This window comes from Dasypus novemcinctus, chromosome 17 (assembly GCF_030445035.2).
Source record: "Dasypus novemcinctus isolate mDasNov1 chromosome 17, mDasNov1.1.hap2, whole genome shotgun sequence".
Lineage (NCBI taxonomy): Eukaryota > Metazoa > Chordata > Mammalia > Cingulata > Dasypodidae > Dasypus > Dasypus novemcinctus.
Window position 1 is genome coordinate 27,516,802 of NC_080689.1, and position 144,179 is coordinate 27,660,980.

Consider the following 144,179-nt stretch of genomic DNA (forward strand, 5'->3'; position numbering starts at 1 on the left):
GAATAACAAACATTTCCCATGTAATATATCGTGGTGATAGGTGCTATGAAGAAAAATGGAAGCAGCTGGGAGGATAGAGTTTGAAGAGTGAGGGGGAAGCTAGTTTAGATAGGAAAGCTTTCCACCGTTAGGGGCCATTTGAGCAAGAGACTGAGTGACACAGGCATCTGGGGAAAATGCTCCAGGGTGAGGGAACAGCAAGTGAAGAGGTCTGAGATGGGACTGCCCTTGGAATGTTCCAGGAACAGTAGGGGGCCAGTTTTGCCAGGCAAAAGGCGAGGGAGGCTTGTAGCAATGAAGTAGGAGAGGTTTCCAGGCCAGATCAAGACTTTGGACTTTATTCTGAGTAAAATGGAAAGCCCCTGGAGGGCTTTGAGTAGAAGAGTGATATAATCTGATTTAGGCTTAAAAACAGACAAAAATCTCTGGCCTAGGGAGTAAATTTTCCTTGGTTCCCATGTAAATATTCTTGGCAAAATACCTAGTTAATATGCCCACAAACTTCCAAGGTGAAATCAATCTCTAGTAGTGTCAAGTTCTCAAGGACAGATGTCACAAAAGGGCAGCCTGAAGGGTGATCACAAAATAGTAGAAATGTGTGTGTGAGAGCGAGAGGGATGGGGCAGGGCAAGGGCAGTGGGGTGGGGAGATCTGGAGTGAACGCCCTCATCTGTTACACCCATGGGCAGGCAGCTACAGCTGAAGGAACGTGGTGACCACTGACCATATGAAGTAACTGTGGCATTCAGACGACAAACTAAATGTTTCAGATCTCCTGAGTCTCTTGAAGATAATAAATGCAAGGAATTGAACTAAAAGGAAAAGCTTAGCTTTTCATTTACCTGAGCATGCTTTCAGTTGCTTCTTTAAATGCCCCACAATCCATTGCTTTTAAAAAAATGTTTCCTGGACTCTGTTCATCTTTTTCTCTTTGTCGAGCTTTTTCAGTAAATCCAAATTCAGAGGTCAGGGATTTTCCTGGGTCTCATAAAAATCGGTTCGAAGGCTAACAGAGCAGGCTCTTGGCTGCACGACTAGGGAATCGTCCCTGACCCATGGCTTCTGGTTGGAGCCCTTGCACCCTGTCCCTTTCTCCCTCTCTTTCTAGAGAGCTGTTGTAGCAGCTATTCAGGTAAGGCCGGTGTACGGTGGAGCTTTGCCAGAGCCTGACACATCACAGGTCCTCAAAAAATGCTTGAGAGCTGAAGGAACAAATGAACGAATGAATAAGAGAATTGTGAAGAGTACAAATACTATGGGAAAATAGAAGAATGCATAAAAATACTCAGCTGACATTTCCTAATTCTCAGAATTTCTCTGAGAAGCCCTTACATCTCATCTAATTTTAGTCCAAAGGATATCTTTCATAGTTCCCTCAACAGTCAGATTTACCTGCACTCAGAGGGATTCTTCTTGGGCACCAATATTCCTCGGTTATGTAGGAAGTAGATCTCTTGCATGTCTCTCTGAATGCCATTTAAATCACAGCTCTCAGATCCATGGGCATTTGTTCCCTGCTCAACAGGAACCAGTCCAGTTTAGTTCAAGGAACAGTAACTGTTGTTGTGTGCCATAACCTGTGCCCTGAGGTGAAGGAAAAATACTACAAAATATTCTAACTAGAAGCTATGCTCAAATTTTAGAAATTTCCCCAAAGGTTTTATTGCTTTATGCATTTGATATGAAAGTTTAGCAGAAACTTTTAATTTAATTGAGACATATACTATGCTAATTAGAGCTAAGATGCTGCCACTTATGGTTTATACCACTGTCAGCTAAGCCAATAAAAAAAAAATACACTTTTCTACCTGCCATTTGCTGCCTCTTGGTTACAGACACAAAGAGGCCCACCTCCACACATTTTGTTTTTCATTCTAAAGATGCATGCCAGGTTTAGACACAGAATGACAAAGACTGTTATTCAAAATCTTTGAGAGGCAGAAACATTAAAAGTAACTTTTGGGGGGCAGCAAAGAATAAAATTGCCACCTGGAAAATATGGTCAAAGGAAAAATGTGAACTATGTGGAAGAATGAGAAATGCAGTGTCTGCGTGACAGGAGTACACTTCAGTAACCTAGGTGATCTGGACACAGTTTCCAGTTGCAATCTATAGAATCTACTCCAGCTAGTGTAGCAGAAAAGTTTATTTTTTAAAAAATAATCAGGGTGCTCAAGAAAGCCAAAAAATTAGTCTGAAGAGCTCCACAACTGGCAACAACATCCAAACCTTATGGCAGGATAGGACTGTTGAGCCAAAACCTACTGCAGCCTCTGCTGGGCGCCTACCCCTGACGCTGGACCCCAAATGCTGCCTCTGTCCCTGCTGGCCCCAGAGGCCAATGTTTCTGCTGCCACCCTCCCAGAAAGTAGGTTCCATTACAAGTGCCTGCTTCCTTATAAAATGCACATTCAAACCAATTTATCATGTGGCAGTGTCTGGCCTATACTTGACCCACAAGGCTAGGCTAGGAAAGCTGGTGTTTTTGTGTCTACCTTGAAGAAGCAGGACTTCAAAGGTGGCAAATCTCCCAAAGGTGTTCTCCCAAAGAACACCAAAGGAAAGGTGTTCTTTCCTCTTTAATGCACCCCTTGGCTGCCTGACATCAACGTCCTTCTCAAGGACATGATTTCTGACTGGTTTCTTTTCTTGTCTAGTTCCATTTGATATTCTATAAATTATGGATTAAATTGTGGGGGGGGGGAACCATGAGAGTAGGAGGGAGTTGAAAGTCCCCCTACCCTTGACCAGTGGGGGAAGGAGCTGCTGTATAAATACTCTCTTCTTCTCTCTCTCTCTCTCTCTCTCTCTCTCTGTCTCTCTCTCTCTCTGTCTCTCTCTCTCTCTGTCTCTCTCTCTCTCTCTCTGTCTCTCTCTCTCTGTCTCTCTCTCTCTGTCTCTCTCTCTCTGTCTCTCTCTCTGTCTCTCTCTCTGTCTCTCTCTCTGTCTCTCTCTCTGTCTCTCTCTCTCTCTCTCTGTCTCTCTCTCTCTGTCTCTCTCTCTCTGTCTCTCTCTCTCTGTCTCTCTCTCTCTCTCTGTCTCTCTCTCTCTGTCTCTCTCTCTCTGTCTCTCTCTCTCTGTCTCTCTCTCTCTGTCTCTCTGTCTCTCTGTCTCTCTCTCTCTCTCTCTCTGTCTCTCTCTCTCTCTCTCTGTCTCTCTCTCTCTGTCTCTCTCTCTCTGTCTCTCTCTCTCTGTCTCTCTCTCTGTCTCTCTCTCTGTCTCTCTCTCTGTCTCTCTCTCTGTCTCTCTCTCTGTCTCTCTCTCTGTCTCTCTCTGTCTCTCTCTGTCTCTCTCTGTCTCTCTCTCTCTGTCTCTCTCTCTCTGTCTCTCTCTGTCTCTCTCTGTCTCTCTCTCTCTCTGTCTCTCTGTCTCTCTGTCTCTCTGTCTCTCTGTCTCTCTGTCTCTCTGTCTCTCTCTCTCTCTCTCTCTCTCTCTTCCCCCCCATTCCCACTCCCACAATTTACTATCTGCTTAGAAATCCTTACCACAGATTTGGTTTTGGTGAGAACCTCGTTTGACACCTGGGTACTAGACATTTCAACCACTTTAGTCCCCACAGTTAGCCCCCTTTGTGTCTTTCTGTTGAGCTGAATAGAGAATCCAACATGGCCAGGTGGCAGACTTCTCTTCCAATGCAATGGAATCATCGTATCTGCTGATGGAAGAAATCCTCTCCAGTATTGCTTCGTAAGGAGCTGGGTTGTCATGAGTGACCCTGGCTGCTCACCATGGATTACATGGACAGTGAGCAGCAGGGAATTTGGCACCCCTATTTCCAGAAAGAGGGGCTGAACTCCAGCTCAGATTCCCACAGAATCTGTGGCTTTCACCCCACCCCTCCCCTGACCATCACAGGGGATTGTAATATACTATGGATTCCCAAGGTATCCAGGTCTCCTCAGGCTCCCAGGTGCAGGCAAGCTGTTTTCCAGACAATTCCTATAAAGAACTGGCACCCCAAATCCAGACTGCTTGGCAGCAAGAAACTTGTCTATGCCCTCCCCTGAAAAGGCTCCTGTCTGGGTTGCTAGGCTTCTCTGATAAGTACCACACACTAGTTGGCTTAAGCAACAGGAATTTATTGGCTCATGGTTTCAGCAGCTAGAAGTCAAAATACCAAGGTCTGTGTAGGCCGTGCTTTCTTTGGGAGTTGGTAGCATTCTGGTGCTGGCTTGCTGCAATCCTTGGGCTTCCTTGGCTCGCGTCTCTGCATCGTTCACATGGTGATTCTTCTCTCCCTGTGTCTGTTCCTCTGGCTTCTGGCCTCTGTTCCTCTCTGTGGCTTTCCTTCTCTAAGGAATTCAGTAGCATCGATTAAGGCTCACCCTGATTCAATAGGGCCATACCTAAATAGGATTTTAGAAGATCCTAGTCACAAATGAGTCCACAACTTAACATATTTACCTTAACATATTGAAAGATAGTATTTACAAATGATTTCACACCCAATGGAATGTGGATTAAGAATATGTCCTTTCTTAAAGTACCTAATTTAGACTATATTATCCTTAGGCTGGCTCTATAACAAGGGAGACCCGTAGGGGCGGTGCCTCGCCCCTGAAGGAGTTAGTGCCCTGCCGGCACCATAACTGAGCATTTGATAGACCATTCCTCCTTGCTCTGAGGCCTGTTCCGGGTGATGGGATACATGTTGACTAGAAATCCTATGAACATAAATCTCTTTTCTTAGTCTTTCACTTTTAAATAAACTCTTTGGTCTTTGGTCAGAAACATTGATGCATGGGAATAAATTACAGTGAATAAGGTAATTTTGGAACCCCATGGAAGGAGTTGCTGGAACAGAGAATTCAAATATACAGTAAGTAATTATTCCAGTGAGGATAAGTAATTATTCCATTATAATCCTCCTTCTGGATGTGGTGGTGTAACAGCGCTCATGGATGGTCATTGCTGCTGAAAATTAGTCAGCAGTGGCAGAAGCCATATCAGCCTTAATGAGAAGTATGCATTATCTCCATCCCTGCAACCACAGCAATTTCCATGAGCCTGTTAAGCATGTACCAGGGTGGCTGGGGATAGGGGCAGACTGGCATCCACAGGGCAGGTAATCTTTGACTTGCTTATTTTAGAACTTCCTCTATGGTAGAGCCTCTTAGGGGCATTGTGATAGAAATCAAACATTTTTACATATTGGGGCCCATTCTGAGATGACCATCCACATACTTCATCCCCAGACCTCCTTTCATATTCCTGCCCATTCATCCAAACTCTTATGTAGGCCCATGACAGGGGAGGATCTGCCTCTCAGGCCATCTTCCTTCCTGGCAAAGTGTACAACGTGGGCCACTTGAAGTTCTGCTCTCTGGGAGGGTTTCCTTTCCCTGCTGCCCCAAATGGGGCTGAGATGCCCTAGCAGTTCAATTCCAACTGTGCCAGAAATACTTGCAGAGCCATCTGAATGTTTTTCTCCTTGGCCAACCATTCCTTGAGAATTCCTCATGATCCCATGGCTTTGAGGTTAGGGTTGCAGCATGGCAGGAGGCATACTGCGAGGATGAGGCACTACTACGAGCCTTTAGCCATGTTGGTGCTCAGAGCTAATGTAAACCTCTTTCACTTGATGATGGTGGGCTCCTGGCCTGGGACACTGAACTTCTTGGCTTGGTGGATCAAGTAACTCCTGGTTCATAGTGGGACGTTTAGGGCACATGGTCACCTAGAACCATGAACTATAGTCAAGCTCTCCATTGCAAGCCAAAAGTTATTTTCAAAAGAGTAACTGCTTACACAAGAGATCTTGGGTTTGCTCCAAAAGGAGGTGCTGCATCTGTACTTTCCTGTTGCAACTTGTCGCAGGCTCCATGCAGCATCCAGATCTGCAACAGACACTCCGCACACCAGTGGATCTCCTGGGTCACAGGGCAAACATGCAGCACTGCTTATGGTGGGGCCCAGACCAGTTGGAGAACCTTCTCTTGCCCAGGCCTCCATCAAAAGTAAATGAGTCAGCACCAAACCCAAATGTGACTAGATTGCCTTCAATTTCTTAAGAATTTACATCAAGCACCTGTGTCCCTTTTTTATTGGTGGAACTAATCTCCACAGTTCCTAGAAAGGTAAGGTATTGCTTTTGTTTTGCTATTTTGTTAGGAAGGGGGAGCCTCAGGAGTGTGAACTTGGCCCTTCCAGTAATAGACACCCTTATTCCATGGGTCAGAAAGCACCTTGCACCTTGCTGAGTGGTTATTGCAACTATTGACCCAAGAGCTGGAGAAATTACCATTTAATTTTTCACTGAGAAAACCGAAGCAATCAGAAGAGAACTTCCACAGTCTGCCACCACCACCACATTCGCCCACTTTCTAGCATCTGCTCCCACTTTCAGTCTGTTCTCCTTCAATGTGTGTTTCTGTAATGGGGATTAGCTCAAATATTATTGCTAAGTAGGGGGGTGAATGTCAGTCTAATGTAGACACTGGCTTTGTTCATAAGTGATATTTTTTCCTACCACATTAATGTTTTGTTCCACCAAATAAGAGCAGATGAAGGCAATAGGACACTAATGGAATGAGCTGCAGGAGCAAGCTGCAGAAAAATAAGGTACACCATGGGATGCCTCCTCATTCCATACTCTTCCCCTTGGTTCAGCCTGGCCACAGGTCCTGTCTTAGATGTGCTTAATGTGTGTGTAACTCAGCACCTTCTACTCTTCCTTATACCCAATTCTATCAAGCTAGCTGTGGCAGTTTGAGATTATTTTATGACTCCCTAAAAAAAATTAAGATTATGTTTGTAAATCTATTCCTCTGGGTTGAAACCCTTTGATTACATTAAATTCATCTGGGATGTCTTTGATTAGATTGCCTGTTAAGATTAGGCTTTTGATTTGACTACATCAGAGAGAGTGACTCAGGTTGAGTCCCCACCTCCTTGCTGGATCTGATATAAAGGGACACGTTCAAGAAGACACATAGAGAAAAGAGCCCTGTCATTGCCTGACCTGGCCATGTGACAGAAAGAGGGCTCAAACAACTAAAACCCTGTGGAGTGGAGAGATGAACCATTTTGCCTGATACCTTACAGCTGACCTTGGGAAGAGAGCTGAGCTTGATAGAGGAAGCCCTGAGAGACAAGCCCTATGTCAGGAGAGAGAGACCCGAGAGACTTTACTTGGGCTGGGCCCAAGGTGCCTCAAAAGGAAGAGAAAGCACAGAGGGAAAGGCAGAGATGGGCAATCATCTTGCATCAAAATGTGGCAACTGACTTCGGTGAGAAAGCAACCTTGAGCTGGATTTTTTAGAACTTGATACTATAAGCTTTTACCCCCAAATAAATGGCCTTTATTAAAGCCAACAGATTTCTGGTACTTTGCATTGGCAGCCCTGTGGCAGACTGATACACTAGCTTCCCCAGCCCTGCTTTATTTTGAAAGGTAAAAAAAATCCTTTTTTAGGAATGTAGCATGGCTCTTTAACTGAGTTTGTATTTTTTTTTTTTTTTTTTTTAATGAAGAGTGATGTTTTTGTTAGTGTTCAGGGGGCAAGGTTGGTCGGTTTTCAGTGGTCTGCACCAATCCTATTTTTCCATAAATTCTGTTATTTTTTGTGCACGAATTTGAGAGTGAAAAAAATCTCAAGAATGTATTTATCACATTACAGCAGAAATGCCTGCATGCTGCTTTCCCACTTGTAGCTGTGGATGAATTATTCAAACTCCAATCTAAAGCCAATACCTTCACTTGACATTCCTTCTCTTCTTCCTTTCGAGGACATTCCTCCAGGAGTTATCCCCATTTTCCTATATCAACAAGTTTTCATCTTTTCAGGAACATGCCCTTCAACATAAAAAAACATGCTGCTGCTACTTCTTCCACCATAAAAAAAAAAAAAAATCATTCTCTTGATTCCACATCTTCCACCAACCTAGTACTCCCATTTCTTTGCTTCCCTTTCAGCAAATGCAGTTGAAAGAATTGTCTATACTCACTCTCTCTAGTTTTCTCTTCCTATTTTCTCTTAAGCCCACCCGCTCCAGTCTGGTTCTGCTCCCCATCATTACCAACTCAAGGTAACTAATGATTTCCTAATTGCTAAATCCACCTGTCAATGTTCAGTCTTTACCTTACTTGGTCTATTAGCAGCATTTAATAGAGCTGATCACACCCTCCTCTATTCCCTTTGTGCATCTGAATTCCACACAATCATATCTTTGCTTTCCTTCTCCCTCCCTGACTGCTCCTTCTCAGTCTCCCTTGCAGGTCCTCCTCGTCTCCTGACCTGTCTCAGCCCTGGACCTCTTCCTTTCTCTCCTAACTCAGCTCCTAGGTGATCCCATCCAGTCTCATGGCACCCATGTGCTGACTATTCCCTAATTTATATCTCCAGACCAGACCTTTTTCTTAAACGGTGGACTCGTGTATTCAGTTGTCTACTGTGCTGCTCCACTTGGAATGTTTACTGTGCACTTCAATGTTGGCATGCCCAAAACTGACCTCCTGGTACCCCCTACACACACCTGCCTCGCCAGCAGCTTTTCCTTCTCAGTTGATGACAACACCATCCTTCCAGGTGCTCAGCAAAACCTCCCAGGCATTCTTGTTTCCTCTCGCTGCTCAAACCACACGTGACACACTTCAGCACACAGCCTGTTGGTTCTTTAACAATATATCCAGAATCCAACTGCTGCTGTTGCTTTTCTTTTTTGGGGGGTGAGGGGCCTAAAGAGTTTATTGAGAAACAAGGTAAAAATAGTCCACACCCCAGACATGGGTGTGCTACAGGATGAGACATACCTTTCTTTTGATTGTGATTTTTTTTTTTTATTAGAGAAGTTGTAGGTTTAGAGAAAAATCATGCGTAAAATACAGAGTTCCATATACAGCCCTATTTTTAACACCTTGCATTAGTGTGGCACATCTGTTACAATTCATGGAAGAAAAATTTTTATAGTTTTACCATTATCTATAGACTATCACTTAGAATAGGGTTCACTGTTTGTGTCATACTGTCCTAAGTTTTCTTTAAGAATTTTTATTCTAGTAACGTATATACAACCTAAAATTTCCCCCTTCAACCACATTTAAATATATAATTCAGTGCTGTTAATTATGTTTACAACGTAGTGCTACTATCACCACCATCCATTACCAAACCTGTCTGATCAACCCAAATAGAAACTCTGTACATTTTAAAACTTAAACCCAACCCCCACCTCCTCCCCTGGTAACCTATGTTCTGGAATCTGACTCTGAGTATGCTTATTTTAGTAATTTAGTATCAGTGAGGTCATACAATATTTGTCCTTTTGACTCAACATGATGTCTTCAAGGTTCATCCATGTTGTTGCATATAACAGAATTTCACTCCTTTTTAGGAGTAAGTATATACCACATTTTATTTATCCATTCCTGGGTTCATGGTGATTTACATTGTTTCTACCTTTCAGCAATTGTGAATAATGCTGCTGTGAACACTGGTGTACAAATACCTGTTTGAGTCCCTGCTTTCAAATCTTTTGAGTATATGCCTAGAAGTGGGATTGCTGGCTCACATGGTAATTTTATGCTTAACTTTCTGAAGAACCTCCAAACTGTCTTCCATAACTGCTGTACCATTTTCCATTGCCACCAACAATGAATGAATGTTCCTATTTCTCTGCATCCTCTCTAACACTTGTAATTTTCTGTTTTTTTAATGGTAGCCATCCTAATGGGTGTGAAATTGTTATCTAATTGTGGTTTTGATTTGCAATTCCCTAATAGCTAGTGATGCTGAGCACCATTTTATGTGTTTTTTGGTCACTTGTGTATCTTCTTCAGGGATATATCTGTTCAAGTCTTTTGCCCATTTTTAAAATGATTTTTCTTTTTATTGTTGAGTTAAAGGATTTCTTGATATATTTTTTATTTTAAACCTTTATAGGATATGTGGTTTTCAAATATTTTCTCTCATTAGTAGTTTGCCTTTTTACTTTCATGAAAAAATCCCTTGCACAAAATTCTTCAATGTTGATGAGGTTCCTTATTTATTTTTTCTTTTGTTGCTTGTGCTTTGGGTGTAAAGTCTAAGAAATCATTGCCTAGCACAAAGTCCTGACAATGATTCTCTACATTGTCTTCTAGGTGTTTTATAGTTCTGTCTCTTATATTTAGATCTTTCATCCATTTTGGATTGATTTTTTTAATATGGTGTGAGGTGTAGGGGATTCAACTTCAATCTGTTTTTTTCCTTTTCCAAACCTTTGTGCATATTCAATTAAAAACTTTTAACTTTTACATGTTCTTGGTGCCCATATTCAGCATATAAAGATGTTAAGCCCAAGCTGGAAAAAAAATTAGCAATAACAACAATAAAACAATTTAAGGTAGTGCACATGGTGACAGCTTTACTTAGAGGATGGGAGAATTACTGTGCAAATAAATCAGATGTCCTTTTATAAAAGCAGTAATGTCATGTCTTTTAAACTTCCTTTTTATATTACAACACGGTTTGAAATAAAACCGAGTGGGATTGGTGCTTACACGACAGCATGACCAAGTAAGAGCATCCACTTCCTATACTACTGCCAGTCCAGTTTCCTTTTTGAGTTCAATGTGGAACAAGTTTTATAAGGTGCTCAGATAGGGATCCTCACCAATGAAATGAGCATTTATGAAATTTCTTTCCTGCTTTCAAACACAAATGGGTAAACCTGTTCCACAGCAGCAGCAACAACTTCTATGTTGAGCCCATCCTACCTGTTGAGAAATCTGTAGTGTAGCTCTTAAAGAGATTTTATTCTAGAGCACACTGCAGGATGAGGTTCAGATTTGTAACTGGCATGAGCGCTATTGTTCTTTGTGAATTCTGGCAAATGGATTTCAAATGGCATGTTACATACTGCCAAAACATCAACAATTTAAAAATCTGTAAATATCACCTGAAAACCTAGTTTATGCAGACTGCAGGCTAAAACTCTGGCACCAAATTTAGCTGCTTCTTCACTTGTTGTTCCAGTGCAAGTAATTTTTCCTGAGGACCAAACTGTGGCTGTAATTCTATTAACAGGTTTCTAAGCTTCATTAATACTTTTCCAACATAATTATAAATTACATTTGCTCCCTCCAAAGCACTCTTCCTTAAGTTCAAGTGGCATCTTGTTCTAAAAACACAGACTAAATGTAATCACAATGCCCAATGCAACATCGCTGCCTGTATCCATTGGGGTAGTTAAAAAACTTAGAATCCCAAACCACACATCCCACCATGAAGATCATATCCATGGGAATGGGGGTGGCAGCAGAATACACAGTGGCAGCACTGCTGGTGGTGGCAGTGGATACGAAGAATCAGCTGGAGAAGGATGATGATGAGGCAGGCACTCTACCAGTCTCCATGGAACTCGCACCCTGGCCCATTGCTAGGAGCCCCCAGAGCTTGAGCTCCATCTTTTACACTTTGTTGTTCTGGTCCAGGCCACCTTCATTCTTTTGCATGTGGACATCCAGTTGTCCCAGCACCATTCTTTCCCCATTGAGTGGACTTAGCACCCTTGTTAAATATCAGTTGGCCATAAATGAGAGGGTTGATTTCTGAGCTCTCAAATCAATTGCATTTGTCTATATGACTGTCCTTGTGCCAGTACCATGCTATTTTGATTACTATGACTTTATAACAAGTTTTAAGATCAGGAAGTGTGAGTCTTCCAACTTTGCTCTACTTTTTTGAGATGGCTTTGGCTATTCAGGATCACTTATACAGAAGATATAAATTTAATGATTGGCTTTTCCATTTCTGCAAAGAAAGTTGGAATTTTATTTGGAATTGCATTGAATCTGTAAATCAGTTTGGGCAGAATTGACATCTTAATGATATTTAGTCTTTCAGGTCATGAATACAGAATATACTTCTATTTATTTAGGTCTTCTTTAAATTTTTCTAGCAATGTTTTGTAGTTTTTTTGTGTAAAAGTCCTTTACATCCTTGGTTAGATATATTCCTAGAATTTGATTCTTTTAGTTGCTATTCTGAATGGAATGTTTTTCTTGGATTCTTCTTCTGATTGTTCATTGCTTTTGTATAGAAACACTACTGGTTTTTGCTTGTTGATCTTGTACCACTTTGCTGAATACATTTACTAGTTCCAGTAGCTTTGTTGTAGATTTCTTCAGGATTTCTGTATATAAGATCATGTCATTGGCAAATAGGGAAAGATTTACTTCTTCCTTTCAAATTTGGATTCCTATTATATCTCTTGCCTAATTGCTCTGGCAAGAACTTCCAGTATATTATTCAACATAACAGCAGTGATAGTGGACATCCTTATTCCTGATTTTAGAGGGGAAGCTTTCGGTCTTTTACCACTGAGTATGCTGTTAGCTATGGGTTTTTCATAGATGCCCTTTATCATGTTAACGATGTTTCCTTCTTTACCTAGTTTTCTAAGTGTTCTTTTTTTTCAAGTTTCATTTTCATTTTTTTTTTTTTTCCCCCAGAGACTAATTTTCTTCAGTCTTTAAAGACTCAGCTCCTTACATGGGTTTTGACAGAAGTTGTGGGGTAGCACCCACAGGTCTAAGTCAGGGTGGGGGTGTTCAGTTCTTCTGGCCTTCACAAGAATGGTTTCTGATTATCTTGCTGTGAATGGCACATCAAGTAATAATAGTAGTTTCACATACAGCTTAGGAAGCACATAGGCATTGAAGACATGTTTCAGAAATGTCCCTGATGGCTTCAAATGCCAAACGTTTAATGGCCTTATACTTGGGCACGGAGTGGAAGCAGTTCATGCAGCAAATAGGTTCCCATTTATCTTTTTTTTCTTTTGTTGCTTGTGTTATGGGTGTAAAGTCAAAGAAACCATTGCCTAACTCAAGATCTGAAGATGCTTCCCTACATTGTCTTCTAGGAGTTTGATATTTCTAGCTCTTATATTTAGGTCTTTGATTGATTTTGAGTTGATTTTTGTATATGGTGTGAAGTAAGGGTCCTCCTTTTTTTTTTCTTCTGCAAATGGAGACCCAGTTTTCCCAGCATCTTTTCTTGAAGAAACTATACTTTCCCAATTGAGTGGTCTTTGTTTCCTTGTCAAAAGTCAATTGGCCATAAATATGAGGTTTGATTTCTGAGCTCTCAATTCTATTGCATTTGTTTCTATATCTGTTCTTGTGCCAGTACCATGCTTTTTTTTTTTTTTTTTTTTTTAATTACTGTGACTTTGTAGTAAGGTTTAAGAACAGGAAGTGTGTTTTCCAAGATGACTTTTGTCATCTTATGCTTTCATATAAATTTGATAATTGACTTTTCCATTTCTGCAAAGATTATTGGAATTTTCATGGGGATTGCATTGAATCTATAAATTGCTTTGGTAGTACTGATATCTTAACAAAATTTAGTCTTCCAATTCATGAACATGGAATATCCTTCAATTTATTTAGGTCTTCTTTAATTTCTTTTAGCTATGTTTTAGTTTTCTGTGTACAAGTCCTTTACATCTTTGTTTAGATTTATTCCTAAAAGATATTTGATTCTTTCAGTTGCTATTGTGAATGGAATTCTTTTTTAAAATTTCTGTCTCTGATAGTTCATTTATTGTGTACAGACTCACTACTGATTCTTGGGTGTTGATCTGTACCCCACCACTTTCCGGAATTCATATATTAGCTCTAGGAGCTTTGTTGTGGATTTTTCAGGGTTTTCCGTATATAAGAGCATATCATCTGCAAATAGGAAACGTTACTTTTTCCTTTCCAATTTGGATGCCTCTTTCATCCTTCCTCCCTCTTTCTCTCTCCCCCTATTTCTCCCTTTCTCTCTTTCACCTAATTATTCTAGCAAGAATTTCCAGTACAATGTTGCCTAACAGGGACAGTGGATATCCTTGTCTTGTTCCTGGTCTTAGAGGGAAAGCTTTCAGCCTTTCACCATTAAGTAGGATGTTAGCTATGGGCTTTTCATATATCCCATTTTTCATACTAAGGAAGTTTCCTTTTATTTCTAGTGTTCTAAGTGTTTTTATCAAGAAATCATACTGGGTTTTGTCAAATGCCTTTTCTGCAATGAGATGATCATGTAGTTTTTTCCCTTCATTCTGTTAATGTGGTATATTACATTCATTGATTTTCTTATGTTGAACCAACCTTGCATACCAGGGAAAAATCCCACTTGATCATTGTGTACAGTTCTTTTAATATTGGATTCTGTTTGCTAATATTTTGTTGAGGATTTTTGCGTCTATATTTATAGGAGTACTGGTCTGTAGTTTTCTTTTCTTGTATCTTTATCTGACTTGGGTATGAGGGTGATAATGGTCTTATAGATGAGTTAGGGAGTGTTCCTGCCTCTTCAATTTTTTGGAAGACTTTGAGGATAATTGGAGTTAAGTCTGGAATGTTGGTAGAATTCCCCTGTGAAGCCACCTGGTCCTGGGCTTTTTATTTTGGGGAGGTTTTTGATTACTGACTCAGTCTATTTACTAGTAATTGGTTTGTTAAGACCTGTTCCTTCTTGACTCAGTGTAAGTAAGTTTGTATGTTTCTAAGAATTTGTCCATTTCATCTAGGTTATCTAAATTATTGTTATGCAGTTGTTTGTAGTATCCACTTGTAGTCCTTTTTATTTCAGTGGGGTCATTAGTAATATTCTCCTTTTCATTTCTGATTTTATTTGTACCCCCTTCTGTCAGTCTAGCTAAAGATTTGCCAATTTTATTGATGTTTTCAAAGAACCAACTTTTGGTTTTGTTGATTTTATTGTTTTTTTGTTTTGTTTTCTATTTCATTTATCTCTGATCTAATCTTTATTTCCTTCCTTCTGTCTGCTTTGGGTTTAGTTTGCTCTTTTTCTAGTTTCTGATTGAAGTCTTACTTTTAAAAAATGTAAGCATTTAGAGCTATAAATGTCCCTCTACACACTGAATCCTGTCAGTTTTGGTATGTTGTATTTTCATTTTCATTTGCATCAAGGTATTTCCTAATTTATCTTCCAATTTTCTTTTTAAGCCATTAGTTGTTGGAGTATGTTGTTTAATTTCCACGTATTTGCTATTTTTCCACTTTCTGCCATTATTGATTTCTAGCTTCATTCCATTGTATAAGTTAGATATTTTTTAATTCACTGAGATTTGTGACCTGACACATGGTCTGTCCTGGCGAAGGATCCATTTGCACTTGAAGAATGTGCACTGTATTTTTGTTGGGTTCAGTGTTCTGTAAGTCTAGTTGGTTTAATGTATCATTCAAGTCTTGTACTACCTATTGGTCTTCTGACTAGATGTTCTATGCATTACAGAAAGTGATGTGTGAATGTCTCCTACTATTAATGTAGAACTGCCAGTTTCTCCCTTCAAATCTGTATTTGCTTCACATATTTTGGGGCTATGCAGTTAGGTCCATATATATTTATAATTGTTACATCTTCCTATTGAATTGTTCCCTTTATCAATATGTAATGATAGCCTTTGTTCCATGTAACTGTTTTTGCTCTAAAGTCTATTTTATCTCATATAAATATAGTAACATCAGGTCTCTTTTGGTTACTATTTGCATGGTATATTTTTTCCATCCTTTCATCCCCAACCTACTTCTATCTTTAAGGTAAGTTTCTTGCAGACAGCATATCATTGGGTCATGCTTTTTTACCCATTTTGCCAATCTCTACCTTTTGACTGATGAATTTAATTCATTTTTCCATCTTTTTACTTTCAACCTTCCAACTGTTTCTTATCATTATCATCTTTAACTACTACCATCCTGGGGTAACCTACTATTTTCTTTTGCCTGGAATACTACAAAAAACTCCCAACTGGTCTCTCTACTTTTACCCTTGCCTATCTATAATTGATTCACAATACAGCATTAATAGTATTCTGTAAAATATAGTTTAGCTTTTATCACCCATTTACTCTTCAGAGGTTTTGAGTAAAAGTCTGCAGAGAGGTCTTCAAACCCCCACCCCCCCCACTCCCACTCCCACTTTAACCTTATTTCCTACCATTTCCCCTTCTCCCTCACTTCAGCCACAGTGACACCTCTGCTATTCCTCATGCACACCAGGCACACTCCTGCCTTTGGGCCGTAGGATTGGTTGTACTCTTGCCTGGTACACTCTTCTTTCTCCTTCAATATTTGCTCAATTTTCACATTCTCTCTGAAGCCTGACCTGTTTAAAAAGGCATAACAATAAGAACAAGGCCTAGAGTAGCATTGTGCCTGGGGGTTTCCTCCTGACAGCCTTCATGTTACTCAAATGTGGCCACTCTCACAGCCAAACTCAGCGTGTAGATGTGATGCATTCCCCCCAGTGTGGGACACGACACCCGGGGATGAGCCTCCCTGGCACCGAGGGATCACTACCACATACCAGCTGAAGAAGCAACTAGAAAATGACCTTGAATTAAAGATTCAATGCGGAACAGCAGAATATACCTGTCTACATATAATAACATGACTTCGGGAAGCGGTTTGACCTAATGTAAGGGGGAAATGGAAAGGAGAAATGAGATTATAAGGCTGTGAGTCTCTAAAAAAGAGTCTGGAGGTTGTCAGAAGGAATACCCCTATGTACAACTGAACAGAGTCTAAAGACAGATAAGGTAGATACAACCCCAGGTATTGGTTCTTTTGAGGGATAAAGAGAGCCATGGGTTCTATGGTCATGGCAGAAGGGGTTCACTGCCATGACAGATGGCCCTTCTTTGGAGCTGGTGTTTCTGCGTGATGGAAATGGACTCAGAGGGGATCTCTTTTCACAAGACTTGCATGCTACTTTATTGGAATTGTAGTTGGTGCTGAGTTTAAGATATATGTAGGGGATTTGAATCTCTGGACTGATAATATGACACCCAGGCCCAGAGCCTCAACAGACTTCAGCTCCTACACTTTGACTTATTGGACTTACTCCACTCAGCTAACATGGAGTTGAAGAAGGTCAACCACCACAACATGGAGCCTAGAGTGTCTACAACTAGAAGCGGGAAGAGTGCATCCAGTACCCATGTGGAATCTAAGCCCTCACTTGACATAGGTGTGCAATGGACACAACCAATCCAATGTCCACAGAGGAAATGTGAAATGGGTGTGGGAACGGTAGCCATGGGGGCTGCTGGGTGTGGGGAACGGGAGGAAGAGATGAGATGTGGAGGCGTTTTCGGGACGTGGAGTTGTCCTGGATAGTGCTTCACGGACAATTACGGGACACTGTAGATCCCCCCAGGGCCCACTGGATGGAACGTGAGAGAGTCTGGGCTATGATGTGGACCATTGACTATGGGGTGCAGTGATGCTCAGAGATGAACTTACCAGGTGCAATGGATGTGTCACGATGATGGGAGAGAGTGTTGCTGTGGGGGGAGTGGGGGGCGGGGGCGGTGGGGTTGAATGGGACCTCATATATTTTTTTTAATGTAATTAAAAAATAATAATAATAAATAAATATTTTAAAAAAAAAGGCATAACACTTTTGTCTCCATTCTCCTGTACTACCAAACCACTTTACGCTGCTTTACTTTCCCCCCACAGATATGGCAGATTAGAAAATTGTCTATTTTTTCCCCCTATGTCTCCCCCTGCTGGAAGTTATGTCTTGTGAGGGTAATAGGCTTGGGTTCACTGATATATCCTAAGCTTCTAGAGCACTGCCTTGACACAAAATAGGTGTGCAATAAATATTTGTTGTAGGAATTAATAAGTGATAGGGTCGGGGTCCTACTGGACTTACTGAGAGTTGGATGGAGGTCAAAATTCCAGTTATCACCTGAGCCCTGCTAGCCCCACTGATCAGTGGGCTTCAGTGGCACTCAAGTTTCCCATGGAATAGTACTGATCAGTACCTGAAAGGTCTGGGCATTTCTCTTTCCTCAGCACACCATTACCTTGGTAAATGGCTGCAGGTCTCTTTTGTGGAAGGCTGAGAGGGCTACTTTTCTCAGAGGTACCTAGCTTCCCTTCACTGAAGGGGCTCAAGGCTGTGAAATGATTAAGGTCTTGGGAACCAGCAATGGACCATGACTTTAAGACCCCTTTTTGCCACTTTTAAAGTTATTTTTTGGTTATGCATATCAAGTAGGATTTCAGGAGCTCTTCCATCTGTTTGGAGTTTAGAGCAGTCTAGAGACAGCACATTCTCTTAGCCATGGCCCAAGACCCCTGAAGATGAGACCTTTCTGGTTACCCCTTGCTGCCCACTAAGGTCTCCACACTTGTCTCTGGTATTCAAGGGCTGGCTTCTTGGCCTCTTCCACTCAGGGGTCCTCTCTTCCCTACCACAGTCAGGGAGTATGGGTCACCACTGAGACCAAGTTTCAGTCAACCAACTGACCAGGCTATTAGAATCCCTCCCAGCTGCTCATCCTCACACATTAAATCCAGAATCTCTGGTAAGTCCACCCATTTATCAAGTTCAGTTTGATCTAAAATCTTTTTTTTTTTTTTTTGCATGATAGAATCCATTCTCTCATAGCTCTAGGATTTTGTCATATAAATTAGCTATGTTTGGGAATTCCTCTGATGTGCAAGCCCTTTCCTGCCCAGTCCCGAAGGCCTGCTGGGCTCTGACTTTAGTTATAGTCCTAGAGGCAATGAGAGGCAGAAAGATTCAGCATGGGGAAAATTGGTTTATCCTTGCAAGGTAATACTGGCTTATCCTCAGCATCTTCAAGCCTTGCCACTTAAGTAAGCAGCAGCTGTTTGCTGGCAAAGGAGGTTTAATGGGGTTTGAAATATTCTGAATTACTTGAATCTTTCTATGTCTCCATTCTACTTGTCAGGGTTCCACTTTTTCCTAACCAAACACTGTCTCCTAGGAGACCTAGCTAGGCTGTGAATTCACGTGACATAATCCAGCATCCCACAGCCTCAAATTCTGAGTTAGTTTCCAGCTACCTCAATTTGATGGCTATCAGAGGTAAAAGGTTGTTTTAGCTTAAGTCATAAATTCCTGCTATATCCTACCATGCCTTAAAGCAAGGTTTCTCAGCTTTGGTGCTGGTGATATTTTGGAGCAGATACTTCTTTGTTGTGAGGGACTGTCCTGTGCACTGTAGGATGTTAAGGAGCATCCCTGGCCTCCACCCTCTAGATGACAAATAGCATGGCCTTCCTGTCTCCAGTTGCAACAATGAAAAATGTCTCCAGGCACTGACAAATATCCCCTGGAGGCAAAAATCACCACTGGTGGTTGTTCACATGGTACTAAAGCAATCAGAAGGCTAAGCCACTATTTTGGGCTATTGAAAAATTTAAAATCCAAACATTTTCATCAACTTACTGTTTCTTTTCAAACAAGGAGTGCATTTAAATTTCTATCAATAATGGTGAGGTGACAATTTATTAATGCTTTTAGGAAAAAAAAAAGCAAGATTTCCCATCATATTGAAAGATACTGATTTAAACCATATTACTTTTATTCCCACTGATGTTTTATGCAGCTTGGAACATTTGTAAAACATATTACAAATAATTTTTTTTTCATTCCAAAGAAGACAATTACAGACTGAAAATACCTAGTTTAATATAAAGTTACATAAAGGTTTATATATTTTTTAAAATCTGATTAAAATATTACCAATGTTATGTGGATTATAATATACTTTGTGAACCCCTGAAAAATTTTTGTTTTGAAGCTGAAGCTTCTGCTCAAACAATTCATAGCAGAGCTGACTGTTTCACATTCTCACAGAATATAAAAACTTAGAGTCCTTTAGTTTATTCACTAACTTTTTGTTTGTCAGAAACATTAATTCCCTTTAGAGTATAAAGCAGAAATTCTTACTAAAAACCAGCAGCCAGATGCCCTGTCTAAGGGGAATTTGGTTACTTGGAACTCTATGGTATTATAAAAGTCCTAGAGACCAGTCTTTGTACTGCTGTACAGGTAAAATACATGGACTTGAACCTGACTTACAGTAGTAGGCCTTCTATAGTCCAGAACAGTGTGACTTTTTGTATTTACATATAAATGCTCCTGTTTTTCCAAGGCTAATTTCGTAGCATTCCACAGGTACCAAAGAACCAAATGGTGACATTTTGCCTAAGGACTTCTGGTCACCGGCTTGTAATGAAGACACGGTCTCTGAAAGGCCATTTTTCTCTTCAGGATTCAAGCATTTGTTAATTCCAGGTTCATGTGTGTGGCTGCTCTTGGAATCTGAAGGGATGCTGTTTCCTTCACATTCTCTAATGCGCCTGTGATGATCTTCAGTAAGCAAAAGCACAATGGTTCCACCAACATGAAGCACTCTGTGACACAAAACGATAATTGGTATGAGAGTACTGCTTTCTTTTTAGACGACAAACAATCTCATTTTATTTAAAATATTTGGAGTGTTTTTAATTTAAAATTTAATTTTATTTAAATACAAAGATTTTGATAATTAGGTGGTATGGTCCATAATGCATACTCATTATAGTAATTATGGACTTGCTAGTACAAATCTGTTTTAATTATCTATTTTTACTCAAAAGGCAAGCCTCGAAGTAATTGGCATTCACATTCTAATAGATGATTGCACAAAGGAAAAAGGCGATCAAATGATAGAATCCTAAGCGTCAGCACATATTCAAGGCAGTAGGCTGCTGGTGGAAGAAAGTCACCAGAAAAGATTTAGGGCACGAGCAACGGAACAGCGAAAGGGAAGATCAGAAAGGAAGACCTTGAAATGTCAGCTTTTGAGAAGAATTCGTTCACTTAATCATTCAACCAAAGTCTTCATAGCTCTTATGTGGAAATAGTGATGAATAAGATACAGTCTGGTGAGTTGCTAAGTGATTAGAGAAGAATGGGAGAAAGAAACAAGAGTTAATTTAAGGAGTGTGATAAATGCCACGATGAAAGCAAGTGTGAGGTGCTACAGAAGGGTCCCAAACCCAGGCGCAGAGGATGAGGTAGCACGTTAGGAGTTAAAGATAAGCAGGAATGAGCCAGGTAAAGCCATAGTTACAGGGTGGAACAAGGGAGGGGAAGAGAAAGCAGTGAAGATGTGGAGGGGGCACTGAAAGAAGTTCAGCAGAGTGGGTGAATAATGCGGGGCGGAAAGAGAGGGTTGGAATGTGCTGAGGGGCTTAAGGGACAAAGAAGTATGAATTCCTACAGACAGCTGGGTACAGAGCCTGGAGGCAATGGAAAAAACCAGGGCTGGAGAGAAAGGTTTATGAGTTTTCAATTCTTAAATGGTAGATAGAGTTATAATGATGGATGAGATCATCTGGGATGACAGTACAGAGCGAGAAAAGAGCTAAGGAGCAGAAACTTAACACCTAAGAAGGAAGAGAGGAGGCGGCCCAGGAAACAGATATCCTAAGTGAAAATCTGGACATAGTGACAAATGCTATGGAACCAAAAAGTGATCACAGGATCAAGATGTTAACCTGGGGGCAGCTATCTCAGTTGAGGGCAGGGTGGGTGCTAGTCTGCAGGAGTTGATGGGGAACCGGAAGCTGAGAAGTCAAGTGTAGGTTATTTCAAGAAGTTTGGGTATATAGGTAAGGAAATAGGTGTGCAGCTAGAGGACCAAGGAAAAAAGGAGTCTCTACCATGCCCAACAAGGAGCTTAAGTAGCATTCCCTAATCTAATCCATCAGCAAATGGAGGGTTCTATCTCTAAACTGTATCACAAGGTCATGTACTTCTTTCCATCCTCATATCTTCCCTGGACTATTCCAACAATCTCTTAACGGCTCTTGCTTGCATTCTTGTGCCTTCTCACTCTCCCTTCCCCATTTTCCACACACAAGCCAACTATAACTTCCTGCTACTTCTCCAGTTGCTTTCACTCTACTTGCCTGTCCCAGTCACTGCTAGGTCCCTAGCACCTGTACAGCACTTGGGATAGGTGAGACCTCCAAGAGCTCCTGGGGAAGTGATAACTACATCTCCAGGAAAGAATGAGAAGAGATGAAGAGGCTGAAGGTAAGAGTGGGAAGTGGGCAGGGTGAGATTCTTGAGGCGGTAGGAGCTCAGAGGACAGAGGCTGCGCTGGAAGAGAAAAACCTATTCCACTGAGAGAGGATGGGATGGGAGAGGACAGATGTGGTTGTATGTCATGGAACAGAAACAGGAAAAAGTACGCAATCTCTAAATACATGAAAGAACACATAATGAAAATAACAAATGAGATACAGGTTTTACCTACTGGATTAACAAAGATGTAAAGGACTGACAAGGATGGCAAGATGATGAGAAAAATCGGTAGTCTTGAACACGGACATTGGTTCAGCAATATATGACATGTGCATAACCACTGACCCAGCAATCAGACTTCTACTACTAGAAGAAATGGGGATGACAGTGAATATTTACTGAGTACTTATAATGTGCCAGGTACTATTTTAAATGCTTTGTATCATTTGATCTTCAGAACTATCCTGTCAAGTATGCTCTACAGCATCCCCATTTTTCAGATGAAGAAACTTGAGGCACTGTGGTTTTAAGTAATAAGTAACTTCATCATACAGATTGAAAAGCTGCTAGTACAAGAATGTTCACAGCATTGTTTTTAAAATGTTCATCCATTAAGTACTGGTTACATAATGGTACACACATATAAGACAATACTATGGCAAACACTGAACATTATTAATGTACATTCTAACATCTAATCTGAAAGGAGATTCATGCCATATTCTTCAATGGAAAAAAAGTATGTTATGGTACAATAAGTTAAGGTGATCTTATTTATGTAAAATTGAATAAATGTCTCTTTGCAAGTATATACATGTAAAGATGCCTAGGACACACATTGATTTATTGTCTTTTTTTTTCAAATAGTGGAGAAAAGAATAAAATAGCAATCATCTGAAACCTTGCCACTCAGAGATTAATATTTTTGGTTTAGTAGTCTTTCCTCTTATGTATTTATACTTAATTTCGTACTAAGAAAGCTATTCAGAAAATATAAAGTAATGTTCCCAAATTGTATTCTTCTCAACACTAGTATAATGTGTGATATTTAGTATTTCCTGAAGAAAAGAATTCTGTGGTCAATTAGTTGTAGAAATTCTGTATCAAACAACATAAAAAGGATTTATTTCACTTTTGCATGTGAACCTGCAAGACTAGGAGTAAGCAGACTACACAAATAACCCCAAATTATTTGACTATGGAATCCATTAGGTCTTTTTTTTTTTTTTCTTTTTCTCAAGATCTGGTGGTAGTTGGTAGATTCTTTTTTTTTTTTCCCCATTAGGTCTTAACTTTCTATCACAAGCCCTTTGGTCCAGGCAGTGTGGTATATTCACTGTTCCTTCACCATGCCTTTTGCTTCACTATTTATTCAAGAAATACTTACTGAAGATCTGTATGCATAAAATGTGATGTAGTACAAAACTATCTGTAACTTCTCTGGCATGCAGGGACTTCTTCCTTCAATCTGAGCCAGCTGAAATTCTAACTTTGCTCATATGTTATATATGCTTATATGTGAGAAGAAAGCTCAAAGATCGTAATTCTCTGAATTCCTCACAATGTTCTATACTCATGAAATGGTTAACGCTTGAACAAATTAAAGGGGGAGAACCTGAGCTGGATATGCACAGCTCATGTTACAGGCCAGTCATGTGTCTATCTGACAATCTCTAATGTTGGCTGCATGTTCTTCCTGTAGGATCCAGTTCTCCACTGCATACAGGACAATTTCCAATTCCCATTATGAACAGGTTTACTGACCTCTTATCTTTTTTTATTAACAATTCCCTCGCCCATTTTCAATCTAAAGTCTTAAACTATTGGTAAACCATCAGGATAAAAGTTAAGTGTATTATATATCCCCCTCTACTTCCAAAAGGATGTGAAGTGGCGTACACTGAAAAACCAGGAGGGCCGCTACTGAGCACCCTATGGGCACCGGCAGTGCTCTAAGCATTTTAACTCCCACTGAATCCTCAGAACAACACTATGAGGTAAGCACCATGATTTAAAGATGAGGAAAATGAGGACTAAAGTGGTCAGGCATTTTGCCTATGACTGGAGAACGATTAAGTGACAAAACCAAGATGGGAACCCAGGTCATCTGCCCCAAAGCCTGCATTCTTAACCATGACATTAGGTTACATTGCTGCACTGCATAAGCCCTCATACCATTAAAAGCCAAAAATCAGTAAGGGTTGGGGTAGGTGGCAGGGAAGCTTGGTTAAAGGAGAAGAAAAAGTTCCTTCTATTCAAATATATATACTTTAAATTGATTCTGTTATGCAAAAAACATTGAATACATTCCTGATTTCAGGTAAATATTTAAATTCAGTACCCCAATGTGAGGAAAGATATACCTCTTAGTCTCATTATCAACTTCCTAAGAATAAAAACCAAAACCAGCCAAGAGAAAGTCAGGCTCATATAATTAAAAAAAAAAATTATTGAAATATAATACTCACACACAAACATACATAAACAATAAGTATACAGTAATAGTTGTGAACTTACAAACTTATAAAACATCATACAGGACTCTCATAACTAACCCTACCACCAACACCTTACATTGTTGTTAAACCTTTTTAAGGATTAAAGAGCATTGTCAAAATATTACTACTAACCAAAGTATTTCCCCCCAACCTTCCCTATTATCATCTTTATGTCATTTATATATGAACATACATAAATAATTAAGTGTATAGTAAAAGTTGTGAACTTACAAGCAAACATGCATAATATCATACGGGGTCCCATACGTCAACCCTCCACCAACACCTTGCACTGTTGTGAGATGTTTGTTACAAATTATGGAAGAATATTGTCAAAATCTTACTACTAATTATAGTCCTTATCTTACATTTGCTGTGTTTCCCCCCTAACCCACCCTATTATTTTTAAAATATATTTCTTATGACAGAAGTTATTAACTTAAAAAACAATCATGCACATGTGCAGAATTCCCAAGCAATACCCCTCTATCAACACATCACACTGTGGTGGAACATTTATTACAGATAATATCATCTGATTGTTACCATGCCCACAGTATACATTTGGCTCACATTTTCCATACTGCCCCATTATCAACACAGTGCATCTTTGGCATAGATGCAAGAATATTATATTATTACTGCTAACGATAGTCCATTGGTCACTACAGTTGTATTTTTCCCATGCTTTTCCAACAACGTGCAGTAGTGATGCATATTCGCTCTAACCCATAAAGGACACTCTTGCATCTGTACCATCAACTACAATTCTCATCCATCTCTTGGTTTACTGTGCTATTCAGTTCTTAGATTATTCTTTATTTTTTTATTTTTTATTTTTTTATTATTTAATTCCCCCCTCCCCCCGTTGTCTGTTCTCAGTGTCTATTTGCTGCGTCTTGTTTCTTTTGTCCGCTTCTGTTGTCGTCAGCAGCACGGGAAGTGTGGGCGGCGCCATTCCTGGGCAGGCTGCACTTTCTTTCGCGCTGGGCGGCTCTCCTTATGGGGCGCACTCCTTGCGCGTGGGGCTCCCCTACGCGGCGCGGTACTCCTTGTGCGCATCAGCACTGCGCATGGGCCAGCTCCACACGGGTCAAGGAGGCCCGGCGTTTGAACCGCGGACCTCCCATGTGGTAGACGGACGCCCTAACCACTGGGCCAAGTCCGTTTCCCTTAGATTATTCTTTAGCATTCTGTCAATTAGCACTTACATCCCTAGACTACCATTTTCAGCCACATCCCCATTTATAAACTAGCTGTTACTCACTATGTGTTACCATCCATTCGATACATTTCCACACTTTTACAGTACAGCTAATTAAACCTTCTACATACATTAAACATCAGTAGTCCAGCTAAGTCCTTCTCTTATCTCTGTTAAGAATCCACCATCTATCACCAGGTCTTGAAGATGTTTTCCTATAATTTCTTCTAGAAGTTTTATGGTTCTTGCTTTTATTTTTTATCCATTTTGAGTTAATTTTTGGATAAGGTGTGAGATAGAGGTTCTCTTTCCTTCTTTTGGTTATAGATATCCAGTTCTTTCAGCACCATTTTGCTGAATGGACAGGTCTGCCTGAGCTGTGTGGGTTTGACAGGCTAGTCAAAAATCACTTGACCATACAGGTGAGGGTCTGTTTCTGAACCATCAGTTTGGTTCCATTGGAATATGTGTCTGTCTTTATGCCAGTACCATGTTGTTTTTACCACTATAGGTTGGTAGTATGATTTAAAGTCCGGAGATGAGGGTTCACTTTTCCTTTTATGATGTTTCTGGCTATTCAGGACCCCTTACCCTTCCAAACAAATTTAATAATTGTATATTTAATTAAAAAAAAATGCTGGTAGAATTTTTTATCAGGGTTGCACTGAATCTGTATATCAATTTGAGTAGAACTGACATCTTAATGATACTTAGTCTTCTAATCCATGAGCATGGAACATTCTTCCAGTTATTTAGGACTTTTAAAAATTTCTTTTAACATTGGGTTGCAGTTTTCTGAATATAAGTGCTTTACATTGTTGGTTAGTTTATTCCTGATTATTTGAATTTTATCTGTCATATTTTATTTTTACCACCTTTTTGACACTTTTAGTTACTTTTTTTGATATAATCTTCATTTCTACACTCTCTTCCAGACCTCTCTGTCCTGTCTTTCCTTTTCAGGCTCTAGCACACCCTTCAGTATTTCCTGAAAATCTGGGCTCTTGCTTAGAAATTCAGTTTCTGTTTATCTGTGAATATTCTAATCTTGCCCTGATTTTTGAAAGACAGTCTTGATGGATATAAAATTCTTGGCTGAAAGTTTTTCTCTCATAGTATCTTAAATATATCAGACCACTGTCTTTTTGCCTACAGTTTCTGGTGAGAAATCAGCACTTAATCTTACTGGGAATCCGTTGTATGTTATGCATTGCTTTTCTCTTGCTGTTCTCAGAATTCTCTGTTTTTGGCATTTATATTCTGGTTAGTATGTGTCTTGGAGTTGGTCAATTCAGATTTTTTCAGATGGGAGTACATTGTGCTTCTTGGACATGGATATCTATGTCCTTCAATAGGGGTGGGAAATTTTCTAACATTATTTCTTTAAATATTCCTTCTGCCCCTTTTCCCTTCTCTTCTCCTTCTGGGACACCCATGACATATATGTTTGCACATCTCTGGCTGTCGTTTAGATCCCTGAAACCTTGTTCAATTTTTTCCATTCTTTTCTTCATCTGTTCTTTTTTATGTTCATTTTCAGAGACCATTTTTTCAAGCTCACCAATCCTTTCTTCTGCCTCCTCAAATCTACTATTATATGATTCCAATGTTTTTAAAATTTCATTTATTGCACCTTTCATTCCCATAAGATCTGCTATTTTTCTATGCATGCTTTCAAATTCTTCTTTGTGCTCATCCAGTGTCGTCTTAATATCCTTAATCTCTTTAGCCATCTCATTGAATTTATTAAAGAGATTTGTTTGAACATCTAGGATTAGTTGTCTCAACTTCTTTATGTCATCTGGAGGCTTATCTTATTACTTTAACTGGGCCATAGCTTCCTGTTTCTTGGTGTGGATTGTAATTCTTGGCTGGTGTTTTGGCATTTGGCTTACTAGAGCAGATTTTCTCTTTAGTTTAGGGCTTCCTGCCCTTTCTCCTTTGCTGCCTGTGCAATAGGAGCCAAGGATATAACTGGTGCTATAACCTGTGGAGGCTCAAGCTACCCTCATTGCCCCAGGGACCAATGAAGTTTCTCCCAACTTTCTCCTTTCCCAGAGGTAGGGACAGAGTCACAGTTGTGTGGAATAATCCAAGTCGTGCAGGCCTAGACTGTAGTTGCCCAGGGAGACTGATGAAGCTTCACGCTCCTTTCTCCCCTGCCTGGGGTGTGGATGGAGGTATAGGTGTGGGCAGCAATCTCTGCAGTGCAGGTCCAAGATGACTGCAGTTGCCCCAGTAGAATTCCGATTATTCAGTTTGTGCCAGCCAAAGGTACCCTCAGTTACCTGGATAGACTGGTGTAGAGCTAGCCAGCCTCCTCCCTGCCAGAGGTGGGGCTGAAGCCTAGGCTAGAGCTGCAGGCTGATCTGGGTGAAAGAAAGAGGTTCTTACCATCACTGTGATATTTGGTCAGGCTGGCTTCCCCTCAGGCTGGGGGTGGAGTAAAATGGTGGCCACCAGCCTCTTTCCAACTTGGACAAATTCACATCCCAGTTGTTCCTAGGGTTATTCCTTAGCCATCTGAGTATACCAATCAGTAGCTGAAATGGGCAGCCAACCTCTCCTCCTCCCGTTTTTGCGAAATGGAGCTTCCAATTCCAGTCACAGCACAGCTCCTGGGTGGCTTGCACCACCACAGTAGGACAATCACCAGCCCTCGTGGCTTGGCTAGCCATTTCCCGGAGAGGCTGGCGCAGGTCCCTTCAGCTTCCTCCCTGTTGGAGGTGGCACTGGGGCCTAGGCTAGAGCTGCAATCTGACCTGGATGGAAAGAAGCCGGTCCCCACCAGTACTGCCATTTTCAGTATGTCCTGCTTCCCCTCGTGCCAGGCGCAGAGTTAAGCTGGTGGCTCTTTCTGATTTGGACAGGCTCAAACTTTAGCTGTTCTCAGGATTATACTTTAGCCTGCTGAATTTTACTCATCAGTAGCTGAAGTTGGTGCCCAACCATCTCTTCCTCCTCTGTTTTTGCGAAGTGAAACTTTCAATTTCGGCCGCAGAATAGCTCCCGAGGTGGCTCGTGCCTCTGGTGGAGGATGGGCACTGGCCTCTGGGGTGTGGAGTGCTCTACTCACGAGTCTTCTCTGCAGATGGGCAGCCTCCTTCTTCCATTCCTTCAAGGATGTTGCAGGATGCCCTTCTGGCCGCCAGAAGCCCCCAACAGGTGCTTCAGTTAGCTCAGATAGCTCTGTGTGTTTACTAACTGCCCTGTGGCAGGAGCTGATTCTAGGAGCTCCTTCTCTGCTGCCATCTTGCTGTAATCTTTCATGCTCACATAATTTTACCAGTGCTGGAAGGTCTACTTAAGATACTGCCTTCCACTAATGTGTGGAGAATTCTAAACTCGGTCCCATTAGTTTTAAATGTAGGTTAAGCCATTATCTCTCTGGAAAGTTCCAGGTTAAATGCAAATCATTGTTCACACATATTAGTACCTTACCATGAGTTAGTTTATTAATATAGCTGGTGAATTATTTAGTTACGTTTGATAGTTGTAGTTATCCTGGTTGCACAACAGGGACACCTATGTCCTAGGCCAGATGAATTAAATCAGAGCTGGGGGTCATAGAGGGGTGGAGAATAGGCATCAGTGTTTTTAAAAAGCTTCCAAAATGATTTTAGTATGAAGTAAGAAATGCAAAGTTTTTTCAAGAGGATTGTGATGGCAGCAGAAGGGAGTATGGGTGTTTGGAAAAGGTCTGACTTCTAGGCACTGCTCAGAGAGAGAGAGCTCATGTAATGTATGAAGAACTAGGCAACTGGTTAACAGGAGAAGGTGCTTAGAAATAAGATAAACCAAAAGGAAGTGCGGAGCACCCAGGTCACAAGTTGGACGTGAGATGGCTTATTTGGTTTAGAATTCATGTTAACCTTTAATTTTCCTTAAAGAAGGTGAGCCTTGACACTGCATTTTCTCTATCCAAAACACATAGCTCATTTTTTCAATTTTTATATAGTAGACTTTTGCTCTGTCAAGTGCCCAGAGACAATTTAATATGAAGTGACCACTTATTCATATCCATTCATTCTTCTATGCATTCTAGTTTCTCTCCTTTATCAATTGAGAAAGTTAGAAACAGATATATATCCAGCTCTCGCTGGTTGAACATCTCAACGAAATACTTTCACTGAATTATCTCCCTAGATCAAAACATGGATAACACTTCTGTATTTTCACAAACTACAATGAAGGCACTATCCGCTTTTTACTACTGAATGTTCCTTATGTGAATTATTTTATTGTTTGGTAGCTGTGTGATTTTGAGGGAGTTAACATCTCTGGGCCTCAGTTTCCTTATCTATAATGTGTAGGGGAAAACACACACCAGGCAAGTTTTTTGTGAGGACCAGAAATAAATAACCTAGAGCAGTGACTGAGACATAGTAGGTATTCAAATTCCAGACAGCAATAAAATTTTTTTCTGAAGAAAATTTGTAGCATAATATCTCTCAAATACGAAATTCTTATCTGAAACCTTTAAAAAGTTAAGATAAAAAAAACTCTGGGAAACTACTCAATCAAACCTTAGCTGAAGAGTTATGATATATTTTGGTTAAATGCCCAAATAACTCAAAGTTATGGAAATAAATTCAATAACTTACCTTTCCATTTCCTGTAGAATGTTTGTGATATCCTTTCCTAACTTGAACTTTTTCCCAAATGGAATGTCAGAAATAATAATATCAACACTTTCTGAAGGCAATGGCAATTCTGAAACACGGAAATCAGAGAAAACTGTTAGAGTTATAGGTATCAGAATTTAATGTGAAAATTGAAGTACAGAGAATTATTGTTGTATAATAAATAAACTTTAGGATTGCTAATAGATTCTAAGGAATTACAGGATTCTGAAATGCTTTCAGAATCCCTCAAGATTTAAATGGTACAATTACTGTGTTCTCTTCTTTGAAAATGTTCTTTTCCAGGTATGATAAAATGATGGAAGAATTCTAAACTTATTACATGACTAGAAAGTTGCCATATCCAGAAAGATATTAAGTTTTCTATAAAACCTTTTACTAAATTATTTTCTATAACTTTGTTTCCTTTTTCATAGTTATATATAACTCTGCATGTATGTATATCTATTTGTTTTTAAGGTACAGAATCCACAGCTTTCATTACATTTTTAAAAGGGACTTGAAAAAGTTAAGGACTTTTATTCAAGTATAAGACCAAATAATCAATACATTGAATATCATCAATAAAATTAAATATGTTTATTACATGTAAATTTCTTAACATTTTCTTCTCAAAAACTAGATTATTGTAAGGTAAAAAACACAATCTTAACATCCATGTTTTCTGATTACACTTCATTTTACTTATTTCAATTCTTACCTTGTTTAAGTTAGATATTCATTAGGTAGAAGATGTCCCAATTTTCACTATGAATAATATCTAATTCTGTATAAATGTAATATAATTTAAAGATTCTTTAGTATACCAAGAACCACCGAATAGTGTATACATTTGTTGGCAGAAAATTTAAAATAAAACAAAAAATATCCTTTGTCATTTGAGAAAGTGAAGTCTAACAACCACTTGCTAGATTTCTCCTAGTTCTAACCTGAGAAGAACAGAAGAAAGCAGAGTAGATTAGGAAATAAGTATCAGAAGAATATCTTAAATATAGGCAGAAATTCTTTTTTCCAAGATGTTTTAAATTTATGCACTTAGTTTTGGGGTGTTCATATTGGACACATCCATTTGAATACTATTTCTAAGCTTTCACTATTGTAGACACTGAATAGGAAATGAAGACAATTATGCTTATCAAATACTTTACACATATGAGGACCCATGCAGGAAATTTACTCTTGAGTTTAATCTCAAGTCTTTTTTGTACTTTACAATAATGAAAGTACAAACCAACATCAATTAGGGGCTAGGCAACTTAGTGTCAAATTTTCTCAATCTGCTGATAATTCTTTTCTTCTGGTCAGTCTTCATTTTTAACTGCAGCTTTCTTACTTTATATTGTATTCTTTACTGCTTAACTAATTTTAGTAGTTGGAGGCAGAAGAGAATAATTTTTTAAAAAATCCAAAAAACTCATGAGTATCATCTTCCCAAAGAGCATAAAATAATCTGAGCTCTTGTTGATGTTGTAGATGGCAGGTTCTGGTGTCTGACAGCCTGAGTTTGGTTCTGCCACTTACTAGCTTTGGCACTTTGGGAAATTGCTGTTTCAGTTTCCTCATTTGTATAATGGGATAATAGTACCTACACCTCAGATATAAAGTTAGTAAATGAAGTAATATAGAAAGCATGCCTGGCATCTAGTTAACATTCAATACATGCTAGCTATTACTGTGGTAACTATTTACAATGTCCTCTCTAATGCCTACTCAGGTAGAGAATCAGGGAGTCTGAATCCTTCCAAGAAGCTCCAAAGACTATAGCACTTCCTTCTCACAGTTTCTCAAAGGACAAGGCAGGGCAACTACTTCCAGGTGGGTTTTTCCCCACTCTCCTTTCCTCTATCAGTGGTTCTCAAAGCATGGTCCCAGTAAGCAGTGTCAGTTTCACCTGGGAATGTTTTAGAACTGCAAGGGTTCAACCCCACCCTGGACCTACTTTAGCTTTACATCAGAATCAAATGAACGGATTTTTAAAAGATTGTTGGCCCCACCTTCAGAGTTTCTGATGCAAAAGCTCCTAAAACCATGAGCACTTAATGCAAAAGAGAGCATACAGTAAAATCTTTTTTTTTTTAATCTTTTCAATTATTAAACACTTTGAGCTGCCTGTGAACAGTTTGCTTGTAAGTAAGGAGCTAAGATTCTGAAATAGAAATACATAGTTCAAAACAAGTAAAAATCATCTTTTTTGCCTCTACAGGATGATTCAAGAACCTGAAAATATATCTTAGTCTTAAACAAAAGTCTTGAACAAAAGAACTGCCCTATTCCTACTTCTTTCCAGGAGAAAAATGGGTAAGAACTGATTCAATTTCAGGATTACAGCCCTCATATGTTTTCTTCTGTTAGATGCTCAAGAGCCTTCAAGATCTTTTCATGTATTATAATCAGACAAAAGAGTAAGATTTGAAAATGTTTCCATACTAAAATGACAGCTTATCTGGGCATAATATTCTTGGTCACACTTTGCATCAGAGCCTTGTAAACAACCATTATTCTGTTGGCTATTGATCTATAACTGTTTCTTTTTTTGGTGCCATATTTTGCCCTTTCCTTGTTTGGATGCAGCTGAATTTTTTCTTCTATTTTTACTCTTCTTTTTTCATTTAATAAATGCAGGAGAATTCTTTAATGAAATTTTAATCTGCCACCTTAATCCATTAGTCTATTTTAATTAGTCTTAAATATACAAAATGTAGCTTGGCACCTGGATTGGGTATTCAAATAATTTATAGCACAAACAAGTATACCTCTGAGAATAAGGGGGTGAAAAATAAAATTTTATACTTTTTGTAAGATCTATTGTTCAATAAATTGGTTTATTATGGTGGACCTATAAATAGTTGAATTTAAACACTTTTTAAAAGTGAAATCCTTTAAATTTTTTAATTAATTTTTTCATAAAACTGCCTGCAATGTTCAAGGTTTAATCTTTTGATTCAATTCTATTTCTTTCATATGGAAAGTATAACTGTTTTAGATCTCCAGTTCTTAGTCTCTCCACTCATAGTATTTTGAACAAATATTTTCACAATACAAACTCAATTTAAGTTGCCTCTATTCTTTCAATTTTTTAAAAAGATGTAGATGCTTGAAAATCAAAGGCTTTCTCAATTTCATTCCATTATAGAATATACACTTATCCAATTAAAATGAAGAGAGCAACCACAAGCTTCTTCTCATAAGGTATCCCAGAGTGTATTTACAGAATTTCAGAATCAAATCTTGTATGTTATAGAGCTCTCACCATTTTAGTTTAAGTTCTTCCTTTGGTGTTTTTATGGATATATTTCAATGTTGTCTTCTTGCAAGTTTTGTTTGTAATATCTGCAATTCACCAAAAATTTTAGAAGCTACAATATTTGTGGTACATTTGCTGTATTCATTGATTACAGATTTCCAGTGGATTCTGAACAAAATGCAACTACAATTATGCAACTTGTTTACAAAAGTTTTTAGCACTACTGTAGTACACTATGGCTGATTTATAAACATTTTAAAACCCAACTGACAAATGGGTAAGCGAAGAGAGAATGCCTGCTCTACCACACCAAAGTGACTTTTTGCATACAACCATCTTCAGCACAAATATTTTGCAGTTCAGTTACTATGTACATTTAAAATAAATCTTGATTATTTTGATATCTTAAGTTTCTATTTCAATTGATAGAACATCACAGCTTGTTTGGATATAACTATGAATTTTGTGGGTACCACACCAAATTTCAAGTACATTTCTGCTCTAAAGGCTTCTTTAATAAGAATATTATTATTCTTTTACCATGGATATGGTTCCCCAAATCAATGCATAAACAGGTATACATGCAATGCTGAACTTTTAAACTGAATTTAAAATAGCATTTATAATCATGAAAGATGTTTCATTTTTGACAGAATAAAACTTCCTAAACTTTCAAGCCTTGGGAAAAAAAAAAAGCTGAACCATTGCTGGAATTGACTTAACTTTGTTTTTCTTCTTGAAGGCTGATGACAGTAACAAAAAAACTGGCAACATTTAACTGTCTGCGAAGGTCTAGTGCTAATGGAGCCAACACTTTAACAGCTATTGCTTCAAAGTGAGCACAGTTTAAAGGCTAGACATTTGATCTAAATGAAAGGTCATGCTTCACAAATGATTTAAATGCATTTTCTTCAGTTGCAAGTGATAAATAGATGTCTTTGGGCTCAGTCTTCTTAAAATAACCATCAAGTTTTAAAGTTAATGCTAGATCCTTCTATAAACAGATTTATATCCTCCAGTTTTCATTTGGTCAGTGGTATCACCATGGCACTCAGAATGGATGGTAAACATTAAAAAACATTTAATGCAAGTTATGTGTTCATTTGCTTTCTTGAGAAACTGAAATTTAGTAATGAAAAAGTATGCACTTTAAAAAACTTACTATTGCTGAGTTTTTGTAATAAAGAAGTATTACCAAACAATGAAGAAGGATTTATAGCATACAGAGAGTACGTCATTGTGGCAAGAGCACTGACAACTCTCCATTGTAAGCTTAGCATCTTATTTCCTACATTTATCATTTCCCACATTTCTCAATGGGCAGCCTGGCAGCTTCGTGAATCTAGTAGAATAAGGCCTTGGCTGTAAGACATCTGGCTGGAACACCCAGGGGCTGGACAGTATTAGAGGAAAACATACACTGGCATGAAATAAAATGCAGTCACCACCTTATAGAAAGCCTATAGTTATCCTGAAAAAACAAAACAACAAACTATACTCTTACAAGGGCTAAAATGACAGTTGAGAATAACGCATGGCTATTATCATAAAATCTTTCACTGAAGTGATGAGGGAAGGCCATAGAATGTCTAAATAGGAGCAAAATCATTCCCATTTATCAGTCTAGAATGTTGTTTTAATTAAATCACAAATGTTTTTTTTTTTTGCTCAAATCTGTGTATTTAACAGCTCTCCATCTTATACCAAGAATATCTGTAGTTTAAAAAAAAATGCCTAACTAATGACTAATTGTTTTGTCTAAAGACAGCTTATAACAATGCTCATTTGATTCCAAGTTATCGTGATTAAGGCTTAAGTTTCTGCATGTTAAATCACTGTCTCCTTTTATACTAGTAGAGTTACAGAATAAAGTAAATGTTACTTTAAAAAGTAGAAAAAATAAAGGTATTAAAGTACTCAAAGGAGAATGAAGACCATGATTTTGCAGAAACACAAATTATGATTGAAAGAATTACCATCTTCCTAGACAGGTTTGATGCCTACAGAGGTCTTTAATTCATGCCATGTTAGACACTGTACTTTATATGATTATGTAAGATAAAAAGTGTGACTATAATCCTATGAAATAGGTATTATTATCATTGTATTGTTGATGAGAAAATACCCACAGAGTCAGTATTTCCCTGAAGGTCGCACAATGAATAAGCAGAGGTGGAGCCAGGATTTATACTCAGGTCTGTGGGACTCTAATTCTATGCATGTCCTAATCACTAGAGTTGAAAGGGGTGCGGTCCTCAAGCTTGTCAGAGGCTGAGGAAGGGATTTGTGGGTCTCATCAGTCTAAATGGTGTTTGTGATAAGAGCTCTTAAAGGTAAGACTTCTTAAGGAAGGAAGTCCACACTCTGCTCTGGCTAGAATGTCCCCTCTGAAGTAGAAACTAATTTTTCCTACTTTTCCACCACAACAAATAAAAGGTATTTTAAACAATATTTTGTTTCCTGGATTATAGGTTTAATACCAGGACCTACCTACTACCTCTTCAATGCTAAAAGAGTATAATTTTCTCAGCTGGGAATTTTTTTTTTTTTTTCGGGGGTAGGAGGGTATATAAAAATCTAAATGCAGTGAATCTTGGGGAAATATTAGTTTGATTGGACTCAGACTTGATTCCTAGTCACATCTGTCACTGCCAATTCCCCATCAGTAAATAAGGGATAATGTTTTCCCTCTCAGGGTGACCTTCCCTGTCCTTCCCTGGATTTAGAATCAAAGACCTGGTTTAGCAACCCAGGACAGTTAGCTACCCTTCTCTTTTATGGTACAAGAGCATTGTTCAATGTGGGGTAGAGGGGAGAGAAAGTAATTCAGAACATTTCATATAGTTATCTGAAAGAAATTCAGGTTTCTAATATTACTATATTATTCTATTTATTTTATTCACATATTAAGTGATCCATGGTTATATGAAAAATGGTTCAGATGTATTTACACATCTTAAAAAGGTATGCTTATACCAAAATGCTTAGAAAACTATGTAAGTGCTGCTCCCCAATAATGAATCATTTGAAATTATATATATGAAATTACAATACTATTTTATTTTGGTTTACTAAAGGTAAAATTATAATAATTATTATTAATAATTTATAAATACTAAAGGTAAAATGAATGTGAGTCCCACAGATACATAACAAGGTAAAAGTAATTAAACTTTTACTTACAGAAAGTGTCGTTATATTGATTCTATATTTACACATTTTCATTTTCCACAATTTTGCATTTTTAATATCTTACCTATAACAGAGACTTTAAGTAACTCAATTTTATCCTTTAGGCCTGCAGCTTTCAGGTTGTCACATGCACCCAGTAGCTGCGAGTCACTGACGTCAGCACCCACATAATACGCATCCTATGAGGAAAGAAAGTCGTATTTTAAATATAAATAAAACTGTTAGGTATTTTACGTAGTTAAGAAAATTCACTTACATTTTCTCAAATGATGAAAATGAATGGCTAATTTAGGCTAAAACCAAACAAAGTATTCCCTTAAAGTGATATTAACCAAAAAAAATAAACGTTTTCTTAAAATTTTTAAATGTTAGTATTTTACATTACAATTACAAATGCCTGAAGAGTTTGGGGATCTTTATAATTTAGACTGTACCTAATTACTGGAATTCTCTCACAATTTTCTAAATTTATCACAGTATTTAAAGAAATAACATAGTAATGTAATTAACCATTATTTATTTTGACTACAGTAAAGAGCAACGCATATAATTAAAAATAATAATCTCCAGTAGACAATCTACTTGTAAATAACTGTTAAGAGGACACACAGACTCACAGCTTCAATAACTTTAGAACTTACTGGCCATTCTTTAGCAGCTTCCAAAAGTATTGTTCCAAATCCACACATTGGATCTAAAACAAATGCACCAGCCTAGAAACAGATATATTGATGGAGGTATTATTAAATCTGCCATAATGGTTTTATAAAAGAAGCCTGAAACTTGAGGTGTTAATATTTCAAGAATGAAGTTTCCTTTTACACTTATTTGGCATTTCGGGTAGTTAAAAGCCCTGAGGCAGGCATAGTTACGGCAGTCTTGAAGACTAGCAAGGAGCAGCGTCGCCTCACAGTGAGTGGGAGGGCTAATGTGGCTGTAATAACAGGGAGGACCCTGCGTGAGTCCACCAATGTGGGCTAGGTTATGCTGCATGCAGTAACTTCCAAACCTTAGAGGTTTAGAGCAACATGTAGCAACATGGTGGTTCCTCCAAAAAGTTTAATGCAGAAATACCATATGACTGAGTACTTCTACTTTTAGGTATAAACTCAAAGTAAAAACAGGTCTCAAACAGACACTGTTTCATAGTAGTATCTTCATAGTAGTCAAAAGCCAAAGACAACCTAAGTGTTCATCAACAGAGAAATTGATAAACAAAAGTGATGTATACATGCACACTGGAATATTATTTGGCCCTAGGAAAGAACGAAGTTCTAAGACATGATGCAACATGGAAGAACCTTGAAAATGCCATGCTCCATGAAATAAGCAAGACATATAAGGACAAATATTGTATGATGTCACTTAGATGTCTAGAAATAGTAAATTCATAGAGCTAGAAGGTAGATTAGAGGTTACCAGTGGAAATGGGGGATGGCAGAAAGAGTGTGGATATGGAGTGTGTATAAAAAAACTAATTTAAAAATAACCCCAAACAGTAACAACATACCACACTGCCTGTCTGTGCATCTGGAACTTCTGTTCCTCACTCTGAACCCAAAAGGATCAAGTTGCCACTATCTAGAGCGCTGCCATCACTGTGGCAGAGGGAAAGCACAGCTAACTGTGCACTCGCTCTTAAAGCTGCCACCAGAAGAGCCACCAACAGCTGACTGGCTAAAGCTTGCCAGACACATGGCCACACACAATTTCAAGGGTCCAGGGAAGTGTAACTGTACTGTACCTGGGAAGAAAAAAGGAAATTTGGAGGAAAATGAATTACTCCTACTCTGGGGATCATATCATTTTTTAAAATGTAGGTACTAAGAGAATTCTGGATTCTGTTTATGGCCATATCACCCTGAATGTGCCCAATGTTATCTGATCTCGGAAGCTAAGCAGGGTCAGGCCTGGTTAGTACTTGGATTTTGGGAGAATACAGGATTCTATTCTGAAGGAAACGGGAAACTACTGGAGGGTTTTGAGCAGAGAAGTAACATGACATTACATTTCAAAAAGATCTCTCAAGCTGCTCTGGGGAGGACAGACCACAGAAGGGTAAGAGTGTTAATAGGGAGGCCAGTTAGGATATCCAGGCAAGAGATGATGGTGGCTTGAATTGGAGTGGTATTGGTGGAGGTGGAGAGGATTATTGGATTCTGGATATATTTTGAAGATGGAGCCAACAGGATGTGTTGAAGGATGTGAAATGTGAAAGAAAGATAACAGTCTGGGATGACGTAGTTTATGACCTGAGCAACCTAGAAGAACAGAGTTGCCTGGAGTTGCCTGATACTGAGATGGGAAAAGTTGGGGAAGAGATGCTGTGAGGGAGGCAATTAAGAGTACAGTTCTGGACATGTGAAATTTGAGATGCGATTTAGATGTTTGTGTATGGATGTCAAGTGAGTTGTTTGATTTTTGTGCTTGGAGTTCAGGGAAGAGATTGAGGCTACAAATAAAAATGTAGCATCAGTGTTAGGAAGTTTAAAATGGTATTCAAAGCACTGGAACTGGAAATGTCATTCAGGAAGCAAGACAAGTTAAAAAAGAGAAGACTATGGGTTGGACCCTGGTGCTCTCCAAGTACAGTTGCTTGAAAAATGAAGATCCAGCAATGGATACTAAAACACAGCACATAACGAGAAAGGGGAACCTAGGGAGAATGGTGGTCCCCGCAAATAGTGAAAACACTGTTTTAAGGAGTGTTAGCACTGTGTCAAAGTTGTAAGAGGTTATGTAAGATGAGAACTAAGGACTACCTACTAGACCTGGGTAGACTGGTGATACCAACAAGAGCACTTCAATGGAGTGCTGTTGTGATGAAAGCCTGATGGAAATGGGTATGAGGGAAAAATAGATGAGAGGAAGGAGAGACAGAAAACACAGAGTTTTGCCATAAAGGGAGGCAGAGAAAGGAGGTAGGAGTTGAAGGAGGATGTGAGTTCAAGAGGTTTTTATTTAATTTTTAAAAATTTTGATGCTATCACAGCAGGTGTATATGCTGGTAGGAATGATGCAGGAAAGAGAAAAATCCTTCAGTAGGCAAGAAGGAATGGAAACCAGTATGCGAATATTGGAGCTGGTCATGGAGTGGAACAAGGTCAGTCTCCTTTATTGTAATGATGGTAAGGCAGAAAAAAATGGGGCCACAGATTCAGATAGATTGGTAGATGTGGTTACAAGAGCATGTTAAAGTTCTCTTCTGTTTCTAATAATTAAGTGAAATAAGTAGGAGACTTAAAAGTGTAGGTAAGGGAATGGTTTATGATAGAACATAAAATCTAAGCTGTAAAGGAGGGCTGACTGGTCTCATCAAGTAATGGAGAGTAGTCAATGACTGGTGGTCCTCTGGGGTCAGAGGGTTATGTTACAGTCCTAGAGGACATGAAGAGGAAATAAGATGAGGGGTAAGAGCAGGATTCTTGGAACTGAGATTTCAAGGGTTGCCCTTATCAGAATGACAGGGTCTAGAGGTAGAGAAGCCACAGCACTGAGACGAGGTTACTGAGTGGAAAGTGTGATCACAGAGAATCGCAGGAATAATGGCTTACTTATTGGATAACTTACTTATGTTATCCCTTATCTTCAAGGGATAACAGGGAGATCTGCAGAGCCTGGGACACCCTGATGGCAAGTGCTTCAAAGGCCCCAAGAGGTTTTGGCAGAAGGGAAGTTGATTCCAAAGGGGCAATGAAAAGCAAGCAGGACACCTACCCCACCTCCAGGCTGAGAAATACGTGAAGTGTGAGGGAAAAACATCCATCACTTGATATGGCTAGAGAAGAAGCAGAGTCCTGAGTGGACAGTCAGGCTTCAGTCAGGGCTGCGTGGTGCCTAATGAAGGAAACAAAATGTTCTTCAGGAAAGGGACTTGCCCTTGGCACAAAGTTCTAAGGAGAATATAATATGAATTCCCCCAATATCATAACCCCCATGAAGGAGGAATATCACTAGGAACAATGGTCTAAATGGCAATTTAGCTCTAATTTTTATTAAGAGCTTAAAATGTACCAAATTCTATGTTCTTCCTGTGTTCAATGCACTGTGTTCAATGCATTGATCTGTGTTCAGTGCAGTGGTACTGACCTTAAGTATCTTTATTTAACATAGGATTTTTCTAGCCATGACATTTGTATACACTTGCAGAAAAAGGCAATTATTTCTATATGCTTTTTAACACCAATTAAGATTTATATAGTGTGATTTTTATCCTTACTTATTATGATAAGTAGGAAGGCAAAGAGTTTATAGTAAACATGAACAATAACTAACATCCCTCAAATTTCATTTGCATGGTGCTGGCCTATCTGATGTTGAACTATGTGTAAACTGGGGTAAAATCACTGGCAGCTTGTAAAAAAATAAATTGTAACCACATCTTTCTCCTTATTCTAAAAGAAATTCCAGATGGATTAATGATTTAAATGTAAAAAAGAAAACTATGGATTCTGGGGACATGGGAACCTGAATAGAGCTCCCCTCTTCTCTACTCCCAACCTCAAGCTATTTACTTCACCTGAGCCAAGTGATGCTCAACTAGAGCTGAGAGGCTCTGGGTTCTGTAGGGGTCCCAGAAGAAATAACTGGTGTGGGGCCCCCTTCCCATGGGCTGGGAGAACAGCACTGGAACTCAGAGGGGAGAACTGATAGGTCCAGGGAAGAAGCTGATCTTCAGAAATCTGTGGACATATAGAGAGCCCAAGAAATAAACAAGTTTCCTCCAGGCATCTCAGCAGGGGCTGACAGATTTTTCTTATACCTAAGTCTGGGGGTGACAGAGATCCATTTGCTCATTACCATTTATATGATTCTATCATTTAAAATACTTCACTAACCACACTTGAGCCCCCAGCCAGCAAAGAAAATAGAATGGCTCATCAAACAGGAGAGGGGTGCTGAGAGTATCCAGAAGTACAGATAGGCAGAAGAATCAGAACAGAAACCTAAAGAAAAACATTGCTAGGAGATAGATAAGTATCTCAATGAAAGAGGTAAGGACTTCTAGAGATATTCATATCATTCAAATAATTCAGAAACTTTCAGAAACTTTCTCAAGCTAAGAGCACATGACTTTTAAACAAAAAATTTTGAAAAATGATTTAAAGTAGAGCATATCTCTGTGATTCTTATAACTTGGAAAATAAAGTTGAAGAAAAACTCAAAATGCAGAGCCAAGATGGCAGAGTGAGATGTTTCAGGGCTCTGTCCCCCCAGAGAAGCTTTGAATAACCAGCAAGAACTGGCAGAAACAGCTTAAAGTTCCAGAATATAGTTAAGACTGCAGTAACAGCATCAAGTGCCGAGTCAAGAAAAAATCTATTTAAAAGCAGTAAGATTTGCTGGCCCCAATCCCACCCCTCACTAGCGTGGTGCGGCGCCCACATTACCGGTGCCGGTTCCCTGATTCTGGTTCAGGAGCGAGCCCGGTAACCCCGTGCACATACCGGGAGCATGTAGATCCCGCCCAATCTGTTTGGTGGGAGTCTGAGGGACTTGCTGTGCCAGAATTAGCCCAAGTGTAGAAGGCAGTTCTCAGAACTCTCCTACTGAATGCTGGGAAAGCAGTCAAGCGGCTGCCTGGGGCAAGGGATTGCTGACTATAAAATATAAAGTGCAGTGCCTGGGACCCTGAGGGAACTATTTCCTAAGTAGAGGGGGCATATGTGTCTGTGTAAACAAGGGAATTCCTAGGACCACACTCACATGCCCCAGACAAGACTTACACAGAAAGGATCAGGGAGGGCCCTACACCTTGGCCTGGAGCTATTCTCTAAACTGACTGAATGGATAAGCCCAGGACAGCATTACACTGGTCATCTGAACAGACTGGGAAAGGTGTCCCCACCTACCTTTTTTCCCTTTTTGTTAGCACCCAGCTTTCAAGGAACACTCTGTTATAATAATAGCTGGACATAACGTTAAGGAACAGATGACTCAGAGCCTAAATTCCAGTGAAAGCACATCAAAATATCAAAATGCCCAGGTTTCAAAAAAAGATTACAAAACATACAAAGAAAGAGGAAGCAAAGGCCCAGGCAAAAGAGAAGATGGGAGCCTTAAAAACCATCAGTGAGGAGGATCAGACCTGGGACATACCAAAGACTCAAATAAATGGTCCAAAGGGACATTATTGGGATATATGGAAAACTGGAATATAAACAGTAAGATTTGTATCAATGTTAAATTTCTTGAACTTGGTAAGTGCACTTAAGAAAGTCACATAAGTGAATATCCTTGTTCTTAGGAAATGTGCACGACAGTAGTAAGTTCAAGAAGCATGATATACACAACCTACATCGAAGTGGTCAGCAAATGGATTGATAAATAGGCCATGGCAGATTGAGACTGTATGTACCCCAGAATATCATGTTTTAAAGTGGTTCATTTGTATTGTAACTAGGGCCTTTTGATTAGGTTACTTTAAGGTAAGACCCAGGGTGGGTCTCAATCCTCTTATTGGAGTCCTTTATAAATGGGATGAATACAGACAGAAAGTCAGAGAAGCTGAGAGAAAAAGCCAGGGAAGCCAGCAGCTTCCCAGACTAGAAGGGAGACTAACAGACGCCACCACATGCCTTGCGATGTGATAGAGGAGTCCAGAAGCACGGGCAGCTGGTCAGCCGGTCTTCAGAGAAAAAGCATCACCTGATGAGGACTTGAGTTGGACATTTTTCTCAGCCTCAACACTGTAAGCTTGTAAGATAATAAATCCCCATTGTAAAAGTCACCCCATTTCTGGTATATTGCATTTTGGCAGCCTATCAAACTAAATCACAGGTAGATGGATAGATAGAATAATTCAGCAAACACGGAAAAAAGTAGATACGGGAATCTGGGGGATAGAGGTATGCTGGAGTTCAATGGATGGGGCTTGTATTTTTTGTAAACTGTCCTGTAAATTTGAAAGAGTCAAAAAGTTAAGAAAAAAAAGACAATATATTCCAGAAAATATCTGTACCACCACAATTTTCAATAAATGTCTGGGTATCTTTATTTAAAAAAATGCAGAGCCAAAATATAAAGAGATAGAAAACATGTGAGAAAGGATAAGAGCCTTTGAGGGTAGATCAGGGAGCTTAACATGTTCATAACAGAAATTTCAGGAGTAGAAAAGTAGTTTAAGGTTAAATTCACTAAACAGTTGGAATAATAAGAGTTAAATAAATAATGGAAGAAAGAGTCTGTGAGGTGAATAAATAACGGTGGTGGCGGCAGCAGCTGCTAAGACTTATACTTTCTATATGCCAGGCACTGTTCTGATCACTTTTTAAGTGTTAATTCCTTTGATTCCCAAAAGACCCTAGGGATACTATTATTATTTTTAGTATGCAAATAAGGAGAGGCACAGAGATGTTGATTTATTGCCTGAGGTTTCCCAGCTGGTAGTGGTGGAGTCACAGTTAGAACCCAGGCAGTTAGTTATATTCATCACATTCCTGGCTGAAGAAAAAAGGCGCATATGGAGGCATACCTGGGGGTCTTAAACTTTAGGAGGAAAGAGAAAAATTTTATAAGTTTCCAAACAGAAAGAATGAGTTATCTATGAAGAAAGAGAAAAATCAGACTGGCACAGGACTGCTCATCTTTAACACTGGAAGCTTAAAGATAATGGAATAACATCTACAGACCTCTAAGAGAAAAGGACTGCAAATCAAGAATCTTATACTCAGTCAATACAGCACACCTTTGTCAAGATGAAAGGAAGAAATCTGAGGATGCAGAAGCATTCAGACAGTATACGATTCAATATCACATCTGATCAAATAAACCAGAGCAGAGACCTCAAATGGGGAAAGAAGAAAGCAAAAGGGGTGAGGAATACAGTCAAGTGTGTCTGACATAACACTGAAGTCTCTCATTGAAAGACACAGGCTCAGAGTAGTATGAAAAATAACAGAGCTATGTGTTTTTCTTGCAAAGCAATAAAAGTTGAAAATGAAGTAGGAGCAAAGAAATACTAAGCAAACAAAAAAAAAGGAGTTAAAATATTAAAAGACATGGTGGAATTAAAGTTTAAACTCACTAAACAGAACAAAGAGTACTTCACGTTATGAGGTGGTACAATCCCCAATGAAGCAGTAGCAGTCACACACACATGTAACAAACCATGTTGCGGTTAAATAAGGAAACACCTAATAAAAATGTAAGACTTAAAGAATATAAGAATGTAAGATTTTGAAATATTTTTTTGAGAAACAGATATGTAGCAAAATAGTTAAATGATGACAGAAAGAACATCTTTTAACTAGAAAATATAATTGTGTTCTTCTGTCCATGGAATATTTATAAAAATTGAATAAGAACTTTGTTGCAGGGAAGCAGATTTGGCTCAACTGATGGAGCATCTGCCTACCACACAGGAGGTCCAGGGTTCAAACCCAGGGCCTCCTGACCTGTGTAGTAAGCTGGCCCACGTGCAATGCTGATGTGTGCAAGGAGTGCCGTGCCACACTGGGGTGTCCCCTGTGTAGGGCATCCCCACGCGCAAGGAGTGCACCCCGTAAGGAGAGCTGCCCAACACGAGAAAAAAAGGGCAGCCTGCCCAGGAGTGGCACTGCACACATGGAGAGCTGATGCAGCAAGATGGCACAACAAAAAGAGACACAGATTCCTGGTGCTACTGAGAAGAATACAAGCGGACACAGCAGAACACACAGTGAGTAGACACAGAGAGCAGACAATGGGGAACAGGGTGGAGGGGAGAGAAATAAATAAAAAATAAATCTTTAAAAAAAGAAATTGGTTGCAGAAAAATGTAATAAAATTTTAAGAAGTAGAGGTTTTACCGGTCACATTTTCTGATTGTAAGTCAACAAGCAATAAAAAGTAAAAGGCCTTTTAACTCAGCATTATCCACAGACAGAATATGCTCAGAAATACTACATTATCTGAAAATAAATCACCTTAGCAGTCTGTAAGTATGACGGCTAAAAAGGAAAAAAAAAAAGGAAGGAATGAACCAATCAACCCCAACACCCATCAATGAGAGACTGGGTAAATTAATTTTGGAAAGGACAATGCCATTAGCAAGGCTGAAAACCTTTTCCTTACCTTAATTTCAGCAAGAGAGGCCATTGCCCATGCTACGGTGGATCGTAGTCCTGCTGTCTTGATATAAGTTCTGCTGGCCAATGGAACCCTGTACAGAGAACTTGGTTACAGACCAAATATTACTCTATCTTAAAGAACATGATGGAAATAAAAACAATTAACTTGCCCATCCCCGCATATAATTTCAACATATTCATCAACATACACTAAAAGCAGGAGTTTTTAACCTTTTTGTTCCACGGACCCCTTTGCCAGGCAGGTGAAATGAATTCTACTGTTATTTATTTATTGTATACATTCCTAAGTGAAGGAAATGTTAGATTTCAGTTAGAGCTCAGGGGAAATAAAGATAACAAAGGTGATTTTTTTCAGTTCAAGCTCATCGACCCCTTGAAATCTTTTCAAATTGGTGGTGTCTGTGGACTCCTGACTAAGAACCCCTGCACTAAAGTATTCCCTAGGACAGAGACTATTTTAATCTTACGAAGTATCTTGTCTAATTGGTACTTTGTCTAACCGACCAGTGTGGTACTTCAGAAAGGTAAAATTTTTCAGACAATTAAAATTTACACACTTACATATTTAATTTCTAAAAGTTTAAGTATGTAAGAAGGAATTCTTTCTAGAGTGCTTATTATGTATTTCTGTCTTTCTCAGGTGGTTGAGTGCCTATTTCTCATGTATGAGGTCCTGGGTTCAATCCCCTGTTCCTCCTTGAAAAACAAAACAAAAAAACAACAAAAAACACATATTGTACTATGATATAGGTGTAATATGGGAAGTAAGGCTGAATGGATATTAACCCCTGAAGTTTGTTTTCTAGAAAAAGTCCCTTTGTAAGTTTGCTTTTTGCTCATTTGCATCTTTCTCAAAAAAAAAAAAAAAAAAAAGGAAATGAAAGGTGACACTGCACTGTATAATATAAATTATTGAATTAAAGGCTGAAACAAACATCTCTCAAATTAGTTCACTGGTCTCCATTATTTATCAGTTCATACTTCATCATTCACCTCATCATTGCCACTGTGTAGAGAGGTTTGCTAGAAATATTCAAAATATCTTATTTTCTACTTATCTAATGCAATGAACAAGTGGCATCTCTTTGGAAATCTCAACGCACTTTTCTATTTCACTTGCACAATCTGTTGGTAAGATTCTAAGGCATAATTTCAAGAACTTGTACTAGGATGTTTTTGGCTAGGCTTATTCCAAAACTACTAAGAAGATTCTTCTACAAATATTACTCAAAGTCGCAGTGTTTTCTATATAGTCCTTTAAGAATTTGAACAAAATACCAGGAAAATAGTAAACATTGATTTCTTTCATCACTAATCATCTTTGACTTTATTTCCAATTTTCTTGTTTTGTAAATAGTTATTGCAAGTCCCTTAATATCTTAGAATGAATGATGTATTCCTTTTAAATGAAAGTATAATTGCCTATTTACTATTATAATGAAGAAGCTCCACATGGTAAATCCTTTTTAATAGTTTCTTCAGGAAATAACTCATAATTGTATATAATACTGTAGACATAGACTTGGAGTCACAGAGGTGAAGTGGCAGGTGGAGAGGCCATAAAATGTTTTGGTTAATGATGCTTCCCTCCACAGGGAAAGTAAGCTCTGTGATTATCTTGCTATAAAACACAATTGTTAAAAACAGAGTTGTTAAATTACTTTTCACTCTAGATACCAAAAACAAAACTCAAAAGGAAAACAGTCTTCTTCTTTTATATAGTACAAAATACTTTTGTGAGCAGTAGGGATTTATGTGAAACCTTTGATAGTTTTGATAATTAAGTGTATAGCTTTACTAAGGGAAGTTTTATGGGTGCTAATTCCATTAATATGTGACATAACTAACAGGTTTTTAAAATATAATTTATCTGTACAATGGAATATTATTCAGCCATAAAAAGCAATGATGTTTGATACATGCTACAACATGTACATGTGAACATTGAAGATATGTTGGGTGAAATAGGCCAGACACAAAAGCAGATATTGTATGATTCCACTTACATGAAATAACTAGAATATGCAAATTCAGAGAGATAGAAAGTAGAGATAAGGTTACCATGGGCAGGGGGAAGGAGGGGAACTGGGGTGTTATTGTATAAATGGGTGCAAGGTCTCTGTTTAGGGTGATGGAAAAGTTTCAATAATGTATGGCGATGGTAGCACAACATTGCAAATGTGATTAATGCCACTGAATTGTATGCTTGTGAGGGACTGAGATGGGAAATTTTATGTTGTATATCTGTTAGAACAATTGAAAAAAAAAGAGATAATGACAATACAGTCCATGACCCTGAACTGGATCTAAAATGAAGAAGAAAATGCCCAAAAGGACATTACTGGAACAAGTACAAAAATTGGAATATTGACTGTATGCTTTACTTCAAGGTTAAATTTCTTAAACTTGACAACTGTACTTAATATGGTTATATAAGTTAATATCCTTGTTCTTAGGAAACATACATGGAAGTACTAAATAGTAGAGGAGTATATATACAATATACTCTTAAATGTTGAGAAATAAGATAGAATGATATAACAAATATGGCAAAATGTTGAAAGTTGGTAAACCTGGATAGGAAGTATACTGGAGTTTTCTGTATTATTTTTGTATTATGTTTGCTACTAAGCTGTGAGTCTGAAATTATTTCAAAATAAAAAGTTAAAAAAAAAGTAAACAGGTTCCTATTTCACTTAAACCTGGAAAAACTTATCTGCAATTATTTAACAAAAGAGACCCATTATATCAGTATAACAAAATTATCCAGGGGACAGCCAGGGTTTGGAAAGAAACTTCCTAGGAATAAAAATAATTCTTGACTTTCATAGAATTTGGTCATTTTTTTTCCTGAAAACTTTCTACTTTATTTTCAAACATTTTAAACAGATACAAGAAATCATTTTCCCACCCTATTTAATATTTACAGGTTTCCTTGGTTGGGAAGAAAAAGCCAAAATATAAGCAAGCCTATGTAACTTGTCTATATCCCATTTATCTCCCCTGGTCCCACTATATTCACGAAAATATGGCTTACTACTGTTTCCTCCTCTTGCCCTTCCAGCAGATGAGCCAGGCTGCAGAGGAGAAAACCATAAAGTGTCACAATGAGTTTGCTTTGCTTTTTTCCATCCATCAGATCATACTGAGCCTGGCAGAGAGCTGGAACTTAGAATGTGGAATGAACAAGCTGGATGAGATGAATAAAAGATTAATGAGTAGTAGTTAAAGGAAATAAGAAAGACCTTTTGTGAATGGGCAGTATTGTACAGTGAGAAACTGAGTTCCCTAAAAACTTTCTCCAACTATTTATTTACATATATTTTAAAATTAAAAGAAATTAAAAAAATTTAAACAGTTACTATTAAGTGAACACTAAACCCAGCTGTTTATAGCATGAGATATTTTAAAAAGCCAATCAGGGAATTTAATTCCTTTATGGCACCAGTGTTCTAGTTAAAATATCGTTTTTATTTGGTGTTATTTCCATTTTATTCTACTGATGCAGTCTCTTGTGAGCCAGAAAAGTGACTTTAGCAATTCTATGAAAACCAGCAATTTCTTGAGTTTCTTAATAGAGAGGCTGACGCCTTGGAAATCAAGTCAGTTCTCCACAAGGAACTGGCTTCTGCTCCGCTTCTCGCTCTCCCTTAGGTAAGCAAGCATGTGCTTCCGTCTCCTCCAGGTGACCTTTACGCCATACTCCTCTACAGGAGTGTCTTTAACTGGAGCAGCTCCAGGCCCTGTGCTCTTGGGAGTACTGGTGTGAAAGGAGCAGCTTGGAAGGCTGTTTTTCTTCCAGGCAGGGTGAATGGGTTCTTCTTTCACACAAGGTTCAGACTCCAGGGTCTGGGTATCAGGTAGGATGAATACATAAGCTGGGCTTTGTGGTACATGCACTGACAGTTTCCCACTGCTTTGGGGACTGAAAGCTGGAACTTAGTGGCCTTCTGGAAATGTCTTTTTCCAATTGACATCTAAACTCTCAAGGTTAGATGTGGAAGCCTAGAAGTGGCAGATTTTAGACTTGGATGTCTTGCCTGGTCTCCAAGATGATGTTTCTGGCTGAGGCAATACCCAGAAGTGGGGGTGTTGTGGTCAGTGGGCTTGGTGGACACCTGTCTTGTGTGGGTGATGGGGAGCTGGGGAGATCCAGAGTAGTGTTTGGGGCCCTCCAGTGGTTGCTGCCGAAATAGCAGCTGGGCTTTCTGGAATTGTTGGATGCATTTTTTTTTCTGGGCAGCACCAATAGCTCAATGAAGAGCAGTTAGCAACTACAGGATGCTGGTTGCAATCAGGTGGAGGGAGAGGCTCCAATTCCAACCATGTCCGCCAGCTACTCTCAGGCCTCAGATGCGTTCCCACCCAGAATACAGAGACCCAGCCATCGTTTTAATCAGATTTTAGCTGCCTTTTACATAATCAAAAATGCATGTGATCCTTGATCCTCTTCTCCTTGGATGTGTTTCTTCTTTTCTCTTACACACCATCTATGGTCAGCAGAATACACCCTAATCTACATCTCTAACCTAGATTTGCTACCTGAAGTCTTCTTTCAAATATGTGTTTGGGTGTTTTTTACCAGGAGGTTAAATACTGCAAATTCAACATATATATACTGAACATCCCATCTTCTTTCCCTGTATTTATTATCTCAGGCATATTTCTTCTTTATAATCATATGCATAATTTTTCATTTATATATTCATTATCTTAATCTACATCTCTAGACTTCACTTGACACCTGAACTCCAGATCTGTATCTTTAAATATCTACTTAGACATTTTTCACCAAATACACTTTCTCTTTTTTTTTTTTCCTTCTCTGTGTCTTCTATCTCAGTGACTGACACCAGTATCACTATTTGCCAAGATCAGAAATCTGGGAGTTATTCTAGACTCCTTAATAATTATTTCATGGTCTTCTTTTTGCTACTGCCAATTTTGTCTTAATTCAGTTCCACATCATTCATTGCCTGGACTATCATAAAGAGTTCAGCCCCTCTCTCTGCCTCTTTTTATTTCCCTCTCATTTTTAAATATCTTTTTGGCAATTTTTCAAAATCACAAATCTGATCACACCACTCTTCTGATTAAAATTCTTATTGCTTTTAGAATAAAACCCAAGCTGTTTAGAATGGCTTAAAAGACTCTTCAAGACTGGTTTCTAATTATTCACTCTCATTTTCTACCACCTCCCTATGCAATTCCTGTTCCATCTGTACGGAACTACTCGCCACCCCCTACACAAATGAAGCTTGTTAACACCAGTTATTCCTTCTCATGTCCAGTTGTCAAACTCTTACCTTCTATCCTTCAGGTCTCTACTTAACTGATTCTCTTTGATGGTCACAGGATCACCCACCCTCCATCAGAGTTAGACCCTCTTTCTCAACTCTAGTACAGCATTTATCACACCACTAGACTGAATTCCTTGAACTGAACAACCATCTTATTAATCTTTAAGCTTTGGGTACCTGAAATGATGCTTGGCATATAGTAATTACTCAACAGCTATTTCAATTGAAATTAATTGAATGAATTAATCTTACTTAAGTGAATACTTCTTCCCTTCCTTCCCTAGTTGCTACACTGTTTAAAAAATATAATAATGGAAAGTTATTCAGCACTTACTGTATCCCAGAGATAGTATCAAGCATTTTCACATGGATTATCTGATTTAATCCTTACCAATTAGGTTATGAAGTAGGTACTATTATTTCCCTGATTTTACAGCAAAGGAAACTGATACTTTGCCTAAAGTTGCAGAGTTAATTTGTGGAGCTGAGAGAATGGTTCTTATTCACTACGTTCTACTATACTAGGTGATGTGAACAGTGTGGCATAGCTGTGTACAATTCATGCCCTATGGGATACTGATATCCAAATGGTTCTTTCCTACAATGAAAATAGAGCTCCAAATAACCAATGTCTTTAGGAACTACTAAAATAAACATTTTTATGTGACCCTCAAACTTCAAAGTTCTATCCTGTTTCATCACTTGTGGCTTTCTTCTGTTGTCAGGGTCACCAGGTATCAATTTCTTATCTCCAATGTTACTTCTTTGGTCTACTGCTGCTGTTTAATTCTTCATATATCCCCGTTTTCCTCATATACCAGCAAACTGTTCCTTTAGCCAACAGGAATCACTGAACCTGCTTCTGCCCTTTGCTGAGATATTTAGAACTGATGAATCACAGAGCATTCAATGTAATCTTATTTACAACCTGCTTATTCAGGGTCTGAGTCAATTTTCAGATGCATATCTCTTGTTGATAAAATTTTAGGTACATTACTAGTTATCTGAGATGTCATAAAATGACTTCTTGAGTATTTTTAGCAGGCATTCCAGTAATTTTAAATAAAATGTCATTCCTTTAAAAACAATGACATTGTTACAAATATATATGTTAACTTACCAAAACAGAACATGAACCTTAACATTTTTATAGATAATTAAAAATTTTAAAACATATTCTTTCATTTAGTGCTAAGAATCTAAACACATTAGAATTATATTCAGCATTTCTGAAAAGATGTTCCTTTATAAGTCAATTTTAGATAGATACTTTTAGATCCTTTTAGGGACCAAAGTATTTTAAAAAATGTTTAACTTTAGGAAATCTTAAAAAAAATTAGTTTCCTATTTTTCTGTTTTGTTATCTTTCTTATTCTTGCCTTGGTAAACATCAGTAATTATACTGGGATGAAATGTGGCCATCTTTCAGTTTCCCCCGTGCTTTCTGCCAGCTATTACTTCTGCTGCCACTGTATCTACTTTTATTGGAACTCCTTTTACCCCAGTTTTTACCTTGCAACGTTTAAACTATTATATATAGAATTTCAAAAGTCAGATAGGCAAAATTATTTAAATTAAGGTCAGTTTTAGAAATGCTTTGCAGGGGGCTCTATATAAGGCACTGGAGTGGCACAGCCTGGAAACTTTTAGGGTACATGAAGAGAGTGGCTTAGATTTGGCCTAAACTGACAAGGTAGTGGGGTAAGTGGGGGCCAATGGAAACCAATAGGGCAGGTGCACGAAGGCATATGATGACCTCAGGGGTGTTGGAAAGACAAGAAATTTTATTCAGCTCATGATCTTTGTAATCTAGAGCCTACCATATGACTAGCACAGCAAGAACCCAATCATTCAACATTTACAGAACATCTAAATGTCCTCAGCACTGTGCTAATCGAATGCTACAGCTTACCACTTGATGAAAGTTAGAACAATAATCTGAAGGCACTTTTTCTAAACATCCTGATTCTAGCTTGATGATATATGAGGTTGCACAAATGTGAGCTTAGGGCAGGTTTCCTAGCCCTTAAATATACAGGACTTTATGATCACTAAAAATACCCTATGACTAGAATCACCTAAAAAAAGGGTATCTAAATCACTTTATATTATGTCCATGGGGCTACGCAGATAAAATGTTTAAGATGTCAACAATATTTACATGCTCCCAAGAAAGTAGCAATCACTATTTTTATCCAACCAGGTCTTACTTCCCAAAGTACCTAAAAAAAGCACTTGTTGCATCAACATTCAGTAAGTATTTTAAAATAAAGAAATTAATTATTTGCATTTATTATAAGATACCCTAAGTACTAGGAGGAACTTGAAGATGTAAAAACTGGCAATAGGTTTCCACACTAAGAATAATGGAAATGAAATTAGGACAATGTACAAGGTGAATTTTAAGAACTATACTGTATTTTCCATTTTAATTAAAATTTCAAGATGCAACAGACTAAGACTTGTGGCTTAAATATGGGTCTATGAAAATCACTTAAGAGGAATAATTAGATATAATTTTCAATATTAATCATGTACCTCAATGGATTATTATGATCAAATCTTTCATAGCTCTATATGGTTAGATGCAATCTTATCTGCTAAACAAGCCCCTTGAAAACATTTTACTGACTCAAGTAAAGACCTCAAATGCCTTTAGTATTTGGGAGGTCTTTAGCCCTCTCTGTTGTGTCAACGTTAGGTACGATAAACAAAATGCATTAAGTTCTTAATTTTATAAAATCTCCTAAGAGACAATCCTGAAGCATAAAAAATAAGGATCTACCTGAAAACAGGAATCCCCACAATAGAGTAAATGTCATTTAGATGTATAAAGATCTGAAAGAACAAACACAGAAGTTAGAATGAACAGGAAATTTCATTACCAAATTACTGACAATTGGAAAACTAATTTTAGGCCTATACAACTTATATTTTAATAAGAAATTCCAAGGCGTATTTATATTTGAAAAAGTGTTCCATAATCTCTTTTTCTCAAGCCGAGACAAACTAAATTTTAGGTACATTTCATAGAAAAATTCTGAGGTCAATTTGGTAAACAAGTTATATGGAAAGTCATGTTATGAAGAACTCAAGATCAACTTTCTTCCCAAAGGTTCTTTGCGTTGTTGTAACTCAATCAGTCTTTGCAGCATTTAGACTAGAAAAGATTTCCTAAATCACCCTAACTCCCAAAAGATTCCAGGCCATGCAGGGTCTCCACAGCCTACGCAAACCACCTGGTTTACAGGGAGTTTTCTAAAGGCCATATGCAAAGGAGAAAGGAAGCCCATTTTTCAGTACCATTTGAAGTGAATTTCTTCTTCCCTTTATTTCCTTTCTTCGGTTAGGCCACAAAGATTTAAATGCCTTAAGTTATAGAGGGTAACCCGTGTGAGTTTTAAAAATAACAGTCTTTTTACTTTTGTAGTCTGATAAGGTTTATGGAATAGTCTAACTATGCTTTTTTGACCCCCAAGGGTATTTTGGTCCATGATTCTTTCGCCTCAAAGGTATTTTTAATATAAGAATTTTAATCAGAATTATGCCAATATTGATTAATTTTCATCAAAACAAAAAGAATTATCTGGGGTGAACTCCATTTAGCCAATTTAACTCCTTGATCATAGCTAAACTTTCTAATTTTTTATAATTTATACAATTTTAGCAAAAACTTTTTTGTTTATTGGGATTCTTTTCTAATTACAATTTATACCAAAGATTTGATACACATTGGTCTTGTTTTTACACATCAAATATTATTAAGAATCATGTCTCCTAATTAAGTTACTTTGCATGTGACCATTTTTTTCTATCAATTTTACAGAACAATTTTAAGATCTGATTCTTCTGTCAACTTTTAGCCTCAAATTTTACTGGGTGATTTTAGTGTTGTGAATTTTGTTTTGTGTGCATTATTTCTACCAATAATAGCTATTATTAATTTCAGTAAATGGCTAATTCATACTCAATTCACTGCGTTTATTTGAGCTTATCTATAAGAAAATTGTGAGTAGTTCTGAACCAGTGAGATGGAGTCAGGAGAGGAGAACTGTGAAGTGGAACTGGGGAGAAAACACTCAGGTCAAAACATTCTTGGGGTCAAAACATTCTACATGAAAGCAATGAAGGATATACACCAGTTGTTAACACTGGGAGTGGAAGAGAGGTAGGCAAAGAAAATGGATCAGATTTACTTTCATTTACTTTCATACATATTTGCAATGTATTGTTTCACTTGATACCACAAACAAATAATACTTTTTTTTTTTCTTTTAAAGGAGGTACCAGGGATTGAACCCAGGACCTTGTACACGGGAGGCAGGCATTCAACCACTGAGCTATATATACTTTCTACATTACTTTCTAAAAGTGAAAAGCACAAATAAATAAAATGAAAAATTACATAATACAAAATGTCCTGATTTATTTGGCCACCTATATTCCATTTTAAGCTAGATAACAAGTAAAAAAATTTATGAATTAATGAAACATGAAAATGACTAGTTACCTGCCAAATTGATAAAATGGTTTTCAAAAAATAGCAAAAAGCATCTTTATAGTTAGCATTTGTTTCCCATGTAAGTATTTGACTTGTCCCCTTTATAAAAGTAGTATAAACTCAATAAATGAATTTGGAAAACAGAAGGGGAAACCCCATAATTCCACAACCCTAACAAAACCACTCTTAACAATTTTTGGAATTTTGTACAGGCCTTTTGTTTTCATGTTTTTAAAATATTAGCAAGAATTCCTTATTACATATTATAGGGGTTGTAGAAATCACCATCTTTGCAACTTTATAATAAATGTTTTATTCCTCAGCTATGACTGAACAGCTCCATTCCAAAAATTCCTACCTGGAGAATAATGTTCACAGAGAAGACTGCTAGACAGAACTATTTGCACTCTTCTACTGCTAAAGAGAAAATAGACTTTTGGATCCATATAGATATGCTTTTAAAAACTCTAAAGTAAAATTTAAGAGTACAAAAAGAATAATTGACACTGTCTTTAAAGAATATGAAAAATATATTAAGTATATGAAATAAAATAAACATTTTTACCTCTAAATTTGGATTCCTCAAATCTGTTTTCCATCCAAATTGTTTCATAAGAGCAATTCCAATTACTCTTCCTACTTCCTGGAAAAGTAGCATGTAACAAGAAGCTAAGAATATGTAAATGAAAATGTTAAGTTTAAAAATAGGCAAAAACTAACAGAGACAGTAGGAAACTCTTGTCAGACTATGGAATGGTGATTTAGGGTTACGACAGGATGATTATTACACTAAAGCACATTTTCTTTAAGGCCAGTCAGTCTGCATTTTACTTTCCCTGCACCACAAACACAGCAATGGCATGAATGTCTACCCTCGTACTATCTCTACTCTAGCAGTTTTAGATACATGGAGTAACTAGACCAAGACGTGATAAATATGGTCATCCTGGGTTTTAAGCAATGGCTGCAAGCAGAGAGAGAACTACTGCAGCTGTTTAAAAATAATATTTAAAAATAAGAGATCAGTAGCATTATACTCAAACTTTAGGGTCTTTCTGATTTTAAGGTTGGCTAAAGGACCCCAGGCCCATGCCTTTATTAAGGGCCAAGCGATAAGGTCTTTTGATAGAAATGGTGGTGCTTGCTCTTCCCTGGGCTATTGAGAATGTTGAGTGCATTTGCATATGTGGAGTCCTGATGACAATCATGCATACAGGGCCTGCTGCAGAGTAGTAGTCAACAGACACTGAAGCAAACAGAAGAGAAACTCAAAGAAACTTAGAGCCATGAAATTAGGATTTCCAAAACCAAGGACTATGAGTTTAAGGGGACTATAAGGTAGAAAGTAAAAGAGTCACTACATGGGAAGTCATACCATTCTCCTTAAGCATTTGAGGAAGAGTTAAGAAGGAAAATGAATTTTTAAAGATATTTAATTATATGAGATTAGGGCCACTTTTCTATCTAGGCCTAGTTATCTGTCCCTGAGAATTTTTCACCTCATTTTAAATCAAAAGAGTAATTATTTAAAAAAATAGGAAATCACTCTGGGATGGAAACATACCTGTGCAGTAAAGGTCTTTCCAATAGCTCCACTGCAGCGACAAGAAACTCTGAAGGTCAAGTCATTCTGGTGCTGAGGGGCAATTGCTTTCTCTACATCACTCTGAAATGCTTCCTGAAAATTGTCTCTTTTACTGATAAAGTCCTTTTGCTCCAGTGTTTCTTCTTCTATTTGTTTTTCCAGCCGGCGTTCCCTATTCTCTGGTATCTCTTGCGTTTGTTCTGTTTTAAATTTTTTAGCAACGATGATTTCATTTTCTCCCACTTTTCTTTTTGATGGGTTAGAACCTCTTTGAGAAAGTTCTTCCTTTTCTCTGCCAAGTTCAAGAAGATTTTCCCAAATTGAAATGGCATTCAACCAACTTTCTGGGTCATCATTTATAAGTCTTTGCATTTCATTAAATATCTTTCCTAAAAAAAAAAATCTCAATTTATTCTATAATTCTATGTTTCAGCTTTAAACACTGTATATTATTCATTACCCCAAATTCCATTACATTTCTTTAAAATAATTTTTATTAAACAATTACATAACTAGTGACTTCACTTTCATTTCGAATGTATGAAATTTATAACAAGAATATTATGCAAAAAAAAGTTCATCCTTTTACGACATATACACACACCATTAAAACTGTTATTTTTCTCCTGGGTTGCATAACCTAAAATCACTAAATTCCCTGAAATTTATTTACACTCGCTCTCCCCTCCAGTGACCTTTCGGTAGTTCTTAACCCAGGCAGGCTCCTTCCTCAGGGCTTTGGCCCTGCCTGGTCGTGCCGGGGACACTCTTCTAGATGCTGGCATGGCTCATTTCCTCACCTCTGTGGTCTTTATGCAGTGAGGCTTCCCTGAACTTTCCAAAACTGCAACACACATTCCACCTCCCAGGCCAAACCTTGTATCCCTTCCCTATTTTTTTTTCCAAACATAGCTTCTTACTATTAGCTGACATACTACATTTGGTTTGTTTCTGTTGGTTTATTGTCCACCTCACTTTACATAAGCTCCATGAGGGTAGGGACTTTTAAAAAAATGTAATTTATTTATTTCCCCCCTCCCTTTCCTTCTCCCCCCACCCTACTGTTCTTTCTGTCATTCACTGTGTGATCTTCTGTGTCTGTTTCTCTTTTTGTCTTCTCTTCTCGTTTTTTCTCCTCTAGGATTCACAAGGATTTGATCCTGGGGACCTCTGATGTGGCGAGAGGTTCCCTGTCCCTGAGCCACCTCAATTTCTGCTGGGCTTCACCTTGAGTCTCCTCTTCATCTCTCTTTTGCTGCGTCCTCAACGTGCTGTGTGACTCACTTGTACAGGCACTGGCTTACCACATGGACACTTGGATGAGCACGTGGCTCACTGCACAGGCTCTCGCATAGGCACTTGGCTGGCCACATGAGCACTCACTCACGTGGGCACTCAGTTCGCTGTGCGGGCACTCGGGCTCACTGAGTGGGCACTGGCTCACTGTGCAGGCACGCTTTCTCTTTTTCTTTTTTTACCAGGAGGCCCCAGGGATCAAACCCGGGTCCTCCCATCTGGTAGGCAGAAGCCCTATCATTTGAGCTACATCCACTTCCATTTTTTTTTTTTCTTTGCTGCTGTGTCTCCAGTGCCTAGAAGTACACAGTAGGTGCTCAATAAATATCTGTGTAATAAATAAATGAATTCATTTCTCTAGACTATAAGTATTTTAAATATAAACATTTTGGAAGTGGAAATATTTGATAGCAGCATATTTATTACACCAAATCATACTGAGACTGCTAAATCTCTAGCTATGGGGGGATATATTTTAATGTAACTTAAAATACAGGAGTAAATGATGTTAAAGCTTTCCTAAAATACAGGAACTAAGAGTAGAAGAAGCTAGGGAATAAACTTAAAATTTCTGTAGAATTATTACATGATATTCAGCAAGATCACTCATTTGTCTTATGATAATATATGTATCTCTTCAATATATGTATCTACCTATCTTGGAAACAATGTTGATCTTGCCTATAAACCAAGTTTTAAAAAAATAGAATAAATGGCAAAACTCAGAACTCAGAAACTGAATGTCGGGAATATTTCATTTAGGACCACACAAAATTGGCACATACCTTAAAGCAAGTTTCCATAAAGCTGCACTTCAGATACAAAGCCCATTCATAATTTAGGGACTGCCAGCACATTCAACATAATTTAATTTTTTCTTGATGAAGAGGGATTATCAAGATGATCCAAGAATAATTACTGAAATGCCATAAAGATGAGAGAGTGTGGAACACTGGGACAAAACTATATTGACTCCATAGTATAATATGATGGGATTTGCTTTAAAATAATTTTTTCCTGTTCTGCCTGGGTTTCTTGCTATTTATATCTTTTTTTTCTTGAAATAGTTTATTACAGACTTTATAATTACATGATCTCGTGCAAAATCAGCAATCAAAATGAAGTTTAAGGCAGCTTTCTACTAAAGTATTTGACCCTTCTTTGCCAGTAATTCTTTAGTTATTTTAGTAGCATATTTTTAAAAATTAGGGAGTAGACAGAAGATTATGCCCCTTTTAGCTTTAACACTTTATGAATGGATTAAAAACATTCAAGCTCCCTCAAGTCTGAAATTTTACTGTGTAGAATTTTTTCCAATTATATCACTAATCAATAATTTACAAGGTGATAGGTTTTAACGAATTTATTAAAATAATGTCCTTTAGCTTTGTATTAGTCAGCCAAAGAAGTCCTGATGCAAAATACCAGAAATCTGTTGGTTTTTATAAAGGGTATTTATTTAGGGTAAAAGCTTATAGTTCAACTCAAGGTACCATAAGAGGTACTTTCTCACCCAAGTCAGTTGCCATGTGTTGAAGTAAGATGGCGGGCCTGGTCTCTCCTTCCTTCTTCCTCTTAAGGCTCTGTAGGCCCAGCTTCTTCTGATCTAAGCTGTAGACTGGCATTGGGTTTGTTTCTTTCTGGGCTTCCTCAGCTCAGTTGCTCTGTTCTCTTCAACTGCAAACTATCAGACAAATGGCTCATCTTTCTTCCTGGGGCCACAGGATCAGTTTTCTCCTCTGCTGCATCTATGGAGCTCTCTTTCTTCCTGTGCTTTTTTCTGTGTCTTCTTGAGTGAGTTTCCATTTATACCCGCCCACCAAGGGAGCAGGGACTTAACCTGAGTTACACCCTACTGATGTGGTTGAATCAAAGCCCTAATCTTAACGTAATTTAATCAGACATTTCAGCTTAATCTAATACAATCAAAGGGGATCATGCCCAGAGTAAGACCAGTTTACATACATAAGCTCTCATTTTGGAATTCATAAATAATCTCAAACTGCCACAGGCTTATTACAGATTCTCAATCCAAATAAATGCAAATGACCGTTCATATCTCTAGTGAAGGTACCTGATAAATCTCAAAGAAGAAATGTGGCTTAGAACACTAAAATCTCTGAACAGAGGTAGCAGACTGCAGAGAGGAGACTGACTACTACAATTAGGCAATAATTAATATTCAAGAAATACAGTAAAATACATAATTAATGACCCCACAGGCATGAATGAATCTTAAGAATGTGAAATGACTACATATTAATTATCAAGCAGAAAACTTTGGAGTATAATATATCAAGTGGGTAAAAGCAATGGGCATATACCATACCTTTACTTACAGAAGAAACAGTCAGTGGAAACTGCTTTTTAATCAGCAAAAATAATCTTTCTGCAGATTTTAATTTCTTCAGCATATTCAAATCAGAACAGGTGGTGAAAAAAACCTTTCCTGAGATATACTCAACCTAGAGATACAAATAGATATTAATGTAGCCCAATGTCTGAATAAGAACTTTTTCCTTCCTTCCACCTTAAAACATACCTTCTAGATTAATAGTAAGAAAAAGAACCATTTCTAGTATGTACTGCTTGTCAGGCACTGTTCTAGGCACTCAATACATTTTCTCCCCTCATCTTTATAACAACCCTTTAAGGTAGATTTTATCAACCCCATTTTACAGACTAGGAAATTGAGGCTTAGAGAGGTTAAATAATTTGCATAAGGTTACACAGTCAATGTAATCTGTTTTATGCTACCTTTTGTAAAGTACAGACACACACCCACACACACAACCCAAAAATATACTCAATAACTATATTACACAACCTCACACACTATTTAAAAGTAAGCAAAGGAAAGGTACAATGCCTAGGACAAATTAGGTGTCTAGTTCAAGGTTAACATCATCAATGGATACTTATTAAGTACTTACCTTTTGAGCATACATCCTAAAGTTGAAAATAATTTAATAGACATACACAGTAAAATGTAAAACTTTAAGATGAAAATGCAATTTAAATCCAGAAGGAAACTCAAAAGTTTCAATACTATAATGCACTGATAAGGTATAGGAACAGTAAGTAGCACTAAGTATAGAAACCCACATTAGTGTAAGTCTTGGGGAAGAATACTTTATGACTTGGAATGAAAGATTCTGACAAAAGAAAGAACAAAGGACAAGATAAAGAGAAAGGAGTGAAAACCTGACTGAAGTGAATTCTAAGTGAGCATAGAAACATATGCTATATTTTGGTGATTGATGGTGTCAGTTGGACTGATGGTGAAGTACCTTAGGCCAGCCTGACAAATGGCCATGAAAACTTGAGTACCACATATTGGCAATAGTCAACCATTATAGACTTTTGATGAAAACTGTGACAGCACTGAATTAGCTGGCAGAAAAAATTACTTTGGAAGAGGCATAAAAGGCTGAGTGCAGAACATGCTGCTGGAGGGAGAACTAGATGACTGAGGTAGAAATGATGAAACATTTTGCCGTGGGAACAGGCAAATGGATAGAAACAAGAAGTATACATCAAACAGAAACAGGCTCGGAGACAGGATGGATATGTGGTAAAAAAAAGTCAGGGAAGAAAGGAAAACGAAAAGAGAACTGACTCACAGAAAATTTAATATAGTGTGAAAAATGGCACTCAATGACAATGGAATCCTAGACCTTCTGGCGTCAACCCAACACCCTTACGTTCAGGATGGATGTGGGCTGTCCTGGAATTCTCCTTCTTTCAGCATCTCTGGTAGACCATTTAGATCTCTATAAGCCACCTTCTATAATGCAGACATCAGGGAATTGGGCATCTTATTCAACAGGAACATCAAGCCCGAGTGGTGTTTTTTTTGGGGGGGAGGGGGGCGGTTGGGGAGATCTGGCATGGTCTAATTAAGCTCTCTAAGTTGATGAATATGAATCCCTGACAAGGAAGCCCTGGGTTGGCACCAGTTAAAACTCAAACAATTTAAGTAGCAGCAATGCAGCTAACAATGACAGTGGTAAGCAGGGAATGAGAAGAATGTTTAAGAATCAATATTTAAGGGGATAGTGAAATTAACCAAAACAAGAACTGGTTTCTAGAGTTTTCATGGTTTGCATTAAAAAACTGATATCTTTCCACTAAAGTAAAAATTAAACGTATACCTCAAAATGTTTAGAACTTTAAAACAAAGTTTTAAAGGGGAGCCAATGTAGCTCAATGGTTGAGCGCCAGCTTCCCACATACAACCTATACGTAGGGTTCAATCCCCAGTCCTGGAAAAAAAAAATCAGATTTTATGTTACCTGTTATAAGAATACAGATAAAAGTAATCTCTAAAATTTTTAATATAAATGGAATACTTTGCCAAGATTCTGGAGAATTCAACAAATGTTTTATAGAAAATATATGGCTTTAAGAGTCAAGTCTTATAAAAGTACACACTGATGTAAATATCCGACCAATGATGGATTTTTTCCCCCTCAGGAGGTACCAGGGATTGAACACTGGACATTAGTACATGTGAAGCAGGTTCCCAACCAGTGAGCCACACCTGCTCCTTGACCAGTGATTTTAATTTAAGTACTCAGTGGTCTAAATTTTAATTTATGGTTTGTCCAGCAGAGCCCACTTTGAATCTCAGTTCTGGCCAGACCAGAATCACAGGCCAGTGGAGGCTGAAAGAGATACCTCCATGGAAAGATCTGCCAATGAGTGACATCTGCTGACAGGTTAGGAAACTTCAGGAAGAAAAATTTTTTGGTGGCTCTCAGGACCCAAACCCCATTAGTGGTCCCTGACCCTATTTTGATTACTTAAACTGGGCAATTTTAAATATTTAGAATAAACTGAACCAAAAACCAAAGACAAGTCATGAAACAAAACCACCATGTAAGACAGAGAAATTGACTGTTGGAGTAAATTCACCAACATAAGCAAATGCCTAGACATCAGCACAAAAAATTACAAGCCATATTGAGAAACAGGAAGAGATGGCCCAGTCAAAGGAACAAGCCAAAAATCCTGACAAGACACAGGATTTATGACAACTAATCAATGATAACCACACAAATCTCCTAAGTCAATTCAAGGAGTTAAAAAAAGTAACAGGACTTACAGAAATGAAAGACAACAGAAGAGATTAAAAATACATTAGATTTGGGACAGACCACCTGGGGCAGGCTTCAAGAGTGTGTGTGTATTCATCTTGCCATAGTGTGTTATATCAGTGGGTGGAGACCCACAAAATGAGCAGGAAGGAGTTGGAATCCCATCCTGGGGAAGCCTGATATGTTGTCAGACAGAGGGGTGGGTGTCTCTAGAGAACATGGGCAGCTTCTAATAGAGGAGGACAGACCAGTGTGTCAAGCCCTCAGTGTTGTTGCCAGTAACTATTAATCTTGTCCTTTAAGGAGTGAAGCCTGGTGGTCACTGTGGGCCCTGAGGGAGCGTGACGGGAAGAGAATGGAAAGAAGAAAGGGTATTTAGGGGGCAATGGAAATGTTATGCACAATCTTGCAATGATGGATATCGGCCACGTTAAATTTCATAAAAAATTTATAAAAGTGTATGGTTTAAAATGTAAAGCATTGACCATGGCTGGTAGCTATGTTTCAATATTTGTACATCAATTGTAACAAATGTACCATCCACAAATAAAAAGGTTCTTAATACAGAAAGTGGGTAAAGGGGAGGATGTTGGGTATATGGGAGTCCCCTATATTCTGTATGTGACTTCACTGTGACCTAAAACTTCTCTGAAGACAAAATGAAAAAAAGTAAGACACTGGGGAAGAAATGGAAAAAAATGTCACTGTACATACAGGACAACAGATATTACAGTGATGAAAGGTAAAATGTCAAAAAATTTTAAGATATTTTTCATAATTTTTTAATATCCCAATTTTATTTTTAGTTTTTCTAAATTATTATATATTTTATTTTTTATGTTTAAACCTGCCATTATTTCATTTTCCTAATAATTGTATTTGGCAATATTCTTGGCTTCATTTTTGAAGAAGTTTTGGGTCACAGAAGGGTTACAACTGTGGCAGGGATCAATGATATGGACTGTCAGTAATGGGGGATCCATGGGAGGAAATTCACCTGGGCATGCATATAAGCTATATAAATGTGTTCAAATGTTCATGGGGTATTGTCACTGTGGGTAGAGATTCACAGAATAACTGAAAGAATACTGAATTCCCATCCTGGGTAGCCCTGCCACATTTGCTAATGGAACAGCAACAATCCCCCAAGTACAGAGGCAATGACTAGTGAAGAGGGATGGTCCATTGATGGGCTCTTGATGAGTATGCTTTATGCTCTTGAAATTGCAATTTAGTCTAGTGTTACAGGGAGCCTTAAAACTAACTCCTGAGAGCCTCCATGTTGCTCAGATGTGCCCTCTCTTTAAGCCAAACTCAGCTTATAAATGCACTACTTTCCCCCCAGCATGGGACATGACTTCTGGGGATAAGCCTCCCCAGCACCAAGGGATAACTACCAAGCGCCAACTAGCAATGCAACTGGAAAAAGACCTTGAATAAAAGGAGGAAAAGGTAAAGACAAATGAGTTTATATGGTTATATAACTTCGAAGTGAGTCGGGAGGTCATCCCAGAGGTGATGCTAATGCATCCCTCAGCAGGATCTCATAGAATGCCAAAGTAGATACTACCCCAAATAGTGGGGTTCATGAGGTCTCTTGAGACACCCAAGTCCTACAGTCATGGCAGATAGCTTCAGAGTCTGGTGCCTTTCCAGTGGCCCTACTTTGGAGTTTATGCTTCCAAGTGTGATAGAGTTGGATTCATTTGTGACTTCCCTACACATGCTTCTTCTATTATTACCTATAGTTGGTGCTGGAGCTGGTAGGTATCATCCAAGAGACTTGAATCTTTGGACTGTCCACATGCCAGCTGGGCCCTTAGCTTCAGCAGAGTTGCAACACCTACTCTCTAGTTCATGGGACTCACCCAGGACAACTAACAAGGAGATGAGAATGTACAACCACCATACCAAAGAACTGAGAGAATTTACTGCTGCAAGTAAGAGAGTCCCATCCAACAGCTGTATGGGATTGAAGCCCCCTTTCAATTAGAGGTGGAGTGGGCATCACCATCCCAGAATCCTCAGGATTGGGGAATAAAATATAGACTAGAGGGGCTATGGTTAGTAGTAATATTTTGATGACGCTCTTTCATAATTTGTAACAAATGTTTCACAACAATGCAAGGTGTTGGTGGCAGGGTGATATACGGGAATCCTGTATGACGATATGCATGTTTGTTTTGTAAGTTCACAACTTTTATTATATACTTATTGTTTACATTATGTTCATAAGATATATTTCAATAAAAATTCCTTCCATGAAAAATAGCTGAAGCTAATATTTTCCTTTTTCTTTAGTTTACTGCTGCTAACTGATTGCATTCAAATGCAAGATTCAGGGAGAAATATGCCATTTAAGAATATTTCTTCCTAATACCTGCCACATGAAAATCTACCTATCTTTACAATCTATTTATCTACTCTTAGAATTAAATCATAACCAAGCATCTAAAACCAGCTGTTTTTTTGGTCTAACACTTCCAAACATGAAAGAATAGCCTTTATTAAAATAGTAACAGCTCTGTTAACTATTAGCATATGTAAGCAGTTAGCATTTTTGCAATTTTTTTTAAAGTCATTCAAGTTGAATACAGATTTAAATTTAGGTAAAAATGTATAGTAATATATGGAGGTACCAAAGCTGTCTTGCTTTTAGAGACTCATTTAGTTTCAGAACTAATTTTAAAATCCTCAATGAAGGGTTAGGGTGGTATCTGTGCTTGCTCTGCTCCATTTTAGTAAAGATAATTAAAAAACATATTTAATTTTTAAAAAAGGTAGTCAATCTAAAGGTAACAGAGACTCTTAAAAAAAGTAGCCTATACAATCATCCTGTTACATGAAATAACCTAGCTTTTGACTTAGCTCTACCCCACTACCACCTATTAGCAGGACCCCATTGAAAAACTGACAAATGGTTGCCTATCAGGACTTGGGATAACAGGATTTGCTCTGTGGATTTATACAGACGAATGAATCAATTGACAAGGGCCTTCTTAAAAACAACAATTTCTACTATTATTCTGATAATAAATAATAGTATTAATACATTAAACATCAGAAAGTAAAGTTCAATAATTCCTAATATATTTCTTCAAACCGTCTAAGTAAAAATTATAAAGTATTTAAAACTATACATTGGAATTGTCCTATATGACAAGGCAATGATGGATACAGGCCATTATACATTTTGCCATAACCTATAAAATTGTACAGGGCAGAGTGTAAAATATAAAGTAAACTACAATCCATGGTTAGTAGCAATGCTTCAACATGTGTTCAAATATTGTGACAAATGTATCAAACTAATGAAAGATGTTGTTAACGTGGGAAAGTGGGGGAGGGGGAAGGGAGGAAGCATATGGGAATCCTCTATATTTTTTATGTACTATTTACGTAATCTAAAGCTTCTTTAAAAATTAAAAAAATAAAATAAAAACAAACACAAAAAACTAAACAGAAACTATATTAGTCAGCCAAAGGGGTGCTGATACAAAATGCCAGAAATTGGTTGGTTTTTACAAAGGGTATTTGAGGTAGGAGCTTACAGATACCAGGCCATAAAGCATAAGTTACTTCCCTCACCAAAGTCTATTTTCACATGTTAGAGAAAGATGGCTGCTGATGTCTGTGAGGGTTCAGGCTTCCTGGGTTCCTCCTTTCCAGGGTCTTGCTTCTCTCTGGGTTCAGCGTTTCTCGCTTTTCAGGGCTCGCTTCTTTTTGGGGTCAAGGTTCCTCTTTTCCCAGGGCTCCAGCTTCAGCATCAAACTCCAACATTAAGAACCCTTAATTCTGTCCTTTGCCATGCCTTTTATCTGTGAGTTCCTACCCACCAAGTGTGGGGGCTCAACTCCCTACTGGCAGAAGAGGTTTGCCTGATTACTTAATCAAGTAAACCTCTGAATCCAATATAATCTAACATGCCCAGAGGAAAAGATTAGTTTACAAACATAATCCAATATTTCTTTTTGGAATTCATCAATAATATGAAACTGCTACAGGAATCTATAAAGAAGTTTGTTCCATCACCAAAGGGGGATGGGGATGAGAAAACAAACCTGAACCTTAACAAGCTCTAGATCCAAATATTAATTTACAGGAAAAAGAGAGAACATGCTGAACTACACACGGAGATGCAATCAGCACAATACAGACTGTGAGAAACTCTAGGCGTGCTGTAAAACAAAACTTTCTGTGATGATGGAAATGTCCATAACCTGTGCTGTCTGATGGAGTAATTACTAGTGATATGTGGCTGCTGAGCATTTGAAATGTGGCTAATGTGCTTGAGAGGGTGAAGTTTCTATTCAATTTTATTTGAATTAATTTTAATTTATATGGCCACATGTGACTAGTGGCTACCCTACTGGACAGTACAGCTCTAGACCAGGGGTCAGAAAACTAGGTTTCTGGAGCTAAGGATGGCTTTTACATGTTTAAAGGAAGCACAAACAAACAACAAAAAAGAATATGGGGGAGCAGATGTGGCTCAAGCAGTTGAGCTCCTGCTTCCCACCTGGGAGGTTCGGGGTCTGGTTTCCGGTGCCTCCTAAAACCAAACAAACAAAAACACAAACGACAAGCAAAACAAACAAAACAAAAAACAAATCTAGGGAGCTCAAACCACATATGACCTACAAAGCCTAATATTCACATTTGGCCCTCTATAGATTTTGCTGACCCCTGTTCTAGACTATGAGACAAACAACCTGGCTTCTTTAACAGATAAGTTGCAAGAGGGAAGGAAAAAAGAGAGATGGAGGAGGAACCTATACATTAAAAAAAGTTAGAAAAATATTAGCCAATTACAATGTGTGGACCTTATTTAAATCAAGATTCAAATACACAAACCTAAAAAGCAGAAATGACATTTATGAGACAAGTTGAAGACTCAACACTAACTAGGTATTTGCTGATAATGAATTAGTAATTTTAGATATGCTAATGATATTGTGGTTTACATTTTTTAAGAATCTTTATAGTATATAACATATTATTCTATATTATTAAAAAGAGTTCTTACACTTTAGCGAAGGCAAATATTTACAGATGCAATAACTAGGATTTGCTTCAAAATAATATGTAGTGGGGAGCAGATGGAGTTGTGAATAGAGGAGAATTCACCTTGAGTTGGTCATTGTTGATCTTGTCTACATTTGCATATGTATGAAATTTTCCATGATAAAAGGCTAAAAAGGGCAGATAGGAAATTTTCTATTGCAAGCTGGTTTTGGAGAAGGAAATACATCAGAGTCATTTGGGAGGAATAGAGTTTGCCTGTTAAAAATGCAAACACCTGGGCTTGTCTACAGTCCTACAGAAAAGAAAATCTTTTGGGGCTGGCAATGAAGGATATGCAGTTTCAACAAGCCCCCAGGTGATTCTTATGTTCACTAAAATTGGAAAACACTGATTAAATAGAATGATTACTTTCTAAAAGCAAATAAATCACTTCTAATTAATTTGTTTTGTAAATTTAGATTTTGGAATATTAATTTTCTTGTAGCCAGAAACCACATGCAGATTCTAACAGACTCTGTAGTCATTGCAAGAATGATTTTAATTTCTCCTGTTCAACTTATCCTATGGGGCCTAAGATTTATTGAGCACCTACTATTCGTCATGTTTTTTATCTACTATTTATCTTTATCTCAAGGCTCACACTGGTCCTTTAAAGCAGAATTATTATCTCTATTTTATATCCAGGGAAAGCAAGGCTCAGAAATTTGATTAATTTGCCCAAGTCTATTAAGGGAAGGCATAAAATTTGAACACTTCCCCCCCCCCAAAGCTTTACCACTCTTACAGAAATAACCTCATCAAATGTTCCAGGGCCCTTTCCCACGGTAATTAGTTAGAGGATTGTGGGAAGATAGCAACAGACTAATAGGCAGAGCTCAATGCTCTCACAAAAACAACAAAGAGCCAAGGGTCTCTGAGGGACCTGCTCTGGGGGTCAGTGGATCAGTTCAGAGCTATACAACTCCCAGGAGGGTGTGGGATAGAGAGACGAAGAAGCCGAAAGGACAAATGTGAATTACCAAGGCCTCGTGGTGGCTGGAAATGGCTTCCCTCCCGCACCACCAAGGTGTTAAGCTGGGGTAAAACACCTGGCTCATTTCAGCTCATTGAGAGGGGAACAGACATCTTCCTCCCTGTTAGGTGTTTCAAGGGAAAAGGAAGGGAGGTCTGGGTACTTTTCTTCAGTGAATTTGGCCAGCAGACCCCACTTTCTCCACTCTGGAGAGTGAACAAAGGAAAGCTGACAGTGAAATAGCTCAGTGGAAAGGTGGGCTAACTAGCGCTATCTGCTGGCCAGTCTGGGAATTGCACAAACAAAAACTATGCAGCTCTCTGTACCTAAACCCTGGGAGAAAATCTGTGCCCTACTAGTAAGTCTCTGGCCCAATTTTGAAAACTTAAGCTGGACAATTTTTTATTTCTCTCCCCTTTCCCCACCCCCACTGTATGCTCTCTGTGTCCATTTGCTGTGTGTTCTTCTGCGTTTGCTTGCATTATCCGGCGGCACTGGGAAACTGCGTCTCTTTTTTGTTGCGTCATCTTGCTGCATCAGCTCTCCATGTGTGTGGCCCCATTCCTGGGCAGGCTGTGCTTTTTTCACAGGAGGTGGCTCTCCTTGTGGGGCGCGCTCTTTGCATGGCAGTGCTGCATGTGGGCCAGCTTACCACATGGGTCAGGAGGCCCTGGGGATCGAACCCGGGACCCTTCATATGGTAGACGGATGCTCTATTGGTTGAGCTATGTCTGCTTCCCAAACTGGGCAATTTTAAAGACTGAGAATAAACTGGACCAAATATTAAAAAAGAGCTGTGAAAAACAACAACAAAACAATAGGAAAGAGAGAGAAATAAGCTAGCAGAGTAACTTCACCAACATATTCAGATGCCTAGACATCAGCAAAAAACTACAAGCCACATTAGGAAGCAGAAAGAGATGGCCCAGTCAAAAGAACAAACCAAATATCCTGAAGAGATACATTAATTAATCACTGATAATCACACAACTCTCTTAAATCACTTCAAAGAATTTAAAGAAAATATGACTAAAGAAATAAAAGGATATTAAGAAGACACTGGGTAAGCACAGAGAACAATTTGAAAGCCTGCAAAGAAAAGTAACAAATCTTATGGGAATGAAAGACACTACAGAGGACATTAAAAAATTCACTAGCGGCACATAAGAGTAGATTTGAATTCCTTGAAGACAGAATTAGTGATTTCAAAGACAGAATATCTGAACTGGAAAAGAAAGGAGAACAGAAAGAGAAGAGAATGGAAAAAATGAAACAGTCTCAGGGAGCTGAATGACAATGCAAAAAGCACAATCATTCTCATTATTGGTGTCCCAGAAGGAGAAGAGAATGGAAAAGGGGCATAAAGAATATGTGAGGAAATAATGACTGAAAACTTCCCAACCCTTATGAAGGACATAAATATCAATATCCAAGAAGGACAATGCACCCCAAAAAGTATAAATCCAAACAGACCTATCCCAAGACACCTACTATTTAGAATTATAAATATCAGCAATAAAGAGGATTCTGAAAGCAGTAAGAGAAAAGCAAAGCCTCACATACAAGGGAAACTTGATAAAATTAAGTGCCAACCTCTTATCAGAAACCATGGAGAGAAGAAAGTGGTATGATGTGTTTAAGGCACTGAAAGAGAAAAACTGCCAGCTAAGAATTCTGTATTCAGCAAAGCTACCCTCAAACATGAGGGTGAATTCAAAGTCTTCAAAGACAAACAAAACCTGACAGAATATGTTACCAAAAGACCAGATTTGCAAGAAATACTAAAAGGGGTACTGCAGCCTGAAAGGAAAAAACAAGGGTGAGAGATCTGGAGAGGAATTTAGAAATGAAGATTATTAGGAAGGATAAACTAAAGGATAGATAAGAAGACAGACAATGGAACAGTATGATAACAGAGAGCCTAAGGACAAAATGGATGAAATAATGCCTTTACAGTAGTAACACTGAATGTTAATGGATTGAACTCCTCAATCAAAAGATGTAACAACTCAACAATAAAAGAGCAAGCAATCCAATTTAAAAATGGGCAAAAGATTTAAATAGACATTTCTCCAAAGAGGAAATACAAATGGCCAAAAAGCACATGAAAAAATGTTCCATATCACTAGCTATTAGGGAAATGCAAATTAAAACAACAATATCATCTAACACCACATAGAATGGCCACTGTTAAAAAAACAGCCAACAATAAGTGCTGGAGAGGATGTGGAGAAATAGGAACACTCCTTAACTGTTGGTGGGAGTGTAAAATGGTGCAGCCTCTGTGGAAGACAGTTTGGTGGTTCCTCAGGAAGCTAAATAATGAACTGCCATATGATCCAGCAATACCTCTCCTAGGAATATGTCAAAAAGAACTAAAAACTATGACATGAACAGACATCTGCACACCAATGTTCACAGCGGCATTGTTCACAACTGCCGAAAGATGGAAACAACCCAAGTGTCCATCCACCAATGAATGGATAAACAAAATGTGGTATATACGTATGATGGAATACTATGCTGCAGTAAGAAATGAAATTGGGACATATGGGATAACATGGATGAGTCTTGAAGACATTATACTAAGTGAAGTAAGGCAGACACAAAAGGACAAATATTGCAAGGTCTCATTAATATGAACTAAATACAAATAACACATGGAATTAAAACTAGAGTATAGGTTATTAGGAGATGAGAGGAGGGTTGAGAAGAACTACGTATGCTTAATATATGTAGAAGTTTTAACTAACTTGACTGTAAAAGTGTGGAGATGGTTAGAGTTGATAGTAACACATTATAGTGAGTAGTAACGGGTTTATAAATGGGATTGTGGCTGAAAAAGGTAGTCTGGGGAAGTAAATGTCAATAGAAAGAAAGCTAAAGAATAATCTAGGGACTGAATAACACAGTGAACCCAGAGGCGGTTGAGAATTGTGGTTAAGGGTACAAATGCAAGAGAGTCCTTCTGTGAGGTAGAGCAGATGTACATCACCATTGCAGGATGGGAATATGGAGAAACATGGGAAAACCACAACTGGTGTGACCTACAGACTGTGATTAATGGCAATACTATAATATTCTTGCATCAATGCTAAACTGTACTGTGTTGATAATGGAGATGTATGGAAAAAGTATGCCAAACGTATGCTTTGGACCATGATTGGTAGTAAAAGTCTGATTATACTGTCTCATAACCTGTAACAAATGTTCCACCAGGGTGTGGAGTTGTAAGGGAAATCTATACATCTGTATGATTGTTTTGCAAGTTTACAATATCTGTAACAAAAATATATATAAAAAAAACATAGTATGGGTTGGGGGAAAAATACACAAAACGTGTAAGATAAGGACTATAGTTGGTAGTAATATTTTGACAATGCTCTTGCATAGTTTGTAACAAATGTATCACACCAATGCAAAGAGTTGGTGGAAGGGTGATGTATGAGACCCCAAAGTGATGTTATGTATGCTTATTTTGTAAGTTCACAATCTTTACTGTACACTTACTGTTTATGCATGTTCATGTATGAATGATACTCTTCAATTTAAAAAAAAGACGTAGACTGAAAAAATGGTTAAAAAAATATGAGCTATCTATATGTTGTCTACAACAGACCCAACTCAGATGTAAGGATACAACCAAGTTAAAAGGGAAAGGCTAGAAAAAAGTATTGCTAGAAAAAAGTATTCCATGTAAATAGTAACCAAAAAAGAGGTGGAGAAGATCAGATAAATGTGAAATAACAACATTATAGTATATGAACAGCAATTACTCAGTGCAACTGGCAACCTGTTCCTATGATCAGTATTCTGTACTTTGTTTCATACAAAATAAGCATTTGCTTTTAATTAAGGACTGGTGAAGAGACATATTTTTGGATACTTCATTTTTCTTTAACTCTTTCTTATGCATACTCATTAATTACAATAATCCACCTGGATTAACAATGATTTAGCACGACTACTGTTGAACACGATTTTTAGTTTTTCTGCCCCATAAAATTATAAGTTGGCAAATTGTTATCTGCTGTAATTCATTCCAATAAGATGTGAAAAACTCCCAAATAGGAATATGATTACCTAGAAGAAGTATGGCCTAAATGGAAATTAAATAAGACATTTATTTCATTCTCAGAGATTATGTCAATAATCTAAAATGTAATATAATATAAAAATTAGAATTATGTTATAATTTCTGTTGTATTTGAATTATTATCTACATTTATAAAGGTTTGTTGCTACGCTATTTTTTATAATTGATTATATTAAATCTACCCTGGTCTTGCACTCTCTTTTAAAATGTGTATCTCCTTTCAATCTGTTTTTCTATATATTTTTCAATTTTATAATAATGTACTTTTTTAACAACTAAAAAAAAAAAAAAAAAAGTAGTGTTAAAGGTCACTTCCAAGCTAGAGACATTTTAGATACAAGTCCTAGCTCTACCACTCCGTTTCTCTGTATTTCTTTGTAAAATGGAGATAAAAATGACCTCTCACAAAAGATTCTTTAAAAGAGTTCATTTAATACTAGAGCAACTGGGATGGAATCTAAGAGATTATTTGTTCAGATCTTTGTAGGCGTATCTATCCACAAAACATATAAGATCAACAGGTGAATATTCCATTTCTAATAAAAGGGTATGGAAATTTCCAAATCTCTTGGCATTTAATTACTTCCACTGTCAAGAATTTTTTCTTAATGTAATTTTCCCTCCATCTCATTGCTTCTAGAGAAGATGAACCAATAGGTTCTTTCTAATAATCCTATACACTCAGATTGGGCCTCCTATTTTTCATAACAAGCACTGTTGATTAAATTTTTTTTTTTTTTTTTAATCAGTGCAGGATCATATCATGGCCACATGCTAAGTGGTTAAGGATCATATCATGGCCACATGCTAAGTGGTCAAGGAGATGGGCCCTGGAACCCATGCGTCTACCTCCTGCCTTATTTCACAAACAGCTTGTGTTTGAATCCCAGCTCTGCATTTTCTAGCTGACCCACTCAAAACTTACTGGATTTATCTGTTTCATTTTTCTCATCAGGTAAACTTGGGGGTATCTATCTCATAAGATTACTGTGAAAATTAAGCAAGTTATCACAGAATAAAAGAGCTAAGGATAAGTGCCTGACACATTAAATGTTATTAGTTATTACTATTATATGGTGTTGCTTTTTAAAATTAGCTACATTCAACACTCTACTGAATTGTTATCAAAACCACAAACGGCAGGTAATCCAATAAGACTGATGTCATTCTTCAGCCACCCCCATCCCCACCGTCCTACACGCGTGCAGACACACGACACACACACACACACAGCAGAGACTTCGTTTTTGGGCTTCTGACACTACAGGAGTTGCCAGAGTGGTCCGTGGTCCGTTTCACTTGGATAAGCTTTCCTTTTCCAAGAACACATCATTCACACTCGAGTCTTTTTAAGTTCCATTTTCTCTCTGCTTTCAGGACACCAGATCAGCACGTGTTAACACCTACACTGGTGTTTAAAATCTTTTCATTTCATTGAAATTAAGGGCCATTAACTACAACCAGCAATTGCTAACTTCCTTTGGAAGCTGGGTAGGTGGCCTTCAAGAGTATATTATTCTTCTAGCAATTATTTACTGGGGATGTAAAATGTACTTTACACACATTATATTTTTTACTCCTCACAACAATCCTAAGCGGGAAACTCAAGCATTGGGAGGGAACTGAAAGTCACGAGTCCAGCAACTGAACGTGAAGACTGCATTTCCACCAAAGGGTGGAGGAAGGAGCCGAACTCAGGTTCAATTCTAATTACAGGCACTACTGAGAACCTCCTTCTAAAGGGTCTAGCAAAGAACTGCTTCAGCCCTCGTCTTGAAAGCGTTGGCGGTGACAGGATTTGTTACGTAGGCAAAGGAACGCCCGGCGCGTCTTTCCAGCCGCACCGAAAGGACCTGCCGGCAAAGCTGCGAGGGCCGGGCCCCCGGGGCCACCTCGGGGCTGACACCGAGGCTCGCGGCGCTTTCCGGGCACAGGACTGGCCTCGCGGGCCGACTCCGACTCACCTCCGTGGCCGCCAGCCGCGCCCGCACCTCTCGCATCAGGAACGGCTCGAGGCCGCGGCCCGCGGTGCAAAAGAACCGGGAGACCGCGGGGGGCGGAGGCCCGGACGCGAGCGGCCCGGCGTCCACCGGCGCCCGGGACATGGCGGCTCGAGCGCGGGCCCGCGGCTCCGGGTCACGTGACCCGGGGCGCGCCTCCGAGGCGGCGCGCGGGACGTTCCGCGGGGCGGGGGCAAAGGAGTGCCGGGGATGGCCCGGGTGTCCCCGGCGTTAACTACTTGCAACATCCTTGATTAGGAGGCTGGACTCATTTAGAACCACGGGTGAAAAGGACATAATTGATCATGTAAGACATCTGCCTTATTTTTCAGATTCAGGAAACCGAGGCCCACAATGGACAAGAAAATGTGCCAGCGGCACAGCTGAGGCTGAAACCTTGGTTTCCCATCCCTCCCAATCCACCCCACCTTCTTAACCCTCCCCACCACTGTCGTATATAGATAGCCCTGCTCTGCTTCACCAATAATTGGGCCAAATCTGGAAATTCCCAGACAAAGATCAGACGTTCCCATCCTCCAACAAAACGGCTTTATGTTCGTGAAACAGGTCAGTTTTGGTGCTACTTGGTCAACCACCAAGGTAATGAATGCACCATCCAGTTTGGACCACCTGATTTGAGTGGCCTTTCTAACAGTATTTAAAGTAAATTTGAAACTCAATTTAAAAATGGTAATGAAAATATTACTTGGGAAGAATAGAATCCATATTACCAAATCAATAGCATTAAATTAACTCTTTCTGCACCTATATATTGAATCAGATACGTAGAGACTATTGAATGAATGACCATATGGCAATTGCCTTCTGTGTGTCTCGCAATGGGAATCCAAAGTAAATAACATGAATCCTACCCTCCCGATCACCACTACCACCCCCAGTTCATGACTACTGGGACAATACCATGAAAACTCTTCATTGAGTCATGTAACATGCACTCTTCAAAGATTCACTCCTAGGCTTCTTTTCAGACCCTTCTATTTTGGGGAATTATTTTCTTTTTTTTTTTTTTTTTGCCTCCAGGCCTATGTTTTCTTTCTCTCAGTTGCTGTCAGGCTCATTCCAACTTTTCTATACGGTATTCCTGACTCTTAAACCCTTAAGAAACCGCCTTAGTATTCCCTGTACCAAAGACTTAAGCAGGCAGACACAGTGCAGCCCATTCAGTTCAACACATACTGAAACACCTCCTCTCTGCCGGATACCACACTCAGTCTTGAGGAGTCAAAGGTGCATAAGCAAGGGTACAGACTTGAAGGCATATATTGGATGCTGAAGATGACACTAGAGTGCTACGGCAGTGCGGATAAGGAGAAGGCAGTGAGGGACAGCTTCTGTGAGAAAATCACTTCTGAGCCAAGTGTTCAAGGAAGGGAAGGAGGCAGTGGTTGGCTGTAGCAATGGTATGTTTCAGGATGCAAGGAGTTTTGGCCAACTGCAAAGTCCCTAAGACTGCCCTCACTCTGACACCAGCTACTCCCAGGAGCCTTTGGTCAGCAAGGTTAGGGCCTGGCCTTGTTCCAGTTGGTGCTCCATGTGCATTTGCTGGCCTTTGGACCCTGCTGCAGTGCATCACCTCCACTAATGCTCTCCGTGACCTGCTTGAGATGAGATGGAATAAGTGGAGTTCTGCCTTGAAGGAAAAATAACTGGTTTTCTGGGAGAAGAATTGCCTGGAATTCTTTCCCCCATTACTTAAATGCTCTTTTCTTCATCATTTCTGCTTCTCATTATAAAGGGCCTGTACTGAAAAAAAGAAAAACACAGATCCTTATAGATGAGTTTTACATAGTCAGCTGGGCTTTGCTGTTTGAATATTGAATAAGCAATATGTAGAAAGTTGGAAGCTGGCAGTTGCAATTTTAGAAAAGATAGAGTTTAAGTGTGGTGTTTTGAAAATTTAGGGAAGGACCATTTGTGTCAAGGTGTCTCCCTAATATGGTATGACTGGCAATTTGGTTCTTAAAACCACTGGATGTATATACTCTTAGGTATTAAAAAATGCTTCAGATTTTGGGATCCTTGAGCATGGGAATAATGTCATTCACCTGGGCATCCTTAGAGAACACATTGGCTTGCACCTAGTAAGTTTTCATCAAGGTCTGCTGAATTGGATGGAGCGGCTAAATGGAAGGCCAACAAACTAAGTCTTCTCAACTAGAAAGGATTGCTCTAGCCTCCATATCAGAGGGAGTCTTTGTGACCATATGGAAATAAGGGTAGATAGTGAGGGCCAGTAGAGGGCATGAAGAGGGTAGGAGAAGCCCAAAGATAAACTTCTTCACAACTTTGCTGGCAACTTTCCTCCTCCTTGTCATCATCATCTCTCTCATCCACACGCACCTTATAAGTAAGGTTTACTATCCAGGGATGCTTGTCAGAATCACCTGGGCATCTTTTCAATATGTCATGCTTACCACTTCCCTCTTCCATGTATTCTAGTACAGGTCAACTGTGGGCCTGGGCGTTTTCTCCGCAGAAGATGAAAAACGATTGCTATCATTAACTGACTCAACTGCTGTCTTCTCCAAAACACCCATGATCTCCCTTCGTCCAGGCCTTTCCTCACATTGTTCTCTTTGCCTGGGATGCTCTTTGCTTTCCATCTTCTTTAAGGCTGAGCTAGAATGTCACAGCTTCCATGATGCTTGCTCCTGCCTTTCTTTACCTTTCCACTTACATTACATTTTATACCTTTTTCATTCATTCATTCATTCAACATTTATTGAGTATCTGACAATATGTCAGTTAATATATGACAAGGTGCAAGACTATGTAAAACTTTCAGGTGAACGGGAGGTGCTGGAGATGCAGACTGTATTGCTGATATAAAGGCTGACAATAAATGTGATAGATGGGAATGAAAGGAAAGCAACTGGGCCTGGCATGTAGTAGGCACTTATATATAATAAATGAGCTTATTCTGAGGCAGAATGGGAATTTGTCGTGTTTTTGACTCCTTAGCTCCCTTAGCACACTTTTGTCACACCTGGGGAATCCTCTGCTGCTTTGAGTCTGACCTCCTCTAGGTGGAACCCAACCTCCTTTGCTGTCAGGGCATTGGCATGTGATCTAGATTATACCAATCAGACTCACACAATTCAGAAATAAGCCTCTTTCTAGAATCCATTTTATTACCTGAGATAGTGGCAGGAGCTTCTGGAGTTCTGGGCAGCCTCATTAGCAGGGCTGAGTTCCCGAGACAGAAGTGGTGCTGGTAGGAGTTGGCAGGGGCAGCTGTGCTCAGGTGAGGGCAGTTCCTGCAAGTTTAGCCTCTAGGTAGGTTTTCCAGCCTCCACAAAAAACGAGTCTTACAATACTCTTTTTAACAGACTCCTATTTGCTTAATCAGTTAAAGTCAACTTCCACTGTTCCTACTTTTTCTAAGTGGGAGCAACTAACTTGGTTTGCTTCTTGCATCATGCTTTGTATTAGCACAGTGGAGGTATGATGAACTCTTGCTCCTGCAACTCAGCATAGTAACTTGTAAAGAGTACGATTTTATAATTCTTTTTTTAAAACTTGAATTGAGTAGTGACCTTAAGGTAAAACTACAGATACACACAAATCTGTCACACAGACATATTCTAATCATGTCAGTGCAGATTGTGAAAGAAAGAATCAACATATTTTTATGGCTGCAACTGCAAAAGCAATTTGGAAAAAAACTATTGGTCACACACCAATCGACTAACCCACTTACATGCAGCCAGTAATTACCTTGAATGGTGCTTCTTTGAACATGCAGGGCAGAAAAGAGAAAATTTTGCAGAAAATTGTTGTGTCAATCATGTTAATATTGTTTTTATAACATTATTTATTCAATTGTGTTTATTTAACAGTAGTTTTAGTGTAGCATCAAGATTCAAAATTCTCAATGTACAAATGTAGAGAGAATTATTTTTTATATAGTATCTTGACTTTAGTTATGTAGTACATGAAATTATTATTTTGATATACAAAAACCATCTAGTGTATTCAGTACCTTTCTGAAAAGTGTGCCACATGTTTAATAAATATTATAAAACACTAGACAATTTAATGTGCATTTTATTTCTTTGAATATATTTTGAGCCCACAAAACTGTGTCTGTATCTGATAAAACCTTATGTCCCAGTTGAAAGAGAGTAAGAAAATCATTTTGAATTACATTTGTTGAATGAACGAATGACTGAATCTGCAGTTCTCTTCAGTTTACGTGAACGAAGGATACTGCCTAAATAAAACTATTTTCTTCTTGCAGTTATGTTCACCTCATTCAGACTGATTTAATATTCCCATTCTCCAACTTTGTTTTCCTTTTTAAGATGTTTCTGGCTATTTAAGTGCTCTTATCCTTCCAAATAAATTTGATAATTGTGTTTTCCATTTGTTTAAAAACTGAGAGTGGATTTTTATTGGGATTGCTTTGAATCTGTATATCAATTTGGGTAGAATTGACATCTTAATGATATTTAGTATTTGAACCCATGAGCATGGAATGTTCTTTCAATTATTTAGGTCTTCTTTATTTCTTTTAATAATACATTGCTGTTTTCTGAATACGTGTGTTTTACATTCCTAGTTAAGTTTATTCCTAAATATTTGATTCTTTTAGTTGCTATTATAAATGGAATTTTTTTCCTGACTTCCTTCTCAGATTGCACATTATGATTGTACAGAAACATCACTGATTTTCGCTTATTGATCTTGTATCCTGATTCTCTACTGAAATAATTTATTAGCTCTGGCAGCTTTGTTGCAGATTTTTCAGGACTTTCTAGATATAGGATCATATCATCTGCAAATAGCAAAAGTTTTGTGTCTTCCTTTCTGATTTGGATGCCTTTTATTTCTCTTTCTTGCCTGATTGCTCTTGCTAGAACCTCTAGCACTATATTGAACAATAGTGGTGACAGTGGGCATCCTTGTCTTGTTCCTGATCTCAACAAGAAAGCTTTCAGTCTTTCAGCATTGAGGACAATATTAGCTATGGGTTTTTCATATATGGCCTTTATCATATTGAGAAAGTTTCCTTTAATTTCTATCTTTCATAGTATTTTAATCAAGAAAGGATGCTGTTTATTGTCAAATGCTTTTTCTCTGTCAATCTATAGGATCATATGATTTTTTCGTCTTTGATTTATTAATGTGGTATATTATACTGATTGATTTTCTTGTGTTGAATCATACTTGCATGCCTAGTATAAAACCCACTTGATCATGGTATGTCATTCTTTTAATGTGTTATCGGATTGATTAGCAAGTTTTTTTAAAATTTTTTTAAAAAAGATTTATTTATTTATTTATTTCTCTCCCCTACCCCCCCACCCAGTTGTCTGTTCTCTGTGTCTATTTGCTGCATCGTCTTTGTCCGCTTCTGTTGTTGTCAGCGGCACAGGAATCTGTGTTTCTTTTCGTTGCGTCATCTTGTATCAGCTCTCCATGTGTGTGGCGCCATTCCTGGAGAGGCTGCGCTTTCTTTCGCACTGGGCGGCTCTCCTTACGGGGCGCACTCCTTGCGTGTGGGGCTCCCCTATGTAGGCGGGGGACACCCCTGTGTAGCCTCATATTCCTTGCGCACATCAGCACTGCGCATGGGCCAGCTCCACACAGGTCAAGGAGGCCTGGGGTTTGGACGGGGGACCTCCCTTGTGGTAGACGGATGCCCTAACACTGGGCCAAGTCTGCCGCCAGCAAGTATTTTATTGAGAATTTTTGCAGCCATACTCATTAGAGCAATGCATCTGTAATTTTCTTTTTTCGTAATATCTTTTTCTGGCTTTGGTATTAGGGTGATATTGGCTTCAGAGAATGAGTTTGGAAGCATTCCTTCTTGTTCAATTTTTTTAGGAAGATCTTGAGTAAGATTGGTATTAACTCTTCTTTGAATGCTTGGTGGAACTCACCTGTGAAACCATCTGGTCCTGGGCATTTCATTTTGGGGAGTTGTTTGATGACTGTTTCAATCTCTTTACTTGTGCTTGGCTTGTTGAGGTCCTCTATTTCTTCTAGGGTCAGTGTAGGGTTTTCATATGTTTCTAGGAATTTTTCCATTTTGTCCACATTTCTAGTTTTTTGGCATACGGTTGTTCATAGTATCCTCTTACAATCTTTTATTTCTGTGGGGTCAGTAGTAATGTCCTTATTTTCATTTTTAATTTTTTTTATTTGCATCTTCTCTTTTTCTTTGTCAGTCCAGCTAAGAGTTTGTTGATTTTGTTAATCTTCTTGAAGAACCAACTTTTGGTTTTGCTAATTTTCTCTCTTGTTTTTTTTTTGGTTCTCAATTTCATTTATTTCTGTTCTGATCTTTGTTATTTCATTCCTTCTACTTGCTTTGGGATTAGTTTGCTGTTCTTTTTCTAGTTCCTCCTGCTGTATAGTTAGGTCATTGATTTTTGCTCATTTTTCATTTTTTAAAAGATTTTTTATTGACTTTATTTTTCTTTATTTATCCCCTCCCTTACCCCAGATGGTTCTTTCATCTGTCTGCTCATTGTTTGCTCACCTTCTCCAGGAGGGACTGTGAACCAAACCCAGGACCTCCAACATGAGAGGAGAGTGCCCAACATACTAAGCCACATCTACCCCCCATGGGCTGCAATGTCTGCTGGCTTGTGGCCTCTGTTTATTGTGGTGGGGGCAGAGTCTAGTTCTGTAAAGGCAGTGTCTAGCTCTCTTGCAGTGGGAAGTGGCATTTAGTTCCGTTGCAGTGGCATCTAACTCTGTTGCAGCAGGAGGCAGTATCTGCTCATCTTCTTTTTAGGAGGCAGTGGGACCCAAACCCAGGACCTCCCATGTGGTAGGCAGGCACCCAAGTGGTGAACCACAAATGTTCTTCATCCCTCTTCATTTTTAATGTAGCATTGAGGGCTATAAATTTCCCTCTCAGCACTGCCTTCATTGCATCCCATAGGATCTAATAAGTTGTGTTCTTATTTTCATTTGTCTCAAGATACTTATTTGATTTCTCTCGAAATTTCTTCTTTGACCCACTGATTATTTAAAAGTGTGTTGTTTAATCTCCATATATTTTTGAGTTTTCCCTTTTTCTGCCTTTTTTTGATTTCCAACTTTATTCCATTATAATCAGAGAAAGTGCTTTTTGATCTTGTTGAATTTAAGATCTGTTTTTGACCCAGCATACGGTCTAACTTGGAGAAAGACCAATGAACACTTGAAAATAATGTATATCCTGCTATTCTGGGGTGCACTGTTCTGTATATGTCTATTAGGTTTAGTCCATTTATCATATTAGTCAAGTTCTCTGTTTCTTTATTGATTCTCTGCCCAGATGTTCTAGTTAATACTGAGAGTGGTGTATTGAAGTCTCCAACTATTATTGTGGAGATGTCTATTTCTCCTTCAGTTTTGCCAGTGTTTGCCTCATGTATCTTGGGGCACCTTGGTTAAGTACATGTATTAGCCAGCCAAAGGAATGCAAAATACCAGGAACTCTTTGACTTTTATAAAAGGGTATTTACTTGGGGCAGAAGCTTACAGTTACATAACACATAAGTTACTTCCCTCACCAAAGTCTGTGAGTGTTCAGGCTTCCTCTTCCTCTTAAGGCTCCGTGGTCCCAGCTTCTTCCAATATCAGCTGTAGGCTGGGATAAGTCTTGTCTCCCTCCCAGGGTTCATTTCTCTCCAGGCTCAGCTGCTGTGCTCTCTCCACAAGGCCAGCTATAAAATATCAGGTGAATAGCTTGTCTCTCTTCCAGAGCCTCTTCCATATGTAATGGGACCTTCTCTCTTTCTTCATGCATCTACTTCTCTGTGTATTTACTTCCCAGGGCTCCATCATTAAACTCCAACTAACTCCACTGTCTTGTCATTTTCTCTGTGAGTCCCTGCCCCCTGGGGGTTGGGGACTCAACACCTTACTGATGTGGCCCAATCAAAACTTTAATCATAATTTAATCATGTAAAAGTTGAATCCAATAAATCTAATATAACCAGAGGAACAGACCAGTTCACAAACATAATCCAGTATCTATTTTTGGAACTCATAAACAATATCAAACTGCTGCTGTGTATATACCTTTATGATTGTTATTTCTTCCTGGTGAATTGCCCCTTTTATTAATGCATAATATCCTATTTTGTCTCTAAAAACAATTTTGCTTTTAAAGTCTATTTCATCTTATTAAGTATAGCTACTCCAGCTTTTTTGTTGTTGTTACTGCATGAATGGAATATCTTTTTCCAGCCTTTCACTTTCAATTATTGGTATCCTTGGGTCTAAAGGTGAGTCTCTTGCACCCAGCATATACATGGCTCATATTGCCTTATCTATGCAATGCCTGTCTGTGTCTTTTGATTGGGGAGTTTAATCCATTAACATTTAATGTTATTACTGTAAAGGCAGTTCTTACTTCACATTTTGACCTTTGGGTTTTACATGGCATATTTTATTTTTACCACTCTTTTGACACTTTTAGTTATTGTTACTGATACAATATTCATTTCTAAACTCTCTTCTAAGCCTCTCTGTCCTGTCTTTTCTTTTCAGGCTGTAACAATCCCTTTAGTATTTCCTGCAAAGTCAGTTTCTTTGTTATCAACTCAACTTCTGTTTATCTATGAATTATCTAAACTCACTCTCATTTTTTGAAAGACAATCTTGCTGGATATAAGATTTTTGGTTGGCAGTTTGTCTTTTGCAGCATCTTAAATCATACCACTGCCTTCTTGCTTCCATGATTTCTGATGAGAAGTTGGCACTTAATCTTATTTAGTATCCCTTATATGTTATGCATCTCTCAGAATTCTCTTTGACTTTGGTATTTAACATTCAGATTAGTAAGTGTCTTGAAGTTGTTGCATTCAGATTCATTTGGATGGGAGTACATTGTGCTTCTGGACACAGATAGCTATGTCTTTCAATCTTATTGAGAATTTTTTTTCACCATTATTTCTTCAAATATTCCTTATGCCCCTTTTCCCTTCTCCTCTCTTACCCATGACATGTATGTTTGTATGTCTCTTGCTGTCCTTTAGTTCCCTGTGACCCTGTTCTTCCCCCCTCCATTCTTCTCTTCATCTGTTCTTTTGTATGTTAACTTTCAGAGGCCATGTCTTCAAGTTCACTGATCCTCTCTTCTGCCTTTTCAAATCTGCTGTTATATTCATCCAATGTATTTTTAATTTCATTTATTGTGACTTTCATACCCATAAGATCAGCTATTTTTCTATGTATGCTTTCAAATTCTTCTTTATGCTCACCCAGTGTCTTCTTAATAGCTTTAATCTCTTTAGCCATTTCATTGAATTTATTAAGATTTGTTTGTACATCTATGATTAGTTGTCTCAACTCCTCTATGTCATCTGGAAGCTTATCTTGTTTCTTTGGGTCATATATTTCTGTTTCTTGGTATGGATTATAATTTTTTGTTGGTGCATTGGCATCTGGCTTATTAGATGTATTTATTCTGGGTGCAGTTTCTCTATTTAGTTTAGAGCTTTCTTGCCTGTTCTCCTCACTGGATATAGTTGGTGCTGTAAGCTGTGGAGGCTGAAGGTGCCCATGTTGCCCGAGGAATTAATGAAGCTTCTCCCACCTTTCTCCTTTGCCAGGGGTAGGGACAGAGCTGCAGCTGTGTGTAATAATCCAAGTTTTGCAGGACAAGACTGTCTGTAGTTGCTTGAAGAGACTGGTGAAACTTCATTCTCCTTCCTCCCCTACCTGGGACAGGAATGGAACTGCAGGTGTGGGCACCATTCTATGCAGTATGAGTCAAAAATGACCACAGTTGCTCAGGAAGACTCACGTAGCACTCTGGCAGGGGTAGGGACAGACCCTCTGGAGTGTCCAACAATCTAATCCATGTGGACTGAATATTCCTGCAATTGCCTTGTGAGGCTGAGGGAGTACTGTCCCTTTGTTAGGCCTCAAAGCAAGGCCTTTATGATTAACCGGAGATGGCATGAAGAAAACTTCAACACAAGAGTTAGGCAAAATCACATTTATTACGTCTGCAGAGGTAAGGAGCCAAGACCAGTCCAAAGTGACTCAGACCTGACTCCCTGTGCTGCAGTTTCACTCTTGCTTAAATATCCATGTTACTACTTAGCATTTTCTTTGATTATGCATTAGTTTTTATACATATGGATGAACACACATAGCTGGTTATGTAATTGTATGATTAGCATGTTCAGGAAATCACGCTTGCACATACATTGCATGATCAAGAAAGGGGCAGATAACTCCACCCCTGGGTGGGAATTTTACTATGTTAATTAAGCAAATTGAAGTGAGGACATCAAGGGGCTGCTTCTGTGCAGGTCCAGCCAACTGGTAAAGCTGGTTTTCATACTTCATTGCTTCAACAGGATATTCTTGACCACCAAAAGTGGAATTTGGCCCAAAGAGAGGGTTGCATTTTATTACTTTCTGATTTACATACAATTCTTTTCTTTGTATCCTAGGAACAGGGAGAGAAACAAGTTACTTTCAGGTATTTGGTCATCCTACATCCATCAATTCCCTCCTTCTAGTTTTTGGTGATATTCTTATCGCAGGGGAAAGATCTTCTGTAACTACTTCCTGCTGACATTATGGGTTTTGAGCTCTTAGAAAATTATAGTAAGAGGGTGGTCTGAGGAGGAAAAGATAGTTTATTAGAATTTGCAACTGCTTTTATTTAAAGCATTGCATGTATGGTATGAGTACGGCTGCAATTGTCAAAAGAATAAGGATAATAATTAACAAAGGGGACCAGCCACTTGGTGAAGCTGGATGGGTTCCACGAGGAGAAATTATTTCCCTGTATTATGAGATTATTGGCTTTTTTTTTTTTTTTTTTTAAATGCTCTCACTTCTTTGGAGAGGTTGGTGACTAAGTACAGGGATGCGGCTGCAGTACCAACAAATGCTGTGATTCCTAAAAAGGTAAACAAAGGGATTAATTGACTTTTAAAAAATTATTTGTGGTGTTACATGTTTTGGGGTTTCCTTTTACAAAAGCCTGTTGAATTTTATTTAAGTAGGCTATTCTGGCTATTGCTTTTAAGGTGTAGATTAGCTGAAACATTTTACAGTAAACTGGTTTAGGCATTACTTGATATTGATTGTGCAAATTTACACAGTACCAACACTTGGTTCTAATTGTAGAGATTTTGGATGATTTGCAAAATATGTGTGTAGGATGAGTGATATCTTCCCTCAGGGCTAGTTACTGGCAGGTTCCTATGTAGGAAGAACAAGATTAGTATTTGGTGGAGTTTTTTCTTCTTGAACAGGAACCACAGGTTCTCAACTGGCTCCATCTCATATTTTGCTTCATGCTCTGGTGTGATCTCCAGCTCAGGACCTCCTTTATCTGCTGGTTCCGATAAGTAGTAGTGTTTTGCTCTGGTATGATTGACCAGGGCTTGATTTACTGCAACTTAAGAGAAGAATGAGAGGTTAACAGTACTGTGTAAGGTCCCTCCCATTTGGGTTTAAGCTGATCTTCAGGATGATTGTTTTCCCAAACTTTTAAAAGAACCTGATCCCCGATTGAGAAGGGGTGGAGAGGCTGGTCAGTGGGGTATTTTAGGTGCATATTTGTATATGTGTGCATGGTGGTAAGGAGCCCTTCTAACTGCAAAGCTAACTTATGGAGGGCTCCCTCTAAGGTCACTGGTGAATTGGGTTTTTCCCTCAGGTTGCTTAGAAAGGGCCTTCCATACATAAGTTCAAAAGGGCTTAATTCAAGTCCCCTTCTAGGGGCCACCCTAACCCGAAGGAGAGCTAGGTTAAGTGTTTCTGTCCATTTCAACGGTGTTTCTTTATTTTTTTAAATTTTTTTTTATTTTTTAAAGATTTATTTATTTATTTATTTAATTCCCCTCCCTCCCCCGGTTGTCTGTTCTCTGTGTCTATTTGCTGCGTCTTGTTTCTTTGTCTGCTTCTGTTGTCGTCAGCGGCACGGGAAGTGTGGACGGCGCCATTCCTGGGCAGGCTGCACTTTTCTTTCGTGCTGGGCGGCTCTCCTTATGGGTGCACTCCTTGCGCATGGGGCTCCCCGTCCCCCGCGTGGTGGGCACTCCTTGCACGCATCAGCACTGCGCATGGGCCAGATCCACACAGGTCAAGGAGGCCCGGGGTTTGAACCGCGACCCTCCCATGTGGTAGACGGACGCCCTAACCACTGGGCTAAGTCCGCTTCCCTCAACTGTGTTTCTTGACAAATTTTATTTAAGGTTTTCTTTGAAGTATAGTTCATTTTTTCCACCTTTCCTGATGACTCAGGTTTCCAGGCTGCATGTAGTTTCAACTTAATTCCAAGACAGTGATTGACATCCTGTACCACAGCTGAAATAAAAGCAGGTCCATTATCTAACTGAATTGTTTGGGGCAGTCCAAACCTCGGGATGATTTCCTGGAGGAAGAATTTAGTTACCGTGGAATGCTGTTCTGTGTGGCAGGGAAAGGCTTCCACCCACCCTGAAAAGGTGTCTATAAACACCAAAAGATACTTAAAATTTCCTGTGGTTTTTGGCATTACTGTGAAGTTTACTTGCCAGTCTTCCTCTGGGGCAAGCCCTCGACTTTGTGTCTCAAAAGAAGTCCACGATGTTCCTTTTGGGTTATTTTTCTGGCAAGAAAGACACTGGTTAGAGACTTTTTGTACAGCTTGAGCAAGGTGAGGTCCCACCACCAGTTGGTGAAGAAGGCTCAGTAGTGCTTGCTATCCCAAATGTGTGGTTTGGTGATAATAAGAGACTAGGGGATATACTAGGTTCTTAGGCAGATAGAATTGTCCTTGGCTGTTTTTCAGTTACTTATCCCCTTTTTCTAATTTTTCTGAATTTTCTTGAAGTCCCCATTCTCTTGCACACTCAAGATCTGCAGGTGTATAGACTGGACAGAAAACTTCCTCTATATGTTGAGGAATCAGGTTTAGTGAGTGCAGCTACTTGACTAGGAGGGTAGCCTTTTCTTGCGGCCTCTTTTGCCTCTTGGTCTGCTTGCCTGTTCATTAGGGCTGCATAGGAGTCTCCCTTTTGATGTCCCCAGCAGTGCATTACAGCTACTTCTGCTGGTAGTTTTACTGCTTCTAAATGTTCAGTTATTTGTGTGGCATGCTTAATGTCTTTCCACCCAGATGATAAAAGTCTTCTCTCCTTCCAAATGAGCCCATATGCATGCAAGATAAGAGAAGCATTTTTTTTTTAGATTTTTTCTCTTTATTTATTTTTTAATGTTACATTAAAAAAATATGAGGTCCCCATATACCCCCCAACCCCCCTCATCCCACTCCTCCCCCCATAACAACAACCTCCTCCATCATCATGAGACATTCATTGCATTTGGTGAATACATCTCTGAGTACCACTGCATTTCATGGTCAATGGTCCACACCATAGCCCACACTCTCCCACAGTCCACCCAGTGGGCCATGGGAGGACATATAGTGTCTGGTAACTGTCCCTGCAGCACCACCCAGGACAACTCCAAGTCCCGAAAATGCCCCCACATCACATCTCTTCCTTCCAATTTCTACCCCCAGCAGCCACCATGGCCACTTTCTCCACACCAATGCCACATTTTCTTTGATTACTAATCACAATAGTTCATGAATAGAATATCAGTAAGTCCACTCTAATCCATTCTCTATTCCTCCATCGTGTGGACCCTAGAATGGCCATGTCCACTCCACATTTATATCAAGAGGGGGCTTAGATTCCGCATGGATGCTGCATGCAATTCTCCTGCTTTCAGTTGTAGGTACTCTTGGCTCCCTGGTGTGGTGGTTGACCTTGAGAAGCATATTTTGAATCAGTGTAAATGTTCTCTTTTTCCATCCCCTCTTTAGAGGGCACTAAGCAGAGCAGAGCTCCCCGGGGGAAGTGGTGCAGCTTCTATTACTTCCCCCCACAGTTATAAGAGCATATCCAGCTTTTCAAATACCCCCTTCAATGAAGCTACTTCCATCCATGAAGATTTCTAAATCTGGATCTAGTAGAGGAATATCCTGCAAGTCTTTCCTGGAAGAAAAGACTTCCTCTAGCATTTCTATAGAGTCATGAATAGGTATTTCTTCGGTGCTTGATGGGAGTAGAGAAGCTGGATTTAAGGTTGCACAGACCTTTAATTTAACTTCTGAGTTGTCTAGGAGTGCTGCTTGATATTTTCCAAGCCTCCCTTGGGTTAGCTAAAGATTTCCCTTTCCTTCAAGCAGTGTTAGAGGTTGAAGGATGCTCTTCTGGTCTTCTGGAGCCCCCAAACAGGTGCTTTAAATAGCTCTGGGTGATAACTAACTGCCCTGTAGCACGAGCTGACTCTATGAGCTCTTTACTCTGTGGCCATATTGCCCCTCCTGGAATAACCAATTTTATATAAATTAAGGGTCTAATATTTAACTACTTATTACTGATAGTTGACAGATGTGGATGTATAATCTGAACCCAACCAAGGCAGTTTAACTAATGGGGATTATAATTTGGGGACAGGTCTAACATTCTCAATTTTATATCTTTTGGATGATATTTTCTTCTACCTTTTTAGGGTAAAATATTACTAATTTTACATTAGCATATGGACTAATGTAATCAATCAGAATTTCTTAAGGGAAGCAGACTTGGCCCAATGGATAGGGCGTCTGCCTACCACATGGGAGGATTGCGGTTCAAACCCCGGGCCTCCTTGACCCGTGTGGAGCTGGCCCATGCGCAGTGCTGATGCGTGCAAGGAGTGCTGTGCCATGCAGGGGTGTCCCCTGCGTAGGGGAGCCCCACGTGCAAGGAGTGTACCCTGTAAGGAGAGCTGCCCAGCGTGAAAGAAAGTGCAGCCTGCCCAAGAATGGCACTGCACACAAAGAGAGATGGCAAAGCAAGATGACGCAACAAAAAGAAACACAGATTCCTGGTGCCACTGATAAGGATAGAAGCAGTCACAGAAGAACACAGCGAATGGACACAAAAAGCAGACAACTGCCGGTGGGGGGGGGGCAGTGTGTGTGTGTGTGGAGAGAAATAAATAAATGAATCTTAAAAAAAAAAAAGAATTCCTTAATTCTGTTATATGAACATACAGATATAAATTATAGTGCAGATTTTCCAGTCTTTAAGGCTGGGCACATGCACTCTTTAAATTGGCAGCATTCTTCTTAACTGTGGTGGAGAGCTTGGTTTCTTTAACTAACGACCTCCTAAATTTGTGAAAGAGCATATGGGTTGCAGGGAGGAGAAAAATTCTAAATTTTGAGGCTTTTTGCCTTTGGGCTGAGAAGAGCAGAGACAGCTTTAGGGAGGTGGATTTCCTCAAAGACTGTGTTGATACTGAGCATCCAGTGAAGAGAGGTATAAGGCATAGAGTACCATGACAAATATGGGAAACCATTGGTAATCCAAAGAATTCTAGAAAAATTTGACACCCATATGCCTCAAAAGGATGGCCCAGTTATGGTAAGTATATGCTATTTCTAATTCAGTGTAAGAAAAAAATTCATATATATCACATTATCAAAAACTGCACTAGGTGATAGTCTGATTTGGAAATTCTTTATCCCTCTTGAGTTACAGGTGGACCCCTACCCAGGCCCTTTCAATTTTACATTCAAAAGCCTGAGAAATAATTTCTCAATAATAAGATAAATCTGATGAGAGCAAATGCAATGAAAAAATGGGAGGAAGACCAGCTAGGCACATGTTTAATCCAAATGTAGTTATTATAAGCCAGAATACAGAAAGTGGACTACAAACTGACCACAAATTTTATGTGCATCAACTATTATTTAATATAATGTTTTTCTGACAGTAAGTAAAATAATTCCACTTTTGACGTGGATTACAAAAGTAGAGAAAATTCAGGGTGAACAAAAACAAAAATAACTAAGTAAAAGAAATCCTTGTGGAAACTTGAAAGGATTTGAAATTGTTTTACCTCACTGAAATAAAGGCTAAAAAGGCCTAAAATATCTTCATTATACAAACGAATCATTAGCGGGGAACAGCCTGTTTATGGAAGGCACGGGCTCAATCCGTCAAGCCTTTCAAGGCTTCTAAGTCACATCGTTTGTCTGATGTTTTCGGGGGTCTCGCCTGCCGAATCCCTTCCCACCGAGGTGTCCTCTGAGGGTCCTGGAGAGCAGCTACTATGCCTTTACCATTTGTTTGTCACACTCTAAGTAAGGTAGGTGTCCCACAACTCAGTCCATAAAGGATTAAAGAGCAAGCATAGTTAGATGGTTGCTGAAAAGGATAGTTGGGCAATTACCCACTTCCAAAGATTCTGATAAATGGAGGAAAAAATCCTCTCCCATAAGCTCTGTAATCTTGGTCCTCTATTAGGACTTACCATATTGAGTTTTGATAGATTTTTAAAAAAGATTTATTTATTTATTCCCCCTGGCTCCCCCACATTGTTTGTGCTTGCTGTCTGCTCCCTGCTTGCTGTGTCTCTCATTGTGTTTCCTCACTGTGTTTCTTTGTTGCGTCATCTTGCTGTATTGCTTGTCTTCTTTAGGAAGCACTGGGAACCAAACCTGGGATCTCCCAAGTGGTAGGTGGGTACCCAGCGGCTTGAGCCACATCTGCCTCCCAAGTTTTCATAGATTTTTAGAAGTGTATTTGCATTCCCTACTAGACTCTAAGATACAGAATGTATTCATAATTTGTATTTTAGTAGGTGCTTAGTAAATGTCTGCTGAATGAATGAGAGAATGGACAATGGAATGAGTCTTTTCAAGTAGAGTTGTGGTCTTAATATTAAATTGATGAGTGTGGCTGGCACTGACATTTGCTTTTCTAACCCATCCATTTCACTTCTTCTCTTTTAACAAAACACCTATTTCATTCACAATGGCACTGCACCTAGCTCTAGCAATGACTCTTGAATGATCTATGCTTCTCGTCCCTGCCTGCACATTAGAATCATCTGGGTTGCTTTAAAATTCAAATTCTGCCTCCTGCTCTATGATTTTGATTTAATTGGTCTAAAGTAAGGCCTAGGCATTAGGATTTAAAATTTCTTCCTACAGGGTAGAGAACTGTTGTTAGGCAATCTTATTTATTTATTTATTTTGCCAGATATTTGTTTCCCAGCCTTTTAAACTTTTGGGCTTTGCCAGTGGACATGCCGAATCTCCTGGAAAATTTTTTTCTCCTGATAAAAGGGACAGAACGTGATGGCTTGATGCTGCCGCACCTTCCTTTTCTTTTTCCAGTCTGGAATGCAGATGTGATGCTTTACACTTTGGCAGTTATTTTGCAACCGTGAGGCAATTAAAAAAAATGTAGCAAGTTAAGGATGGGGAAGAAGAAAGTTGGAAAGTAGCCTAGATCATTAATAATATTGGTGAGCCCTCGGACTGACAACATTTCCTTATTAAATAAACAATGTGTTATTATGGTTTAATTCTCCTAACAGTGGGTGTTGTGTTGTTAACTGCTTACAAAATCATTCAGAGCTTAAACAAAGAGTATCCTAGACCAAACTCATAAACTGGATGCAGCTAAATATCCAGGATGAAATAATTTTCAGAAAACCTGGCTAATTCTCTAAAACTGTCTGCCAAAATGAATAACTGTTATTTTAAAAGCCCATTATATTTCCCATAAAGCATATATTTATAGAGTGTCAACTTTGGGCCTGGCACTGCTCTAGGAAAATAAAACAGACATCCATACCCTCATGAAATTAGTGAGGTGAGAGAAATGATAAACCATAAACATTATAAATAAATAGTGTGTTAGAAGGTGGTAAATATTTTGGAAAATACTGGAGCAGGATAAAGGGGTTAGCGAGGGCTGAATGTGTGTATGTTTCCATGCGTGCGTGTGGCTAATTTAAATAGTGTAGTGAGGGTGAATTTCACTGAGAAGGTGACTTCTGAGCAAAGACTTGAAGGAAAATGCGGGCCTGGTCCATTGGGATATTTTAAGGAGAAGTTTTTCAGTCATAGGGATCAGCTTGTGCAAAAGAGTAAAGAAGTTTGCTTGGCTTATTGAAGGATCTGCAAAGAGGTCAGTGGACCTGGAATGAAGGGAGTGAAAAGCAAAGTAAGAGAATGCAATTATAAGGTAATGGGCAACTTTATCACATAGGGCTGTGTTCCTAAATTTCATTCATTCATTCAACCAGTATTTTTTGAACATATACTAAGTCTGCATTAGGTACTGGCAATAAGACAGTTAACAACACTGAGAAGGTTTCTGCTCATAAATTTCAAGTTCCAAGAACAAAAGGAAGTTCTTCCATAGGTTAACAAGGATTCATACTCCCTTTTGCTTTTGGTTTATTTTAGTAAGCTGACATGGCAGTACAGTGTAACTGGCAATGTGTTCCTTTGTTTGGGAACAGGGAGGGATAAGAACAGTAGCGGCATTCCTCTCTTTGTCTATGGGGGTGCCAGTCTTGTTACTTTTGGTTCTCTGGCTTGCTTTGGTAGATTTAATAGCAGTGTTGTGAGTTCCTGAGGAAACCCTACCAACCATGGATTCGAAGAGGTAGGAGAAAGACAAATATAGGAATGTCTCTATAATTTTCAGGGCTTGAAATATTTTTCTAAAATCATGTACATGTTATTAATATTGATGAAACCATTTGAAAAGGTTTTGTTGGGGATTGAATCATGTTCCCACAAAAGGCCCCAACCCCTTGTCCTGTGGCCCAAACTCCATTTGCAAATCAGACCTTTGAAGATGTCATTAGTGAAGATGAGCCCAAACTGAATGAGGGTGGGCCTTCATCCAATATGGCGGAAGTCCTAATAGGCAAAGGACATTGGACACGGAAAAAGAAGCCACGGGAAGGGCAAGAAACCGGAAGTCAGTAGAGCCTGGAAAAGAAAGGAGAAGGTGCTGCCATGTGACAGAAAAACCAACGGTTGCCAGCAGCCAGCCCCGGAACATCACAGTGTTTGGGGAGAAAGCATCGCTTTGCTGACACCTCGAATTTGGACTTCTCCTTGCCTCAAAATCATGAGTCGATAAATTCCCATTGTTTAAGCCAACCTACTGTGTGGTATTTGTTTTAGCAGCTGGGAAACTAAAATAGGTTTTGAAAATTATTTTTGAGACAATGGTAGAGAACTTGTTATTTAAGGAAATACCCAAAGCTCCATAGCTCTGGGCTTGAATATTATTGATATTTAATTATTACCAGCTGCACCTAAAAGTCCCTGTGGGGGGAAATTTTTATTAGCTACATCTTGGTTTATTTTTCTAAAGAAAAGTCATTTTAAAACTGCATTTGGGGGGATGGGGAATTGAACAAACATTGAAAATCAGCTGTTTGTCTGTGAAAAGGGATACCTTCAGCAAAACTCAGCAGTGTGCGCTGGTCTCATGCTCTTCGGGGCAATGGATAATTATAAGATTTTTTCTCATTAAAAAATATCATGCAGAACAAATAAGTCTCTGGAGGTCGGGGCCTTCAAGCATATGGTCTTTGGCTGGTTGATGGCTTATGGCTGTATTTTCAGCCCGTTTTGGTAGGTTGACGCTGGTGCTGCAGCAGGCCCCAGAGGCCCTGGGGGAAGGGGGACCTGGAATGGGAGGCTGTGGCGGCTTCCGTGGAGGCTCTGGCAGCACAATTCTGGACCGAGGCCATGACCATGGAGCTTGCGGAGGCAAGGCCAAGGACCAAGAATGACTCCCTGGGCCCCTTGGTTAAGGACAAGAAGACCAAGTCCCTGGAGGTTTACTTTTTTTTATGCCCGTCAAGGAGTCAGAGATTATTGACTTTTTTCTGGGGACGTCCCTCAAGGATGAGGTTCTGAAAATCATGTCTGTGCAAAAGCAGAGCTGTGCTGGCCAGCAGACCAGGTTCAAGGCCTGTGTTGCTATTGGGGACTACAATGGCCATGTGGGCCTGGGTGTGAAATGCTCCAAGGAAGTAGTCACTGCCATCCGTGGGGCCATCATTCTGGCCAAGCTCTCCATCTTCCCTGGGCAGTAGGGCTACTGGAGGAACAAGATCGGCAAGCCCCACACTGTCCCTTGCAAGGTGACAGGACGCTGTGGCTTGTGCTGGTGCACCTCATCTCTTTCCCCAGGGGCACTGGCATTACCTTGGCCCCTGTGCCCAAGAAGCTGCTGCTGATGGCCGGGATTGACAACTGCTACACCTCGGTCAAGGGCTGCACAGCTGTCCTGGGCAACTTTGCCAAGGCCACCTTCCACACCATCTCCAAGACCTACAGCTGTTTCACCCCTGACCTCTGGAAGGAGACTCTGTTCACCAAATCTCCCTACCAGGAGTTCACCGACCATCTCATGAAGACGCATACCAGGTTCTCTGTGCAGAGGACCCAGGCCCCGCTGTGACCACCACCTAGGTTCTCATGAGAAAAACAATAATAAACATTTGAATGAACAACAACAAAAAAGTAAGAGGAGGAAAAAAAAAAGTCCAATTGGTGTGTTCTATGCTTGTTTTTTCTCCCTAGCTATTGTGATGACCTTCTGGACTGAAGTTTTATGGCACAAAATGACAATTGTTTATTTTTCCCAGGCTTCAACATCTGGCAGAGGCAAATCACCCACTCCTATCCTAGACTAAGTGTAAACAGGAATGAGCTAAGATACAACCTGAGGAACAAGTTTAAAATAGCAATCACCACTAGAAACAGTTTTTATTAGCTTTTTCCTGTTTATTCTATTTGATTACGTTAGTACAGCCATTTTAGGAGTGAGATTTTGTGATGTGACATTATTCATTTTTAGTACTTAAAAATTTTTCAGCAAATAAGTGTCAGAAGGAAATTCCAAGTTGTTTGGTGTTGCTGCAGGGATTTGTAAAATCAACCCAGCCATATGTGTTATGCATGGTTAGGCCTACCTAATTCAATAAAAATATTTCAAAATGAAAGAAAATATTTTTTCTATATAACTTAGGAGAAGATGGGTCAATAGGCAGAGTTTAAATGAACTAGTTCTAATTATTTTTCCTTTTGAGTTGATAATATAATTTACTTAAATACCAGTTTAATACAACAGGTACAATATTTGGCAAGAACAATACAATTCAAGATATTCATTTTTCAGATTTTATTTTAGAGCTGCTTCTAAATAATTGTCTGAATTAAAAGGCCAATTGTGATAATTATGGATGAGGCTTGATAAGCCTTAAATCAATATGGTCTGTGAGGACTTATAAATATAAGAGAAAAAAAGACCTTAGGAAAAAAATGGGTGTAAAGGTTTACAACAATCACATAGGAAATTCCCACATTTTACATAAAGGATCCCAGATTACCTGAAATCCATGATGCACAGTCCATATCAGCCAGGAGTCAGACAATCCTATTTATGTAAATAATAACATCCCAAATAGAGATTGTCCACATAAGAGATTCAAACCTTCTAAGAAACTTCACCTAAAATGATGAGTGTACCTTCATCACCCTTTTTAGAGTTCCTTTATACAGTGTATGGTTATCCTTTGAGTGACTATTCAAATTAAAATGTTTATCCAGAGAAATGCACAGTTAAACTTTCCCCCCAAATATCATTAATTATAAATTCCGAATACCAGTTCTGCTCTTAAGGCAGACCCTTAGGTCATGTTGTGCTTTGCTAGTTCTTCTGGCTGTGCCTTTTATTTATTTCTGATGCCCGTATAAGAAATGGATCCCCTACATTTTAGTGCTTCCTGTTTCTCTGAAGTTTGATAAACCTGTGTCTGTATCTCTTCAGCTCTGATCAGAAAGAGGCATGGCTCTTTGACCTACAGCATGATGGTTATAAGAAAATACCCTTTGCACTTCTGTTCTTAAAATTGATTTCCTAACACTGAGGATCTTAGCTGTAACATCTTGCTTTCTATGGTACTGATTATGAAAACATTTCTGCCTTGATCATCCTTCATGACTGCCATTAGGATGTGTCATAGTTTTCCAGCTGCTAAAAATAATTCCATACCGTGGGTTTTTTTAGGTAATTAATTATTTTAATTGTATTTTTTTGAAGATACATAGATCACAAAAAATGTGATCATTAAGAAATATAAGAGATTCCCATATACCCCAAATCCCACCCCTTCCACTTCTCCTACATCAACAACCTCTTTCATCATTGTGGCACATTCATTGCATTTGGTGAATACATTTTGGAGCACTGCTGCTCTGCATGGATAACAGTTTACATTGTAGATTACACTCTTCCCCAGTGCATTCATTGGGTTGTGGCAGGATATATAATGTCCAGCATCTGTTCCTGCCATATCATTTAAGACAACTCCATATCCAAAGATGCCCCCACATCAATCTGTTCTCCTCTCTCCCTGTCCTCAGCAACTACCATGACTACTTTCTCTACATTAATGATACAATTTTTTCCATTACTAGTCATAGTTGTTCTATAGTAGAATACCAGTAAGTCCACTCTAATTCATATTTTATTCCTCCATCCTGTGGAACCTGGGATAGTGATCTCCACTCCACCTCTGTATTGAGAAGGGGCTTAGATCTCACATGGCTGACAGATGCAATTCTCCTGCTTGCAGTTGTAGGCACTCTCAGTTCTCTGGTGTTGTGGTTGACCATCTTTACCTACCTGTTAGCTGACCTGGGTAAGTCCAATGAACCGGAAAGTAGGAGTTGCAACTGTGTTGAGGCTCAGGGCCCAGCTGTCACATGGCCAGCCCAGAGATTCAAGTCTCCTGTGTATGCACCAATCCCAGTGTCAACCACAGGTTCAGTAAAAGTGACAGAAGAGGCATGTGTGGAAAGATCACATCTGAGTCCAACTCCATCACTATCAGGAACACAAATTCCAAAGTAGGGCCCACTGACAAGGCACTGAACTCCAGAGCCAACTGCCATGACCGTAAACCTGTGTGTCTCTGTAGCCCTCAGGAGCACCAGTACCTGGGGTTGTATCTAAATTATTTGCTTACTCTAATTTCCCATATATCTGACTTTATTTATTTTTGTTAGTTTATTTCTTTCAAGAGTATTTTCACATCAGACCTCTGTGAGGCAACCCTTCTGAAGCTTTGTATACAAAGAATATCTTCATTGCCATCTCATATTTAGATGAAAACTTTACTGGACATAAAATCCTAGGCTCAATGTTCTTTTACTACAATAATTTAAAAATATTTTTTGTTAATAATTAAAAAACATTTTTCTGTTGAGAAGACTGATGTCAATCTGACTTTTATTCTTTGTAGTTGAATCCCTCTATCTGAAGCTTTTAGAATTTTCTCTAAGACTTTGAAACTGTTAAATTTTCCCAATTAATGTCTAAATGCTGCATTTTCTTTTCTTTCTCTCTCTTCCATTTGGCACTTATGAGTCTTTTCAATCTGAGTTGTTTCATCTTTAATTCAGGGAAATTGTCAGTCATTAGTTATTCAAATATTTACATCCCTCAGTTTACTTTGTTATCTTATTCTGCGGCCCCCATTATACTATTACTCTACTTTCATATCCCTTATGTATATTCACACACTCTTATACTGTTACTCTGTTCTCATATCCCTTATATATGTTCATAACATTCCACATACATTCCATCTGTTTTTTCATTCCTGAATCCTGGAATGATGCTATGACCGGGTTTTCCAGTTCACTAAGTCAGTCTTCTAATGTGTCCATGCTGCCTTCCATTCCACAGTTTGGATGCTTTATTTAATATCACAATAATCATACTGGCATTTCTACTTGGTTCTTTATTAAAACTCTTGTTTCAGGATCATGTAACCAGTACATGCTTACTCTAAATTCTTAATCTGTTTCTTCTATTAATTCAGCTTTGTTCAGTATATGTTATTGTTTGTCTTTGATTTACAGCACTTGTGCCCTTCAAATGCCATTTTCCCTTCCGAATTTATATTCCCCGACAAGAATTTTCTACTTTGTCTTGCAATGAGTATTCAGGGAGAGGAGTCTGTTTTTGCTTCTTTAGGACTGGTTTCAGGAAGGGAGCTAGCAGCCTGGGCTAGGTCACTGTTCTGCTACAAGCATATATTTTTTGGAAAATTGTCACTTCTCAAGCTGTATTGCTCTGTTTGACAAAGACAGTATGGCTGCTTTCCATATTTCAGTAGTTTTAATAATTGATGTGTTATACTGTATAATTGACTGGGCCATACCAATCACTATCTTTGGGGACTATTGAAGTGAATAGAATATTATAATACAGTTCAGTGTACCTGTAGTGTATAGACTTTGCTTAGATTTTCTTTTCTTAGTTGGCCCAAAGAACCAGTATTCTATTTTCGTGGGTATAATTCACATACCTGAGATTCTACCTCTAGTAATCCTTACCAGTCTTGATGATTTACTGGGACAGGAAAGTCATATCTTAAAATTTATGTTATTTTAATAAAAAGTTTAAATTGAATTTTACTTTCATTGATTTCCATTAAGTCAAGCCATTCATTCAGCCTTGTAAATCCTGCCTCTACACCAGATCTGTCAAACAACAATGATGAAGAGTATTGCTCTTTCTGTTCTTTTCATTTTCATGAAACTTCCTACTTTTGGGTGACTTCTTGTGGGGAGATTTGCTTGAGAGCTCAAAAGGGCATTTTACTGTCAGCCTATGGAGTTCACATCATAGCTTATTTTCTGTGAAGAAAACAATAGATACATGCTTTAGGTTAAATTAATTTAATTTTTCTTTTAAAGAAACTCTGTTAAGGTTCTGAATGATTGTTAGTTGATATAGAGTTTGTGTTAAGTGCTAAAAATTAATTACTGGATGGCATGTAAAGTATTTTTCTGGAAGACTTTAAATATGGGATGTATTTTTATCTTTGTGAGGTGCTGCCTTAAGGGTAATTTTAAAGCTAGAAGGTTGAGATGATATCTTCTCTAACTCTATATGAGCCCTTTGATTGAAATTGTTCTCCAATTTTAGCTGAAAAATGTACCCTTTTAAAAAGCGCTTTTGTGCAACTGATACTTTTGAAGGCACTGACGGTAAATACAGATATATAGCCTTGAATGTACTATATTTCATCTGATATTTTGTATTAGCCAGTTAGTCCTTATCTCTTCCAATCATTTTATGTCTTCCTACTGCTCTTTATATTTGTCTCAATAACTCCAGGAAATATCTGAGATAGTCTCTTACTCCTACCTAACCCTGGTATAGATTTTATAGCTTTCTTGGGATTTGCCTTGTATGTACACTCACTCCCTTACTTTTTAACTCTCTTCCCATTCCTCAAACAAATATGTCACAATGGTCCAGAGTAGAACAATAAATATTTTCCCAGGTGTGGACCACTCTTCTCCTAACTCCATCATTTAGTGTAACGCTCTTGACCTCTCTCTGACTCCTCACGCATACTTTTCTGGAATGAAGAAGTGAATTACTTGCCTGGTAAACTTGGGAACAGGAAATAGAATGTACGGACCAGACCCTTTCCCTCTCTCTTCTCATGGGACCCTGCTGCTTCAAGGAAGCATGCATTTTGTTCTGCTCCTTCATGCTGCAAAATTTACAGAACAGCTTCCCTTCACCCATACCTGAGGGAGGCCTGTGGTTGTTGAGCACCTTGTGACTGGGTGTGGAAAGCTCTAATCCTGGGGTTCTGTCTATTTGCTGAAACTACTGAAGATTTTGGATTGAAATTTACCATTTAATTTTGTGTGTTCTGTTCACCCCACCCATTCTTTGTGTCATTTTACCCCTTTATTGCCTTCTTTTAGATTTAATTATGATTCCATTAAAAAAAATCTACTAGTTTGGAAATTGTATCTTTTGTTTCAATTCTTTAGTGATTACCCTAAAAATTACAAATGTATTTATAACTTATCAACGATACGCATTAAAATTTTATCCAAGTCTAATGTTAATAAAGATTTTTACCCATCTTCAGAAAATACAAGAACCTGGGAATATTTTCTCTCCATTTATTATCCTCCTAACTTATATGCTATTCTTGACATGTAATTTTGTTCTAAATATTTTAAATCACCCAGACATTATTTTTATCATATATGGCCAATGTTATTTCATGTTTATTCACGAATTTGCCACATTAGAATCCTTTATTCTTTGCTGCATTTTGGAGATTCTATCCTAGTTTTTCTTTTCCCTGAAGTATATCTTTTAGAATTTCCTTTAACATGGGCCTCCTGATACACATTAGTCTGGGTTTTTCCGAGAAATGGAACCAATTTAGTTAGGTATTGTCTCATACAACTGTGACTGGTAAATCCAAACTCTGTAAGACAGGCCACATCTTGGAAACTCTGATGAAGGTGACATTGAATTTCCCAGGAAAAGCTGGCTGGCTGAATTAGAGGAAGAAATTCTTCTTTCTGACTTCTGAAATCCTCATTTCTGGCTTTTGAGACCTCAAATTGATTGAATAAAGAGACTCCCCTCAATCTTGAGGGCAATCTTCTTTGTTAACTGTAGTTTCAGTCAGCTCAAATAAATGTAATCCACTGACTAGAGAAACAAATCCATGTATGATATCCCTTAACCGCAATAATCAGGCCAGTGCATGCTTGACCAAACAACTGCATCATAACCTAGCTAAGTTGACACATGAAATTAGAAAAAAAAAATCTGAAAATGTTAGCATTTTGTATTCATTTTGAAAGATATTTTCACTGGGTACTAGATTGGTAGTTTTTACCCTTCATATACTTAAGGTATTCCATTGTTTCCTGGCTTCCTTTGTTGCTATTGAGGAGTATTTCTAAATTTTGATCCTCTTTACTCTGACTGCTTTTTAAGATTTCTTCTTAGTATTTGTTGTCTGCCTTTTTGATATGCTGTATCTAGGTGTGGTTTTTATTTTTTTAATTTTTAATTTTTTTTGTTTATAGAGTTTTATTGACAATAGCCAAAAACTAGAAACACCTCGGATATTCTTCAACAGGCAAATTGTTATGCAAACTGTGGTACATCCATCCATTGCCTACTTCTCAGCAAGAAAAAGAAAGGAACTTTTAATACTTATTAAAACTTGCATGAATCAATAAGGACTTACACCAAATGAAAAAAGTCCATCCCAAATGATTGCATACTGTATGATTCAGCTTGTGTGACATCCTTGAGATGACAACATCAGAGAAATGGAAAAAGGATTAGTGGTTACCACGATTTGGGGGTGTAGGTAGTGGGGATTTTGGTAAGGCTACTAAAGGGCAACATAAGGGATCCTGGTGGGGATGGAATGTTCTATGTCTTGACTGTATAGGTGTGGTTTTTAAAAAAATATTATGTATCCTACGTGGAATTTATTTGGCTTCTTGAATCTGTTGGTTAATGACTTCATTAGTCTTTAAACATTCTCAGCTACTCTGTTTTTCTAGATTTTGCTTTTGACCCATTCTCTATCTTTTTTCTCCTTCTGGGACTCCAATGAAACATTTTTATATCTTATCAACATATCCTTTAGATATCTTTCCTCATTTTCTGAATTTTCTGTGCTACTTCCTTGATAGTTTTTTAAAATCTGTCATCTAGTTCACTAATTTTTATCTGTATCTAATATATTGTGCAACCCATTCACTGAGTTCTTCATTTTAAATATTGTGTTTTTTTTAACTTCTAGCCTTTTACTTATTTTTCTTTAAGCATTCCATGCTATTTCCAAAAATAGTTTTTAGCTTCCTGCATATATTTTCAATCTTGCTTTGATTTACTTAAACATAAGTATAGTTTGTTTTTTAGAAGTCTGTGTCTGATCTGACTTCAAGACATCATGTAATTGTAGGTCTTTTTCTTTTATCTGTTGTTTATATATATTTTTTAAACGGATCAATTTTATTGATATATATTAAAGTATACCATACATCTAAAGTGTATAACCAGAGGTAATTGGTATAATCATATACTTGTGCATTGATCTGACTTCAAAAATCATGTAATTATAGGTTTTTTTATTTTACCTGTTGTTTTTATTGTTTTTTGGTTATGGTATTTTGTGTGCTTGATTATCTTTAAGTCTGACCTGGATATTGTATATAAGAGATATTTGGAGAATTCTTTTGATGCCTAGGATGATGATGTCTTTCCTTAGAGAGAATTTTCATTTGATTCTGCTAAGTGTTTAGAAGGACTGTTGTGCTAGAACCTCCTTAATCTTGGTTCAAAACTTGAGGTTCCTGAGCAACCAGATGAAGGGAGGCTAGATGGCAAATCCCTGCCATGGCTGACTTATTTTCATTCCCTATCCTGAGAGCATGCTTTTCATGATCCCAGCTGAAGGTGGGTGTCTTAGTTTCCTAGATTCTATGACACACGTAACACAATAGGTTGGCCTAAACAACAGGAAATTATTGCCTCACGGTTTCAGAGGAGGCCAGAAGGCTCACTTCCTCCCAGGGTCTGTAGCTTACTGGCTGGCTGACAATCCTGGGTTCCTTGACTTTCCCATCATATGGTTATGACTTCTTCTTTCTTTCCAGTTTCTATTGACTTCTGGCATCCAGCTCCTCCCTGTGGTTTTTATAAGGCCTCCAATACTAGGATTAAGACCCATCTGATTCAGTTACCACAATTTAACTAAAATAGGATCTTCAAATGTCCCATTTACAATGGAATCACAGCCACAGGAATGGAATTAAGATTTAGAACATGGCTTTTTCGGGATATATAATCCACACAGTGGGGGTTAATTTGTCAGAGTCCAGTCCTTTGGCAAGTTCTGGGATTTGATTTCTGTCTCCTCAGCCACAAGAGGACTGACTCCAAAATACACAGTTTCCTTTCCATCATAGGCAAATGTATTTTGAGCAAATGCATCTTTGAATAGCTGGGTTTACCTTTCTTCACCTGATCTTCTATTCTTGACCTAGTAAGTACTTAGTATTTTGTACATCTGTTTTTTGCTGTTGTTGTTATGCAGATTATTTATTTGTCCTCAGTGAGAGGGTCCATTCAAGTTACCCATTCTGCAATTCCTTTGTTCCTTGAGAATTCCCTGCCTACAGAGCTCAGGAGCTTTGGTGTGTTCTTGTGGTGAACTTAGTTTGGGACTAAAGGCCCTAGTGAGGTCCAGTACCTCTGTCACATACTTCCTAAATGTTATTTGTCAATTATCTGATTAAATAGTGAACTTATTTTGACTCCTTATGATATATTCTCTACTATTTTTTCTACTTGTCTCTGAAAATGAAGTAGATTTCTCAAACCAAGTAAGTCCTTACAAACCATGCTATTAGCATGGATTTTTGTAATAAAGTCCATACAAAATCAGAGAAAGATTTGAGAAGTCAAGAAAAGGCAACACATTAGTGTGAGTTAACAAATACTGCTGATTTATTCATAAGATTATAGCTGAAAGGGGTAGTCTGTGGATATAATATCAATTGAAAGGACACTAGAAAATAATCTAGGGTATGTATAACAGATTTTTTGTTGTAGATGAACACTGTGGCTAATAGTATAAACATATAAATGTTCTTTTATAAAGTATTAAGAATATGGTGATACATGAGAAAATTACAACAAATATAACTTATGAATGTTAGTTAACAATAATAATATAATATTTTTTGCAGCAATGGCAAAGAAAATATTCAATTCTAAGAGACAGGGTCCAAGAGGGAATGGAATTTTTTCTTTTTAGAGTAATGAAAATGTTCTAAAAATGAGTGAGATCATGACGGCACAACTCTGTGATGAAAATGAGAGCCACTGAGTGTACACTTTGAACAGATTGTACAAGACATGGAGCTGTATAGCACAGGGAATCCAATGGTGGAAAATGGACTATGGTTAACAGGACAAATATGAAAACATTCTCTCATGAACTGTAACAATGTTTAATACTAATACAGGGTGTTATTAATTGGGTAGGTTGGGGGAAAATATACCAAATGTAAGATTGGGCTATAGTTAGTAATTTTTTGATGATGCTCTTTCATAGTTTGTAACAAATGTTTCACAACAATGCAAGGTAGTGGTGGTGTGATGTACAGGAGACCTGTATGATGATATGCATGTTTGTTCTGTAAGTTCACAGCTTTCATTATACACTTACTGTTTCTGTATGTTCATACATGAATGATATACTTCAATAACATTTTATTTAAAAATTCTTTGTTGTTAAAGGATGGTAACCATCATCTGAACCTTCAGAGAGTTGTAATCATTTTGCTGGTGGGTGGTCTTGCCTAGATGTTGATAACTGCTGCCTGATCAGGGTGGTGGTTGCCTAAGGTTGGGATGGCTGTAGCAATTTCTTAAAATAAGACAATGAAGTCTGCCATATCAATTGACTCTTCCTTTCACAAAAGATTACTCTGTACCATGTGATGGTGTTTGACAGCATTTTAACCACAGTAAAACTTCTTCAAAATTGGAGTCAATCCTTGCAAAACCTGCCTATGTTTTATCAACTAATTTTATATAGTACTATAAATCATTAATTGTTGTTTCAACAACCAGGAGTAGCTTCCATCTCAAGAAACCACTTTCTTTGCTCATCCATTAAGACACAACTTCTCATCCATTAAAGTTTTATCATGAGATTGCAGCAATTCAATCACATCTTCAGGCTCCACTTCTATTTCTAGCTCTCTTCCTATTCCCATCACATCTGCAGTTACTTTTTCCACTGGAGTCTTGAACCCCTAAAAGTCATCCATGAAGGTTGGAATCAACTTCTTCCAAACTCCTGTTAATGTTAATATGTTGACTTCCTACCATGAAACATGAGGGTTCTTAATGGCATCTAGAATGGTGAATCCCTTCCAGAAGGATTTCAATTTACTTCATCCAGATCCACCAGAGTAATCACTATTCATGACAAATATAGCCTTAAGAAATGTAATTCTTAAATAATATGACTTGAAGTTTGAAATTACTCCTTGATCCAGGCCAGAGGATGGATATTGTCTTAGAAGGCATGTGAACAACATTAATCTCATGATATCTCCATCAGAGACAAGTACTCCAGGTGTAATTGTCAATGTGCAGTGATATTTTGAAAAGAAACTTGTTTTCTGCACTTAAACAGTGGACTTAAACTATTCAGTAAACCATGTTGTAAACAGATGTGCTGTTATCCAGGTTTTGTTGTTCCAGTTATAGAGCACAGGCTGAGTAGATTTAGCATAAATTTTAAGGGGCCAGGAGTTAAGAGTGGTAAATGAACATCAGCTTCAACTTAAATTCACCAGCTGTATTAGTCCCTAACAGGAGAGTCAGCCTGTCCTTTGAAGTCAGGCATTAACTTCTCCCCCCTATGAAAGTCCTAAATGGCATCTTCTTCCAATAGAAGACTCTTACATCTACACTGAAAATATTTTGTTTAGTGTAGCCACCTTCATAACTATCTTAGCTAGATCTTCAGGATAACTTGATGCAGCTTCTACATTAGCACTTGCTGCATTACCTTGAATTTTCATATTATGGTGAGAGCTTCTTTCCTTAAACCTCATGAACCAACATTTGCTAGCTTCAAATGTTTCTTCTGCATTTTCCTCACCTCTCCAGCCTTCATGGAATGGAAGAGAATTAGGCTCTTGCTCTGGGTTAGGCTTTGTTTTAAAGGAAGGCCATGACCGATTTGCTCTTCTATCCAGACCACCCAAACTTTCTCCATATCAGAAAGCTGTTTTCCTATCTTATCATTTGAATGCTCATGGGAGTAGCACTTTTAATTCCCTTCAAGAACTGTTCCTTTGCATTCACAACTTAGCTGACTTGTGCAAGAGGCCTAGCCTGTGACCCATCTCAGCTTTTGAGATGCCTCCTCACTAAGTGTAATCATTTCTAACTTTTGATTTAAAGTGAGAGTCGTGTGACTCTCCCTTTACCTTGAACACTTAGAGACCATTGTGGAGTTATTAATTGGCCTAATTTCAGTATTTCTTTGTGTCTCAGGGAATAGGGAGGCCCAAGGAGAGGGAGAGAGGGGAACTGCCAGCCAGTGGAGCTGTCAGAACACCCAGCCTTTATCAGTTAAGTTCACCGTCTTATATGGGCATGGATCATGGTGCCCCAAAACAAGTACAACTGTAGCATCAGAGATAACAGATCACCACAACAGATATAATAATAATGAAAACTTTGGATACATTGCGATAATTACTGAAAATGTGATCCTGAGTCACAAAAGTGAGCACAGCTTGATGGAAAAATGGCACCAATAACATGCTTATCTCAGGGTCACCACACACTTTCCATTGTATAAAATGCACTATCTGCAAAGCTCAATAGTGTGAAGGAATAAAATGAAGTATGCCTGTATTGTGAAGGACCTCTGTGGTTACATTTGGGCTCACATGGATAATTTGGGATATCCACCCCCCTCAAATTTGGCTGATTAGCAACCTTAATTACCCCTTGTACACAACATAACATATTCACAGGTTCCAGGGATTAGGGCATGGACTAATCGATGATTAGGGTTAGGGTTGAATCTTTGGGGTTCCTTATTCTACCTACCACACGCGGATAGCCTGGGGCACTCTGTAAGCCCCTTAGTTTGATTCAGTACTGGAATGACATGGTGCTACATAGGCAGTAGTTTCAAAATAAGGTAGTCTAGGTGAGTGGGTCAGAGACTTGGAGAAAGCAGCCACGAGTTCCCAGCCCTTCCAGGGGTAAAAAGAGATGCTGAGAGAACCAGGGGTTCAGAGAGGCCTGGACTCAGAAGGAAGAAGTTCTAGTGGTGAGGGCTTCAGAAGAACCTGTGGAGCCAGCTACATCTCAGTGAGCACCAGTCCCCATGGCCAGTGATCATCCAGATCTGCCTGATTGCAAGGGATACATGCGAATCACAGGCCCGTCTCCCCACCAGAGCATGAATGAACTCACGTGTACCCAGGTGCCAGCTTCAAAAGAAGGATGGCAAGGGGTTAGAAATCCGGAATCACTGAGTGCTACCCAAAAGAGACTACAATTGTTAGACTACAATTGTTAATCTTTTTTTCCACTGTCAGTGGAAATAGGGATCTAGAGAAAGATGAAATTAATTTTATGTAGTGTGTATGTTTTGCTCCTGTCCCAATTTATATAGAGCAAGCTCTGTTCATGCAAGTGTATGTGTTTTATGTAGGCTGTATTTTCATTTGGTCTTGAGCTTGAAGCTGCACTCGACTGGTAAGTGAGCTCTTTGTACTTACATAGTTAGTGCACTTAGAGGAGGGGGAGACTTCAAGAGGCCCCTTCTGAATGGCTCCCTGGAACCCCCACTGTGGCAGTGGGTTTTGATCAACAAACACCATTTTTTCAGTACTTTGTTGTGTGTCAGTAATAATACACTGGTATTACTGACATGTATACAATAGTTAATTTGTTTGTTTGTTTTATGTTTTACAAAGGAACAGATTATCATAGGTATATCATAGCATAATATTTCAGGCATGTGTTTAAAAAGTCAGTTTATTTTTATCATCTCTTGGAGTTAAAATAATTGGGAGTTCACACTGGAAAAACCTATTTATTTCCTAGCTCTAGTAATGGGTTGATCACTGAATACATGTTGTATTTTAAAAGCTCTGTGCCTAATATCCCAATTCAGTTAGATGCTGGTTTAGAAAATGAAACTATTTATGCTGATAACTTTGCATTCTCTGGCAAGATTTATGTTGCAATTTAAGCAGCTGCCTGTGACATGACAGAGTGTGAAATTATTTTAAAGTACAAAAAGAGAAACTAATATAAGAGGAGAACTTTTTGAAAATGAAATATTTTTGTTTTTTAATAAGGCATGAAAGATCTGAGCTAGATGTTAAAAACTTTGTAAATACCAGTCATTATGATTAATGTTATAGGTTAATCATAGAATACTAAAAGCTATCTCACCAACCCTCTTGTAAATGAGAAAATGGACAGATAGGAATATGGAAAAATTGCTAAGCTGTTGAAAGCTGGTTGTTCTTTTCTCTTTTCTTCCTCTTTTTACTTTCCACTAGTATATACTCTAGTTACATGTAATGATATAGATTATATTCTGCAGTATGAAACTTATTCTAGGAACTTGGAGAAACTCTTTAGTGGGCCATCTCCCGGTGGGAGGACACAGTCTTGCTTGACCAGGATGAGAGCACAGAGAAGGCTTACCTAACTCCATAGGGACGGGAGCTTGGAGGTCAACCAAGAGATAATGAAGGATGAATAGGAGCTTGTCAAATGGGAACAGTGGAATCAGTGGGGGAACCCACCTAGCAGAGGGAACTGCATATGCAAAGGTAAGCAACAGTTTTGCATTTGGGAGACAGGATAGTGTATACCTACTTGGCCTGGGAGCTTATGAAATACATTCCTTGGTAAAATATTCTATTTAGCTTAGAGAAAGTATGAAAAAAGAACCAAACCTTGTATGAATTGATTCATACATGGGAAAGGGACACTAATAGGAGAGAGAGAAGAGGGTCTGGGAGGGGCAGGTATGTTCCCAGGGCTTGGTTAAATGAATTCTGTGAGACTGGGTGCCTGAAACTTGATGTTGGCTTACCCATTTCTCTCTCTCTCCATCTGAAGAGAGTGCTCTGATAAAGAGAAGGTAAGTGTCACCCAGAAGGGCTGAACTTCCAGAAGTGGGCTCAGCCCATGGATCATCCCAAAGATACCTTGGCAGAGGTCCCAAACAACCACAGTCCTTCCCTGCTTCAGGCCTTAACATCCAGTAAAGAATCAATGAGTAGAGCCTACCAAACTCCTTGCCTGGCTGTGTGAAAAATAAAATTCCATTCCTGCCTTTCAGGAAGTACATAGCTTGATGTAATGTGGTATCTGACCACCAAAGAGAGGCATTTAGCCCAGGCTGGAGGGAATGCAGGTGGGGTGGGGATATGGAAGAAATTATCAGTACAGACCAGAGAAATCCTAGAGCACGGCTATTCAAAGTGTGGTCCACAAGCTGACTCCAGATGGTACAAGTTAGCTGCAGAAGCTGAGAGTAACCATTTAGAAACTTTCAGAGCAATTTGACACAGTAATATAATATCTGTTCAATCTAAAAATAACTTTTAAAATCAGGCTTTATTTTGTATGTCATTTTTATTTTACTTGTATTGCTTTCATTTTTATTATCTTTTAAAAAATATCAGTTCATAATGGAGTAGAAATTTTAAAAACTCCTTTGTCACTACAAATAGTTTGAAAACCACTGTCCTCAACATCACACTAGTTTAACTAAGTGTAGGGTAACCAATCATCCCAGTTTGTGCTAAAACTGGGAAAGTTCCAGGCAATTTGGATAAAGCTGATCACCAAGAAAAAACTAGCTCATGAGAGAATAGATCAGACAGAGGAGAAGCAATAATCAAAGATAGAAGAAAAATTATCTGAGCTGAAGAGGGTTTTGGTTTTCAGGTTAAGAGGGTTCACTAATGGGCAGGCAAGATAAGTGAAAAGAGCCACAGCTAGCTATATCCCAATGAACTTTCTAAATTCCAAGTTTCAAGAGAAAAATCCTACAAGGTGACATATACTCACAACACATTTAAATGAACAAAATAAACTAGTAAATTTGTAAAACACAATACTTTATAACAAAAAGGAGATTTGCCTTCACTTTCTAAGTTATTGAGAGAAAAGAAATAAGGATGTCCTTTCCATACAAATGTAATGACAGTTATATTTTCTGTACAAATAAAACAGGAATAAAAAACAATGCCAAGAAAGAGGAAAGTGCAAACATACTAATATTAAGAATTAACGGGGTGAATGGGGACCTCATATTTTTTGAATGTAATATTTTTTAAAAAATGAATGAAAAAAAAAAAGAATTAACAACATTCTTTTGATTTGGCATAAATTTTGGCTCTAAACTTCTTGGTTAGGGGTTGGGGAAGTTGGGAGCAACGATCATTAAAATTGCCATTATGTAGGCTCTATCTGGGAATAAACAAAAAGCTATTTCCCCAATATAACAACATAACATAGTTATACTCATTTATAATCCCCAATCATGATTCTTCTACTTCTTTTATTTAACCTATAATTTTCAATCTACCTGTAAAGTATATTTCTCAGAGACTTAAAGCCTTTAGATTGTTCTTATGCCCATTGAGGCCTAAAACCTAGCAGATAAGCAGCCAACCCCTACTTTCCATTTCTTTGGGTTTGCCCTGGACAACTAACAAAATGATGATGGACCAGTCCAATCCCAAAAGCAAGGAGTATCTGCAACTGCAAGCAAACTAATTCCATTCCTCTACCCCATAAAATTTACATCCTTTCTCAGGCTGAAGCAGTCAGAGTGGACATCATCCCAAATCCCTCAAGATTGAGGAATCGACAAAAATAAGGGGGAAGTACAATAGCTGACTAAAGCAGATTTATTTGTATCTATTGATATAAAAATAACTTTTCAATAAAAAAGTTATTTGCTAATGTATATATCTATACATATTCTATTTAATGAAGAAAGTAGTTCAAAAGGCATCAGAGTGCTTTAAACAAAATAACATCCTTAAGAAAATTTGACTTCTAAGAGGTCCTGACTTCAGGGTTAGTGTAGTGACCAAGGTGGTGACTTATCAAAACTACTTTTCAATGTTTCTTAGAACCACTTTCCTAGCTGCAGATTGAGGATTTAGTTATGTTACAAACAACAGGACTGAGAACCTTCGGAAATTTTGTTCAAGGGAAAGCTGGGACCTCAGCCCCTGGGGAAAAGGAGATGATGGCATTGAGTGGAAGGAAGTCCTGCACTTCGAGATGAAAGGGCCCAAGTCCTATGTAAGTATTCTGCTTTCACAGAGGGCTACTGCCTTAGGTGGATCCTGTTCTCCTCCAGGGAACATACAGTCACAGGTGGGCACGGCAGAAGTGCTGCTCTATTTAGACGACCTCTTGATTGTATGGCTGCAATCAGTTCTTAATTGGTCTTCCTTTTCCAGTATCTTTACCACCCAGGTTATGCTATATTTGTTCATATCAGACTTTAATGTGCTACATTTTATCTGGGGCCCTTGTTGACATGCAGGTTCTGATTCAGCAGCTCTGGGATGGAGCCTGGGGGTTTGCTTTCCTACAGGCTCCCAGCTGATGCCGGTGCTGCTTGCCCTAGGACCATGCTTTGAGTTGTGAGATCTACACGAAATTGCTGGGCTAAACCTTTTCACTACAAAAATTCCTATCATGTTATTTCCCTGTTCAAAATCCTTCTACAATTCTCAAAAGTCTGCCGTTAATAAGTTTCAACATTTTTTCATCTTATGTCTTTCATAATACGAGTCCAATCGACACTGCCATCAACATCTCTCATGAATCTGCTATGCTTTTGCTAACCTTACTTTTGCATCCTATGTAGCATCTAATTACATGTTACCTATTAATGTATTTGTGGAATCGAATCTTCTCTCATCATTGTGCACATCAGTTATGACACTTTGCTGTGAGAGAAGAATGCCACTGGCAGTTAATACATTTTTAGATTATTTACTTTGTAGTTGGTGATCCTGCTATCTCTTCCTCATTTGTAGGTATTTACTTGTATGTTTCAGTTAAATAGCTGTATTTATTGTAAGTTATTAAACACACGAATTTTAATTTACCCTTCATTCTAAGTCCCTCTCAAGCCTGAAGGTGACAACTGATCTCTCTTTAATAGTAAAGTACAAGTGTTTTTATTGAAGTTAGTCCTTTTCACCTACTTTCCCAGTTGCAGTCTATGTTGTAGATAATTGTCAGAGGCTAAGCTTTTCTTATGAACATTCATAATGAATGCTTGTACAAGTGTATTGACTAATGACTGTGACATTTTTCTTTACAGCTGAATAGATTTTGATTAAACTCCACAAACGTTAATTGGACGCCTACTACAGACAAAACTCTGTGGGTGATACAAAAATGAGTAACAAACTGTCACTGCCAAATGGGAACTATCATTCTATGCAACCACTTGGAGCAGTTCATATAACTCTTTACTCTTTAATGTTTCCTTCATGTAGGGGCAAAAGTTATACGAATTGCTCCAAACTGTAACAGATGGAAGTTCTCATTTTATTCAGCTTGCAGTTTTGATGATCACCAAATGTGATAATTATATTTTATATAATAAATTGTTTTGCTGTACTGGAGTCTCATTAAACTTATGATTGACTCATTTTACGCAGGTGGTAGCATTGTATAATAGGCCACAATATTAAAATGCAAATTTGGCTAAAAGATCATATTTACATATATTGTGTTCATTTTTTTTAATGTTAAAAGACATTTTAAAGCTAGCCTATTAAAGTTATTGAATCCTTTTTTAAAAACTTATTGGTTTAACCTCAAGGCTTGAGACAGTGAGTTAAAATGAATTACGTGATCCTACTATTTCTAGCATGTGCAATTATAGATGTGAACTAGACATTGCAGCCTTAACATAACCAAAAAACCCTTTGTTCCTGAATGTCCCAACCTTCTCCCACCATCTCAGGAAATGCTATTGCCAATCTTCCTTTTCTTCAGGCCAAAATCCATAGTGTCCTCTTTCCCTCAAATCTGATATCCAATCCAGTATTAAATACTATTGGCACTAGCTTCAGAGTATATCTAAGATCTGTCTCCTTTTTACCACCTGTATCCAAGCTGGTAATCTTTGTCGAAGTCCTTATTACCACTTGCCTATTCAGTCTACTTACAACTATTATATAAACAGATAATTGCATGCTATCAAAAGTATGGACGTAATAGAATTTATTTAACTATTTCCCTAATTTCTTAGTGGATTATTTCTAATTTTTCAATATTTAAAATTAATGTTAGGAAAAATTTCTAAAACTCAGAAGCCACAAGAGAGAAGGTTTAGAATTTTCATGACATAAAAATTTAAAACTTTTATACTTCACTAATGATTGGGAAATAAAAATCGTTTAACCGAGATATTGTCCTCTCACCTACTGTTTGGTAGAAGTTAATGATACATATTGCTGGTAAAATAGGTTTTCTCAAACCCTATTGATGGGGGAACACATTAGTAAAACCCTTCTGGTCTGCAATTTGTCCATAGATATAAACTTTTAATGTATGTAGTCTTTGACTCAGAGAATTCACTTCTCTGTAGAGATATGCTTACCTATGCACAAAATAGGTACAAAGACATTAATTGAGGCTTTGCTTGTAAAATGAAAAATTTGGAAAATTTAAAAATAATGCTGGAAACTTTTTCTTGGACTGTTTTTGTGCACAGGTGCAAGGATTTTTCTAGGAAAAACACTGGTGGATGATAGTTGTACATTTAAAACATAAATGGATACAGCCAAATAGCCTTCAAAAAAATCAGTACCAATTTACACTCATATGAGAGTTTTTGACAATTTTCCCAAGATAGGATATTATCCATCTCACTGGTGTTGCCAATTTTATGGATGAAAAAATGATATCAAATTGTTGTTAGAAACTGCATTTCTCTGATTACTAATAAGTTTGGGATCTTTTCATACGGGTATTTGCCTTTTGTATAATTTTCTCCTGCGAATTTTCTTTTCATATGTTTAATCCATTTTTATTGTTCTTTGATTGCTTTATAGGTGCTTTAGAATATATTTAATATATAATATGGATTTGGTCTCCTTTACTTTAGCTATCTACCTATCTATCTATCTATCATCATCATTTATCTATATCATCTATCTAGTATCACCTCTCTACGGTCTATTTAACTAGCTAGCTAATTTATCTAGTATGTGTAAGAACTACAACATCACTTTATGTTCTTTAAATACAATTATATTCATCTCTCACCTCACCTGACCAGGGATGAGAAATTGAAGCTCAGGAATCATTGGTTTTTTTTTTTTTCATTTTAAAAACAATTATTGAAGTCTATCATTCATGCACGAACATACATAAACAATAAGTATATAGTAAAAGTTGTGAACTTACAAAACAAATATGCATAACATCATACCAGGCTCCCATACATCACCCCATCAAAAATACCTTGCATTGTTGTGAAATATTTTAACAAATTATGAAAGAGCATCCTTAAAGTATTACTGCCAACTATAGTTAATATCTTACATTTGGTGTATTTTTCCCTCAATGCACCCCATTATTTTTTTTGGTTCATAAACCATATAATTTATGTGAAGTGTACAATCAATGGCATTTGGTATAGTCACTGAGTTGCACGTTCATCACTTCAATCAATACTAGAGCATTTTAATTACTCCTGAACGAAAGAAAAACAACAAAAAACAAACCACTATCATATCCATATGTTAACGCTACTACTTACAAATCCTGTGATGTGCTTTCACCATTTCTGCTCATTTTCCAGATATTTACAAACAGCTTTTTCCCAATTCTGCACAGATTAAACCTCAGCTTTCCATTCTCTAACCTCATTCCTTTCTCTGGTGACTTATATTCCAGCTAATTAACTCCATGCGTTTGCTTATTATATTTAGTTTATAATAGTGAAATCATATAATATCTGTTCTTTTGTGCCTGACTTGCTTCACTCAGAATAATTCCTCCAGGTTCATCCACGTTGTCATATACTTTACTACTTCATTTCTTCTTACAGCTAAATAATATTCCATCATGTGTATATACTACAGTGTGTTTATCCATTTGTCAGTTGATGGACACCTGGTTGTTTCCATCTTTTTGCAATTGTGAATAATGCTGCTATGAACATCAGTGTGCAGATTTCTGTTCATGTCGCTGCTCTCAGTTCTTCTGGGTATATACCAAGTATCGGAATTGCCAGGATTCATGGTGGATCTACAGCAAACTTTTTTAGGAACTGTCCAACAGACTTCCACAATGACTGTACCATTCTACATTCCCACCAACAGTGAATATGCGTTCCTATCTCTCTACATCATCTCCAACACTTGTAGTTTTCTGTTTTGTTAATAGTGGCTATTCTAGTAGGTATGAAATGGTATCTCATCACAGTTTTGATTTTCATTTCCCTAATTACTAAATGATGTTGAACATTTTTTCATGCATTTTTTTTGCCATTTGTATTTCTTCTTTAGAAAAATGTCTATTCAGGTATTTTGACCATTTTTAATGGGGTCATTTGTCTTTTTATTGTTGAGTTGTAGGATCTCCTTATATATCATGGATATTAGACCCTTGTTGGATATGTGATCTCCAAATATTTTCTCCCGTTAAGTAGGTAACCTTTTAACCCTCTTCACAAAGTCCTTTGAGGTGCAGAAGTGTTTAATTTTGAGGAGGTTCCATTTATCTATTTTTTCTTTTGTTGCTTGTGCTTTGGGCATAAGGTTTAATAGACCCTCACTTACTACAAGGTCTTGTAGATGTTTCCTACATTATCTTCTATGAGTTTTATGGCCCTGGGTTTTATGTTTAGGTCTTTGATCCATATTGAGTTGATTCTTGCATAGAGAGTGAGATAGGGGTTCCCTTTCATTCTTTTGGTTATGATATCCAGTTCTCCCAGCACCATTTGTTGAAGAGACTATTCTGTCCCAGAAAAGTGGACTTGGTGGGCTTACAAAAAATTAGTTGACCATTGTGGTGAGGGTCATTTTGAACTCTCAATTCAATTCCATTGATCAGTGTGTGAATCTTTATGTCAATACCATTCTGTTTTGACCTCTGTGGCTTTATAATACACTTCAAGGTGAGGCAGCTTGAGTCCTCTGGCTTTACTCTCAAAAAAATTCAGTAATTGCCTTTTCTATTTCTGTAAAGTAGGCTGTTGGAATTTCTGTTGGTATTGCATTGGATCCGTAAATCAATTTGGGCAGAATTGATGACCTCACAATATTTAATCTTCCAATCCATTTAGTAGCCCTAATAGCTTTGTTGTACATATTTTTTTCTAAATATAGGATCATGCCATCTGTGAATAGTGGGAGTTTTACTTTCTCTTTTACAGTTTGGATGCCTTTTATTGTATTTTATTTTTCTTGTGCTAATTGCTCTAGCTATAACTTCTAGTATAATGTTGAATAATTGTGGTGATAGTGGGCATACTTATCTTGTTCCTGATCTTTCATCCTCTCCCCACTGAGTATGAGTTTGGTTGTGGGATTTTCATATATGCCCTTTATTATGTTGCGTTTTCTTCTATTCCTATCTTTTGGAGCACTTTTATCAAGAAAGAATGCTGGATTTTGTCAAATGCCTTTCTGCATCAGTTGAGATGACCATGTGTCTTTTTTCCCTTTGATTTGTTAATGTGGTGTTTTATGTTAATCGATTTTCTTGTGCTGAACCACTCTTGAATACCAGGAATAAAACCCACTTGATTATAATGTATAATTATTTTTATATGCTATTGGATTCTATTTGAAAACATTTTGTTGAGAATTTTTGCATCTATGTTCATTAGAAAGATTGGTCTGTAATTTTCTTTTCTTGTAGTATCTTTGTTTAGCCTTGGTATTAGAGTAATGTTGGCTTCATAAAATGTGTTGGGTAATACTGATTTTCCCCAAGTCATTTAGCAATTCCTTAGAAATGCCACCTTCAAGGCATTTGTTTCAGAAATTTCTATTTATGCCAAGACTCAATATGTGCATTCCAGTACCAACAGCACTCTTCTTTTTTTCTTTTTTCTTTTTCCATTTTTGAAAGAAGTTTAAGAAGACCCTCTTAACAAATATGTGTTGTCAATTTCCCCTTGAATTACTGCTTTGTTTTTGCATTGAATATTTGCATTACATATTTCACATGTTGTTAGATGCTTAAAGATCCACACTTATCTTTTTTGGTGGACTGTATCTTTTAGCAAATATGAAATATCTCTTTCTCCCATGTAATGCTATTTGTTGTGAATTCTAATTGATCTGATATTAATATTGCTGTAATTCTTTTGCTAAACATCTTCTTATAGATCCCATTCCTTCATTTTCAACCTTTAGTATCATTTTCTTTTAGGTATCACTTACAATGGCATTTACTTGGATTTTTGAAAATTAATCTAAGAATCTCTTAATAAATGAACTGAAACTATCACATTTATTGGGATTACTGCTATATTTAGGTTGATTTCAGCTACTGTACTATTTTTCTTTTCTTTTTTAAATTGTACTATACTATTTTTATATTTTAAAACTTATTATGCTTTTAAGTAGTGATTTGTTTTCATTACTTTTTCTAATGCTTTTATTTTATTTTTATTGTTAGATCTTGAATTCACTGAAATCTCTCTTTCTCTCTGTGTGTAAGGAATATGGTAAGAACCTGGTTTTTTTGTTTTTGTTTTTTTCCATTTAGGTATTCAATTGTCTGGCCACCATCCACTCTTTTCAGACATGAAAAACAGACTGTTTCAAATACTAAACTGATGAAGGGAGAAAGTCAATTTCTGATAAGAATAAAGCTACAAATCTTAGGCAAGTTAAAATGTGCTAGAAAAAGACAAGAGGAGACTACTGGCAGACTTAAAACCAGACTGAATTGGAATCCAAAGGAAAATGCTCTAAGTGGAATTAAATTGAAATTGAAAATTTGAGGATGATATTTGCTACATACATGATAAGGGATTGATTTCCTTAAAACATAAGATTTTTCCAGTTAACATAAAAAAAGATATATTTTAATAGAAAAATGAGCAAAGGTCTTGGACAAGTTAAACAAAAGATGAAATTCATATGAAGTAAAAAATATATATAAATAAATGTTCTATACACTAGAATTCATCCACATTCATTTTTAAGCAAAGAGATACTAATTTACACCTACCAAAATAACAAAGGTAAAAAAAAATTTGATAAAACAAATTGGTGTGTGGAAGATATTTCAAAGGAATGTAATCTGGTACAATCTTTTAGAAGGTCTATTTGACAATATATTTAAAAACTCTTAAAATAATCATATCATTTTACCAGAATTTTACTTCAAGGAAAATTTTCTCAGGAAAGTAATCAGAGAAGTGCAGCAAAGTTTTATACAGTGCTATTTTACAAAAAGAGCTACTTAAATGTTTAATAATTGGAGGAATAAAAAAAAGGATATCCACACATAAGAGATGTTGGCATTAAATTTCATAACATGGGAAAATGTTCATAACATATAGTAAGAGTATTTAAATCATCTGCTTGGTAGAACAAGTTGTGCAACAATATTTTTATAAAGGAGAGTAGGGAAAAACTAGAGACTAAGGGCATTAATAAATGTGGTTTAAACTATCTTTGCAAGACTCCTGTAACGCTGCCTCCAAAGCTGTAGGTTCTTACATGAGTAGCTAAATAAGAGCTGAATGCACGGACTACCGTGCCCGCACCTGTGTTGTCTGTCACGCCAGTTCACAACTTGGGGTGATTTCAACATGAGGAAAATACACAGGTCTACCCTGGTCTTATAAAAGAAAATTGCCCCCTCCACCAACCAGATCTACTTTGATGGCAAAAGTTTACAGTTCAAGTCATCTCCCACTAAGGTCATTATAGAGTTAGAGTTTTTGACTTTGGTATGAAATAAACATTTTTGGAGCACTGTTATGCTTCCCTCATTAGCTCCAAGGGGTAGCAGTAGGTTTCCCCTTTCTTGCACTCTGTTTAAAACTGTCACAGTGAATTGCTATAAATTCACAGCTACTGTTTCCCATTCCAGAAATAGGCAAAGTGCTTAAAGAAGCGAAGTGTCTTAGGCTGTAATTAAATGAAGGGCTGATAACTTAGGTTAAGAAATCAAGGGGGGGAAAATCTCAAGAAATTTGAAAATAAGGGTCCCCTGCAGTGGAATACGGTGGCAGAGGTGAGTGCAGTTGCGCATGAAGCACAGGTTTTGGTGGCATGGCCGCCAGGTTTTGTTTAATAAACCAAGCAACTAACACCCACTGCTCTTTCTCTTCCTGACTGCAACTCCAAGTCATGAAAGGGCAGGAGAAGAGCTGGTCCCTGAGGGAAAAGAAATGTGAAAATATACATAGTTGCTGAGAACCTGATGCCATTTTTCAAGCTGTTTTGCGCATAAGGAAAGTGAACTGTGTGTTTGTGCCACAAGATGCCACCCTTCCCTTGAAAAAAAGAGACTAAAGGTAATGAAATAAAATGCAAGTTTTCTAAGAGTCCACCTCTCCCACTTTTCTACCGGTATAGCTTTAGATTGTGTGAAGGAAAAGCAGCAATATTTTAATGCAAGGAAAGAAACTATTTCTTTGTTAACAATTTCCAAAACTCTTTTCAACTGCTACAGAAACATTACTTTTCCTTTCTATCTGACAATGGATTACGATTTCATGGGCAAAGTCAGGTTCTTGGTGTTAGCATGGCTTTTGAGGTACAGCCAAGCTATTACAAAAGGCCAGCAAAATAGCATATTGTTGCTATCCACAATTTTAAGCTCCAATTTCTCCAAGAGAGATGTTTACATTCTTGTGCCCATTGAAGCAAAAACAAACAAAAAACAAAGAGAAAGACAAAACAAAACACCAGATACAGGATTTGCTTTTGATGATTTGTTTGATGTGCTCCTTCTATGAAAAACCACACTCCCCTGCACATCCATCAATACGTAATCACCTGAACGCAAAGGTTAAGGCTGCCACAGCAAAAAGATATTGACTTGTAAACTGGAAATCAGTGTAATCCATAATAAAAAAATTCTTTATATTTTAGCTGAAACCCATACCTATTTATGAATCATGATCCTTGAATTCATCTTTGAGTTTTGCTGGATTACTGATGTTGCCCTAGTGCTTTGTCTTTCTCTTACGATGAACCTCCTAGTGCCAGTAAATCTGTCTGCACTGTCAGTGGTAGGTCTTCAATCACCTTTTTGCATTGGTGAGAAAAATTGACATTTTTCAATTATTCTCCACAAAAGCATGCCATGAAATAGATGTGACCCTGAACACCTGATTTAACCTGCCTACGCCTCAGTTTTCTGATCAGAAAAATGAGGTATTTTAGTGACTCTTCCCCGGGATTGTCTTCTAACACCTTTGGTGAGGTTTTTATGACTCTCCCTCCTTGAGGGCTCTGATTGTCAGAGCACTGCTGATTAATAAAGGGAAGTACTGGGAATTTGATGGAATGCCAATATTTATATTAAATTCCGATCTTATTCCTATATTCCTATTTCCACAAACCATTCTGCCTCTGTAGCAATGTCTGACCCTTAATGTGGCTAAGGACAATGTGTAAAGCAAAGGTGTCCTAGGATGAATTGATCTTTGGAGAAGCTTGGTGTGAAACTCTACTCAGTGATAAACAAAGCTAAAATAGCCTTTCTTTATTGGAGCATAGTGAGAAGATGGGTCACTAGAGTTTCACTGTTCTCCCCTGACATTCCCCAAATTAACCTCTTTTTCCAGTTCTCTATCAGATTTGTTGTTTGGAAGTACTTGAGTTGCCAAATAAAATACAGGACATCCAGTTAAATCTGAATTACAGTTAAAAAATGATTTTTAAAAGTATATGTCCCAAATATTGCATGCATATTATAGTAAAATTTAAACTATTATACTCAAGTAATTATTATGCTACTAAAAAATTAGTTGGTTTTTATCTGAAAGTTAAATTTAACTTGGCATACTGTACTTTTATTTGCTAAATGCAACACTAAAAAAATGTGAGAATGCTCAGATGGTTTCTATGCCATATTCATTTCCACAAAGAATAGCAAGATCCCCATCACCTAAAATGATGCAATTCTAATAAGATAAAAAATTTCTCAGTGCATTAATTTGTATTACTCAGTCTATCCATATGTGTGTATGTTTCCTTCAAAGTTTAAGATTTATATATTTTGTATTCTGCTTTTTCATTTAATATATACAATATTTCCATACCTACATTTAAAAATTATTATACAATCTTATGTTGCACATAAATTATTTAACATTTTCCTATTTCTAAACACCTAGGTTTTATATATATACTCTGCTATAGGTGTTATGGCAAATTCTTAAAGCACACAGAATTTGTTTTCTGTTAAGTTGTTTTTCTAGAAGAAATTTCTAGGAGCGAGGTTAATGGGTCATCAAGAATTGAGTACCTAAATTATGGTTGAATAATCACATTTAGACTTCTTTTCTCATCCCATGTTAAAAGAGGAAGTTGGGAAAGTAGAAGAGATAGGAGGAATGCATGAGGACACAATTTTACGCCTTACTAGCTCTGCAAGTGGACGCTCCCTTTACAAGAATATCTCATGTTCTGAGAGGAAGCCGTTTCTACTTTCCCCACTGGTTGTAAATGGATTTTGAAAATTCAGCTGAACACCATATATTTTAGTAACCAATAACTTTTCTATGTCATCCACTTCTTCCCTGTGTGTCACCAGGCTTCTGTGACCTTCACAAGTATCCTCATCAGGAATGTGCTTCTGGGCTGATGTGACTGCTTCTTCGATCGGTTTCTCATGGTATGTTATCAGAGGAATCCTGGGGTGGTTTGAAGCTGTATGTACCCCAGAAAACTATGTTCTTAAAGCTAATCTATCCTCTGGGTGTGGACCCATTGTAAATAGGATCTTTGGGTGAGTAAGACCTTAATTTAGGATGTGACCCACCTCATTTGGCATGGGTCTTAATCCCTTTACTGGAGTTCTTTTAAGAGAAAGACATTCAGACATAGAGAAAGCCATGGAATTAAGACGCTGAAAGCCACAAAACTTGGAAGAGAAGGGAGAGACCAGCAGACACTGCCATGTGCCTTGCTATGTAACAGAGCAGCCAGGATCACCAGCAGTCAGTCTTTTGGAGGAAAGCATCACCTTGATGATGCCTTGATTTGGACATTTTTCTCAGTCTCAAAATTGTAGGCTTATAAACTAATAAATTCCCATTGTTGATTGCCAATCCATTGTATGGTATCTACTTTTGGCAGCTTAGCAAACTAAAACCAAATCAGGATAGATCTGTTCATAAACTGCTCATGCACTTCTTCCTGTTGGAGATGACAAATAGGTTTGAAAAAATTGCTTTAACAACAAGCTGGCCCAAGAGAGAAATGCCTCCCCAATTGGTTAATGATCTTACCCAGAGAGGAAAAGGAAACACTACAAATCAATCAGGACTATTTTCTGTGAAGACAAAACAGGGACAAGAAAGAGGACAGAAAAGGGCAAATACAAGGTGATGAGTCCAGGTGGGGTAACTGTAAATTGCTTTCCTTTTCAACCCTGAATATCTTTTAAGATGATTTAAAAATAAAACAAACAAGAGAATACTAACTAAAGTATAGAGAGGCATAAAGACCCCAAACTAGAGTTTCCACAAGTTATGTTGTCTGGTTAACCTCAGCATTACCCAATTATAATTAAACCAGCATTTATGAAGATATAAGTCATTATTTATAGCTCCACAGGTAAGCTCATAGGCTGATAGCTTAAACCTTGTTGGAATTATTGTGCTTGAGGAAACTTTGCTTCTGGAAAAGCTATGGGTTTAAATGGAGAGTGCAACAGCATTTCAATATGGAGCCAAAATGGGAGGAAGGTAATTCAATGAAAGTTCTATAGGTGCTCAAAGCATCTTCTGTAGTGCCCTTGCTTGAAAAAGGTCCTTCCTTTCCCAAACAAAACTTTAGTTAGGAGTTCTATCAGCATTTACCAAGTTTCAGGAGGAACACTAGTAGTTCATCAGAACATTAAGAGGTGATCTTCAAAATGAGGTCAAATGAGGAAAGTTACTTGTTCTCTGTCTCCTTCTCTTGCAGCTCTATAATGGACATTAGAAGAGTGAAGAATGAGATAACTTGCAGTGGAAAAGCCTGTTTAATTTTATTTAGCTCAGCACTTCCAAAATTTATAAGTAAGGAACCCATTTTTTCACAATCCCTATAAACATTTCAAGGGATCCTATTTTCTAAAGAACAATTTTTGAGAAACTCTGTGTTTAATAAATTTATCTCAATAATAAATAATAAACAAAGGGGTATAGAAAAAGTTGGTTGGAGATGCAGACTAATTTCCAATGTGTATTGTAGCCTAATAGCTTGTCCTTTACATCTGCTGAGTCACCTGGAATGAATCATCTACAGTTTTTATTTAGAGATTTGAGTCTCTGGGAAGGAAAATAAAGGAAGAGGGTAAAGGTTGCTCAGGTTTTATATTCAGTTATCCTAGTTAAACTCCATGGCTTTAAAATAGAAAGGAGAGCAGGGAAGTGAGCTGGCCATAATATAATTTAACAGAGCAGGATTTTATTTATAATCATACCTTCTAAACAAAATGATAATGGGGTCTTAAAAAAAAGTATATGTCATGGACACTGAGAAGGATGAAATTAGGAGGAGGAATGTTAAATTGATTAAGAGGGCTCGCAATTGAATTGACCAGTGGGAGGGGAAGAAAGATACAGAAGGCTAAAATTGGATCTATAGGAATAATACATTGTGGAAAGTGATGCGGCACAGTGCTACAGATTATTTTCAAATGAAACTAAAGTGAAATGGTTTGGAAATAATATGTGTCATTTTAGATACTTAACTACTAATACTCAGAGTGTGGAGTAATAAAGAACATTTAAAAATTTCTAACAACAAATAACTTGGTATTCATTTAAATTAATAAATACTGATTGATTATCATATGTAATATAGAAAAATGGAATTTAGAATGTAAAGGACCAATCATGATTTCAATGAAGGAATATTATAGATACTTTAGTATAGAAAAATTAATAGTATAAATACTTTAGTAAAGGAATAAAATAAGTACATATAAATAACTCATGTAAGGCAGGATACTTTCATTTTTGAGGAGAAGAGTAATGTGATTAGATCCGAGTTTGGGAATATTAACCCACCAGTGATATCCAGAATGAGTCAGTAAGAAGACTTGAGAAATAGGAATGGATGAAAGTTCTTGATTTTCAAAATGGGAAAATAATGGATTTGAGGAATTAAATCAGGGATCAGCAGACTTTTCCTATGAAGGACAAGATAGGAAATATTTTTGGCTTTGCAGGCCATATGGTCTAAGCAGTGTGAAAGCAGCCATATGCAATACATAAACAAATGGACATGGCTGTGTTCCAGGAAAGCATTATTTACAAAATTGGACAGCAGGCCATAGTTTTCTAAACCTGGAATTAAATAAAGGCAGTTAATCTCTAGTGAAAATATAAAAATATATTACCAAATAGCTAGATTATAAGGATATAACAAATGTGATCTTTAGGTACAATAATGAAAAAATCATGGTGTACTAATCTCATTAAAAGCAAAGTTATTTGGATTTCTGACTCCAACAAAAGCCGGCTAGCTCATTACAGACCAACCCTTCCATTGGTAACAAATAGAAAGGCTGAGTATGTATGTATGTGTGTGTGCACATGTGCATGTGCTCGTCAGAGAGCAGCCAAGGCAGTAAGGACTTGTGGAGTTTTAAATTCATATAGAATTAAAATATAGGTCAGAAATAGTCCAAAGACAGAAGGGGGTAAATGGAATTACTATGTTCAAAGATCCTTACATTGTCCATAAATGGGTAAAACTACAAATTTCAATTAGATTTTAATAAAACAACGGTGAATGTTGTAATCTCATTAAAGAATGATATTCTTTATCATTAAAGAATAGTAAAAGAAGGTTTTGGATAACTAGGAAGCTAAAAGAGAGGAAAATGGAACAATAAAATATCACTTAATCCAGAATAAAGCAAGAAAGGATAGAAAGAAAAAAAGGAACATAAATAGGTGGGACAAAAAACAATATTAAATGGTAGATTTTAAACCCAGACATGTAAGTAATTATATCAAATATAAATGGACTAAATACACTAATTAAAAGATAAAGATTGTCAGATTGGATTAAAAAATTCAACTATATGTTGCTTACAAGAGATATACCTTGAATACAAGGCTATCGAAAGGTTCAAGTGAATATATATCTTGAAAGCTATCAAAAATTAGGTTGGTGTAGCTACACCAATACCAGGAAGAGTATACTTTAAGGTAATAAGCACTATTAGAGATGAAGAGGGACATTTCATAATAATAAGAACCAATCCACCAGGAAATTATAGCTTTTAAATTTACATTCATTTATCTTATAAAATAGCCTAAAAATTGACAAAAGTAAAAAAGAAAATATTACAATAATAGTAGAAGAATTAACACATCTCTTTTGGTAAGTGGTAGAACAAGCATAAGGATATAAACCATTTGAATAATATGAGCAAACAGTGTTATTTGGAAGATCAGTTGAGATCTATATTTTGGTAAATTGTTTGACAAGACTTTCAATGATAACCTTGTGATAGATGAATAAATATAGGCAGCATGAATATAAAGTTAGGTGGATTTCAGTGAACGAAACAACCCAAAGAGTTTGTGTAAGCTCTCTAATGCCAAAAAGTTATGTTCCTGGTTCAATTCTATTCAGTTTAAATCCTATAGAGCTAATACCAGTGACTCTAGACTCAGATTCAAAGTTCTCTTAATGGTTTCAATCACTAAGCTAAACCTATGAGATGAAATTTAATTGATATAAATTCAAACTCCTATGTGTTGCTTTTCTTAGTGTAAAAATAGTCGAGCATTTTTAAAAAATTGAGATATAAATACATACAATAAAGCACACAAATCTTAAGTGCACCACTCAATGACTTTTTACCTACATGTTCACCCACGTAACCAGGTCATACAAAATTTCCAGCACCCTGGAAAGGTTCCTCAGGCTACTTCCAAGTCAAATCTCTCTCCTGCAGAAGTAGCTAATATTGTGCCTTCCATTTTATTATAGATATTATCCATTATGGAGCGATTAACATATATAAGTTCTTGAATGTAATATAAATGCAATCATATATAAATAGTTCTTCTGTGCTGGCTTCTTTCTTTCAACAAAGTGTGCAATTCATCCCTGCTGTTGTGTGTAGCAGTGACTCCTTTTTTCCCTTCCTTCCTTCCTTCCTTCCTTCCTTCCTTCCTTCCTTCCTTCCTCCCTCCCTCCCTCCCACCCTCCCTCCTTCCTTTCTTTCTTCCTTTCTTCCTTTCTTCCTTTCTTTCTTCTGCTGTGTAGCATTCTTTTATATGAATATATGGCAATTTGTTTACTTACCTGACAAATATTTGTATTGTTTCCAATTTTGAGCTATTATCAGTAAAGCTGCTATGGACACTCTTGTACGCATCTTTTGGAGGACATATACACTGGGTTTCTCTTGAGTTTAATTTCAGGGTCATAAGATTGAAGTAGAATTTCTGGGTAATAAGATTGGTACATGTTCAGCTTTCAGAGATAATGCTAAATAGTTTTCCAAAGTGTTTATACTAATTCGTCTTCTTACCAGCATTGTAGGGTTTCAGATGTTCTATATCCTTGCCAACAGTTACTCATTTTAGCCATTCTGCTGAGTGTATATTCTGCTCCTACTAGTTTTAATTTGCACTTACCTGATAAATAATGACATGGTGCACTTTTTCATATGCTTCTTAGCCATTTGGATATCCTTCTCTGTGAAGTGCCTATCCTAGTCTTAGGCCCATTTATCTTGTGTGTCTATCTTTTTATTGAGATGTAGAGATTCTTTATATGTTCTAGATACAACTCCTTTTCTGGATCTATACTTAACAAATATCTCCTCCAAGTCTATGGCTTCTCTTTCACTCTCTGAATGGTATCACTTCATGAACAGAATATTCTAATTTAGTTAAATCCAATATATAGTTGTTTCTTTTATAATTAGTGTATTTTGTGTTTGGTTTAAGAAATCTTTGACTACCTTAAGGTCATGAAGATAATCTCCTAGCATTTTATATTTAGATCTATGGCTGTCTTGAATTGATTTTTGGGTATGGTGTGTGGTACATTCTATGTTCAGTTTTTTTCCATATGGATACCAATTGACTCAGCACCACTTACTGAAAAGATAATCTTTTCTCACTGCATCACAATGGTATATTTATCATACCATAGATGATAGTTGTATTTCTATCTACCCCCTACTCTTTTATAGTTCTCTTTGTCCATCCCTGTATTAAGGGCACATAATCTTAATTATTATAGCTTTATAGTAAGTCTTAATATCTAGTATTGTAAACTCTCCTTCAAGATTGCAAGATTGTCATGTTTATCATAGATCCTTTGCATTTCCATATAATTTTTGGAGAATCTGCTTGATAATTTGCACCAAAAAATGCTTCCTGTGATTTTTGGTTGAAATTGCATTGAATCTTTAGATCAATTGGATATTGACAAAAGCAGTGAGTCTTCCAATCCATGATCATGGTATTTATATAGGTCTTCATTAATTTATCTAAGCAAGGCTTTCTTTCATTAGATTTATTATCTATTTCATGTTTTTGATGCTATTATAAATAATATATTAAAATTTAATATTCTAATGGTTTGTTGCTAGTATATAGAAATCAATTGATTTTATATAACGATCTTGTATCCAACAAGTACTTTTAAAACTCTAATAGTTGTTAGTTTCCTTTTGATTTTTTTACATAAAGGTCATGTCATGTGAGAATATAAACAGTTTTACGTGTTTCCTAGTCTTTACACCTTTTAATTCTGTTAAATTGCCTTCCTGCACTGGCTACACTTTCCTGTACAATATAGAAAAGAAATGATGACAGTGGACATCTCTATCCTGTTCCCAAACTCAAAAGGAAATATAAAATATTTCTCCAGTAGAATAATGTTAGCTTTTGCTTTTTAGAAACCTTTTCAGATACATAATACTGATATACTCACCTTACAACCACTTATGTGAACATGACTGAATATGATTCAGAAGAGTGATCTAGCTCCTTTATATAAAAAATAGGGGAGCAGATGTAGCTCGTGTGGTTGAGCACCTGCTTCCCATATATGGTCATGGATTCTGACAAAGTGGAGTGAGTGCTTAAAAAGAGGTGATAAGAAAGCTAAGGGTTTGGGAAGCCATGTATAGTGAGGAATTATTGAAAGAATGGGGTAGAAAGGACATTAGCTTGTAAGGTAGAAGAGGGAGTAAACTTGATACTGCAGAATGGTAAAATTAGAATGGGAAGGTGAAAGTCACAATGAAATTCATTTGGACTCAATAATTTAAGCAATACCTTTATAATGACTAGAGCTTTCTAACAGATGAATAGAGTTACCTCTTGAGAGACTCAGTGTGGAGTAGTCTGGGTGTGGTTGATAGGATTCCTACAGTAGGTGGGAAGTTGTGTTAGGTGATTCGTTTATTGGAAAAGAAGTTGTAGCATATAATTTATAGAATCCATTCTAATATTAAAACTATGATATTATAGGAATTCTGTACAGGACAAATGCTCTGACTCCTTTCACATTTTAAAGATGTGCCTGAAATTGATTCCGAGAAACAGTGTTCAAAAATTAGTATATCTTCCATCAAATAGTGTCTTTTTCTAATGGTTAGCACTTAATCTGTGGGACCTAGAAAGCTTCTGAGGGAATATGTCCACTTAAGAAAGGATAATACCTCTAATGACTGGCTTAGAAAACAAAATTCAATTGCCTTAATTTTGCTTCATTTCATTTGTTCTTTACTGGCTGTGTCAAAAAAGTTGCTATTGCCCAGAGAAATTCATGATAGCAAGGTGGTTAAAAGTGGGGAGCTGAACTTGGACTGACTGTTTACTCAAGTCTTTAACACTTGCACATCCTGTGATCTTGGTCAATCTATAGTACAGTTTCCTCATCTGTAAAATGGGGAAGATAATAGTAGTTGCCTAAAGGGTTGTTGAGAGATTAAATGTGGAGAAGCCTTACAGAATGCTTAGCCTGTTAATGGCATTTAAAATAGGTTGTTGTTTCCCCTAAGAATTTGTTAGTCATCAAGTGGAGAATATTTCTGCAGGACAATTACTGCTTCATGCCTGTAGTACTCACCTGTACAAGCATTTTGAGATGATAGTCAAGAGGGATAATAAAAGATTAAAGTCCTCCTAGCACTTTTCTTAGGATTTGAGTGGTGGGAAAATACTTGTTCAGGCTCAGTCCTCAGATGACAACTAGTATCTTCCCTCTGCTGGGCTACTGATTCAAAGCTGGTAACAACCATATCTCCAATTGTGTGAAGAGGCAGCAGTTGCCTTCTGGAACTGCATGAGAACTTCTTCCCAAGGAAAACACACACCCAAGTTCCACATGGAATTTGAAGGGGAGGAGAATTTAAAGGTAAATACTACTTTAAAATCACTAACAGGAATTCTCATGTACTACACAGGTCACACACACACGCACACACATGCACAAACATGTTGATTCAAATCAGTCACTGGGATCAGTTGAGTGAAAGAAAGAAAATCAAATAGAGATATGTTAATCTTAAATTTATTGATGAAGGCTTTGTAATTCTGCTATTATTCTATTTTCTCATGGGGGTGAGCACCTCAGGGTCTGTTTTAGTTTCTCAGGCTGTTTAAAGTAGATACCATGGATGGTTTAGCTTGAACAATGGGAATTTATTAGCGTACAGTTTTGAGGCTGAGAAAATGTCCAAATCAAGGCGATGCTTTTTCCCAAAGACTGGCTGCCCATGATCCTGGGCTCTTCTGCCGGTGGCTTCTGTGGCTTCTCTCAATCTCTCTCTCTCTCTCTCTCTCTCTGTATTCATTCCATTTAGAAAAATCTCCAGTAATAGGATTAAGATCCATCTGGAATGATGTGCGTTGCACCTTAACTGAAGTTAAGCTTATCATAAGGTTCAACTTACAGTGGATTCATACCCTTGGGAATGGATTAAATTTAAGAACATGTTTTTCTGGGGTATATAAGGCTTCAAACCAAAGTATGACAACTATGAGTATGGACCAGGATCTGGATTAGTAGCAATATTCCTTATACAAAAGCATCTCACTTTAGAGTGAAATTACCATGGCAAAAGGGGGATTAGCTGAATACTTAGGGCATTGTTTGGACATCGTCATCTCCCACCAGCATTACTCAGGAAGGCTGAGTTCCTCCCATCGCACCTGCAGTTGGAACTGCCTGGGGCTTCCTTAACGGTGGGTGGATTGCTCAAGTCTCAGTGTTTGCTGTGAGGGGGTAGACTTTAGTGATGTTAAATGCTCCCTTCTTCCCACTGTTGCTATTTGGTATTTGGTAGCATTTTCTGCAGGTAATTGCTGCACCAGAGGGCTATTTTCACTCATCAAAAGTTTGCTAGATTTTAAGAAATTTGGACTAAAATGCTATGGAGAAACTTCTACACTCTGAAGGCAAATTCCCTCTCCACCCCTACTGATGCCTCCTGGGAGAAATGTTTTGCTTTTATGTAAAATGCTAAAATACTTTTCAGGGGTCAGGAAATTCAGTTTTGGACCTGGATTCTAAAAATGAAATACAAATAGATCTAAGTAGAGGACTCTTAAATTAAACACATCCTCACAAAGTTAGTTCTGAGTTCAGGTTTCATTGCCAAGTGACACCTTAGAAAAATCCTCCACAAGGGGCCACTTGTGCTCTGTTGTAGCATTTCAACAGACTCTCAAGAGTTGGAAATGTTTCTGTTGAGATTCATCTTGATGTGTGGGGTAAAACATGGCTGTTTTAAAATTTGTTGTGTTTCTTAAAGTTAAAAAAAATAAGAAGGGACCAGCTGTGATGACTCACCCAAACTGTAAAAAGCAGGTCTGTTAAAGAATTTTAATCCTAATAGTTAGGACACACATGGTAGCTTAGAGTTATGTGCCCCAGAAAAACATGTTTTTAATTTTATTCCATTCCTGTGGATATGAACCCATTGTAAGTAGGAATTTTGATGAGGTTGTTGTGGAATTTAAGAGAAATTCAATTATTTGAGTATAGAGAGGCCAGGACTCAGCAATGATTTTGAGAAGGAAAAATGGTTTATTGACGGCCGGCCGGACTCGGGAGCTTTCAGTTTGAATCCTGAGCCCTGAACAAGATTTTCAAACGTCTTTTATACAGAGAGGAAAGGCCAAATGGTCCCTTTGTTTCAGTTCTCAATAGGCTTCAATTAGCATATATCTTCCACATCTTAGGTAAGCTTTTAGCATGGACTCCAGACATTCTAGATAAGCCTTTAGCACATTTGGTTTTTGCATTTCCCCTAAATACTTAAAGTTTATAGCCCCCGCATTGTTAAACATTTCCTGGGACTGGAGCCGCTGCCAGTCCCCAAGGGCAGGACTGCAGCCCCCCACCGTTCCACACCCACAAGTCAAACAACTTAGTTATCTCTGAAGAGACAAAGAGCCCTCCACCCATAGCCCACATCATTCCCCCCTTTCTGCCAAAGTTTAACTTGCTAAGCTTTGGCATAATTATTGTTGGAGCTATGAGGTGGATGGCTGTTTGTTGTCTTGATTGATTATTTATCAGTCTTTAGTACAGCATCCAGGACTGTTTTTAGAAGTTTAGAACTTTTCATTCTGGACAGCAGAATCTTGGGCAGGGGCCTCCCGCAGTTATTCTGCTGCCACTGGCACTCACGTGGATTTCCAGTCAGGTTCCAGATCCATCTATTACTTTTATTTAAAAGAGTTTACACCTTTAATTTAAAAGGGGTGCTGAAGGGAGACGATCTCTTTTCTGTAACTGCTTCCTGCTGGCCATGGGCTGTAGTCATTGCCTAATAAGGTGTAAAAACTCTTTAATTTATTCTAACTGGAGGAAGATGGATCTGGCATTCTGTACGAAGTTGGATGAAGTTTTCATATGGTTAATAAGATGTTCACTCTGAAAGAAACAAACTTAATTAAAAATTTGGAATACCTGTTTTTAAAAGAGGACACATTGGATTACAGAGGTAGACAAGGTTAGGTGCCTATAAAGATGGCATTCCTTAAAAGCTGGTGGGAACAGCATATATATATATTTTTTAAGTTATCCATCTTTAGAGAGAAATTGCAACAGACACTTAGCTTTGTCTGAAGACACATTCCAAGCTGTTCAATGATTGACACTCATTCGCTCTGTCAGATGCTCCTGGTGAACTGGCACTCCTTGGGCAACTGGCTTCACTCAGGATTATAACACTAATTTGGAAATACTCTTAGTTTTCACCTGTGGGAGTGATCAGAACTACAGAATAAAGATTTTTACACCTTGGTTTTCATTGTACAATTTCTAGCAATTTTGACTTGTTCAATAGGTGACTCACCATCAGCAAGCAAGCCTCACTTTTGCTACACAGCAGAGTACAGCAGAATATAGAAGTTGACTGAGACTGGCTGAGACTGCCACCTTATTCTATAGACATGTTATTAACTGTTTAGAAAATGATTTTACCAGGAATTTAACATGTCTAATATACTTCTGCACTTGATCCAAAATAGAAAAGATAACATTACAATTATTAGGCATATATTTAGTACAGGATAAAAGTACAGCACTTAATATTAACTAATGTATTACTTAATGCATAAGGATTCAGAGTTGCAATTATTAGTTTTGAGTTTCAGGTTTGTAATACCTTACATGTTATCTCTCCATGAGAGCAGGCCATAATGCCAATTGTGTTTAAGTTTTACTTACAGTATCCTGGTATCATGGCTCCACTTAGCATGTTCTTCAACGCAGTGAACAAGTTGCAGCATCCTTCATCTTAGAGAGATTTTCCAGTATTCTACTAGCCTGGTGCATAGTGCTTTCTGGCACCATGGAACAGTGCCAGTCTGGAGGCGATATCCATTGTACACTTGGCTGTACCGAGTCATTATTGGCTGCAGGAGCTTGAAACTGCAATATAGTTTCCATCAACTTCAGGAGCAGAACCAGAGACTGATATAGCACATATTTTTAATTGAGGGGTCAGTGACCAGCTTAGCCAATAACTCACATGGAGAGGCCACCTGTAATGTATACAAGGCCTGGTTCGAATGCACAAGAGTTTGACAATGTTAAAGTTTATTCCCTGTTTTATATATATTTTAAACAACTTAACGCAATACATATATCAAATGACTATTTACTTACACAATTTTACTATGAAGATAACAGTAGGTACTTTACTTTAGTAATAGAGGAAAAATATTATTTTTCATTGTTAGAATGAAAACAGAATATTTCCAACAGAATCAAGACAACTTTTTATTACCATTTACTTAAATGTGTATTTTGCAGTGGCCTTCAGACAGGTTTGTTATCATGAAGTTATTTCTGCTACCAATACCAATCTAAGTTTCTTTAGTTAACAATGACTTCTACAACTAGAACTATTTAAACATTTTCAGTTTGGAAGATGTTTTACAAACTCTTTATAATTGACTATAACCGCATTGACTAGACACCTCATATTTAAATAAACTTACTAAATTACAATTACCAATGAAAGAAATTTACTCTTTATTTAAGAGAGCATATCTACAATCTTTTTCCTTTAGCCTAATTTCACCAATGTGAACTTAAAATTTTCATTACTCTAAAGATTTCGTACATAATGTTAATTCAGTTTATAAATTAACTATGGGAGATTACACTCAAGTTAAATAAAATTGAAACCATAATAGTTTATGCAAGGAATGTTCTCTTTTTCCCTTACAGGAAGCTAAAAACTTCTTTTCTTTAAGTTATGAAAATTATTAATTTAAAAGCATAACTGACTACCAGGTTTTAAAACACATGCATACTGACTACCAGGTTTTAAAACACATTACACAATTACTTAATTTTTTAAAAATCATAACCCAGGAAAGATCTCTCCATAGTTTTTATGGACTTTCCTTTACTTACTGAAATTTGTCAATAGAGCCACTAATTACCTTTATTTTGTTGGAAAGAAATCTTCTGGAAGAATTAAGGCTCACCAGATTGTGGAGAAGAAAATACTTTATTCTCAATCTTGCAAGAAGGGGTGCAGAGCCAGATATGGCTGGTGCCACGAACAAAGAAAAATGACACAATTTATACCCCTAAGCCTAGCATGCAAGCTCTTCCTGTTTTTCCATAGATTGGATACTTCAGAAGTTACAGCTTATCTGAGATTTAACTTTCCCACGCAAAAGTTTGATTTAACTGCTTCCTCTATCACATTCCAACCATTTTAGTTTTTACCCGCTCCCCCCTTTTTCAAATAAGGAATAGAATTTAGTGCTGAAATGGCACCGACTTAGTTAGCTCCTTCTTGGGCATCCTTCCACTGCCCATAGGACTGGCCTAAACTGGTCTCCTCCACTGCTGTCCAACCCGGGAGTGGGAGACTGAGGCAGCAGGCCGCCAGGTTACATCAACATTTTTCTTATGTGAAAATTAACCTAATCTTTGTGTGTTTTTTTTTTTGCAATTTATGGCTGACAAAGGTTTAAACTGGGAAATTACCAGGCAAACTGATTTTTAATTCCCTAGCCTAGTAGATAGGTTTAATCTACCACACCTAGTCTTGCCTTAAAAGCTCTTGCAAAGAGGAGGCCCTTTCCCAATTGTTTCCATAATCAGATTTCTATGACTTTTTCATCCTGCTTAGTTCAATTTGGGCTTTAAGAATATTTATAAATATAACTGCATATTTAATTTTTAACAATTTGAATAGACCTCTTTTAAGAATTTTTATTTGTTAATTTGATATTATCCTGATGTATGAAGGCATACATTGAGCATTTTTTTAAAAATGGGCAGACACAAAGAGTTAGACACAAACACAACTCATTGATATTACTTGTAATTTGCATTATTTTATATACTGTTTAGCTTAATTAATTAGGGGTCCAGAAATACATATTACTTATATAACTGCATATTTAACCTCAACAATTTGAGCAAATAGGCAGACATGAATAGTTTGACACAACAACATGACTTTAGTTACTTTAAACTTTTCAAAGACTTTTGAAACTCTTCTTAATTTGCACTATGACCATGCAGTTTACCACAAGAATTTTCTTTCTTACTTAATGGATTGTAATAACCAAAATGTTCTCAATGCCTTAGCACCATTTTGTTTTAGAACTTTATATTTTACTTTGAAATTAGCAGAATTTTGGATAAGCAACAAGATTAATTTTATATATATATACTGAGGCTATTTGAAGCCTCAGGGAGACAGACTGCTTTCTCTCATGAATTGCCACTCTTAGGAACACTGACCGTCAAGGCAGGAGACTTCTCCCCCTCCACCCCCCTTTTTGGTTTTGGAGATAATAAAACTCCAGTGGCCATTTAACCTTATTCTATCAGGCAGCAATTTATTTAGTTTACACTTGAATTCATGAGAGAAAGGGTTACTAATACCAGGAGAGGAGACAGTGATGTCCCAGCTCTTCTCAATTATGAAATAACCATAGGCAAAGGCAAAGGGTGAGGTTAGGCTTGAAGTAACCATAAACAAAGGAAAGGCTAGTGTAGAATTTACACTTAAATAATAGTTTCAGGCTAAATTCACCCAGCTATAATCTCAGTTATTGTCTTTCCACTGTTTTATAATATAAATGCATTTATAAATGATTTTAACTCTTAGTTACAGTTTTTATTAATTTTTTTAAAACCTATTAATTTTATAACACCTTTAAATACCTTTCATTCAACTTATAACATATTAAATGAACTTAACCATTACTTTAATTTTTCCTTTAAAGTAAAAGAATAAATCTCTTGCAGTTAGTTTGAAATAAAAGGCAACTTTTCAGGATTTGATTTCTAGAACATAAAATGTTCTTTTAAAAGAGGTAAGACTCTTCTTCAAACATTGAGGATATGATGAGGTTAAAGCACAAGAAGCTATTGATAAAATATTTTCTTTGTATATTGATCTTACTCAATTTAATCATAAAAATTTCCCTTCCACAAACCTTCTACACTTTCAGTATTCATTCAGGTTCTGTCCCACACTCTACTCTTTCCAATAATCAATCATTTTATCTTAGGACAAAATCATCTTCTGTTTCCTTAACAATAAAAACACACTCCATATATCCCACATACTAAGTTACCAAGCAAACTTCTTACAACATATAATTGCCATTAATACTAAACAAGTTTGTTAAAATAATGAACTTTTCTTCACTTTAAATACTTAGTAGCATGTAATAATACCAGAAACAGTTTTTTGGAAGCAAGTTGGCAGGGGAGATTGGCTGCCGAATAAGTTTGTTATAAAATTGCCTTTTTTTTTTTTAAATTGCCTTTTATTATTATTATTATCAATTCAGTTTTGTTAAATAATGACTTTCTGCAATTAGCCACTTAAATACCTTAAACAATGCTTTGTAAAACTTTTATAATTATTTATACCCTTAAGACAAATTTTACCTTCACAGAACACATTCTCTTACTTAAGGTTACTACAATACCTTCTAAGAACCTGAGCAGAATGCAAACGTATTTTGGCTTTGACACCCTAAGGAGGGAACTTTACTGCATTTATTCTGATTCTGCTTTTCACCTCCTTCACTTCCCCCCCTTCCAGGCAGTCGGGTGCACAAGAAACAGGAATGCGGCTTATGAATAGAAGGGTGGACTCACTGGAAAGGGGCAAGCCGCTCCCCCCTTTCCAGCTTTCAGCCAAAATGGGCAGACAGAACCTACTCAAATTTGGCAACTCTCCCAGGAACCCAGCCGCCCTGACTGGGACATTCCCAACAAACTTGGGTGCTTGGCGCGGACACAGATGGCCTCCAAGCCCCGGCAAAGGACCAGACCAGAGACAAGACAGCAGAGCATGCACAAACATCTAGACTCCACAAACAGCCAGACTCCTCAGCTTTTGCCCCAGAATCATTTCACTCCCTTGCCAATGGCAAGGGAGGGCTCCAGCTCAGCTGTAATTCCACTCTACAATAAGGACACAACTCCAACACTAGCCTTGAGCTGACACAGACAGAAGCACAAAGGTCACTAATCTGACCCACAAGTTTATATATTTATTTTCACCATGGCTGCCCCCACAGCCATCACAAACCTCAGAACACTTAAAATTTGGTATAAAGCGAATTCATTCACAAATTAGCACCATAACAAAAGATTTCAGCTAGACTTTTCCACTGTTTAAACTTTACACCCAGACCAAGCTCCACCAGAAAAGCCGATCCATTTTCCTGTAACCAAGTTTTGTTTTCCTTAATCTAGACCAATTTCCAGGACATTAGGACTTGAACCTATAAATAGCCCTTCCTATTAAAATCAAGACTCCACTCCTTTAGTGGATATAAGACCTGTACCAGATTCTAACATGCAGTTAGACAAACCCAAAACACCAGGGCTTTTCCCCGGTTTTCCTCCTTTTCCCAAGCCTAGAGAGAACGGCTTCCCCCCAGCCTTCTGGGGCTACTAGGGTTCTCTCGGGAGGTGATCAGCCTCCCCTTCCTAGCAATTAAAGCTAGGGCCTTCCAGACTGTGCTCACCCGGGGAGTCTTACCTTCTTCCATGTTCGGAGATCTTTTTCGTTCCCAGAATCTTTCTCTTCAGACCTTCCATTGCCCCTCGATTTTGTCGGGAAGATTCTGGTGGAGCCCACATCTTTTCTGGATTAAATTTAATCCAGGGGCGCCCAGATTTGGGGTTCACCCGAGTCCTCCCGGCTTCCTCGGGGATTTGGAAGGGGCAGCAAAATGCTACCGTCTCTGGCCTTCATTTATTGTCCCACCAGAGTCGCCAAAAATGTTGTGGAATTTAAGAGAAGTTCAATTATTTGAGTATAGAGAGGCCAGGACTCAGCAATGATTTTGAGAAGGAAAAATGGTTTATTGACGGCCGGCCGGACTCGGGAGCTTTCAGTTTGAATCCCGAGCCCTGAACAAGATTTTCAAACGTCTTTTATACAGAGAGGAAAGGCCAAATGGTCCCTTTGTTTCAGTTCTCAATAGGCTTCAATTAGCATATATCTTCCACATCTTAGGTAAGCTTTTAGCATGGACTCCAGACATTCTAGATAAGCCTTTAGCACATTTGGTTTTTGCATTTCCCCTAAATACTTAAAGTTTATAGCCCCCGCATTGTTAAACATTTCCTGGGACTGGAGCCGCTGCCAGTCCCCAAGGGCAGGACTGCAGCCCCCCACCGTTCCACACCCACAAGTCAAACAACTTAGTTATCTCTGAAGAGACAAAGAGCCCTCCACCCATAGCCCACATCAAGGTTACTTCAGTTAAGAGGTGGTCCAACTGAATCAGGATGGGTCTTAATCCTAAAACTGGAAGCCCTATAGAAAAGGCCATGGAGAGAGAAGCCATCCTGGAGACCTGCTGGTCTATAGGCCTCCTGTAGAAAGGGCTTGGCCCCAAGCTTCAGCTTAAGACTTGCGGAAAGGACAGAAATTGTTGGTTTTTTATTACACTAGTCACCAAGGATGGGAATATAATAAATTTAAAACCCCTAAAATATTTGGAGGATTGAGGATGGAAAAACAGGGCTGGGGGCTCGAGCCAATTAGAGTTCTTTAGATTCTTGACTGTGTGGATATAACGTTGGGAAAGAGGGGTTTCCATAAAAGGTCTTATTCCTAATAGGAGTGACATATGTTTCTGTCTTCTTTTTAGGTGAGTGAAAGGCCCTGTAAGACATCCCTTCGTGGTGTGCTTTACAGGCGCTGATGGTTTTGTTGTTATATTCTTTTGGGAGCTCTTTCACTCCTCTAATACTGCCCTATCCCAGAATCTGTTCACTGAGCCTGCAGTGAAGGTTTTAATGCAGGTAATCAAGAAACTCTCATTTCCAGCCAGAATCAAACTGTGTTGCCACAAAGCAGAGCCAAGAAAACAGCACACTGCTGGCAGGAGACAATCACTGCTCTAATCTTTCAGGCTGCCAAAAATGAAAATGCGGCAGTAAAAACTGCTGTCCTAAGCAGAAAATTTCAGCTTTTAGACCTCAGCTAGTTTGCAGGGCACCTGTTCAATCAGAGCCCGCATTAAGTCAGGTTGTTCGAGAAGGTAAATGGCTCTGCTCTATTATTTCATGATTTCCTGTCTCTCTCCCTGGGATGCTGGTCCCACACCTTGTTTGCCTGGTCCACAGCTCTCTTGCCCTTGGCCTGTCTACCCACCTCAGTTGCCCTTTATCTGTGCTGATCCTTTTGTCAGCCTTTGTCTGGAACTTTCTTTCTTCCTTGTTCTCAACCTCTCCCTCAAAATGTTTTACTCTTATAGATCTTTCCCTTAGCAGATTTGTTTTTAATGTTCCCCGCCTCCCTTGCAGCTTGCTTGCTGTCTGCTCTCTGTGTCCATTTGCTATGCATTCTTCTGTGTGTCTGTATTTATTTTTATTTATTTCCCCCTCCCCTTGCAGCTTGCTTGTTGTTTTGCTCTCTGTGTCCATTTGCTGCACTCGCTTCTGTGTTTTTACTTGTCTCCCTTTTTGTTGAGTCACCTTGCTGAGTTGGCCCTCTGCGGAGCTTGAGGGCTGGGCGACTCTCTGCAGTGTGTGGGCGAGCCTTCCTTCACAAGGAGGCCCCAGGACGTGAACCCAGGGCCTCCCATATTGCAGGCAGAAGCCCAACTGATTGAGCCATAGCCGCTTCCCCCTTAGCATCTTGATAGTTTGCCTTCTTATTAAGAATTTTAGAAATACTGAAGTATTTTTTTCCCAAGAATCATTTGTTATGCTCATATTGGGCCAGTTTTGGACTTAAAGCTATCCCACCTTTATTTCATTTTAAGGCAGCTAATGATTGCACAGAGAAGTTACATAATAGACCTGTTGGTTTTAGTGCTAAGAAGATAATTCCATAGTTTTAAAATTTATTTATATTCATTCATCCATTTAATCAGGCATCATCAACAAATACTTATTGATGAGCATATACAATGCAAGCAAAGTGAGATTTGGTTTCTGCTCTTACATAGTTTCTAATCTAGAGGAAAAACAGGAAGTATTCAAACAATCAAAGTAAATGAAAAATTACAACAGTAGTAACGCTGTAAGCGTCTGAAGAGAATTGACATAGAAAGGCAGGCAAGAGACAGCCTTCCCGAGGGAGTGAGGATTGAGAAGTATGATGGAAGGGTGGGCAGTGTGTCAGTAGGCAAACGGCGCGCAAAACCGCTGTGGTGTGAGGGAGCATGGCACAGGCCAAGAAAGGAAAGAAGGACCGTGTGATGAGGGTTCACAGAACATTGTTGACAAATACCCTGAATACCCTAGACGGAGGGGTGACACAAACAGATTTACATTAAAAAAAGAGGCCCAAGAAGTGGGCAGATGATTAGAGGAGCAGGAGTGGATAGAGGCAGAACAGTGAAGAAGCTCTCCCAGCAGTCATGGGGAGAGTGAGGATGGGGTGGAGGTACTGGGGTGGAGAGACAGTGAGGAGGGAAGAACTGCAAAGGGTAAGCTTAACAAGAATGAGTATGAGAATGGACATGAGAGAGGAATGTCAGGCATTGGTTTTAGATTTCTGGCAAGTCCAAGTGAATGGTTGAAACACAATGGAAAAGAACCAAGTTCATAGCAGATAAGTGAGCTTCTTGTCAGATCAATGTGTTTTGGGGTTGTCAGAGTAGAGCTGTCTGGACAATAATTAGATTTATACAACTGGAGCTCAAGAACGTTTCTGGGATAAAGTTATAAATGAGGGAACCAGAGCTTCAAGAAATTCTCTCTTGCTCAAAGTCACACAGCTATGTGGTGGCAGGGCCAAGATTAAACTATCAGGTCTTTTCACTTCTAGACCAAGCAAGCACTTAATGCTGCAAAGAGAAAAAAAAGATGAGCCTGCCACAGAGCTTCTACTATTGATGAAACTGTAAAGTGATAATTTGAGAAGATAGTAACATATTTATGCTTTATTTTAAATTTCACTTATATTGCCAGGCTTAAAAGTTATGCGTACAATTTGATTTTACTTTCCCTTTTTATCTAAACATTAACAACCTGTTAACAGATTGGATATGAATGTCCCTGAAAACTGAAGGTATTACTTGATAAATTAATACAAAAAGAAAAGATGATTGAAATTTCTTGTTAGAGATTTTTAAAGGAAAAATATGGATATCTCTGAAGGATTCCACATTTAAGTCCTGTTGTTATCTGTTTTGGTAGAGATAGAAGGAAGTGCTATAGAGTGAAGTCTGAGGGAGGACCACTGTTATCATTAAGATAGCATTGGGCATGTGATATTTGTCCTTCAGTGCCTGGCTTGCTTCACTTAACATAAACATAACATACTGTTTGTGTAACTCATAATGACAAAAGGAATTTGTACCTCTTGTTTAATTTTACATGTTTGCTCTAAATGAGAGCAGGAAACGTAGAACCAATGAGTTGTTAAAGACAGGAATTTCACATTACTATAATTTTCTAGTACATGTGCTTACAATAGCCTTTTAAAATATTAATGATACTATTAATTTCCAAACTATTTTCAAATTTAAAATTACCTATTATTTTGTTAGACTGAAACCTGACTTTCCATTACGTGGCATAAAAATGTCCCAACTCTTTGAGTTTTTTTTTTTAATAGAGAAGTTTCGTGTTCACAGAACAATCATGCATAAAATACAGGATTCCCATATATCACCCTAATATTAACACCTTGCATTGGTGTGGAACATTTGTTAAAATCGATGGCAGCATATTTTAAAAATTGTATCATTTACCATAGTCCATGGTTTAACTTAGGGTTCACTGTTTATGTTGTGCAGTTCTATGGATTTTTAAAAAAAATTTGTTCTAGTAACATATACACAACCCAGAATTTCCCCTTAACCACATTCAAATATATAATTCATTGCTGTTAAGTATGTTCACAATGTTGTGCTATCATCATCACCCATTACCAAGACTTTTAGAAACTCTGTACATTTTAATCCTTAACTCATTATTCCCTCCCCCTCCCCATCCCCTGGTAATTTATATGGTAGATTCTGACTCTATGAGTTTTTTATTCTAATTATGGCATATCAGTGAGCTCATGCAATAATTGTCCTTTTGTGTCTGGCTTATTTCACTCAACACAATGTCTTCAAGTTTCCTCCATGTTGTTGCATGTATCAGAATGTCATTTCTCTTCAAAGCTGAAAAATATTTCATTGTGTGTATATAACACATTCTATTTATCCATTTCATCAGTTAAGGGACACTTGGATTTTTTCATCCTTTGGAAATTGTGAATAATGCCACCATGAACACTGGGCAAATATCTGTTCAAGTCCCTGCTTTGAATTGTTTTGCGTATATACCTGGAAGTGGGATTGCCAGGTCTTATGGTAATTCTATACCTAACTTTTCAAGGAACCATAAAACCATCTTCCACAGCAGTTGCACCATTTTACATTCCTAACAGCAATGAATGAGGTTTCTATTTCTCAATATCCTCTCTCACACTTGTAATTTTCTGCTTTTTTAAAATAGTAGCCATTCTAGTGAGCATAAAATTATATCTCACTGTAGTTTTGATTTTGCATTTCCCTGATGGCTAATGATATTGAGCATCTTTTCATGTACTTTTGGCTATTTGTATATCTTCTTTGGAGAGATGTCTACTCAAGTCTACTACCCATTTTTAAATTGGATTGTCTTTTTTGTTGTTAAATCGAAGTATTTATTTTCTTTTGTGTCAATTTGATTCAGTGTTCTCATTATTTTTCTAGGATTTGCTTTGTCTACCACTTGCTGAATTTAGCTTTGAGATGAAATGACCATGATATAATTTCATGTAATGGAATACACCAAAATAATACATATATTTTAAAGATTCTTTTACTTATTTATTTCTCCCCACCCTCTTGTTGTTTGCCCTTGATATGTCTGTTTTTCTTCCTAGTTTCTTTAGGAGGCACCGGAAACTGAACCCAGGACCTCCAATATGGGAAGGAGGTGTCTAATCTCTTGAGCCACTTCTGTTCCCTGCTTTGTTGTGTCTCTCATTGTGTTTTTCTATTTTGTGTCTCTTGCTGCATCAGCTTGTTGTGTCAGCTTACCATGCCCGCCCATCGCATCAGCTCGCTGTCTTGTTTGTCCTCTTTAGGAGGCACCAGGAACTGAACCAGGGACCTCCCATGTAGCAGGAGGGAGCCCAATCACTTGAGCCACATCCACGTCCCTAT

At 37.9% G+C, this 144,179-nt stretch overlaps 1 protein-coding gene, 1 long non-coding RNA gene and 3 pseudogenes across 6 annotated transcripts; 2 read left to right on the forward strand and 3 right to left on the reverse strand.

The window, feature by feature from the left end:
• Nucleotides 1–10,608: 10,608 nt before the first annotated feature.
• On the reverse strand, nt 10,609–11,160 carry LOC101438885 (TATA box-binding protein-like 1 pseudogene; annotated as a pseudogene).
• Nucleotides 11,161–19,320: 8,160 nt separating this feature from the next.
• On the reverse strand, nt 19,321–75,740 carry THUMPD2 (THUMP domain 2 tRNA and snRNA guanosine methyltransferase). 5 transcript variants are annotated; one of them, XM_071208787.1, is made up of 11 exons: nt 75,564–75,732; nt 60,697–60,832; nt 59,153–59,285; nt 57,051–57,460; nt 56,052–56,129; nt 53,771–53,823; nt 45,669–45,756; nt 37,256–37,327; nt 36,679–36,793; nt 30,140–30,248; nt 19,321–20,173 (listed from the first exon to the last, which is right to left on the reverse strand). In XM_071208787.1, the coding sequence occupies exons 4-11, from the start codon at nt 57,441–57,443 to the stop codon at nt 19,852–19,854; spliced, it is 1,230 nt and encodes a 409-aa protein (XP_071064888.1). In that variant the 5' UTR covers nt 57,444–57,460; nt 59,153–59,285; nt 60,697–60,832; nt 75,564–75,732; the 3' UTR covers nt 19,321–19,851. The 5 variants fall into 5 exon arrangements, with proteins under 5 accessions (XP_071064888.1, XP_071064887.1, XP_004480255.1 ...); XM_071208786.1 differs by lacking the exon at nt 59,153–59,285 and adding an exon at nt 22,066–22,196 and having other exon boundaries at nt 75,564–75,731; XM_023585124.3 differs by lacking the exon at nt 59,153–59,285 and adding an exon at nt 22,066–22,199 and having other exon boundaries at nt 20,067–20,173; nt 75,564–75,731.
• LOC139436789 (RAD9, HUS1, RAD1-interacting nuclear orphan protein 1 pseudogene) lies at nt 49,188–50,904 on the reverse strand (annotated as a pseudogene).
• Nucleotides 75,741–94,161: 18,421 nt separating the features above from the next.
• LOC101438455 (small ribosomal subunit protein uS5 pseudogene) lies at nt 94,162–95,857 on the forward strand (annotated as a pseudogene).
• Nucleotides 95,858–119,307: 23,450 nt separating this feature from the next.
• LOC111761083 (uncharacterized) lies at nt 119,308–124,794 on the forward strand. Its single transcript, XR_002794549.2, has 3 exons — nt 119,308–120,368; nt 122,618–122,698; nt 123,994–124,794. It is a non-coding gene; the product is annotated as an uncharacterized lncRNA (long non-coding RNA).
• Nucleotides 124,795–144,179: the final 19,385 nt, after the last annotated feature.

Coding starts and splice junctions, on each gene's coding strand:
- THUMPD2 (XM_004480198.4), bottom strand. CDS start 75,704: ATGTCCCGGGCGCCGGTGGACGCCGGGCCGCTCGCGTCCGGGCCTCCG. Junction 60,833..75,563: donor CGCGGCTGGCGGCCACGGAG/GTGAGTCGGAGT, acceptor TTGTATCTCTAG/GTTGAGTATATCTCAGGAAA. Junction 57,461..60,696: donor TGTTTCTTCTGTAAGTAAAG/GTATGGTATATG, acceptor TTTTTTTTTTAG/GAAAGATATTTAATGAAATG.